At 31.9% G+C, this 130,184-nt stretch overlaps 6 protein-coding genes across 9 annotated transcripts; 4 read left to right on the forward strand and 2 right to left on the reverse strand.

Annotated features, from left to right (window-relative positions):
* The first annotated feature begins 4,429 nt into the window (after window positions 1–4,429).
* LOC111420114 (lysosomal proton-coupled steroid conjugate and bile acid symporter SLC46A3-like) lies at window positions 4,430–14,070 on the forward strand. Of its 2 annotated transcripts, none has more exons than XM_071197386.1 (6): window positions 4,430–4,561; window positions 5,295–6,381; window positions 13,242–13,343; window positions 13,397–13,618; window positions 13,683–13,839; window positions 13,897–14,070. In XM_071197386.1, exons 1-6 carry the CDS (start codon window positions 4,526–4,528, stop codon window positions 13,976–13,978), a joined length of 1,686 nt encoding a protein of 561 aa, XP_071053487.1. In that variant the 5' UTR covers window positions 4,430–4,525; the 3' UTR covers window positions 13,979–14,070. The 2 variants fall into 2 exon arrangements, with proteins under 2 accessions (XP_071053487.1, XP_022908796.2); XM_023053028.2 differs by lacking the exon at window positions 4,430–4,561 and adding an exon at window positions 4,925–5,014.
* Window positions 14,071–14,352: 282 nt separating this feature from the next.
* On the forward strand, window positions 14,353–53,783 carry LOC111419160 (zinc finger protein 474-like). Of its 3 annotated transcripts, none has more exons than XM_071197384.1 (8): window positions 14,353–14,594; window positions 19,747–20,383; window positions 20,442–21,103; window positions 27,425–27,541; window positions 44,822–44,920; window positions 44,991–45,216; window positions 45,272–45,508; window positions 53,575–53,783. In XM_071197384.1, exons 2-8 carry the CDS (start codon window positions 19,894–19,896, stop codon window positions 53,745–53,747), a joined length of 2,004 nt encoding a protein of 667 aa, XP_071053485.1. In that variant the 5' UTR covers window positions 14,353–14,594; window positions 19,747–19,893; the 3' UTR covers window positions 53,748–53,783. The 3 variants fall into 3 exon arrangements, with proteins under 3 accessions (XP_071053485.1, XP_071053484.1, XP_071053486.1); XM_071197383.1 differs by lacking the exon at window positions 53,575–53,783 and adding an exon at window positions 45,954–46,295; XM_071197385.1 differs by lacking the exon at window positions 53,575–53,783 and adding an exon at window positions 45,954–46,295 and having other exon boundaries at window positions 14,456–14,594; window positions 19,949–20,383.
* Window positions 53,784–53,881: 98 nt separating this feature from the next.
* On the forward strand, window positions 53,882–67,684 carry LOC111419164 (eukaryotic translation elongation factor 2). The gene is made up of 9 exons (XM_071197387.1): window positions 53,882–54,079; window positions 54,582–54,796; window positions 60,759–60,952; window positions 61,253–61,461; window positions 61,686–62,589; window positions 66,263–66,497; window positions 66,558–67,005; window positions 67,228–67,485; window positions 67,548–67,684. The coding sequence occupies exons 1-9, from the start codon at window positions 54,077–54,079 to the stop codon at window positions 67,614–67,616; spliced, it is 2,535 nt and encodes an 844-aa protein (XP_071053488.1). The 5' UTR covers window positions 53,882–54,076; the 3' UTR covers window positions 67,617–67,684.
* Window positions 67,685–81,518: 13,834 nt separating this feature from the next.
* LOC111419162 (protein PRRC1-like) lies at window positions 81,519–87,556 on the reverse strand. The gene is made up of 7 exons (XM_023051932.2): window positions 87,392–87,556; window positions 87,064–87,313; window positions 82,482–82,690; window positions 82,310–82,412; window positions 82,079–82,249; window positions 81,838–82,027; window positions 81,519–81,783 (listed from the first exon to the last, which is right to left on the reverse strand). Exons 1-7 carry the CDS (start codon window positions 87,471–87,473, stop codon window positions 81,673–81,675), a joined length of 1,116 nt encoding a protein of 371 aa, XP_022907700.1. The 5' UTR covers window positions 87,474–87,556; the 3' UTR covers window positions 81,519–81,672.
* Window positions 87,557–87,992: 436 nt separating this feature from the next.
* Window positions 87,993–98,645, forward strand: LOC111419161 (sorting nexin 1). The gene is made up of 8 exons (XM_023051931.2): window positions 87,993–88,299; window positions 88,449–88,604; window positions 88,655–88,913; window positions 97,384–97,545; window positions 97,609–97,730; window positions 97,785–98,228; window positions 98,280–98,432; window positions 98,490–98,645. Exons 1-8 carry the CDS (start codon window positions 88,207–88,209, stop codon window positions 98,538–98,540), a joined length of 1,440 nt encoding a protein of 479 aa, XP_022907699.1. The 5' UTR covers window positions 87,993–88,206; the 3' UTR covers window positions 98,541–98,645.
* A 4,051-nt stretch (window positions 98,646–102,696) lies between these two features.
* LOC111419159 (caspase Dronc-like) lies at window positions 102,697–103,930 on the reverse strand. The gene is made up of 4 exons (XM_023051929.2): window positions 103,833–103,930; window positions 103,189–103,761; window positions 103,041–103,126; window positions 102,697–102,984 (listed from the first exon to the last, which is right to left on the reverse strand). The coding sequence occupies exons 1-4, from the start codon at window positions 103,856–103,858 to the stop codon at window positions 102,776–102,778; spliced, it is 894 nt and encodes a 297-aa protein (XP_022907697.2). The 5' UTR covers window positions 103,859–103,930; the 3' UTR covers window positions 102,697–102,775.
* Window positions 103,931–130,184: the final 26,254 nt, after the last annotated feature.

Consider the following 130,184-nt stretch of genomic DNA (forward strand, 5'->3'; position numbering starts at 1 on the left):
GAATGTCGAAAAGTTCTTTTGATTATTAGCTAAATAAAATAAAATCTAAAACTCAACGGAAAGGTACTCATATGCGAAGTGCAATTCCAGCAAAAATTAAACTACAAACAGTGTTAAATTTTCTTGCAACGGGAAGCAGCTTATATCGGATTGGAAAGTCAACCATTTCTAATTTTATATCAGAGATTTGCGATGAAATCTACGAAGCATTGAAGGAACTTATTCAGTTATGTAAATAATAGTTAATAACAGAACAACGGATTAGTGGTAATAGTTATTTTAATCCTGTTGTTGTATGCTCTTGTTGGATCAACGTTGGATCAAAAAAGATGTAAAATAACACAGAAACAAAATAAAACGATTACGTTTATTTAAAAAACTTAAATTAAAGTAACAAATAATAATGGTTAGTTATTGGTGAAAGTTGGCAGTATTAAAAGCCTGTATAATAATATTATTATTATTATTTGTTGTTTCATATTCCACAGTATTCTGATTACTTGCACATGACGGAAATGATGTTGCGAAAATGGCGAAGAATATGAAGATGTACAAATTAGTTGCGATGTTCTGGTTTATAATTAATTACAACCGTGTTATTCAAATATGTTTGAATATATTGTTGAGCCTACAAAGCTTTTTGTAATGACATTGATTATAATTGATGTTTCTAACAAAAACCTCAAACTCGTTTTCGTCTACTGTGATATTAACAGATTCACTGATTCCTTTTAGTTGATCCACTATTGTTTTAATGTGTGCTAATCTTCGTCTTTTATTTGTAGTATGTGGAGTTGGTACAAACCATGTTATACAGGTGTCCCGTTAAGCGTACGGAGCGGCTGTATCTCAACAACGGTAAGGCCTAGAGGTTTGGGAAAAAAATCTTTATAAACAAAGTGGGCAAGAGAAATAGCTGGAAATTATTTTGAAGTTCGTAATTCGACCGCTAGGGGGCGTAACTGCCATAGAGAAACATAAAATTCCCGCTATCTCAGAAAGTTAGACGATGAGCTATAACTTTGACAACATCATTTAGTAGCTTGAATAATACCGCATCGCTTTTGTTTTGCAATATTTTTCATATCTGTCATAATAAGGGAGGGGGAGGTCAATGCGTTTTCAAATGTTTACATTTTAATATCTCCTGGACCATTCAACCGATTTGAATATTCTTGGTCTTGTTTGAAAAAGCATTTGATGCTCTTTTAAAAGATATTTTCAGTAAGACCGCTTGGTTTAAAACAAATAAGCTAGAGGGCGTTATCTGCAGCGGTTACATATTTTTGTGATTTTTGAAAAAAAGTTAAATGGAACGGTACTATTTACTTCACAGACCGTTAATCACCATAAAATTTGCTAAATATTAGTGAAAACCGCATCTCGATATCTCCATCCATTCTCGAATTATAAAAGAAAATGTTAAAAATTCGTATATCTTAATCGGATCAAGTTACCTTAGGAAACAAATAAGAGATAACAAAAATTTTATTATCTAGAACCTTCCTTCACACTTTATCCAAGCTTAGAACTGCTTCAAAACTACCTTTTGAGGCGTGTTGAAAAGCCAACCGATCAATGAAACATCAACAATGATAATAAAACAAAATAAACCGAAACACTTAGAATAACTTAAATTTTTGGCAAAAATAGCTCACTAATGTTCGAAATGTCTTACATAAACCTCGATGCATTTATTTAATCTAGTTTCGACGAAAAAAAAGCGCTGCTAAGTCTCTTCCCTGGACACGTTTTTACTGGTATTTAGTGTTTTGTCATATTTTCCCTGGTTATTGGTTTTTCTTGAAAAGTTAGGTCGTTTAGTCTACCCAATAGATAAAGGGGTGAAAGCAATGTGGGTTTTGCTCGAACCAAGAATGCATATTATGCAAGTTTACATCAGCTTGTGGACAGATGCTTCATGCATCTATAGCATTTGTGATAAAAAGTTTGGATTTGCCCAAATCATATTTAAAAGTCAATGGTAATAGTTCAGTCTGTTATCATAATCGATATCTGTTAAGGCCTGATGTAAAACAACGTGGTGGAGATATTATTCTCTTGAGAACTCTTGTGGACAATTGTTTTCGGAGTTCCCAGATTATGTGGGATCACATTGCCCACCAATATGATTTACGAATTCATAGAGACGTCTGAATGGGCTACACGTTGCTAGTTTTCCGTAATCGCTAAGTCAATCTTAAAAACACTTCTAGAGAAAAATGTCTTTCTTTGTCGTAATTGCATTGCACATTTTTGCCATGCAGTTGCATCGTATTCGAAACATTGAAAATAAATCATCATACGCTCTATCATACGCTTCTGCGTTAGTAAATGACATGTTTACAGTTACCATGGTAATGTGATTTGTTTTTCTCGATGAGGTAACTGGATCCGATTGATGGCACTCGAGTTTTTAACATTTTCTTCTATAACTCGAGAACAGGTGGCGATATCGAGATGCGGTTTTCACTAAAATTTAGCAAATTTTAAGGTGACTAAGGGTCTGTGAAGTAAATAGTATCGTTCCATTTAACTTTTCTTCAAAAATCACAAAAATATGTAATCGCTGCAGATAACGTCCTCTAGCTCATTTGTTTTAAAGCAGACGGTCTTACTGAAAATATCTTTAAAAAGAGCATAAAATGCTCTTTCAAACAACACCGAAAACATTCAAATCGGTTGAATGGTCTAGGAGATATTAAAATGTAAACATATGAAAACGCACTGGCCTCCCCCTCCCTTATTATGACAGATATGAGAAATATCGCAAAACAAAAGCGATGCGGTATTATCCAAGCTATTAAATGATGATGTCAAAGTTATAGCTCATCGTCTAAGTTTCTGAGATAGCGGCAACTTTATGTTTCTCAATGGCAGTTACGCCCCTAGCGGTCGAATTACGAACTTCAAAATAATTTCCAACTATTTCTCTTGGTCACTTTGCTTATAAGGATTTTTTTTCCCAAACCTCTTGGCCTTACCGTTCTAGAGATACAGCCGCTCCGTACGCTTAACGGGACATCCTGTACATGTTATAGTTTCATATAATATAATTTGCAATTAATAATATAACCTTTTACCATTTTATTTTATCTTTTAGGTTCCAAATGAAAATGACTGGAAAATGATTGAAAATGGATTTCGAGAAAAATTGCAATTTCCTGGACGTTGTGGAGCTGTGGATGGCAAGCACGATATCAAAGCACCTGAGAATGCCGGAAGTTTATTCTACAGGCTGTCCCGCAACGATTGTACAACACTTCATCAACGTATTCTCTGATCGAAAATAGACAAAAAAAGTCTAATAAACATAGGTCCGAAAATGGACCATTTTCGAGATATTCAAAGGTTTAGTTTCATAAGTTGACCTATTGTTAACATCATTCATTGTAACGATTTAGATGCAGTAATTATATGATTACCATGGTTAAGATAAAGTTTAATAAACAATAAGTTAATATTAAGTTAATTAATACAGTTCATTAATAATTTAACAAAACAATTAACAAAGATTGTCGAAGAAAATCTTTCTACCAGCATAAAAACAACGAATATTTAACAAATTGGAAAAGAATCATAACTGTCTTCTGGTTCGAAGTCTGGTGACTTCGAACCAGAATTTTAATTTAATGAACATTCATGTTTGACATGATCACAAACAAACTTGATAGTAGTGTTTTCGCTCCATTGCATCGCCCCGACATGATTGTTATTATACTATTGCTAATTCACTAAACAAAATTTATGCATTCGCACGTGTTTAGTGGCAGTTGTAAGTAGTGGGGATAGTGATACTCTACTGAAAAAATAGAATCAAATGAATCTACTCGACTAAATTGTAATGTCCGCACGTAGCGAGTTACTAAAGTGCTCGCTACTCGACTAAATTACTAAACGTGTCTGTACGAGCCTATAAGTAAAGGTTTCTATACAGTAGTAATGAATTGTTATAATCCGAGGCAGTAGCTTAAATATTACAAAGTAATAAGGAAGATTATCAGTTATCACACTTACATTATTAAGGTATCAACAAAAGCCGAAGCAGTAGCTCAAATATTACAAAATAATAAGTAAAGATTTTTCTACAGTAGTAATGAATTATAATAATCCGAGGCAGCTTTGCTGCCGAGGTAATAGTTCAAGTTTTATAAAGCAATAAAGGTTTCTATACAGTATTAATGTATCATCAAAAGCTGAAGAAGCCCTGCTTCCGAGGCAGTAGCTCAAATATTACAAAGCAATTAGTAAAGATTTCTTTTCAATAGTAATGAAATAATCCGAGGCAACTTCGCTATCAAGGTAGTAGTTCAAATATTACACCGTAATAAAGGTTTTTATACAATACCAATGTATTATCAAATGCCGAGGCAGCCCTGCAAACGTTAAAATAATTTTTACATTAATTATTTGCGCTAATAATAGAAACTGAATTGTGTCATAAATGTAACAAAACAATTTTAAAGAAGACGAATAAAATTATAAAGTTCGAATTACGCTTCCAATAAAAATAAACATTAAGAATATGATTTACAAATCGACTTCAAAATCATCAGAGATGGTAAGTAAAATTAGAAATTAGAAGAAAAATTAGATTTTCTTAAGAAATCGGAAAATCGAACGTATTTTTTGACTTTGATAGCTATTATTTAGTGACAGACTACATCAAAATGAAAAAATTACGATTATTTTTGTTAGAATTAATTGGAACATTAAAAAATTATTTATTGTGTTCAACACAATGCAATCGGATTATAGTTAATTCTAAAGAAAATATTTACAATCCAGATAATTATAGTCTTAAAAGTGCCTCATTTATGTGGTAATGATGTGGGGTATTGTTTCTTTATCTAGCACCAATCGGTTATTCTTAACACTTTGTTTACTTAAGATAGAGCAAAGAGGTTCTTTTAATTTTTTTTGAGAAAATTCATTAGTCTTATAAGTACACAAATGCATTTAGTTCAGTTAGTGATATCAAGGATGTTTTCTTCGTATCTTATTAATTATTTAGGTTAGTACAAAAAAAGATAATTAATATATTTTTTTTAATTTTGAGATTATTTTTGCATTTCTAAGTCTACATTACAAAGCAGTTCACCTTTTTATTTGAAAAATAAAAATTCAGTACCATAAAATATTCACAAAAACACTCCTATTTCAAGATAAGCAAATACTTTTAATCCAGAAGCAAATAATTCCGTTCATTAAATATTAAATAAGTATTAAGTCCGCAAAAAAAGATCTCCATTTAATTAATTACCATCGTTCAAGTTAAAATCTAACAATTTCAGGCTAGAAATAATCGTAGATGTGAAGAACTTCCGAAGGCTTTAATAAAATTAATCGTCATGGCTCTTGAAAGATCAAAAAGTATCGAAGCCGATATTCATCAATTATCAGTAGCCGTTGGTGAAGGTATGCAACCCAATCAAGAAAAAGATGGTGATGAAGAAAATAAATTGAGTGTATTTGAAAAAGTGAGATTAATTTTTACCAATATAACGGTAGAACCAATTATGGTATGTTATATTTTACCAAGTGTGATGGCAAGTTTAACTATACAAAATTTGAACTTAGAGAAAGCTTGTAGAGTTAATTTACATTATAACGACACAATTTGTGATGCTTTAACATCAAGAAATTCATCTGGATATGATGTAACCCACGAACAAACCGTACAAAAATTAGTTGCTTCGATGAACGCCTGGAAAAATATCATTCAAAGTTTATTACCATCGATTTTATTGATGTTTATTGGTTCATGGAGTGATCGAAACAACCGGCGAAAACCTTGCATAATCTTACCGGTAGTTGGAGAATTGATTTCTTGCATAGGATTCTTAATTTGCACTTACTTTTTTTATCAACTCTCCATGGAATATTGCGCCCTATCAGAATCGGTTCCTCCATCATTAACGGGCGGATGGTTTTGTATGTACATGGGCGTTTTTAGTTACATCAGTTCGGTTTCGACGAAAGAAATGAGAACGTTACGAATCGGCGCTGTAAGTCTTTTTTCAAACGCTTGTTTCACGATTGGAACGGCGCTAAGCGGATTTTTATATCGACAAATTGGGTTTTATGGAGTTTTCTTTTTGGCAGCGGGAATTTATACGATCGGGTTATTGTACGGTGGTTTTAGATTGAAAGAAATTAAAGTCGATGAGAATCAAGTTGATAATTTGGAAAAGAATGAATTAAATCGGGATGTGATTAAAGTTGAAAATGGGAAGAAAAAAAATTTTTTTGCAGACTTTTTCGATTTAAAACATATTTCGGAAACGTTTAAGGTCGCTTTTAAAACTGGGAGTAAGAGTCGAAAGAAGAGAATTTGTGTAATTATGGTGTTGGTTATGGTTATTATTGGACCTTTACATGGTATATATTTTTATTTCAATTTCAACAAAATTAATTAAACATATTGAATTAAAACTAAAATTAACACTAGACCTACTTCTAGAAACAATCGGGTTTTGCCGTCTTGAGAGACGTGCGACTAAACGTGAATGATTCTAGTTATTGGTCTAGTGTTAGTTGTACTTTTAGTTTAATAAAAATATACAACAATCTAGCGCTGTATAATAATTAAAATTAGAACCAACACTTAACCTAGAACTTGAATTTTTTTAACTCTAGGTCTAGTGTTAGCTCTAATTTTACACGATCACTAGCATTAACACTATACCTAGAACTAAAATCATTTGGATTTAGCCGCACAACTCTCAAAACGGCTAAACCCGAATGGTTCTAGTTCTAGGCATAGTGTTAGTTCTACTTTTACACTTGTACTGTCACTAGAACTAACACTAGAACTAAAATCATTTGGGTTTAGCCGCACGTCTATAAAGGCGGCTAAACCCGAATGATTCTAGTTCTAGTTTTACTCTAGCACTCTTTCTATGTAGAACTAACACTATACCTAGAACTAGAATCATTCGGGTTTAGCCGTACGTTTCTAAAGACGGCTAAACCAGAATGATTCTAGTTCTAGGTATAGTGTTAGTTTTACTCTAGCACTGTTTCTATGTAGAACTAACACTATACCTAGAACTAGAATCATTCGGGTTTAGCCGCACGTCTCTAAAGACGGCTAAATCAGAATGATTCTAGTTCTAGTGTTAGTTCTAGTTTTACACTAGCACTGTTAAGGTGTAAAACTAACACTATACCTAGAACTAGAATCATCTGGGTTTAGCCGCACGTCTCTAAAGACGGCTAAACCCGAATGATTCTAGTTCTAGGTATAATGTTAGTTCTAGTTTTACACTTGCACTGTCACTAGAATTAACATTCGGGTTTAGCCGCACGTCTATAAAGGCGGCTAAACCAGAATGATTCTAGTTCTAGTGTTAGTTCTTAGTTTTACTCTAGCACTGTTTCTATGTAGAACTAACACTATACCTAGAACTAGAATCATTCGGGTTTAGCCGCACGTCTCTAAAGACGGCTAAATCAGAATGATTCTAGTTCTAGTGTTAGTTCTAGTTTTACACTAGCACTGTTAAGGTGTAAAACTAACACTATACCTAGAATTAGAATCATCTGGGTTTAGCCGCACGTCTTTAAAGACGGCTAAACCCGAATGATTCTAGTTCTAGGTATAATGTTAGTTCTAGTTTTACACTTGCACTGTCACTAGAACTAACATTCGGGTTTAGCCGCACGTCTATAAAGACGGCTAAACCCGAATGATTCTAGTTCTAGTGTTAGTTCTAGTTGTACTCTAGCACTGTTTCTATGTAGAACTAACACTATACCTAGAACTAGAATCATTCGGGTTTAGCCGCACGTCTCTAAAGACGGCTAAATCAGAATGATTCTAGTTCTAGTGTTAGTTCTAGTTTTACACTAGCACTGTTAAGATGTAAAACTAACACTATACGTAGAACTAGAATCATCTGGGTTTAGCCGCACGTCTCTAAAGACGACTAAACCCGAATAATTCTAGTTCTAGGTATAGTGTTAGTTCTAGTTTTAGATTTGCACTGTTACTAGAACTAACATTAGACCTAGAACTAAAATCCTTTGGGTTTAGCCGCACGTCTCTAAAGACGGCTAAACCTTAATGATTCTAGTTCTAGTGTTAGTTCTAGTTTTACACTAGCACTTTTACTATGTAGAACTAACACTATACCTAGAACTAGAATCATTTAGGTTTTGCCGCTCGTCTCTAAAGACGGCTAAACCAGAATGATTTTAGTTCTAGGTATAGTGTTAATTTTAGTTTTAGACTTGCACTGTTACTAGAACTAACATTAGACTTAGAACTAGAATCATTTGAGTTTAGCCGCATGTCTCTACAGACAGCTAAACCCGAATGATTCTAGTTCAAGGTATAGTGTTAGTTCCACTTTTAGTTCAATAAAAATATACAACAATCTAACGCTAAATAATAATTGGATCCTGTTATACATCACTTGGCTAAGCGACATTTTAACGTTTTTAGAGATTTTCGTGCTGTCTGGTAGGTAAAGGTGTAACTTATCTTAGAAAAAATGCAGAATACCGAAAGACCTAAAATACTATTTGTTTTAAAGGATAAAGCTAAGCGCCAATCATGTTATTCGATTTCATCATACGTCTAAGAACCGACTTAGATCCGATTTTTATTGCACTAAAACTAGAACTAACACTAGACCTAGAACTAGAAAGTTTTGGGTTTAACCGTGCGTCTTCAGACATGGTATATATTAGACGCCCGGCTAAACGAGAAACTTTCTAGTTCTAGGTCTAGTATTAGTTCTAGTTTTACACTAGCATTAGAACTAACACAAGACCTAGAACTAGAATCATTCGGGTTTAGTCGTCTTGAGAGACGTGGGACTAGTTAGTTCTAGTGGCAGTGGTAGGTAGCTGTGTTGTATATTTTTATTGAACTAAAACTAGAACGAGAACTAGAAATATTCGGGATTACTCGTGAAAAAAACTTTCAGTTGCCAAGCTCAACTTTAATTTTATTATTATATTCGTAATCTTCATAAAAAATCCTTTAAAATGAGTCCAAACTCGACATATTTACCTTTAATATTAACGGAAATAAAATCACTTCCGGTTTGAAACGTCAACGTCAATGTTGACATATATGTCATCTTCCTTAAAAAGCCTTTAAAATGAGTCCAAAGATGACGCATTTATCTCAAAAAACAAAAAAGTTAGAATAAAAAACATTAAACCCGAAGTTAGCAACAATGAAAATAGCAATTTAATTTTTAAATTTTAATACCAACCTTAATTTATTTTATTATATTTCCGTTTTTGTGACAAATTTGAATACATTTTATAAAAATTAAGAATATGTCAAAATGACATTGACATTTCAAACCGGAAGTTGGTTATATCTCGAGTAATATTGGAATTAAACGTATCATGTTTGGACTCATTTTAAAGGATTTTTTACGACGATTACAAATATGTCAAAATTGACGTTGACATTCTTAACCGGAAGTTGACCATAACTTCATGAATATTGAAGATAAATATGTCGTGTTTGTACTCATTTTAAAGGATTTTTAATGAAGATTACAAATATGTCAAAATTGCGGTTGACATTTTAAACTTGAAGTTAGTTATCATATAATAAAAGTTTTATAAGTGAAGTTAATCTAGTGTTAGTCACTTTTCCAAACTTTCTTTTTCTTTTTAACATGTTTTTTGGGTCATTTCACATTGATTAATCATCGATTCTGGAAATTTTGCCAAGTTTCTTAATATTTCTTTTGTTAAAAAAGAGCGTTCTAAAATTTTAACCTGTAAACTTGTAACACTTCGTCCTTAATTTCATTTTACAACTTTTTAAACTTTATTTTGTCAATTAGTAACTAATAATTTGATTGCGACTTTGATATGTGATCTTTTTTAACAAAAGAAAAAGAAATAGTAAGAAACTTGTTTGTAAAATGGATAAGATGAGATGTTAATCTATTTGTAGAGTCTGTGAAGATGGCCAAGGGCCGAAACTGGTTAGATTTAAATTCTATATAAAATAAAAACCAGTTTAAAAGTACAAAATCAAACTCTAGATTATTTTCTTCAAAAACTTTTACACGAATCGTCATCATTTTGTCTTTAGTTTTAGTGGATAAATTTATGCCACGACTTACAGAAACATCCTGTATAATCGTAAAACATACCAAGCGGCTTCTGTGCTTGTGATAGCTGCCATCAGTGTTATGTGATAAAAATGAACAGGCACCAAACAATTTTCAATAGTTTGAGCCTGTCTAATCTGAGAAGTCTTATATTTTTAGAGAGATGAAAACGAAAATCCCGTTTTTCTCAACAAGTGATATATAACGCGAATTCAATTAAAATTAGAAGAAGACGCACGACTAAACCCGCAACTTTCTAGTTCTAGGTCCAATGTTAGTTCTAGTTTTACACTTGCACTGTCACTAGAATTAACATTAGACCTAGAACTAGAATCATTTGGGTTTAGCCGCACGTCTCTAAAGACGACTAAACCCGAATGATTCTAGTTCTAGGTATAGTGTTAGTTCTAGTTTTAGATTTGCACTGTTACTAGAACTAACATTAGACCTAGAACTAGAATCCTTTAGGTTTAGCCGCACGTCTCTAAAGACAGCTAAACCTTAATGATTCTAGTTCTAGTGTTAGTTCTAGTTTTACACCAGCACTGTTACTATGTAGAACTAACACTATACCTAGAACTAGAATCATTCGGGTTTAGCCGCAAGTCTCTAAAGACGGCTTCTAGTTTTACGCTTGCACTGTCACTAGAACTAATATTAGACCTAGAACCAGAATCATTCGGGTTTACCGCTCGTCTCTAAAGACGGCTAAACCCAAATGATTCTAGTTCTAGGTATAGTGTTAATTTTAGTTTTAGACTTGCACTGTTACTAGAACTAACATTAGATCTAGAACTAGAATCATTTGAGTTTAGACGCACATTTCTAAAGACTGCTAAACCCGAATGATTCTAGTTCAAGGTATAGTGTTAGTTCCACTTTTAGTTCAATAAAAATTTACAACAATCTAACGCTAAATAATAATTGGACCCCGTTATACATCACTTGGCTAAGCGACATTTTAACGTTTTTAGAGATCTTCGTGCTGTCTGGTAGGTAAAGGTGTAACGTATCTTAGAAAAAATGTAGAATACCGAAAGACCTAAAATACTATTTGTTTTAAAGGATAAAGCTAAGCGCCAATCACGTTATTCGATTTTAAGCCCGATTTGCATCATACGTCTAAGAACCGACTTAGATCCGATTTTTATTGCACTAAAACTAGAACTAACACTAGACCTAGAACTAGAAAGTTTTGGGTTTAGCCATGCGTCTTCAGACATTGTATATATTAGACGCGTGGCTAAACGAGAAACTTTCTAGTTCTAGGTCTAATGTTAGTTCTAGTTTTACACTAGCACTATCATTAGAACTAACACAAGACCTAGAACTAGAATCATTCGAGTTTAATCGTCTTGAGAGACGTGGGACTAAATCCGAATGTTTCTAGTTCTCGGTCTAGTGTTAGTTCTAGTGGCAGTGGTAGGTAGCGCTAGTTAACATAAGATATTACTATGTTGTATATTTTTATTGAACTAAAACTAGAACGAGAACTAGAAACATTCGGGTTTACTCGTGAAAAAAACTTTCAGTTGCCAAGCTCAACTTTAATTTTATTATTATATTCGTAATCTTTATAAAATAAGCTTTAAAATGAGTCCAAACTTGACGCATTTATCTCAAAAAACCAAAAAGTTCGAACATTCAACTTTTAATTTTGACATTTGTCAACTTCATAAAAAATCCTTTAAAATGAGTCCAACTCGATATATTTACCTTTAATATTAACGGAAATAAAATCACTTCCGGTTTGAAACGTCAACGTCAATGTTGACATATATGTCATCTTCCTTAAAAAGCCTTTAAAATGAGTCCAAAGATGACGCATTATTCTCAATAAACAAAAAAGTTAGAATAAGAAACATTAAACCCGAAGTTAGCAACAATGAAGATAGCAATTTAATTTTTAAATTTTAATACCAACCTTAATTTTTAATTTTTTTTATTATATTTCCGTTTTTGTGACAAATTTTAACACATTTTATAAAAATTAAGAATATGTCAAAATGACATTGACATTTCAAACCGGAAGTTGCTTATATCTCGAGTAATATTGGAATTAAACGTATCATGTTTGAACTCATTTTAAAGGATTTTTTACGACGATTACAAATATGTCAAAATTGACGTTGACATTCTTAACCGGAAGTTGACCATAACTTCATTAATATTGAAGATAAATATGTCGTGTTTGTACTCATTTTAAAGGATTTGTAATGAAGATTACAAATATGTCAAAATTGAGGTTAACATTTTAAACCTGAAGTTAGTTATCATATAATAAAAGTTTTATAAGTGAAGTTAATCTAGTGTTAGTCACTTTTCCAAACTTTCTTTTTATTTTTAACGTGTTTTTTTGGATCATTTCACATTGATTAATCATCGATTCTGGAAATTTTCCCAAGTTTCTTAATATTTCTTTTGTTAAAAAAGAGCGTTCTTAAATTTTAACCTGTAAACTTGTAACACTTCGTCCTTAATTTCATTTTACATCTTTAATTTTGTAAATTAGTAACTAATAATTTGATTTTGACTTTGATATGTGATCTTTTTTAACAAAAGATAAAGAAATATTAAGAAACTTGTTTGTAAAATGGATAAAATGAGATGTTAATCTATTTGTAGAGTCTGTGTAGATGGCCAAGGGCCGAAACTGGTTAGATTTAAATTATATATAAAATAAAAACCAGTTTAAAAGTACAAAATCGAACTCTAGATTATTTTCTTTACAAATTTTTACACGAATCGTCATCATTTTGTCTCTAGTTTTAGTGATTAAATTTATGCCACGATTTAAAGAAACTTCCTGTATAATCGTAAAACATACCAAGCGGCTTCTGTGCTTGTGATAGCTGCCATCAGTGTTCTGTGATAAAAATGAACAGGCACCAAACAATTTTCAATAGTTTGAGCCTGTCTATCCTGAGAAATGTTATATTTTTAGAGAGATGAAAACGAAAATCCCGTTTTTCTCAACAAGTGATGCATAACGCGATTCATTTGGGTTTAGCCGCACGTCTCTAAAGACGGCTAAACCCAAATGTTTCTAGTTGTAAGTCTAGTGTTAGTCTTAGTGATAGTGTTTTAATTTTAGTACAAATAAGACCAGTCATGAAATCCTTCATTCTTATATTAATTAAACATTTTTAGGTGAATTTAACGTGATGTATCTTTTCGTACGATACAGATTCGGATGGGATGAAGTGGATTATGCTTTATACTCAACATTCAACATCATTTTCCACATGATTGGTAAACATTTTTAATCCAAAACAAATCTCATCTTTCAATTTAATTAATTTTAGGAACACTTTTTTCATTAACTTTCTTCTCAAAATTCTTAAAATTCGACGACGCACTTTTAGGGGTTATCTCAAGCATGAGTAAAGTAATTTCAGCCGTGGTTTATGCTTTCGCCCCGTCACCGTTTTATTTTTACCTCGGTGCTATTGCTGAAATGTTGAATGGAACGTCTTTTATTGCAATGCGATCGATTACATCGAAATTAGTTCCACCCGAGGAACTAGGTAAACTAATTTTACATCAAAATTTTTTTTTAACCAGTATTAGATTGACATTATTGATTAACAGGGAAAATTAATTCGTTATTTGGAGTGTCGGAAGCTTTAATGCCATTGGTTTATGGACCGATGTATAGCTTGGTTTATCGAACCACAATTAAAATATTTCCCGGATCTTTCTTGCTTTTAGGAGGACTTTTAACATTACCTGCAGTTTTTATTTTCTTGTAACAAAAAACATCACGATTTTTTTCGAATTCTTTCAATATCCAAATTTTTTTTAGGTGGTTATACAAAGAACATAAACGGGATGAAATAGAAGAAGAATTAAATAAAAAACTATCAGAAAAATTACTTACTAAGTAATCACCAACAATATGATTTTAATTATTTATATCATGTAAATACTAAAATTTAATTAAGATACCTTTAAGATTAATAAAATTATCTTAATTTCCTTTCCCTCTTATTATTGTTATTCCTTTATTATTAGTCATCATCGAATTGAAATTGAAACGCCTTCGTTTTTCGATCTGTTTGTCCATATCAAGAAACTTTCGTCTTTCGTTACTCATACCTTTGGTTCTACAGGTGAGAGAATTAGCTGTGCGCGTGGGCAGGATTGGATATGTTACATATTTTCCATTTAGTTGACGACGGCGTCGCGACGAAGAACGTTCATTGTTGGAAAAAAGACGACGCGCTACATCGAACACATGATAAATGTTATAAAAAATAATTTTAGTACACACTTTTTGGAGTCATATTTTATTTAGAGTATTTATTTACACTCTTATTATTTTAATTTTTAACAGTAAAATTATTTTGAAGTAAAAATCGATCAAAAAACATTTTTTTTATTTTTTTGCGTATGTGTTTAAAGTGGTTTACATAGTGCAATAATGTTGTAACGTGACCGGCGAGAATCGTGTTAATAGTTCACTTATCGCTCAAAATAGCGTGCAGACTGATAAAATTTAAGGTAAAGGTAAATTATTTACTAATAACATTTAAAAATAAAATTTTTAATAAACTTATTGTATTACAACATGATCAAGGAAGTATAAGCTATGAAAATGTTCCAGAAAAAAGTCTTAATGAAACTTGATTAAAAAATCGTTCAAACTTAAGTTATGGAAGATAAGAAACTATTTATATCTCAAATTAAAGCTGAAGTATCTATTTTTAGATTACATGATCAAAGAAACATAACCCATTAAAGTATTCATGATTTTCTTTTTTAATAAACTAGTCTATTTTCAATCTAACTATTAAAAGAGGAAACTTTGAAAAGCTGTTCAAACTTTATTTATGGAAGATAAGAAATGAATTATATCTCAAATTAAAACTAAATTTATGTATTTATTGATGACATAATCAAAGTAATTCAACCTGTTAAGATGTTCCAGAAAAAAAATCTCAAAAGCTTGCTAATTTTGATGCTAATAGTTAAACACAAAGAAACATAACCCATTAAAGTATTCCAGAATTTCTTTTTTAATAAACATATAGTTGAGCTACGAAAACCACGTAAGCGATACCCATGCTTAAAGTGGATATAGGTGTTAGTTCGATCAAAATCTGTCCTAGTGTGACAGACAACAATCCACTTAAGCGTCACTTGCATCTTTCTGAGTATTTGAAACTCATAATCGACATCAATGCTATATCGACCATTGTACGCATCATTGTGTTCATACAAGCAGTTCTACACGAGGATTAATCTAGATTAATCTGTACCTTCACATCCAGCTGTAAAAAGTGTGGAACACGAAAATTGTGCAGAAGATGCTGACGATGTCGCTTCAAATTCAACCTTTAGGCCTTCTCATGGTGGGTTTGGTAGTGATGCCATCGGAGTTGATAATATAGAAGATAATAATACCGACGTGGCTAACCAATCGAATCCCTGTGGAGCGGAGGAACGCGAGCAACAAAGAAAAAAATGCAAAGGTAAAACCTGAAGGGTGGCAATGTTATAAAACTAAATTTAGAGGTATGAAGGGCGAAGCATATACTGGTGTTCAAAAGGACGAGGCAGAAAAGAAAAGCTACAGTGTGGACAAAACAGCCAGAAAAATGGGTCCCATTTTTAAAGTCTGTTTGTAAGGTTTTGGCAACACATGGATTGGAAGCAAAGGAAAGTGTATATAAGCAGTCTAGTTCACTTCAAAGTGAGAAAGCGAATCAGGAAATCTGCAAACGACCCACCACGAAAAAAAGGTACATTACACTACACTCAAAAAATCAATAATGAACCGCACCCAGTCTGCAAAACTTTGTTTCTATCAACATTTGGATTAAAAGAATGCACAGTAAGAAATAGGGTCATGAAGTGCAAGGATGGTATGCACCAAAATACAATAATTACGCATAATAATAATAATAGTGATAATCCCAGAAATGTGAAAACACTTGAAAGAAAAGTGTTTGCTACTACTTTTTTAAATTGACTGCCAAAAATGCCATCACACTATTGCCAATCTTCCACATCTAAGAAATACTAGAGCCAATAATTGATTCCAAATTTGAACTGCATCGAATTTATCTTCAGACGTGTCAAAATGAGTAGAGAGAAACATTGGCTAGAAAGCAGTTTCTTGAGATATTTAAAGACAAGAATCTGGGACTTTTCATCTGGGATATAAACACAAGTAGATGTTTAAACAACACTATGCACGGCATATGAAGTGTAAGGACGAAAAAGGGAGCAGAAGAAACAGGAAAAAGAGAAAGCAATTAGAGGAGAACAGTTAACATACACAATGGATTTGCAGATCGTGAAGGTATCCCCAAAATTATGTGTGCATAATAATACCATTGAGATTAAAATGATGTTTTTTTTCTGAAAGTTGCAAATTTTGTATTGCTTCACAATCAATATCAAAACCTCGTATCCGTCAACACTCCACACATTCTCTATAAGAGTAAACCACGTAAGCGACAATTTATTTTTTTCTATTACACGACAAAAAATCATTGTTAATTCATTCAGTATCACAAAAAAAACCATAATGTTCTTGAATTATTTAGCTAATTAACGTTATAAAACAGTTTTATGTGTCTCCTGTAAAATTATCTTTTGTCGCTTACGTGGTATTCGTAGTTCAACGACGCGACGATGTCTACTTTCAAGATAATTATTAAAAAGGAAACTAAAAAATTGTTGAAACTATTTATTGGAGATAAGAAATGAATTACATATATCTCAAATTAAAGTTAAAAGTATTTATTTATAAATAACAAACTTAATGAAAAAATAAGTTCCAAACATAATGAATAAACACTCCCGTCATTTATTAACATGGTGATTATATCTTTGATATCGCTAAATATCTCTGAATATCCTGATATATCTTAACATAATTTTTAACATATCTCAGCAATGTCGAAGCTCCCCTCAACATCTTTCCCACAATCTGTCAGCAGCACCTTTGATATCGTTAAATATCTTCCCTTATTTCTCATTAGCAATCTGATATCACTCAACATCAATCTGGTATCTATCAACATCGCCCTTGATGTCATCGAATTTTGTTTATATTTATTTATGTCAATAATTCCAGTTGTATTATCATTAAAATTTCTCACCACTACCCGCTTCCCTTGACATATTTCCCATCATCTTTTGGCATAGCCATTGACATAAATTGATATTTTTCCGGCTTCCGTTAACATCGTATATAACATTAAAATCATCAATGATAAATGTCGACATAATCCGTAGCATTTCTCAATACTGTCCACTTTTTTCTTAATCTTCTACCAAATAATCTAATATTTGATAAAGTAAAATATTGTCACTGGTCTTCTTTAATATTGACTGTGAAATCCAAATCGTTTGATGATGTATCTCAACATCGTCTCTGATATTTTTCAACATCTTCTGTGGTAGAATCTTTGGCATATTTTTGCACAGCCATAGAAAAAGCAACACATTCTGGTATATTTCAATACTATTCTAGTCCCTCTCAACATCTTCCTCATAATTTACCAATATCTTCTTTGATATCTCTAAATATTATCCCTCGATCTCATTTTTGATATCTTCCACCATTATTTCTAACATCTTTCACCATCTCCGCCGATCTTTCACAGTGTAATCTACGGAATATCTTACAACATAATCTCTGATATAACTCAATACTTCGACCTTCGATCTTTCCCATCATCACGCCATCAACAATGTCGTCCAAAAAGTTGTAGGTATCAATATCGTTTCGGTCACATCTTACATATCGTACATAATTTTTAAGATTTTTCAGTAGTCCTACTGTTCTAACCTGTCTTAAATTCTATAATCTGATGTCACTGGCTTTCTTCAACATTTCAATACAATCCCTAATTTCTCACACTGTTCTTAGCTATTTCTAAACATCGTCTCTAGTGTCTACCAATATCTTCCCTGATATCTTCAAATACCGTTCCTGATATCCTCCATCAGTGTCCATGATGATCCTTAACGTAATCTATTCTTAATAGCTTCTTTGACACTTCTCAAAACGATTTCTGATATCTTTCAAAATCATTCCTGATATTTCTTAACATCGCTCCTAATATCACTTTCGTTGAACTTCCACAATGTAATTAATAGCATCACTTACACTATCTTTGATATCTGCCAACATATTCCCTTGAATATCTCAACATTATCTTAGTCTTCTTCAATATCTTCTAACAACACCGCTACACATTGTTACTGATACCTAATTCTCAACGACAATCTCTATAACATTCCAAATATATCTTAATACAGTCTCTAAAATCCTGAAATATTTTCCTTATCAATTCTGAATATTATCTATGTCAATAAAATCGTTCCTCATATATCATAACATAATCCCAAAGATCTCTCAACAATATGTGGCTTCATGTAATAATATTTCCCATCATCTATCAACGTTATTATTATCAACATCATCTCTGATATCTCATAATATCGTAACATCCAACAACGTCGTCGTTCTTAAGCGGGGGTGTCATCCCCCATTTTTTTCAAATGGGAAGGTTGGTCAAGTGCTACATCATTTTATAGATCTTGTTTTTATTGATACAACACAAAAAATTGTTATTTAGAACGATTATTTTCGTCACCTATCAATTTTCACTAAACTTAAAAATATTTCTAATAAGAAGAATTAAAACAGAAACATGTTATTCATTGAAAAAAGAAGAAATTCTTAACCCTGTATATAATCTATCACACCCCTTTACATATCTGATAGTTTCTTTCATCATGAATCAACACTGGTATTGCTATTGCAGATCTTCTGATTGATATCGCTGATCTTCGGATATCTTTCATCATCGACACTAACTTTTCAAATTAGCTTCGCAAACACTCTGCTTCCCAACTAAACATAACGATGACTCAGGATAACTTTTGGTATCTCATCTTAACATTTCTCAACAATATAAATACTCAACAATACATATCTCAATAATATCTTGGCTTCTTTTGATAACCTCTTCATCATCTATTACCGTCGTTCGCGATATTGCAGATATCTTTTGTTACCAAGATAACTCTACAAACGTCAACTCTGTTATCTCTCAACATAGTCCTTGATATTTCTCAACATTTCTCCAAATAATCCATCAAGATTGTTTTTGCTATTTTTTAACATTATTTCTCACATCGCGCAACATCGTCCAAGAAATCGCCCTAATTTTTGTTCTCGGTAAATGTTTTTTTTTTCAAAATCCCGCTGGATATTGATATTGATTTAGTATTGTCACGAATACGCAATCAGTTTTTTTGAGTTAGGTCAAGTTCCTGGTGGCGCTTGAATAGCGTGACGAAACAAATTTATTCTTAGGTTTAAAGCACTTATGAAATTAAAAAAAAAATGTATTAATTGTTATTTTAATAAATAAATAGGAGTTTGTTTTAAAAATATGGTTACAAAAACCAGTAGATATATTTTAACGTTTACTCGATAAATCTTGCCACGATTTAACCTTTAGTAGCTGTAAACTAAACCAAAATTTAAATATTCTTATCTAAGTTGCTTTTCAAAGTAACCTTTCGTGCTTCAGCTCATTTAAAAAAAAATCTACATCATATTTTTTTTAACTTTAATCACTTCAACCTACACTTTTTTTAAATTTTTTTTAAATCTTTAACCTTTCAGATGTACTTAGTTAACTGAAACCCTAATAAGAAACTAACACAATCAACGTAAACGGAAAATAAACCATGACAAAATCTTTCTGTTACCGCCTGGTACCACCATCGATTTTAAAATTAAACCATTAACCGATCTAAAAAGACACCTAACATGAGATGGAAAACAGCAAAAAGTCCGAAAAAATCAAAAACTCGTCCGTTTTTAGTGTTACCGCTAATAGAAGTGGACAACTCGTCAACACAAGATCAAACGATGAGAAAAAAGCCCGACCATCTCCGCCTTTTTACTAGAACATTCACGCCAAAAGAAAAAACGATTAACGATGAAAATGCACGACCTTTAACGGCTACGTTAGAAAAACCCCAAGTACTCGATATTCGATATATCGACAAAATCGACATGTCCTTGGTTAGAAAAGAGTTCCTGTGTATTACCAATTTGTGTCGAGCGTTGCCGGTGGCGGTATCGAAGGCGCGGAGGAAGCCACCTCCAAACAGCCAGAGACGTCACGGAGTCACCAGACCATTGATTTTACCAAGCAAAGGTATTCAAAAAATTAGTAGACCAGGTACTAGTGATGATAGTTGGGAAGACGAGAGTAGTTGCTCACAAACACCGACAGCAAGAGCTAAAAAATACGGTAAAAAATTAAATGCTCTTTTTTAATTTTAACTAATAATTGTAATTTCTTTATTTAGATCTTAATAGAAGACACAAAATGATCAAGCAACCAGCACCCGTTACATCATCAGCACCAGTAAGAAAACCGTCAAAAAAGATCAGTCATAATGACACTAATAACAATTTTAACACGTATCGTGTGACGAAGAAGCGAATGGTTGTTCCTTTACCTTGTAACACCTGCGGACGCCCCGATCAACCCGAACGCTTCCACAGTCACCCAGAAACTCCCGGAAACCATTCGCCGAAGAAGAAAATGGATGTAAAAGCACCGATAAAAAACGTCGTTCAAAAACCGGTCGCGATTAAATATAAATCAAAATTAATTGAAAAGAATAATAAGAATAAAGTATTGGTTACTCCCGGGAAAACGAATTCGGGAAATGTACGTTTGGGAAAAATAAATTCGGGAAATATACATTTGGGAAATGTAAATTCGGGAAATGTAAATTTGAGAAATGTAAATTTGAGAAATATAAATTCGGGAAATATAAATTCGGGAAATATAAATTCGGGAAAAATAATTTCGGGAAAGCCAACTTCTGCATCAACACCTATAATCGATGAAAATAAAGATAAAAAGGAAACTGGAAAAGGCCCTAAAACGCTTATGTGTTACATTTGTGGAAGAGAATTTGGAACGATGTCCTTGCCGATACACGAACCGAAGTGTTTAGAGGTGAGATCAGCGAAATTGTCAAGTTTATTTTTGTAGTATTGTTGGTGATGATGTAAAATGTGATGATGTGTGTTTGTGAATTGGTTGGATGGTTAATATGATTTAATGATGATTGGTTTGTTTAAAGATAAAGCGATTAGAAGTAATTTAGTTTTGTAGCTCAATAGAATTATTGCGTGGTGAAATTACACCAAAACTAATTAATAATTTATAGCTAATTGGAGATGGAATTGATTGCAAATTAAATGTAATTAAATTTCTTGTGAAACTTTCTTCATAATCAAAGTTTTAAACTTTTAACTTTCAAAATAATATTTGAGAAATTATTAAAATATCAAGAAAATTGTTCTGGTTTCGATAAGAAATGTTGAGGTTCGATCTATTTCAAGGAGGCTTTTTAACAAAATCAGTTAGAAAATGTTAACTGATTTTGTCTGATGCTATAAAAAATCTTAAAGCTAACCAATTTAAATCTTCAATATTTCCCCTTAATAGCCGCCTCAATCAGCAGACGTTTGTGTTTTACCATCAAGTATACTTTATGGCGAAAGCAATGTATTATGATAACATTTTCATATTGCCTTTTTACAAAAGATGTAATGCAGGTTTATTAGTGAACGTCGTAAAACCACCTCAGATTGTATTATTAACTAATAGTACATTTGAAAAAATCAGAAAAAAACGATAGTTATTGATTTTTATGAAAATCAATGCTACAATGTTTCGGCCAAGCTGGTGGTCATACTGGTCATCATCAGGAATCTTTCAAAAGCGTTCGTCAACATCATTATCCTCTAAATTACGTCGTGCCTGAGGAAGGCCTCCAGATTGGCTGAAACTTTAATCGTTTCTTAAATTTTTCAACTCCTTAATCCCCGATAAATATTGAGTTTCAAGTATCCAAATTATTAGTACATTATACAACACATGAAGGAATAGGATACGCGCATCAACCTCTTGTCATATTACCACAACCATGATTAGCAATTAAAAAAAACAATTTTATTGCTTTGTGTAGTGCGTCCATATATGAACTTGATGTTGTATACACCCACTCTACTACGATCTAGAAGTCCTTAATTGCTTTTATGCAAAATCATAAAATTATAAAATCATACCGAGGAAGGCTGTAAGGTATCGCTTGTTGTACGTAGTACAGTTCGCAAGACTCTACTACAACAAGGAACGACACTACTGTTTCATCCCTAATAGCCAGTGCATCTAGCAGGACCATCCAAACTACATTAAAAAACATAGAAAATAAGAAATCACCTTGCTTAACCCCGCATTTGAAAACAATGTAAACATCGTCGTCTTCGTAGTACCTACATATATCATAACTATCAAATGCTTTACTGATATCAATTTACACTACGACCTAATTTTTAGCATTATTTGTCTGATGCTACAGCAATTTTGCCACATCGTTAAGAATGTACACATTATTGAACCACCTCGATTTGATGATAAAACTTTTTTGTTGGGTAGTGATCCGAATCCTTACCCCCTCATAGGGTCTGGTAATCAGAGAATACCATAGTTCTTTGAGGTCAGCATCATCCAATTTTCATCTTCCTATAATATATGGCTGTCTGGTGGATAATATAATGCGGTTAAGTAAGAAACCTTGATCTTATTAAAGCTCAAGACGCTCTGGTACAAACTCGCTCTTCATGTTGTAGAAGACGGTCTTTGAGAAAGATTTGGATTCTTCTTTTGCCACTTACAACGTTGGGCATTTTTCTTCTGAAATACTTTTAAGGGTGCATCTCATCTCGGGAAATCTGGCCGATTATCTTTTTGGCTATAGCAGCTCTTTTGACTCCAGTACGCCACTTTGTAGTCTCGTAGTCGTTTTTGGTTTCATCTAAACCAGAGGGATCGATGAATTCGGGCATCGGCCGTTTTTCAATAACTGTTTAGAGGATAGATTTCGATCCTGGTTCCATATTCGTTGTTTATTGGCATCGCCCTAACTTAGAAGAAGTTATTCTTGCGAAAATGCGTAAAGCTGGGAAATGTACCACTCCTCGTAAATGAAGTGATTGGGAGACTTTTACGCAAGACATCTCCGCTCCAGTTCATGTTACTGGCCTCATTGATATTTCAAAATATAATCAAGTCCTGGAGTAGGTGATTTGCATGACATTTATATTTTCGGCTTTATTATTTGGGATATGCCCTATTGTTTCCAAGTTTTTTGGTCGTTTTGTGTGTGAAGTTATCGGGGCAAACTAAAGCACGTTGATTTCTCCTGCTTAAAGAAATCGATTTAGTAGCTCTAACCTGATTTCCTGCCAACAGATGTGCATGCCAGCTTTGCTCTACCCTTATCCATACATAATTTTCACAGTGGTTACAAGAAATCATATCGGGAATTTCTAAAATCTTAATATCTAGGGATGTGACATCTAATACTATATAAAGATAGGAATGTTGGTAATTCCCTTTCCTGTACGTTGTGTTGACAGACGAGTAATATGAGCTCGTATAGCGTAAATCCAGTGTTCGGCAGAACAACCTTGTTCAACTACAGATGCTAACAACACGTCCAACCTCAAACTACGTCCGCTGCTGCGTCATCATAACATAATCACATCATGAGTTTATCTATATTACGAAATGCTTTTCTATTTTGGCTGATTTTTGGAGAATTCGTCGCTGAGCGTAGGGACATGTATTGTGTCATGCGGTCTTCAATATTGAATCTACTTCCATTATAGTTTGAGTATTGATCCCAACTGTATTCAAGTTTCTTGGCTATCGTGGGAGATAAATCACCTGAAGGAACAAAAAGATAGTTCCAAGTATTTCTGCACTCCGTTAACCAGGAAGAGGGTTTGTTTTCTGCCACAACCGAAAATCGAAATCCATGGCGTTTGAACACCTTACAAGAAGATATCCTTTAGCTTGGTCCTATTAAAGTTCTGGTACAGACTTGCTCTTCCATGTTGCAGAAGACGGTTTTTGAGAAAATTTGAATTTTTCTTTTGCCACTTACCACTTTGAGCAATTTTTATCTAAGACAATGTGTTTTTTTATTTCTCTCACATGAAGGCCTGCAACGTAATCTTAAATATCATCCAGGAGTAATGGAAGTACGTCGAAACTTACATAATGCATATAATGACACATATGAGAAGACACATGAAGGAACAAAAAAGATAGTTCTAAGTATCTCTGCCCTCCGTTAACCAGGAAGAGGGTTTGTTTTCTGCCACTACCGAAACATCGAAACCCGTGGCGTTTGACCACCTTACAAGAAGTCATCCTTTAGATAACGTCATTAATGAAAAAAGCGTGTATGGTTTTTAGTCTATCTGATTCCTAGACTTTAGTTTTACTAGCTCTAATCGTTGTGCCTCTATTCTTACATCTATTTTTTCGTGTCAACAAAGTCTTGCATCCAGATCTGAGTTAGGTTGTGGTATAGCAGTTTCGTCAGTCTTGTTTGTGTCCTGATTTATTTTATTATTGTATCTATACAGGGTGTCTCAGCGAGACCGGTCATTAGACGTTTCTAGGGTTCTAGCCAAAATAAAAATTTGAGAATTCAGACTCAAGTATTATCAATTACGATCTCTTCGACTAAAATATTTTCAGATTTCTTGCACTTCCGGTTATACCGGAAGTCGCCACCTACTTTATTTTTTTAAATGGAACACCCTGTATATTTTTACATATTTGGATTTGTCTGTTTTCAAGGTTTATAAATAACTTTACTTTTTGCAATTTGATTCGGCCGTTCTCGAGTCATTCAAAGTTTTCTAAAAAAATCTGCTCCAGCAGACATTTGTTCAAAAAATCAGAGAAGACTCGATTTTTGGGATATCAATTTAGGATTCAGAACATGCTTAAGCAACATGATGGAGTATGTTTTAGTGCCGAGAACGGCTGTCTAGAACGTTTGGTAACTTTACTATGGCACGTTAACTTTTCAAAATTTGGAAGTACCATAACTTCATTTTTTTAAATGGCACCCCTCATATTTTATTACTTAGTCGTCTTCGGTGTCTCATTCTACATCTTTTATATCCCATATGTCCCATACCTAACATTAATAGTTTGGGAGATAATTAGGGTTTTTTGAAAAATGCACACATATCATATGGATATTTAGCCTAGTGTGCCATGGAAAACAAGCCTTCTCAATGAGTTCTTGTCAAAGACTCATTTGTTTACGTCACTTGATGCATGTGAGCTAATAATTATCTGTTAGGTCCCTTAATATTAGTACTGAAAAGAGTTAAAATCGATAACAATAACGAAAGTAATATTTACACAAATCAAGAAATTCTTAATTTATTTTTTATGCATGAAACGCGCGACAATGTTCGTAGTATGATTCCCAGATCTTCTTTGGCAGCTCGAATTGAGGTGTTGAGACTGGGCTCGAAATAAGCAAAGGTATTCACATCTTCTGTTATATTATCTACTACATTTTTTGGTCAGTTTAACACGTGATTAATTCGTCCAAAATGCAAAAAATTAGCTTCTATTCTTCTAAATTTACCTTTTGTCATCGAAGGTAAATGTGGATAATTTTCATTAAACATTCTGCAAGTTGTACTAAGAACTTTGTCGCACTTTTCGTGCATAAAAAATAAATTATGGATTTCTTCATTTGTATAAACATTATTTACGTTATTAATATCCATTTTAAGTGGTTTTAGACTCACTAGCATCAAACAACGTAAATCAGACTTTGACGTTTGTCAATAAGTCATTAAACATTTGTTTTCCATGGCACACTAGGTTAATATCGATATGATATGTGAGCATTTTTCAAAAAACCCTAATTATTTCTCAAACTATTAATGTTAGGTATGGGACATATGGGATATAAAAGATGTAAAATGAGACGCCGAAGACGACTAAGTAATAAAATATGGGGGGTGCCATTTAAAAAAATGAAGTTTTGGTGCTTCGAAATTTTGAAAAGTTAACGTCTCATAGTAAAGTGAACAAACGATCTAGACAGCCGTTCTCGGCACCAAAACATACTCCATAATATTGTTTAAGCATGTTCTGAATCTTAAATTGATATCTCAAAAAACCAGTGTTCTATGATTTTTTGAACAAATGTCCGCTGGAGCAGATTTTTCTAGAAAAATTCGAATAACTCGCGAACGACCGAATCAAATTGCAAAAAGTAAAGTTATTTATAAACCTTGAAAACAGACAAATCCAAATATGTAAAAATATACAGGGTGTTCCATTTAAAAAAATAAAGTAGGTGGCTACTTCCGGTATAACCGGAAGTGCTAGAAATCTGAAAATATTTTAGACGAAGAGAATGTAATTGATAATACTTAAGTCTGAATTCTCAAATTTTTATTTTGGCCAGAACCTCAGAAACGTCTAATGACCGGTCTCGCTGGGACACCTGTATAACCTATAAATAATAGTGTACTTATACTGTCGCCCAGTAGGTTAGTTAGTTATCAATGATTATAATCGGTGTTTCACGTCTTCGATTGTGTATCTCATGATTCTTATAATTTATTACAGTTTTCTGTTCTTTCATCTGCTTCTTATATTATGAATACTTTTATGTTTGTCATCGAGATTCACTGCAACTATTATGATGTAATTTTCTTGACTTAAAGTATACTAAATAATTTGGTTAGATTTATTAATAGATTTAAGCAAGAAGACGTAATACGTAGAATGGAAGACGAAATAAATCGAAATTTTTGGAAAAAGATTTACAATTTAATTGTTGCAAAGGCAACTTTTCCATTTATCGCATAAAAGAAAGAACAAATAGTATACATAATCACTTAATAATTACGCACCAGCATTAAAATGGTAATTACAAAATACTTTCCGCTGGTGACACTTATGTTTTACATTTTTTGCTGTTCTGCGGGTATAATTATTTCTCGCCGAGTTTAAAATTTAAATTTGTTAGAAAATTTCACATTTACTACGTGGCCTGATCTTGAATCCTTTACCCAACTCATAATAAAACATAAAATTACCGTACCGTGGAAATTTAATACACGAATTTTCCAAGAACACTTTTCAAAACGATCAATTTTATCGCGTTTTATTCAAATTTAAGCCATCATTGAATCTTTTTATATATCTTTACGTAATTTTACCTCAGTTTGTATTTTTACCCCATTTCATGTCCTCATTATCTTAACTGACCTTTAACTTGACTTGAATAACCCAGTTTGCGTTCATGCGGTAGAATAAATCCATGAAACAAAAGGTCTTTTCATTGACGCAATTATAAATTTTATTGTGATGAAAAGGTCAAGAGTAATCACTTTACATGGCTCATTCTCTTAATTTGCAAATTTTCCATTGCAGAAATGGGAAAGGGAAAACGCTAATTTACCGCGAGATTTGAGAAGAAAAAAGCCTGTAAAACCTGACAAACCTTTAACGAGGGAAGAATATAATACTTATGCTTGGGAATCGGCTCAGGTAAGAATATGATTTTATTTATGTATTGATTAAGGGGTTAGTGTTCAATGTTAAGGGCATTGACATCGAATAGAACCGATAAATTATTAATCTATTAGGGAAGGCGAAGGGGAATCGATTTCATGTGTCGTGTTTATCTACGTCATTTCTTTGTTGGTGAATTCTTTTTCGAAATTAATCGATGTCTACTAAAATCAATGCGTGCTCAAATACTCCAAGAAATATTCGTTGAAACTTTCACGATAATATGGTAGGAAAATGCAAAAATTTGTCATAAGTTTTACAGTGTCCTACTTTCCGAGCCCTTAATGTCCTGTAATTTGTTTTTGTGTCATAAAACCCACTTAATGACAACCGTAGTAGTCTAATAAAACAAAAAAAAAGTCTCTGGATATATTTAGCAAAACAAAGTAAATAATAAAACTGAAATTGCCGTTAAATTAATTAATAACGCAAATTGGTAGGTTTTTAAGCTTTGCAATAATCACCTTTTCATCACTTATTCAAACTTTTATTTTCCTGCAATACAACGTACACAGTCCTTGAACTTATAGTACATACCAGCTTATAGTATGTACATCAGATATCATACACGCAAGCTATCGATAAACGAAACAAAATGAAAGGGCATGATGATGGTTAATTTAATTTAACGACCGCTTGTCTATTTATTCTTTTTTTTTGCTTTTTATGAATCGAAACTACTAAATTTTATAATTTTTTTTTAATAAAGGTTTATCGAGAGGTGCTTATAATAGCACGGCTCAATTAGTGTAACACGAAGAGAAATTTTGCAATTAAAATTATATGCAAAATTGTTTTCTATATTTAGACTCGTTCTGAACTTGAACTCGCGGAACATAATTTTAGACCAATCCGAACTGACGTATGATAAACTACGTTGAAATAAATGAATTTTTTTGATCGATTTTTAGATCTAATTTACGTAATGTAATTCCACTTTGTTATTGTAATTTATCATTTGGGGTGGATTTGAGCCAAGGGCGAAATTTGCAATATAACAAAAAATTACAATACAATTATGTGATTTCTTTTTAAGATCGAGACGTCAACCTTGGAAAGAAAATAAATGTTCTTTTGTAAAGTTAATCATTTCATATCGCGTACTTTTTATATTTTATATGGTTACAATTATAATTAACTGTGTTAAATTAGACTTAGGCAATGTTTCGTTGGATGTTCTTGGAATTCTATTAAAATCTTTGAAAATTGTTACTAATATCTGGATATCTGGAATCAATTGATTAGAAATTCTCTGGAAATACTTTTAAATCCTTCCCAAAGCTTTTTGGGAATCTGTAGAATCCAAGACATTCTAGTCTTCTCAAGGACTAACATATTTTAAGAATCCATGAATCTTGGATTTGCTTAGAAATCCCAAAATAATCTTGATATTTGACCGGCGAGACGATAGCAACAAACCGCCCAGCAACAAACTTTTTCCTTTATATTTTCACCTACTTCTAGGGCCCATATCTTCGTTATCTAGAAACATAGCGAAAAACTAAGCACACGGTTGGAAAGCTTGGTCAAAATTACCAAATTTCACGGCCTTGTGCAGCCGTTACCAGACGGAAATTCAATAAATGGTTTACATATTCTGAAAGAGCTGATCTTGGACTATCTTATTCCGATTTTCGTCCGTCAATATCTGTCGGCGTCTGTCAAGAAAACGCTTCTGAAAAGGAGCCTACAGTTGGCAACAAACTTTACTTTTGTATTTCCATCTATGTACTTTTCGGACGGATATCTTTGTTATTTATAACGCTAGCGAAAAACTAAGCACACGGTTGGAAAGCTTGGTCGTTTTTCTATCTTAAACCGATATGTTGATAATGAGTGCAAGAAAAAATAAGAAACGTCGCGCTGCCAGAAATTTTTGCCGCGGCTAAACCACGCTTGGGTCAATAACTCTCTTATATGACGGGGAGAAAACTCCTAAACTATGTTCATCTTATGGGTAATTTTCTGCTCTTTTCATCGGTATATAACACATCTCCATCACACGCATCTGAAAAAAGCCCCACCGATGAGAACACGCATATATTTCTTGCACTAATAACTTTCCTATTTGACGGGGAAAAACTCTACCTACAACTATATTCAGCTTATGGGAAATCTCCTGCTCTTTCCAACGATGTGTGACATACCATGATCACACGTTTGCACAATCCTTTTCTCTAACTATGAACTACCTAAACCACGAATTTTTGCCGCGGCTAAACCACGCTTAGGTCAATAACTCTCTTGTATGACCAGGAGAACATTCTAGAACTAAATTCATCTTATGGGAAATTTTCTGCTGTTTCCAACGGTGTGTGACGCACTTCGCTTACGCGTTTGCATACGCGTTTTTTAATTGATGAACTGAGTTATAAACCATCAAAACACAATTCAACAATTCGAGTCTAAAATCGCTCAAATTCTTCCAGATTCTGATAAAATAGGTGTAACATGTAATAATCTTTCTGTTTTGAACAGTTTAACATGTTTCTAAACGTAAAACTAAAACTAGAACTAAAGCTAGAACTAAAGCTAGAACTAAAACTAGAACTAAAACTAGAACTAAAACTAGAACTAAAACTAGAACTAAAACTAGAACTAGAACTAAAACTAGAACTAAAACTAGAACTAAAACTAGAACTAAAACTAGAACTAAAACTAGAACTAACACTAGCACTATCACTACAACTAACACTAGACCTAGAACTAGAAACTTTCGGGTTCCAACTAGTTTTCTGAAGAAGGTTGCGACATGGCACCCGAAACGTCAAACATTTGTTCAAAAAACGTACGGCTCAACCCGAAAGTTTCTAGTTCTAGGTCTAGTGTTAGTTGTAGTGATAGTGCTAGTGTTAGTTTTAGTTTTATTAACACCGGCCGTGAAAGCCTTCGTACTTTTAAACGGTTTTAAATAAATTAAGAGTGAATGAAAAATTATCTGTGAAAATTAACTTTGTTCCAATTTTTCGTTCATCAAATAAGAAAGTTAGGGTAAGAAGTGATTGCGATCTGCTACCTGTAGGTTGTCTTTCAGGTGCGTTTCTTTTACAGACGCCGGCAGATACTGACGGCGTCTGTAAATGAAAACTCGAAATAAGACAGGCCAAGAGTAGTTCTTTTCGAATATGTAAACCATTTGTTGAATTTCCTTCCGATAACGGCTGCACAAGGCCTTAAAGTGGGGCAATTTTGAGGTGAATTAAATGAAAAGACCAAACTTTCCAACCGCGTTATTAGTTTTTCGCTATTTTTCTAGATAACGAAAATATTGGACCAAAAAGTAGACGGAAATACAAGGGGAAAGTTTGTTGCTGGGCTGAAAAACGATTGTGCAAACGTGTAATTGAGATGTGTTATACACCGTTGAAAAGAGCAGAAAATTTCCCATAAGATGAATATAGTTCTAGAGTTTTTCCCTGTCATATAAGAGAGTTATTGACCCAAGCAGGAGATTTCCCATAAGCTGAATATAGTTGTAGGTAGAGTTTTTCCCCGTCAAATAGGAAAGTTATTAGTGCAAGAAATATATGCGTGTTCTCATCGGTGGGGCTTTTTTCAGATGCGTGTGATGGAGATGTGTTATATACCGATGAAAAGAGCAGAAAATTTCCCATAAGATGAACATAGTTTAGGAGTTTTCTCCCCGTCATATAAGAGAGTTATTGACCCAAGCGTGGTTTAGCCGCGACAAAAATTCGTGGCAGCGCGACGTTACTTATTTTTTCTTGCACTCATTATCAACATATCGGGTTTAAGATAGAAAAACGACCAACCTTTCCAACCGTGTGCTTAGTTTTTCGCTAGCGTTATAAGTAACAAAGATATCCGTCCGAAAAGTAGATGGAAATACAAAGGTAAAGTTTGTTGCCAACTGTAGGCTCTTTTTCAGGAGCGTTTTTTTTCAGACGCCGACAGATATTGACGGACGATAACTCGGAATAAGATAGTCCAAGGTCAACTCTTTCCGAATATGTAAACCATTTACTGAATTTCCGTCTGGTAACGGTTGCACAAGGCCGTGAAATTTGGTAATTTTGAGGTAAATTGAATGCAGCGCGATGTTTTTTATTTTTTCTTGCTTTTATTATCAACATATCGGCGGACGAAAACTCGGTTTAAGGTAGAGAAAAGACCAAGCTTTCCAACCGTGTGCTTAGTTTTTCGCTATCTTTCTATATAACGAAGATATGGGCCTTAGAAGTAGGTGGAAATATAAAGGAAAAAGTTTGTTTGTATCCGAATAGAAATTCTTGAAATGTTTCTTAATTATTCTTTAAAATTGTTTCTGAAATTCGTGAATGAAACGCTCAGAAATCCTTGGAAAATGTTTGGTATTTCTAGTTGTGCTGTGAAATCTTTAAAAGTTTTTTAGAAACTCTAGACATGATTGGATCTTATTATACATATAAAATTCTAGAAATCTTTATAAATTCCCTGAATATCCTTTGGAAACCTTGGATGAGTTTAGAGATTTCAAGATAACCGTGGTGTTTGGTGGAAATCCTTAAAATTAAGGTCTTAATTTCTTGAAATAGTTTAAAATTTCTGGTTGTTTTTGAAAAATATATATATATTTTGATAAATATATTCGCGAAATATATTTAGAAATTCTCTAAATCTGTTTGGAAATATTTAGAAAAACTCTTAAAATCCTGGATACCCTATTTATTATCCTAGACATTGTTAAAAACTCTAAGAAATTACCTCAATATCTTATAAAATATTTTTGTAAAACCTTCTAAATTCTCTGAAATTCATTTGGAAACCTTAGATATGCTTAGAAATTCCAAAATACCACAGGTATTCGAGCGATATCGTTTAAAATGTTTCTTAATTGCTAAAAATTGTTAGACGTTGTTGGAAATCCGTGAATATTCACGAAAATGACATTATGCTGTTCAGAAATCCTTGGAAAATGTTTGGCATTTCCAGTTGTGCTATGAAATCTTTAAAAGTTTTTTGGAAAATGTTTGGAAATGGTTAGATCTTATTATACATATAAAACTCTAGAAATCAATTGAAATTCAATTTCAAGATAATAGCAGTCTTTGGTGAAAATCCTTGAAATTAAGAAGTCTTAATTTCTTGAAATTGTTAAAAATTTCTGGTTGTTTTTGAAAATTTTGCGAATATCTTTAGAAATTCTCTAAATATATTTAGAAAAACTCTTAAAATCCTGGATATCTATAGAAACTAGAGTCACGTCGAACCAGTTTCTGAAGAAGGTTGCAACATGGCATCCGAAACGTGAAACCTTTTCTTAAAAGACGCACGGCAAAACCCGAAAATTTCTAGTATTAGTTCTAGTTTTAGTTCTAATTTTAATTCAACCTTATAAATTCTCTGAAATTCATTTGGAAACCTTAGATATGCTTAGAAATTCCAAACTAACCCATGTATTCGAGTGATATCCTTTAAAACCAAAAATTTTAAATGATCAGTTAAAACACTTTTTCTTGCAACATTCTATGCAGTTGTCATTTTGCTGTACTCACCAAGAAAGTCAGTGATGCATTGTATGCTTCTACTCCCATTATAGGAATATTGTTGGTTTTGGCAAAGGCATTTGATACTGTGGCTCATAATATACTGATTGCCAAATTGGATTTGTATGGGTGTGTATTGATCTTGTCCGTTCTTATTTATCTCATAGAACTCAGGTTGTTGCTATAAATCAACAACACAGTGATAGTCGCAATGTATCCTGTGGAGTACCGCAGGGATCAATCTTGGGTTCTCTGCTTTTTCTGATGTATATTAACGATTTACTCCTTCATAAATTTGTGAACGCATTATTCTAGTCGTATGCCGATGAAACGGTTCTTTTGGTTTCCGGAATTTTATGGGATGACGCTGCTACTACTGCAACTAGATATATGTCTTTTATTAAGTACTGGTTGCATAATAATTATCTCTGAATCCCACAAAATCCTACTTTTTGACATTCCAAACTTACAATTACCAAAAGCCACAATTATTGATGTAGTCACAAAAGATGTACAATAGTAGGAAAAACTGAAAAAATATGGGGCTTCAAACACGCTGGTGTATATGTATGTGTGTAATAATAGAATATTAAATAAAAAAACTCAATAAAAAAGTATCCGAACACCGAAAAAAGTATCAGATTTAGCATTCAGATTTAGTCACGGATACCGAATACCGGATACAAAATTTGAAAAGTATCCGGATACAAAGTATCGGATACTCAAAAAGTATCGGGACACTGTATCCGGATACAGAAGTATCCGGATAGTACCCAACTCTGGTTGATGGTAGTATTTGGTACAAATTAGACCAAATAATTTAAAAATTTAAACCATCTAACCAGACTTTGTCGAAAGCTTGTGCAACATCCAAAAATACGGCGGAGTAGACTTTATGTTCTTCCACTGCTATTTCGATAGTATCCGTCATTCTATGCACTTGGTCTATTGTTGCATGTTTATTCCGAAACCCAAATTGATGTGTTGGTATTAGGGCTTTTTCTTCTATGACAGGTTTTAGTCTTTTTAATAGTAATTTTTCAAGCAGTTTTGATAGTAAAGGTAATAATAAGATTAGCCTATATGATATAACATCTGTGGGGGGTTTACCAGGTTTTGGTATCATTATTATTTCAGCAACTTTCTATATGCTTGGGAAGTATTTCTGTTTAAAAGCAGCATTAATTATGTCTAATAGTTTTGTAATCGCCCGTTTTGGTAGATGTTTCAATGTTTCTCCATTAATTAGGTCATAGTCTACTGATTTCTTTATATTTACTTTTTGTATTTCATAATACAGTTCTTTCATTCTTACACATGGTATATTATTCTGCTGATCACTTTGAATTACGCTAGGGACACTATTTAGCATAGTTGTTGGACTGTCTGATGTAAAAGTTTCTTTCAGATGTTCAGCAAACAAATTAACTTTTTCTTGATTGCTCTTAGCCCAATTTCCATTATTATTTCGAATTGGAGGTGTATGTGTTTTTGGAACTTTAAGCTTTCTTGTTGCCTTCCACAGAGAATAATCGATACTGGCATCGTCAGTAAGGTCTTTTAAGTAATTTTGAATATTATTTTCTTTGTGACTATCTGTTAATGTTCTTAATTCGGCTGTTATTCTATTTAATTTAGTTTTATCACTAGGAATTCTATTGGATTGCTATTTCTTCCTTGCTTTCCGTTTTTCTGCAATTTTGTCTCTAATGAATTTAGGATAAATATTAGATTTAGGTGTTGGTATTAAAATTGGTGTTGAGGCCCAGGCTGCGTTTTGTATGTCTTTTAAGAACTTTTCTACTTCATTGTCAATATGTTTGTCAATGTTTCATTGTCAATGTTTGTTGAAATAGATTCCAATTAGTGAGTTTATTAGTTAGTGATAAAAAGGGTTCTTTGTTATATACTTTGTTATTTAGAGTAATAATTACTGGTGAGTGATCTGAGTCCAACCTTAACTCTTCTTCTATGTTTACGAAGTTAAGTGATATATTTTTCGTAATACAAAAATCAAGCACGTCCGGAATTTTACTTCTATCTGTTGGCTAGTAAGTTGGTTTCCCAGCGGAGAGCGCCTCTATTGCATGGTTCAGTTCTCTTCCTTCTCTATTTGTCAAGCGAGAACCTCAAGACATATGTTTTGCATTAAAGTCTCCCCCAAATATAAATTTGTTCGTCAAGATGTAGTACAATTTCCTGATAATCTTGTCTTTTGAGATTATGTCTCGGTGGTATGCACGTTGCTCCTACAGATATTAAGCCATTAGCAGTTTGAACTTTTACCACTGTAGTTTGGTGTTGTTCAGTACTAATTGTATTATTCAAATAGTGGTCAACATTCCTTTTTATAATAATTGCACTTCCACCTCGAGCCGCATTACTCGGGTGAATTGTGTGATAAATATTGTAATGGTTGATATTTATATACGATTCTCGTGTAAAGTTAGTTTCGGAGATAGACATATATCAATATTGTTTTCTTTAAGTATTATTGGTAGTGTGTTTTGATGCTGTCGAAGACCATTGATTTTTTGAATCGCTCCTTGGTTTAAATTGCTTTCAATGAAATCTAGACGTGCATATAATGTTTTTATTGTTTCTTCTTGTTGAAGTATTTTTTCTAGTATTAGATCTAATTTACTGTCAGCCTTTTTATCGATTAATGTACATACAGTTTTCCCTGCAGTTTCACCACTCGCTTTTTCGGCATACGAGACGCCTGGCTTTATTTTATTTGAATTTACAGTTTTGTTATTCCTGATGGCTTGTAATTCCTTAATCACAATGCATCCTCGGTAGTTCGCTGGATGATTTTCTCCACAGTTGAAATATTTAGCCGGAATTTCTTTGGCTTTAGTGCATTCACTGGTCCAGTGTTCACAAGCACATTTAACTCATCTCGAATTTTTATGGCAGTAAGCTTTGGTGTAGCTCCAACCTTGACACCTTTTGCACTAGGGTATTTGTTTTGGCTTTCTGTACTCTTCGATTTCGACACGCATTCCTAATATGTTTGTTATTTCATGGATTCTTTTTACATCTTCTGACGGTGCAAAATCCACGATCTCTTTTGTTTTGTATTTTAACATTTGGGTTACTTTACAAATGGCATAATTGCGCTCCAATAGATCATCTTTGATATCATTAACATCACAGTTTTTATGCATCTTTTTAGCGACCCCTTTCAGATTTCTGGTTTGCTTATTTTCATAAGTTGACCAGGACAAATTCTTTTCAGTTAAGCATCTTTGATGTTTCTCTGTACATTTCTTCCGAATTAACATTCAGTTTTACTGTGCCGTTATTTAGCGCATCGTGTGCAAGTGGTTCAGAAATCAATACTACGGATCTCATTATTCAGACCAAGCAGGTTTCCCAGTGATACTCTGTTTGCGGAATCAAAAGTTCTAACGCTTAAAAAGATAGCAGTAACATATAATGCCTATATGTTACTGCTATCTGTAGATACATTTCGTGGGATTACTGCAAGAACCTGATAAGTCCTCGATAAGCATTTTTGAGAAAAACGAGATTAAAGTTTATCATATTACTAAAAATTAAGCTGAACTTGAAAACCTTTATTTTAAACAAAAATACATTCTATTACTGTATTGAAACACAAATAAATTGCAAACAGACATAAACTTTGTTTCTGTGAGGTAAAGAAAGAAAAAATTTTTTTAATGTGTGATTTATCTGGTTTTGGCTGATATACTATTTGTTTTGCGCCTCATCTTCTTCAAATTCATCAGGATTTTCAGAGTCCTCCAAGTCATCCGAATCGTCTAATCCTGGTGTAGGTACTAGATCTTCCGCTTTTTTCGATACTGGTAATAATTCATACCATTTGTGGAATTCCTGTGGTATCGCATCTTTTTTACACAGGCTTAGTAAGTTTTGCTTTTTTAAATGACTGATGGGTAGCATTTTATTGTACATACCAGTTAACGTTAAAGATTTAATATTAAGGGGACGACCCCTTTTAATAACGTTGATGCTTTTATATGCTGACGTATGATCGTATCTGTATTCTATTGTACCGGGTTTATCTTTCGTGTACCGCATACATTTTATCTTAAGCCAGTTAACACTTTCTCCTTCCATACTGTTCTTTTTGTTTCGTAAAAGCTGTTGAGATAATTTTCCTAAGTTCTTGAAGTCTTTAAATGTTAGTGCACGCACTTTGTAAGGTCTGCAGTGTTTATTTCTTGGGTTAGATCATGCTAATCTAAAAATGTTTAACCAATCTTGTAGAGTATACACCGGAATGTGTTTCTTTTTTGACTCAATTGCACTATGCATGCTATCTGCTTCCATATAACTGTGTCCAGTTTCTAAAAATTTATGTTCGATTACATTGAGAGAAGTAGTTTGTACTAAATATAACAATAAACTAGCCACATTTTGGTTTCGATTCTGCCCTCCGCAAGTGTCAGAATAAACAGCAAGTTCAGTAACAGTGGCAGGTAATTGTTGAATATAGTTGTACAAACAAGTTCCAATTTCTGAACTTCCCCTTTTTCCATTAAGTTCTGTCCAGGCAAAGCAAAAAGCGTCATTTCGACTCGGCAATTCATAAATAGTTAAATTGTATGTGCACAGTTTCCTACTATAGTACATAGGGCTTACTTCGCTGCAAGGAATTTGCAAAACACACTGTAAGTCGAAAGTACAGCACATAAAAGACTTATTCGCAGTGCTGCGCTCTTTATCTCTACCTTTAGCTTCATAACATTCTGTCTTTCTGCGTACATGTTCCACATATTCGACTGCATCCTTATCGTTGCTGTATTTGTTACAGATTGGGCATTGGTCTTTTTCTGGCTTATAAAATGACAGATTATAATTGTTACAAAAGACTCTTCTGTACGTTATTAGTGACACAGGGCTGATTCCTTCTTCCAAACATGCTTCAGTATAAAGAGAATACATTTTAGAAATACTAAGGGTAGCGTCTAGGTACTGGCGAGCGCTGCTTTTCCTTGTGTAATGGGATTCCATCACAGGGAAACTCTCGATGTGATTCTTTATTTTTTCTAAGGCTTCAGGCTTTCTTTTATTTATAGGTTCCTTTTTACCTTTACCATCGGCTCCTACAAAAATCACACCATTACCTCTATGCTTAAATGCTTGTTCCACCATATCACTTGAAATGGATAGTCTTTTCAAAAAAACTCTTGCAAGAGCTACTAACAGCACACCTCTTGACATTATTGAAAACTTAACTTTCAGAAAAATCACTACTAATGGCTAAAACTAAAGGTGAACTTACGAAACTGACGTCTTGTTTTTGAGGTTAGGACAAACAAAAATTTTAAGTCCATGGTAAGTTCGATTAAATCTATATAATATAATCATAATTTGCTAGAAATTTTCTACAAAATTATGCCACACTGCTATTTATTATCGGTATTTTGCTATTTCAGTCCAATCTATTGCGACAGCAAAAATCCTACAAGTGCACTTAGTTGATTTTAGCAGTAAATATTGTATACCTATGGACTTAACCGTAATGAGCCAAGTTTATACACAGCTCTGGTATAGAAAGTGACTTGTCTGGTTTTTTTCAGACAAAAACGTAGCTCATTCTGGACTTATATCTACAAATAGCCAGATTTTGTCCAAAACTGGACTTAACGGGGTTTTGCAGTAACCCCACGATTTATAAAACGAAGTACTGTTTTCCTATTGTGCTGCCAAACCATCTTTACTTCACCAGTTCAAACATGTTGCAAAAATCAAATGTTCCTGTGCGTAGGAAGGCTGTAGGACAGGCTAACTTTTCGTTCATAGTTCATAAAGTTTATAACTATCTTCTTTTGAACTACAATCCGTTGACTATACTGCTATTTCTTCCTCCAAAGGTATTTTTGAAAAAAGTAAAGAGTTTCATTTTGCGTCTACTTTAAGTGAATTGTATCAAATTGTACGATTAAAGTAATTTAAAGATTTCGTCACATCACCAGCCAAGTTATGTCCTTATTTTACGTTGTTATTCATTAACAAAATAAGTATTAATTATTTTGTTGATTGTTGTTTCTTTTGTAGGATGCAGTATATGCTATCTTTTCTTTTATCATAACTTTCATATCTTTAAGTTCAAAAGAAATCATAATTAATCTAAAGAGATTAGATAGTCTAAGGTAAATCGTAAGATAACATCGCGTGTAAATAGTCTGTTTCTAAAATTTTTCGGATCTTTCTTATTATGTAGGATAGTTACTATTTTGGGAAATTTTGACATTCCAAAGATTGTTGTAAGGAAAAGTAACTGTTCGTTCAAAGGCACCTTTGACGTTAAGGTTTCTCTATATTATGTTGGGTCTTCCTAAGTATAATGAATACCTGAATATCAACAAAAAATTGCTCCACCTTGATATAACTTTTTTGGCTCTTTAATGGTGGGGCGTTAATTTTTATCCACATACCTATCTGGATAATAAGCTTCCTCCATTGAATGTTGTGATGGAGTACTTGGACGGTAATCAAATAAACATCTCGGAAGGCTAAAGATAAGCACTTTAATGATGTTAATGCAACAATTTTTGTTAATTTGCAATTTTGTAGGAATAATTACAATGAATTTTGTAGGATTTTGGTTTTATTCTTTTTTTTTTCTTGTAGTTCACAAGTTATTTTCCAGGCATATGGTTTTCTGAATCATGATTTGCTGAGCATCATTCTCCTTGGTGCCTCTCACGGTTAGGTTGACCTCCCTTAAGTCTTACTTTTTAAGTTATCAATTTGCTACTTACGTTCTCACTTCCGATAAATTTCAGAGATCTAATATGAGTTCGGGCTAAGACGTGAGTGAGTGCGGACGTGTTTATCGAGCAGCTGTAGCCAACGCGCCCACTTTTTTTCGTTCTTAAACCACGTGTATCTTTAAAAACATTTTTACTTGAACGATAACAAAAATATTCATCAAAAGAAAAACCCAATTACAAATTTAATCTAGATTAAAATTAAACTAAATATAATGACACCAGCTCCTAAAAGAAAATCAGATGTATTATCTCCCCCGGTAGAAGGGTCCCAAAAGAAATATAACTGGAACCCAAATCAACCATCTACTTCCAATAGATATCTCCCACTCCAGGATCTCGAAGATAATTCTGAAGAAACGTCATCGCAAACTACGCCAAAAGAATCAACAACAAAAATTCCACCAACACATCTCCCAGGCACAAAAAATTATAGCGAAATAGTACAAGACCTAAAAAGTTTGAATATTGAGAAGTTTTATACAAACACAACCTACAACTCACTAAAAATCAATCTAACGAGTATTGATGACTATAGAAAACTAACTAAATTTTATAATGAAAATGAAGTAGAATACTGCACATACAAAGATCCCAATGAAAAAATAATTTCTGTAGTTATTAAAAATTTACCGGTATCTATCACTACTGAGGAAGTCGACGACGAATTAAATCGACTAAAACTACCTTTTAAAAAAGTCATAAGATTGCAAAATAAAAACAAACAACCCATACCCATCTGTGCAGTTGATCTTGCTGCAAATGACAATGGCCGCCAAATTTTTAATATGAAGGAAATACAACATGCAATAGTAATCATAGAATACAGAAAAAAGCAACCAGGCTTACCGCAATGCCACAGATGTCAAAGATACGAACACATAAAAAATTATTGTACATTAACTCCTAGATGCGTAAAATGCAATCAAAATCATTTGCCGAAAGATTGCACCAAATCCAAAAAGGCACCTCCGCCATGTGTCAACTGCCAAGAACAACATCCAGCCAATTATAAAGGTTGTACATACTACAAAAATTTAGACACTAAAAACAAACCTAAACCTCTATGTTCCTCCAATTCAGAAAACACAAACCCTATCAGAACTTCCTCCCCAACCCCTACTTACAATTATCCTTCTTATACCTACTCGCAAGCAGCAAATCCTAACACCCCTATAAGTGAAAACAATTCTCAATCAATCGTAAGCATCATACTTAAATCAATTCTAAACCTATTATCTCCTTATCTTGATCAAATCAAACAATTCTTCACAACCCATCTAATCCCAAGATTTTTCAATGCCTAGCCATCAGACAATATCCAACCTAACACTCCTAAATTGGAATGCCAATGGTGTCAAAAAGCAGCGTGCGGTTCTAATTGCCTTCCTAGCCAGACATAACATCGATATAGCTTGCATAACAGAAACCCACCTAAGTAACTCAGAAAGGTTCAATATATCTGGATTTAAAATATATCGCTACGACAGAGAACACCGAATTGCCTCAGGAGGGGTGGCAATACTAATCAAAAAACACCTGAAACACTACGAAACACAACAATACAATTGTAATAGCTTGGAAACAATATCAATTATGGTAGAAACAACTGATAAATCAACATTCAGACTCACGGTGGCATATAAACAAAAAAACAAACCGATATTAGAGAGCGATATTAAAGAACTGTTCAAATATAAAGAACCAACATTAATTATAGGCGACATGAACAGTAAACACCAAGCTTCGGGATGCAGAGCTTCAAATCCTTCCAAATAGCAGCTCCCATCGACTATACATACTATCCATACAGAACTGATTATCAACCGGACATTCTTGATATTCAACTCAGCAAACACTTCAACAAACGCATCCAACAAAGTGTTCTAGTCGAACTAGACTCATATCACCTTCCGGTGATAATTAAATACGATACATCACCTTTAATAACCCCAAGAAATAATTCCCTTGCATACGGAAAAATAAACTGGAAACAATTCCAAGAAAATTGCTCAATCAACATAGAAAACCACCACCCCCTAACTACTGAGGCACATATTGACCAACGAGTTGAAGAAATCACCCAAGCAATTACCAAAAGCGCAATGGAAGCAACAAGTAAAAAACCCACGTGTCAAAGAAAAATACATTCTACTCCAAACGAAATCATGATACTGATGAAGCAAAAGCACAACGCTCGTAGAGAATGGCAACGCCTAAGGAAGCCCGAAACCAAGACCCTACTCAACAAATTAAGACACAGGGTGAAAAGTGAATTAGAAACATATAGACTAGAATCCTACCAGCAATATCTACGGAATATGAAACCAGGCGAACAAGAAATGTGGAGAGCCACCAGAAGAGTTCTTCAAAAGCCATATGAAATTGGAACTATCACCGAAAATGGACAAGCTTATAGCACCGATGAAGAAAAAGTAACAATATTCGAAAATCATCTAACTCACATATTTACTCCTTTTAATAAGTGTCCACCACGTCATAGCCTATACGTAAAGGAATATTTAGGACAAAATTTGCCAACTAATACAAATCTTACGAAACCAACGTCACCTAAGGAAATCCACCAAATATTGAAATCACTACCAAAGAAAAAAGCACCAGGTTATGACCTTATAACAAATACTATTTTAACAAATCTCCCTCGTAAATAGTTCGCTTATTTAGGGCCGGTTTTACAATGTACGGTTGACAGTAAGTTCACTGTCAACCTCCGGTTAACCGTTGGTTTGCGTTGTACGACCTACGGTTCAGTAATAAAGTTCCGGTTAAAGGGAAGTTATCCCAACCGCAGGTAAAAGTCGAGGTTGACCGAGGGTTGATATACGCACATGCGCAGAACTTCACAAAGTTGTCATGATCTGTCATGAAAGTTGTCATCAACCGGGCGTTTAAGAATAAAATTGTTAAAAAAAGAACTTAATAAAAAATAAAATTTGTACAAAATCCAATTTGTTTTTAATTATATAAAGAGAATTATTTTATATCGCAAAAAAAAAAATAAATTAATAAAATAAAAAATAAAATAAAAAAAATAATAAAATAATCGCTCGCAAAATGATCTACGTCGAAAGCTAGGTTAGGTTAACGTAAACACGTGTATCTTTACGTTTTCGAATGCACGCATTTCATTGGTTGAGAGTTGGCGCGCAGTGCAGCCAACATTGACCGCGGCCGGTTGACGGCAAGCTAATAAACCGGAGGTTAAAATCCTGTCATAAAACGTATCGATGTTCAACCTTCGGTTAACTGCTCAACCGAAGGTTTGATAACCGGCGGTCAACGTCTACTTTTATAAAACCGGCCCTTAGCAAGCTTGTTTAATGCATCCCTAAAAATTGGATACTTTCCTGAAGCATGGAAACAATCCTACTATTCCACAAACCGAGGAAAAATAAATCAAAATTGGAAAGCTACAGGCCGATCAGTCTTCTCTGTACCCTTTCAAAACTACTTGAAAAGGTAATACAAATAAGATTACATGCCGAATTAAACGAACAGCAAGTTTTGCCACCTTTTCAATTCGGCTTTAAACAAGGGCACTCTAGCCATCAACTTCAAAGACTAGTCGACCTAATAGAAGATGGTTTCGAAAATAAAATGTACACAGCGACTCTATTCCTAGATATCACGCAAGCCTTCAATAGAATATGGCTAGATGGTTTAAAATACAAAATTCTCAAATTAAACATTTCACAGTATGTTAAAGCAATCGTGCTATCGTTCCTTACAAATAGAACCTTCTCTACCAAAATTCATGAACACATTTCCTGCAAATCACAAATTAGAGCAGGAGTTCCCCAAGGAAGTGTCCTAGCCCCAATACTTTATAATATTTACATGCATGATATCACCCAAGCTATAAAAGATGTGTATAGCTATGTTTGCTGATGACACGGTATTATATGCAAAAGACTACGATCTGTCGGTAGCCATTAATAAATTACAAAGGAATGCCCAAAAGATAAACAAGTGGCTAAATCTATGGAATCTGGAAGTAAACGCAAAAAAATGTGCTGCAAAAATCTTTACCCTAAGACAAATAAGAAACCCTCAACAACTCGAAATTAACAACCAATCAATAGAATGGAAAAACAAAGATGAAGCGGTGAAATATCTTGGAGTCCATTTAGATACAAGACTGACATAGAAATTCCATGTCAATGAAAAACTTAATCAAGGCTATAGTAGACTAGCAGAATTATATAGCCTCATAAACAGGAAATCCGCGCTTAAACCCGAAAGTACCATTCTAATCTACACCTCATTAATTCGTCCATCAATAACGTACGCATGTGAAATCTGGGGTAATACGGCTAAATGAAATCTTAAAAAATTATGCGCTTTTCAAAATAAGATTTTAAGAACAGCAATGGACGCCGAATGGTTCATAACAAACAAACAGCTCCATAAAGAACTAGGCATCAAAACAATACAGGAATTCATTGCATGTAAAACAAAGAAATTTCACGAAAACCTACACATGTGCGAATCAACAAATATCTACAATTTGGGCAGAAGAAATATCCATCAACGATTACAACGTAGACTTCCCCAAGACCTATTCATGAATTAAAAAAGCATAATTATAATTGTATATTCCCAGAAGAGTGAATGTTGACTTCTCTTGCCATACATTGTAAATAGTGTAAATTTATTTGAAAGAAGCCATGTATAACTATTTGTAGTTGGTCTGGTATGGAAATTTAAAAAAAAAAGAGATCTAATATGTTGATCTGCTCGGTCATGCTAACAATTCTTAACTTTTTACAATTTAAATGGTTGTCATCATATTGGGAATGAGCTGATTAGGTTAAGGATAGTGATCTTCATATAAAATTTTATCAAAACTTCTTCCGTTTTAACATTCTCTTCATTTTAGTATCATCATTCGAGTCTTAGTCAATTCCCTCATGTGTGACTTGATATCTCCACATTATTAAGTTTGTATTAATCACAAGATATATGTCATGTTTTAATTTCAGGCTAATTTGGTGCCGTGTAAAAATTGTAACAGAACGTTCTATCCCGATCGTCTCATGGTTCATCTCAAAACCTGCAAACCATCACAATCTTCACTCACGGTGAGTTGATTTATATGACATATATTTGACAGATTTTTTTAATTAATCACTTTGTTGCAATAATGATTAGAGGAAATTGGCAAAATTTGAAGAACTACGAGTACAACAAAAAAGTGCGACCACTCGAATGGCCAGCCCGCCAGGTTCAAATCCCAAAGGAATTCCGTGTAGCGTTTGCGGCCGACTTTTTGGGACACAATCCATAAAATTCCACGAACCCCAATGTTTAAGGAAATGGCACTTACAAAATGATCATCTACCACCGAATAAACGGGAACCAATGTATAGCGAAACAGGTTTGTTAATATTTCAGAACAGATATTTTTCTTTAATCTTAAGATAATTTTTTAGTTCAAATTGAAACTGAAAAGGTAGCTTCAACACCACAAACACCAAATAAAAATAATGATGAGCCGAATAATAAAAAACCACCGATGTTTCCATGTTATTTATGCGGAAGATTATTCAGCGTTAATTCGATTTACATTCACGAACCGCAATGTTTGAAAAAATGGAAAATCGAAAACGACAAGTTACCACCGTTTAAAAGAAAACCCGTTCCTGTGAAACCAGATATAAAATTTACACGTAAGTAAATAATATTTTATATTAATTGCGTGTTTAAATCCACTATTCAACATTTAACCCTATCGCGATTACAAAATCGCCTTCTAGTTTCCCTTATTTTAATTGACTTTAGTGGTCTTGCACGGCCAAAGTTAAATTGAAGGTAAAAGGGTTATTACGTAGCGAAAGTTCATCAACCTGAAACCCTCTCTACGAGTATATCGATTTGACTCGAAAAAACACCATAAACTGCACCGAGTCGTAGACGAAATGACCACTTTCAAAACGTTGCACCACCAGATGAAACAACCCGATTAAAGACAAAATACTAAAATTACCATACGAGAAAAAACGACCGCATAATAACCATGTCTAAATCAATTTTTGCTTGTTAAAGACCCATAAAGTTTATTAGAAATTGAGATTTATGTTTTATTGATTGAAAGATCTTCCGTTTTACTTGCAGGTGATGGTAAAATTGACCATAATGCGATGGCCGATGCCAATTGGCGTAGTCATCTCGAACAGCTCGTTCCCTGCAAGAATTGTGGAAGGACTTTCAATCCGGATAGGGTGTGCGTTCACGAGAAGTTTTGCAAAGCTGAAAGAAGAAGGAATTTTAGGGATATAGAAATTATTGATATGTATAATTGAATATCTTATAATTGATATTCACATATAAGACTTGGGTAATAAGTCTGTGGAGATTTAGAGTATGTAAGAAAAAAACTTTTTTTCAATTTTTGTAGGAAGAATGTACTTTATTTTTGTAACTAATGGATTGCATATTTATTTACGTAAACAATTATTGCTTTCTTAATGTTTCAAGTATGTATTATAATATATTAATTATTTTTTAGTGTTAACATAATGTGATATGAAAATATAAATGATATATAAGTCTATAAAGGTGTTATGGCACATTTTAAATGTTTCAAGTGAATTGGTTTTAAAGTTTTTCATCTGGATTGGTTGAACTTAGCCTAATATTTTTTTCATTAATATTTTTCCAAGTTATTTACTTCATGGTTATAAATTGCGATTTTCAAAGAATTACTAGTAATAGGATAAATTTATTAATACATAAGTTTAGCACAATTTTAAATTTATACCTGAAATACTTAAAAAGTGCGTTATCTCCTTTTTATGTAATGTGACCTTCATCGACTTATGTCTTCAAATATTAGTATGAATTGTATTATAAATGTATTAACTTGTTACAAGAATTTAAAACGAATAAACATACTGAAATGGTCTACATTCCACTTTGTTAAATTCCATTCAAGATGTTGGGTTGGGTTGGGTTGGTTTACTTGCTTGATATTGAACAATAGGTAAAGAACTTTTTGCGAAACTTGTTTACTTTTTAAGGCTTCATTGAAAAGGCTTTTTAAGGTTTCATTGCTATTATTAATATTCCTCAAAGTTTCTTGGAGAAATTGACACCGTAATTTTGTGGCTATTCTAGTTAACACTACAAGAATTTATGAAGTTTTCACTTCCCTAAATACTTATAAGTTCAGTCGTGTGTTAAGATATCTTTCAATAAATAGCCCAAAAACTACTTTAAGTTTTAAAGCATAATTAGATATCCACCTAAAAAAAACAATTTCTTGTAGAAATGCTGTAAAGATCCTTTGCTTCATCATTTTTTGAAAGATGACGCCATAATCTTAACTCCCAAAGCTTTTGACGTATTAAGTCAAGGTTTGTTGCAATAAATCTTTAGTTACATTAAAATTAGTGTATGAAAGTTGTGGCTGTCTTACTGTAACATTTCAATTTTATAAGCTATAATTTTATATACAGTAATTACTGATGTGACGGCTACTGGACGTTAGAAATACAAGATTACTCTGAGCGACGAAAAATAATGAATGAATTACACCTTATTGATCGTCATTAAAGATTGATGATTACATTCTAACTTTTCAAGAGATGAGTTCTTGAACTTTAGAATTTTAACCAATACTAAAGAACTGTCTAAACGTCTATCATCGAAAATCATCACAAATGACTTACTTAGAGGAATTGATGCCCAAGCACAATTTTGTGGTTATTCTAGTCAACACTTCAAGAAATTATGAAATTTATGCAATCTTAATGACCAAATGTATAGGAATGAACTGAGAATACAGTCAATACAGTCTGAGGGACGACAAATGTTTTCAGTGTTTTCTACAGTTTCTTTAAAATATGAACTTTATCAATTGTTTGCAGAAATGATTTTTAATAACATAATCAAAATCATCTTTAAATGTTTACTTCAAACAACGCTGCAATACATCCAACCTAAATATAAATTAAGAGATAGCTGATTTTTTGCAGAACTTGTGTTTTATAAACTGTTAGGTAACGTGGTGTTAAAGTGAATCAATCACTTAACGAATTTGAAAACTATCTTCAAAACTATAAATCTTCACTGCAGATATTTGGTCTGATACCAATATAGGTGTTTAACTTCTAAGCCTAACAACTCATGGAATAACAGAAGCTTTTAAAAAGCTGACATGGTTTTAAAATGTGAACGGCGGTCATACAAGTGATGTCATATTTAAAAAACAAAGCTTAATGAATATAACTTATGGAGAAATGTTCACTGTTTTATTCATAAAAGAGGATCAAACATGATTGAACCTATGCATCTCTTTTACTTCGATCATAATATCAGGCTTTAAAAAACTTTATATCAAACGGTTTGGCTAATCTTTCCTATCAATTATTCAAGACTACCCAATAGTAGTATTAGTATACATAAAATTAATTTTTTAATCATTTCTTACCTAACATTCCTTACCCGGAAGCCATTATCCTTGGTAAACAAAACTGCCCTTGCCCAACATTCTTTCACGGGATGATTGACGTCTTAAACGAAAACTATCTTACCCAATAGTCTTTCTCAGGATGATTGACGTTTTAAAAGAACTTCAACGTTTCAAAGTGACCATATCTAACATTGTTTACCCAGAAGTCATTGTCCTTGGTAAATAAAAATGACTTTGCCCAACATTCTTTCCTGGCATGATTGCATTTCGAAACAGAATCAACCTTACCCAATATTCTTTCCTGAGGTGATTGACATTTCAATAGAAAACTGACCTTACCCAACATTCTTTATATGATAACCAGTTTCAGTTAGATATAATGTTAATCACTGAGCCTCGGCCGAAAGCGATCTCGGTTTAATTAGTCAAAACATTCCCTAATATGTATTTCTGACAGTAATAAATGTAGACATAAGACTAACGGACGGAAAACCAAAATTACGATCGTCGATCGTTCTGATGTTTTGCAACTAACGGATGTTCTACACAGATTTGAAATCGTAGACCAGATCATATACCTAGAAGACATCGAAGAAGAATAGGACGGGCTAAAACTGCAATGAGTACTATTTCAGATCTGGATTCTATTACAAAAATACTAAATTGGTGCTAGTTCAATCGCTGATCTTCTCCATATTCGGATATGAGGCGGAAACGTGGACAATTAAAGCAACGGGCAGAAGGAGAATTGATGCAGAAGAGAATTTGAAATGTGGTGCAGATCCTTAGACAATTGAACATCCAGAATAGACTATCTTCTATTTCTCTTGCGAATATCCTGAGGTTTTTTGGACACATTATACAAAGAGATAATAATATGGAGGCGAGAGAGCGCTCAGCAACCCGTTGGACGGACCAGATTCAGAAGATTACCGTCACTTCGTTTTACGGCTCTGTAAATAAGGAATCGAAGTCAATGGAGAGTGCTGACGGCATAAATTGCTAACGATCACGATTCTCAGTAATGAGAGAACGCCTAGAAAGTAAAGTGACAATTTTATTGTATGGTATTGTGAGGAAGGGAAATATAAAGAGGATGAGGAAGGAAAGAGATGAAGTCAACAGAGATATACAAATGACGGAATGAAGAATCTACTTCCTGAGATTGTTGGGAGGGGTGGAAGAGAGAAGAATATCAGAGGGAAAGATGAGATAGCAGTGTTGAGGGGACTGAACAGGGGAAGGGCGAGGATGAGATCCAGAATGAGGCATGGTTGGAGGCGACGGAGATAGTGAAGAAGAAACTATTTAAGGTAATAATAAATGACATATGGAGAGGGGAGGGATTTCCGGACAGGTGGAGGATGGGGATAATATGCCCATTCTATAAAAAAGGGCCTAAAATGGTGGTGGGCAATTATAGAGGGATCACCCTGTTGGACACTACATTTAAAATATATGCAAAGGTACTACTGGGGAGATTGGAAAAGGAAATGGAGAGGGGCAGGCGGGATTCAGGAAGGGAGAACGTCAATTGATGGGACAAGTTTGGGGATGAGGCGAGAGAACTTTTAGGAGGAATGTGGGAAAAGTTATGTTTGATTGCTTGATAGGGAACGCAATGATGTACAGCGCAGAAGTATGGGAATGGAGAGCACAATGAATGCTGGAGGATGTGCAAACAATGTATTGAAGATGGAGACTAGGGTTGGCGAAAGAGACTGTATAGTGAGGGAAGACGTTAAGGTGGATTTATTGTAAATTATAGACAATAAAATACGTTTATTAGTAGTATTGTATGGTATTGGGTCACCACGTAAGTAGGATGACTTAAGGATGACAAAACAACTGTTACAACTTTGATTTATATTAACCCTTTGTGTCCCAATAAGTTAAAAATTTGGAAACTTTGTGACAGAATTAAAACGCTATCAAAATACACTCAGTAAAGGCCTTTGGAATCAATTTTAGCAAAATATGTAATCCCTCCATTCCAGGGGGATAATGGTACTTGAGAGTACCATCAAGCATTAAAATATACTTTAGTGATGTTGCAGTAAACAAAAACTTTTATTGCCAATAAAAATTAACACATTTATGTATTACGCTAGAAAATAAGTAACACTTGCTTTAGCTAAATCACATTATGATATTCAAAAAAAAAACAGATCTTTCTTTCATTATAACATAAATAAACATTGCACTGAAAATGTACTGCGATTTTCAGTGGGGTTTAGCTATGGCAGAACAATTTTCACAACTTCCTCTTTCTTTTGAACTTACGCTACGACATTTTCGTGGACGCAGTAGAAAAAACAGATTGAGCAAAAATTAACATTTTCGTATAACCTAAAAATGTCAAAAAATATACTAATTTAATTCCTGGAAGCCGTATTTATTGAAATTAAGGAATGAGACTTATTCTAAGCTCAATCCTTTCTCTTTAAAATGATGTATAATAATGGTTGTATTGGATCACAAAAATGTGGAGAAAAAAAATGTTGAAATTAAACTTACATTTCCGTAGAACCTAAAAATGTCAAAAAAGAAGTTAATTTAAAAATTCCTGGAAGCTGTATTTATTGAAATTAAGGAATGAAACTTATTCTAAATTAAAGCTCAAAACTTTCTCTTTAAAATGATGAATAATAATAATTGTTGGGTTGGATTGGAAAAATATTGACAAAAAAGATGTTGAAATAAAACTTACATTTTCGTATAACCTAAAAGTGTGAAAAAAGATGGTAATTTAAAAATTCCTAAAAGCCGTGTTTATTGAAATTAAGGAATGAGACTTATTGAAAATTAAAGCTCAAAGCTTTCTTCTTAAAATGATGTATAATAATTGATGGGTTGGATTAGAAAAATATTATGAAAGAAAATGTTGAAACAAAACTTACATTTTTGTATAACCTAAGTGTCAAAAAAAGTTGCTAATTTAAAAATTCCTGGAAGCCGTGTTTACTGAAATTAAGGAATGGGACTTAGTTTAAATTAAAGCTCAAAGCTTTCTTTTTAAAATGATGTATAATAATTGATGGGTTGGATTGGAAAATATTAAGAAAAAGAATGTTGAAACAAAACTTACATTTTCGAATAACCTGAAAATGTCAAAAAAGATGCTAATTTAAAAATTCCTGGAAGCCGTGCTTATTGAAATTAAGGAATGAGACTTATTTTAAATTAAAGCTTAAAGCTTTCTTTTTGAAATGATGTATAATAATTGATGGATTGGATTGGAAAATATTAAGACAAAGAATGTTGAAACAAAAGTTACATTTTCGAATAACCTGAAAGTGTCAAAAAAGATACTAATTTAAAAATTTCTGGAAGCCGTGTTTATTGAAATTAAGGAATGAGACTCATTTTAAATTAAAGCTCAAAGCTTTCTTTTTAAAATGATGTATAATAATTGATGGGTTGGATTGGAAAATATTAAGAAAAAGAATGTTGAAACAAAACTTACATTTTCGAATAACCTGAAAATGTCAAAAAAGATGCTAATTTAAAAATTCCTGGAAGCCGTGCTTATTGAAATTAAGGAATGAGACTTATTTTAAATTAAAGCTCAAAGCTTTCTTTTTGAAATGGTGTATAATAATTGTTGGGTTGGATTGGAAAAGTATTAAGAAAAAAAATGTTGAAACAAAACTTACATTTTCGTATAACCTAAAAGTGTTAAAAAAGTTGCTAAGTTAAAAATTCCTGGAAGCCGTGCTTATTGAAATTAACGAATGAGACTTATTTTAAATTAAAGCTCAAAGCTTTCTTTTTAAAATGATGTATAATAATTGTTTTGTTAGATTGGAAAATATTAAGAAAAAGAATGTTGAAACAAAACTTACATTTTCGTATAACCTAAAAGTGTCAAAAAAGTTGCTAATTTAAAAAATCCTGGAAGCCGTGTTTATTGAAATTAAGGAATGAGACTCATTTTAAATTAAAGCTCAAAGCTTTCTTTTTAAAATGATGTATAATAATTGATGGGTTGGATTGGAAAATATTAAGAAAAAGAATGTTGAAACAAAACTTACATTTTCGAATAACCTGAAAATGTCAAAAAAGATGCTAATTTAAAAATTCCTGGAAGCCGTGCTTATTGAAATTAAGGAATGAGACTTATTTTAAATTAAAGCTCAAAGCTTTCTTTTTGAAATGGTGTATAATAATTGTTGGGTTGGATTGGAAAAGTATTAAGAAAAAAAATGTTGAAACAAAACTTACATTTTCGTATAACCTAAAAGTGTTAAAAAAGTTGCTAAGTTAAAAATTCCTGGAAGCCGTGCTTATTGAAATTAACGAATGAGACTTATTTTAAATTAAAGCTCAAAGCTTTCTTTTTAAAATGATGTATAATAATTGTTTTGTTAGATTGGAAAATATTAAGAAAAAGAATGTTGAAACAAAACTTACATTTTCGTATAACCTAAAAGTGTCAAAAAAGTTGCTAATTTAAAAAATCCTGGAAGCCGTGTTTATTGAAATTAAGGAATGAGACTCATTGTAAATTAAAGCTCAAAGCTTTCTTTTTGACATGATGTATAATAATTGTTGGGTTGGTTTGGAAAAATATTAAGAAAAAAAATGTTGAAACAAAACTTACATTTTCGTATAACCTAAAAGTGTCAAAAAAGTTACTAACTTATAAATTCCTGGAAGCCGTGCTTATTGAAATGAAGGAATGAGACTTATTTTAAATTAAAGCTCAAAACTTTCTTTTTGAAATGAGTGTTTAAAACTACCGGTACTTTAAAGTACCGTTCGGGACACAAAGGGTTAAAGTTATATTCAGATCTTAAAAAGTAATATCTTTAACTTACTTAAAATAAAAATGTATTTCTTTGGCTCTAGATAATAATCATAAATCATTTTTATTTTTCATCAGGAACTTTTATTTCCAATTCAGAATAATAAACAATAAGAATTTCACAATATTTTCTCACGTGATGTCAATAGTAATACTAAATATTATGGTTGAGCACCTAAAATACGCAAAATGAGAATTTCACAATGTTATTAAACATACCCGTACAAAATTCCTACAAGAATACAAGATAAGAGAGTAAATATAGATTTTTTTATAACGAATTATGAAAATAAGATGGATTACTTGAATTATCACCACAACGTTTTATTTTTTAACTCATTTTTTTTGTATCGAATTATTTAAACCTCAACCCACACATTTTCCCACCTTACACGTGCAATATTGATTTTTACAAGTATTGCACAACATTAGATTCAGAAATTTTAAAAGATTATGAATGAAAATTTTCATTTTTAAGCAACATTTTAATAATAAATTATTAATTTTTATTTTAGCATCTGGTGGAGTTGATTTTGTGGGAACATTCCACCGGATTTGGGATAATCATTTAGCGGAATTGGTCGAGTGCAGAAAATGCGGACGAAAATTCTTTCCCGATCGCATCGAGAAACACGAAGCCGTTTGCGCCGGTATAAAAATCGCGGTAAAACGAAAACCCGCTAAATAAATCAATTAAAAATAAATAAAATTTATAAAAAATTAACATAACCTTATTTTTTTTTTTGTTATGCGTTCCCCCTCCTCTCGCTAAAATATTCATCTTCCGATGCACTTTTAACCCCCACCACTACCTAGCAACGCGGTGTATAAAATTGTTTCGGAAGCACTGGTCGATCCATAGAAAAACCGTGATTGGTCGGCTGTCAAATATTTGTCAAGCAGCGCCCTCTGGTACTGCGTGGCAACCAGTTCGCTTTCTATCTTCCTTTTGCAGGGAGTACGCCATTGTTGGCGTTTGTGTTTTAACCCAAGAAAGAAAATCTAAAATCATCCAATATGGTAAGTCTTTTAGAAACGTTTTTAATAAACCAAACGGAAAAAGTAATCCCGCTTCGATTATCCGCGGCCGTATTTTCCGATTTCCACAAATCCAACTTTAATAAAATCCAATATAAACGCGATTGCACAATGGTACGAAATCATACCATAAGCTGTTTAAACCAACATTTACTTTATTTAATCCCATTCGCAACGTTTTCTTAACAATTTTGATTTATCCATTATCCATTTGGCAAACCGATTAATCGAAATTTCCTTGTTAAACCGATTTACGTCAAAAAACATCGAAAATGGTAAGTGCCATTTTAACGACCACGTTTTTTCCATCACCTTCAATATGTTAATTTCCTATTGATATTAATAATTCTAACCTAAATTTAATGATTTCTTGATAAAAATAACTTCCATATGGATACTTCATTCTTATTATTTGTGTTATTTTATTTATTTTTATTTTTTTTTTAGGTTATGTCTTTAATAGAAATGATTTTTTTTATTTTAGGTGAACTTCACGGTAGACGAAATCCGTACCATGATGGACAAAAAGAAGAATATCCGTAACATGTCCGTCATCGCGCACGTGGACCACGGAAAATCGACTCTTACAGACTCCCTCGTATCCAAAGCTGGTATCATTGCCGGTGCCAAAGCTGGAGAGACTCGATTTACCGATACTAGGAAAGATGAACAGGAACGGTGTATTACCATCAAGTCAACGTAAGTAAAAAGGACCATTGAAAATTAATTAAATGTAATAATGAAAGAATTTTTTTTTGTTTTATTAAAAAATATTTATTTTGATTTTTAAAAATTTACTTTTAAGGATGTGTAAAGAATGGGGACTAACAAAGAATTAAAGGATTATTGATTATTAGAAAAGGAGAAATGTAATTTATGGTATACAAGATTAAAATTTTTATATAAATTGGATTTTACTCCTTTATATTTTAAATGATAATATGAATAAGTCAATTTCATAGCTTTAGATAGTCTAAAACCTATTTTTTTTATCATTTACTTTAGTCAATTGCAGAATTTTATACTTTAGAATGGTTAGGAATATTTTAAGATTTCTTTATTTGATGTTTTTGAATGTTGTTTATTATTTTGTTAAATTTGTTTCTTCTTTTTCATGGTATTTACAAAAGTTTAAATTGAGTTTATATTGATTGACAAATTTTGATTTAAAAATCTCTTGATTGCACAGATGGTATTAAAGAAGATTAGTTGTGCGCCATACTATTCAACTGTATGCCCAAATGTACACAAAATGTGTAATTCCTCACCATGACTCAGACTCATGGTTTTTGCTTATGGCACAAATTCATTACCACAAAAGTCTTATTCATGGTTGTAGACCAAATACAAGAAATACTAAAAGCCTTGGTTGTTAATGTACTTATAAACACCTAGATTATAAAACAAAATTTTTTGGCAATAAAATGCTGGTTCAAAGGTTAATTTTGGGATAAGCTATTGCAGGTCAAATGAAACAACACACTTTCTAACTATATCACATTCTACTTGGTTTTTTAACCCCTTGCTGCCAGTTTTTTTATATTTAATTAAAAATAAGTATTACACTACTAATCTACTAAGAAGCTCACAAACCATTGAAAATATGTACACAATTATTTTTTGTTTGAAAGTATTTCGAAAAAAACTTTGTGCCATACATGGCACAATTTCAGATATATAATTTGGTTTTAATTGTATTACAAGAAATATAACATTATAGATTTAAATTTATTCTACATGAAAATTAAAGAAACAGTTTTGATCTTTATTCAAACATAGGTGAACATTACATTTTGTGCACATTACAAAGGATTTTCCTAGACATTCTGGTTATTTACACCGTTGGCGTTCATCAGATTGTCCATTGCAAACATCTTAGGCAGGAATATCTGAGATCGGGTAGTTTTTCTTTTTTGGAATTGTTTTTGATTTTGTTAGCACTTCAGCTATGCTTAGTTTAAATTCAGAAAATGGCAAATACATTTCTGAATCAGCTTCTTTGCCATAAAAGTCAAGCATTTACACATATTAGATCTAAGAAGTGAAAGAAAATTTTCAAATACCATTTTTTTGGATCTAATGTGTATTTGGTAGTAGCCTAACATGAAGTCCAAGAGGTCAAGTCATCCCATGTATGAATTTTAAATGCTTATACTTCTCGGGTGTGATATATTTATATAATTTCTTTGTTTCTGACAAAATATTTGAACTTCAGGCACATTTTGACAGAGGTTGATATGGTTTGTGATTAGCTTATTGTCATATCAAGCAACAAGTGATATGTCTATGTCATCTACCCCTTCCCTCCTTCTTTAGAACGTTATCTGGAGACAAATTACTGTTTGGTACTCAATTTCTTCTAACAGTACCAAGAGGTAAAATACCTTGTAATTTTGATTTCTAGGTATCATTTCTACGAGTTTTACTACAACATTGCTGCTCATACCGAGATTTGATTGACTGAATTACCACAGTCAACCATAATCATAACTAATTCCTGATAAACCGCTGAGAACAAATACTTTGTAACCCCACTTGCGAGGTTTCTTAGGGTTATATTGTTTTAGATGGGATCTAGCTTTAGTAGGTATGATTTGCTCATCTACAGCCATATATTCTTCCTTGGGAATAGTAAGGAATCTTTCTCTAAGTTTAGAAAGAAAAGGTCGAATTTTGAATAATATATCATGTTGTGGTTCTTCTTGTTTTATTTGGTTCCTGTTGTTGAAATGAAGACATTTTTTGATTTCTTCAAATCTGTTGTAAGTCATAGTGCCACAAATTGTAGGGATAACCATGGAAGATTTCCAATAGTTTCTTGTAGAAGGGAACTGTATAATACACATATAAATAGAAATACCTAAAAATCCACGAATTTCTTCTGCAGTTATATTTGCTGGTTACTCTGGTCCACGCTGAACTGAGTATAAATTTGTTTCTTCTGTAATATAATTTACTATCTCCGTTGTGAGAGAGATTCTCATTCAGTTTTTGTAAAATCTCGCTTTCAATTTGTTTGATGTTACAAAACTGCAACACCTAGATAAATGACTGACGCGTAAAACTTGGATGCAAGTGTCCCAATTATGTCACGAATTGTATTAAAAGTAAAAAACACATCTCTAAATAAAAATCACACACAAACATAAAACATATATGGGAGAGAGATATGGCACACTATGCGGTAAGGGGTTAATAAACTTTGATGGAAAATTCTTGATCTTGGGAATTTTCTGAAAACAAGCTTTTCCATACAAATACAGCTCAGCAAATTTAGTTTAACGGCTGTAACATGGCATGGTTCATTTTGGAGGACTTATATATTATATATTGTTTAGAATATATTTGGCGTAAAAAAATTTATTCTTCGAAACAAAAAAAAAAAAATAATAGCGAATATTATTCTAAGAAAAATTAAACAATTCTTAGTTCGAATCTAATCCTTCAATGCTAGAAAAGTCTTCATTGCCCTCGTTAACCGCCACATTGGTGGCAGAATCTAATAATTTTAAATTACGAGCAATGAAAGCAGTAGATGCTGAAACGTCTTTCTGTTGTTGCACTCGACGCAAGCATACTTTAATATTGACCCAGGTCCTCTTCTGCCATACAACAGGATGTCGTTTTTTCACAGATTTTTAAAACATGGTTTTCTAAATAACCCTTCTTTAGAGCCAATTCTACCATTACCTCTGCAGATTCATCTGGGCTTGTTACAGTAGCCATATTGTCTATAAACTCTATTCCTTGTATTTGTTCTTATCTATTAAGATGAATTCCATTAAAATTTGGATCTAGAAATATTTGTAGCAAGATGAAATAGATTTATTGCAATTTGCTTTCTTTTAACTAAAAAGTTTTTTACTTCCTTTTCCTCTTGGTTAAGCAAAGGGTTTGAGGAAAGAGCTGTTCCAAAATGACTATTCAACTCATAAAAGCATTCAGCTACTTGGCTTAACCTTGGTTTGTCTCCTTCCAGTTGGGTTATGTATTTAAGAATATGGTTTCATAGGTGATAAAAGTTTGAAACTTTTACCCAAAAAATATCCTCACCCAATATCAACTTTACAACTCGTTTACTGAGTATATCTTTAACTGTTTCACAAACTGCTAATGTTTTTAATGCATATTTTGTATAAAGAAGGCCTTTTAAACTGTGAATAATTGATCGTCATCGTGTTTTCTCAGGTAATTTTAAGGAAATGGCTGCTTTGGTGTAATTTCTTTCAGTTTGCTTTTTTTTTTAAAGTAGCCAATAAAATGTGAGAATGGTTAATTTCTTTGATGACAGCCTTAACATCTTCCCTAATAGTAGACATGGTTTTCATTTTTGAAATGTCTCCAATTAACAAATTTATGCATCCATAAACAAAAATATGTTTGTACTTTTCATGAAGTATATTTCTTGCTTTAACCACTGCACTGGCATTGTCGGTTACTGTATCAAAGAATTTTTCAGTCCCAACTTCTCTCAATACTTCATCGATTTTTTTAGTAATACATTCTGCTGCATGACGACATATATTTGTTGGTAAAGTTTTACAAAACACATGGTTTGGTGTAGTAATAATGAGGTTAAGTATGGATTCGTTCCTTTGGTTGCTCCAACAACCACTCTGTAAACTAGAACATTCGCTTCTTCAATTTTCATTTTAATGTCTGCGTCAACTTTTTTATGTTGGAGTCCAGTAATTTATTTGATAATAACTAATGTGTAGGTATTTTGAGTCTCAAATGTTTGAAAAATGATGGCCAGTGATTATTTTCAACAATGGCAAATGGAGTACCTGTAGCATAAATAGCCCTAGCTAATAGTTGATCTGCTTCTCTTGTTTTTCAACGCTTTTGAAAGTCTCGTCTAATCATATAATTTATTTTGTTCTAGACAAGAATTAATCTGCAAAAATTAGCCAATGGCCATCTTTATATAGATCGTTCTGTATTATAAGTAGCACACAATTTATCAATTTACCCCTGATTTTATCCTATTGTAAAATTGTGTTATCTCCAAAGTGGTCGTCCTTGATTTGGTGTTGTTTTATCAAAGGTGATCTTCACTGATAGTTCGTCGACGTCCATGCGACGGAGGCTTCCGTTGATTGCACCTTTGTCTAGATTTATTCTATTTATTCGTCTAGTTTTGCCAAAGTTGGATATACATAGCTCTTTATCACTTTAAGCCTCTCTAACTTAGTGTCGATACTGATTTTCGCACTTACCAGTCTGATATCTGTACAAGTTTCTTTGCTGCTGGTCAGGATGTAGTCTATTTCAATTTTTTATCCTGTTTTTTTATTTATTTATAGTCTAGTAGAATTAGATCCCGTTCGTTCCTGTTTCCTAGGTCCTGTTTTCCTAGGTGAGTTTGTCATATCCAAAAATGTATTGCGATATATCTTTGCGTTAAAGTCACCCATCACGACAACAAACCTGGCCTTCTCTGCATTCCTCGCGGGGTTACGTCTTCGTAGAACTGCTCGACCTCTACGTAGATAATAGCTTATTTGTAATTAATTTTGTTCATCTGTAATTACACTAATTATAAATGAGATAACTTTGGGAACTGCGTTTTCTTACAATTTTGTTTACAATAAGCTTTATAAATAGCTCTTAAAGAAGATTATTTGGTTTAACATACCGATTTTTCTAAGCTCATATTCTTGGAGCAAATCTGAATGATTACAAAGAAATAATACCCAACCCACAATTCAACACGTAAAATTTCTTTGAACCATCTTTATGGTGCCATTGTTGATTGTTCTCATAATCCATTAAAATGTATAGAAAGAAAGATTTATCTGACAAGTTCTAAATAAAATGTTAAGAATATTTTTTACCTGGACTAGCAAAAGAAACCTACCTAGTCTTGAAACCATTGTTGAATATAATTAAAGCTTGAAAGCTTTACTAGCAATGGAGTTAAAAAAAGGACTGCCTCATTCAGAGACTACCTGTTTTAATGACATTTTATTATTGAATATTTTGCTATTATAGTCTCCGATATTTCCAGTGGTTTTTATGACCCTCAGAAACAGTAGTGGCAGTAATTATCACCCGGAAAAAGTACCTGGACATGATTTATGATAGGTCCTCCTAGGGAACTAGGTCCAGGGACGCACTTCTTTTTTATTTTATTTTAAATTCAACAAAATAAAACAGAAATGTAGTAAAGAATATAAATTTACTTATACTTAAATGATTTTACAAAAAAAAAGCAAGTATTAATTTATAACATAAAAATTAAAACATAGTTTTTATAATTATCTTAGAATTAGTGTGAAAAGATAATAAATTTTATAATAATAATCATAAATTATTTAAGCAAATGTGTATTTTCACACAAAGTAATGATATTTAAGTTTTTAAATATTATGTTATTGAAATTTTCGTTAATGTGGACCTGAACAACTCACGCCAGAGTTTGGGGTTCGTAAACTACCTGTATACAACCCCATCTTTGTTCGTTATATGACTGCAATTAAGTCATAAAAACCACCAGAAATATCGGAAACTATATAATATGATGATTGTTCTCACAGAGCTGTTCTGACTAAAATTATTGAAGAAACATAGAACGGCCATCTGATAAATACCAAAAATTATTTATTATAAATTAAATTTAAAAAAGAATGATGTTCTAACATTCATATTATCATTCCAGTGCCATATCCATGTTCTTTGAGCTTGAAGACAAGGATTTAGTCTTCATCACAAACCCCGACCAACGCGAAAAAGAAGAAAAAGGTTTCTTAATCAATTTAATTGATTCTCCTGGGCACGTAGATTTCTCCTCTGAAGTCACCGCCGCTCTTCGGGTAACTGATGGAGCTCTTGTGGTTGTGGATTGCGTTTCAGGTAATTTATTAAATAATTATTAATTAATTTTTTTTTAAATACCTTCCAACACAAAACGAGTCACTTTGCAGGTCGGATTGTTCCAAATTTTTTTGGTTCAATAGATCCTTGACAATGTTGACAGTGTAAATGGAAGGAGATTAATTAAAATTGTCTTGAAACGCTGTTACCATGGACCTCTATTCTTATGTTCAGTGGTAATTAGTTAAGGGACAAGTTTAACATTTAATTTAAAAAAAAAAATAGTTTTAAAATTATTTTGTTAATTTTTAATTGATTTTTTTTTGTATTTTATTAAAGGTGTGTGTGTACAAACTGAAACTGTACTTCGTCAAGCTATCGCTGAACGTATCAAGCCTATTTTGTTCATGAACAAGATGGACCGTGCTCTTCTTGAACTCCAATTGGATTCTGAAGAATTGTTCCAAACTTTCCAACGTATCGTTGAAAACGTCAACGTTATTATTGCTACTTATTCAGATGATAGTGGTCCTATGGGTGAAGTTCGTGTGAGTAATTATTTTTTGTAAATAATAATAACCCCACCCAAATAAGCCGACTTATTTCAAAATTATTTAATATGAATTAGGTGCGCTCGTGGTGGGAACATTAAACATTTTCTTTACATGTGTATGGTTGTTGCGTTTTTAATGACACTAACCAAAGGATGTTTTGAAACATTTTTTTTTAATACATTAACTTATTATTAATTAAAATTTTTTGTTGTTATTAGGTTGATCCAAGTAAAGGTTCCGTTGGTTTTGGATCAGGTTTACATGGTTGGGCTTTCACTTTAAAACAATTCGCTGAAATGTACGCAGAAAAATTCAAGATTGATGTAGTTAAACTAATGAACAGGCTTTGGGGAGAAAACTTTTTCAACGCGAAAACGAAGAAATGGGCTAAACAAAAGGAGGATGGAAACAAACGTTCCTTCTGCATGTACATTCTCGATCCCATCTACAAGATTTTTGATTCAATCATGAATTACAAGAAGGAAGAGTATGAGGCGTTACTCCCCAAATTGGGCATTACAATCAAACATGAAGATAAAGATAAGGATGGTAAACAACTGTTGAAGGTTGTGATGAGAACTTGGTTGCCAGCTGGCGAAGCTTTACTTCAAATGATTGCCATTCATTTACCCTCGCCTGTTGTCGCCCAAAAATACAGGATGGAAATGTTGTATGAAGGCCCCCTCGACGATGAAGCCGCGATTGGTGTTAAAACGTGCGATTCCAACGGACCACTTATGATGTACGTATCAAAGATGGTACCCACTTCCGATAAAGGACGTTTCTACGCGTTTGGACGTGTTTTCTCTGGAAAAGTAGCGACCGGAATGAAGGCGCGTATCATGGGGCCGAATTACACCCCAGGAAAGAAAGAAGATTTATACGAAAAAGCCATTCAAAGAACTATTTTGATGATGGGTCGTTATGTTGAAGCTATCGAAGATGTTCCCTGCGGTAATATTTGCGGTTTGGTTGGAGTTGATCAATTTTTGGTCAAAACTGGTACTATTACCACGTTTAAGGATGCCCATAACATGAAAGTTATGAAGTTTAGCGTTTCGCCTGTTGTACGTGTTGCTGTGGAACCGAAAAATCCAGCTGATTTACCAAAATTGGTAGAAGGTAAAATTTATATTATCAAATCATAGTATTTAATAATAATTTTAGATGATTTTATTTGATTTTTTTTAAATTGAGAATAATTTAAATGATTTTTACCCCACCCAAATAAGCCGACTTATTTCAAATATTTCAATATGATTTAGGTGCGCTCGTGGTGGGAACATTAAATATTTTCTTTACATGTGTATGGTTGTTGTTGTTTCAATGACACCAACCAAAGGACGTTTTGAAACATTTTTTTTAATCAATTGTGGTAATTAAGTTTGATTTTATTTGGTGTATCAGTATATATCAGAAGATCTCAAACGAATTTTTTCTACCGCCCAATTTGAGAAACATTTATTTTCTAACGCCCTCTAAAATTATATCTTTAGTTAAGTTAGTCTGCTATTTATGAGTCTTATCTTGTTCAAAAGCAACTGGGTATAATTCAAAAATCATCATGTTGCTGAAAAATCGATATTTTTTTTTAATAATAATAATAATTTTAAAAATTAAGAAACAAAATTAAAAAGAAGTGCGGAAAAGTGTAAAACTTACCAAAAAAAGCACTATATACCATGTATTTTTGCAGCTCATTTGGTTAAAACGCATATTTTCGAGTGAAATACGGTTGTCTCTTAGGTTTTCGACGCACAACGACTAAAATGTCGTTGTTTAAAAGACTAATTATTGCTATCAGAAGATTAAATACTGCTAGTAAAGGACTAAAAACTACTTGAAAAGAGGAAATACTATTTCAAAAAGTTACTTCCTGCTTCTAAAATGCTAGATACTGCAGAAAAAGCCCACAACTTACTTGGAAAAGACTAGATACTGTTTTCAAAATAATATCTATTGCTTCCAAAACGCTAAACACTGCTTTTAAAAGTTTTGACCTACTTGGACAGGCGGAATACTGCTTCCAAGACTACTTATTGCTTTCAAAGACTTTAATAATTGTTTGAAAAAGAGATATGCTTTCCAAAAAGCTATCTACTGCTTCCAGAATGTTAGATACTGCTGGAAAAGACTAATAACTGCTTGGAAAGAAGATATATTCTTCCCAAAAAGCTACCTAACGCTGCCAGAATGCTAAATACTACTGGAAAAGACTAATAACTACTTGGAAAAAAGAGATATGCTCTCCAAAATGCGTACCTACTGCTTCCAAAATGCTAGATACTGGTGGAAAAGATTACAATCTGCTTGAAGAAGTCTAGATAGTGCTAACAAACAACTACAAACTGATTGGAAAGACGAGATACTGCTTCCATAAGACTACTTACTGCTTTCAAAGCGCTATATATTACTAGAAAAGATTACAATCTGTTTGGAGAAGATTAAATACTTCTGGGTGAAACTATTATATGCTTGGAAAGACAAGATACTGTTTCTAAAAGACTATTAACTACTTTATGAATACTAAATATTGTAGGAAATGACGCAGCCAAATAGTTATTTCAGGTAGATAGCTTTTTCCTGGTCAAATACTGTCTGCCTAGGCAAACAGTAGTTCGTTACAGCTTTATCATTAAATGTCTTGGCAAATACTATTGGACAAGACAAATAGTATCTGTCTAAGCTTGTTTTAGGCAAATACCATTTTTTCGATACAAGAATGCAATATAATCAAATTATTTGCGTATCATTTTCAAAAAATGCATAACCGCTTCATTTACTTTTATTAAGCTTAATACAAATAGACGATTTATTTCTTGAATACTAAATACAAAAATTTACCAGTTTTGACAATTGTTGCTGGAATGGCATCTATTGTTGCACATCATCTTATTTTTGAAACAAGTACACCTTTTTGTACTGCACTGAAATTTCGAAGGCTGGCACTGGCATTTTGACACACTTTGCCCAGAAAACAGCGGCTGTGAAATGCAGGCCTCTCTTAAAGAAATAAAACATTCGTGGGGTTGGGTTGGTTTAAAGAGCTATTAGCCTGAAAATATTTTAGCCATATGCTATTTGCCTAGGAATGTAGAATTTAGACTGAAATAAATGGAATAAAACTATTTGCCTAAGCAGATAGTATCTGACTAGGAAAAAGCTATTTACCTGAAACAACCATTTGCCTGCAACAGAAAGACCACTAATTGCTTGGAGACTGTTAGATACTGTTGGCAAAGTCTATTTAATGCTTTCAGAAGACTATATACTGCTGGCAAAACACTACTAAGTGCTTGGAGATTACAATACTACAGGCTGAAGACTATTCACTCAAACTATTCTTTTGTTGAGTGATATCTTTCTGTGCCCCTTCAAAGACCCATCAAAGCATTGGCTGTATCCATCTTTATTGTATTCCTTTACTATGGCAGGACAGGTTATATCTATCTTCACTTTTGCATTTTTATGGAACCTCTTTACAGCACTTGATGAAGGCTCAATTCCATGCAGAGTACTACCTAACAGGACAGCTTTATTGTCAAACCATTTTACAATGATTATGTCCTTTTTCTTTATGAACTTTGTAATCTTTCAAAAGTTATTTCTTACGTTTTTCGATAAATGGACCGATTTTGTAGTATCTATCTGAAGTATTTTCATTGATATACTCGTTATTAGTGAAGTGTATGTACGTTTTTACAGGCATCACAGAAGCTATTTGTTCTATTCTTGTACCAGAAGCCTAATAATCTTCATGATGGATATAAAATCAGTCATTTCCTTAGCGTTTGTAGCAATGCATTTACCTGTCACTTGTGTGCTGTACATGATTAATTTGATCAGTAACATCTTTCAATATATCGAAGGAAATAAATTTTGTAAAATACCGAAATGAACATTGAATCTCGTCGTTTGTATCTGGAATAAAATGTATATCCCTATCAATTTTCAGAATATCTTTGTCACAAAAATCTTCTAAACAACGTGTCCATATGCATAAATAGAAATCACAATTTACTTACCAAATGTATTTCAACTGCAATACAAACATAACACTTATAGAATACAAGATTTTCACAGCAAATACAAAAATCTCATACAGGTCTAAACAAGTTGTAGTATATATAACGTCATTTGCTCTCAAACCAATGGTGTGCTGTTTACCCCTACCTAAACAAGGTTGAAACCACATGGTACTGTTGCTCGATATCGTCAGATTATTATAGGACTTTAAAATTCATGCATTTGAATTTAGTATAACCATATGGTTACATTGTCCATTATATTGTATTTTATTTATTTAAAGGCCGACCGATAAAATGTTAATAAGCGTCACTTATGACAACAACAATTCTTCATTACTTGGTAAAATGGACTAATCCAACTAAATTGAGAATTGACAAGTCTTCAGATGATTTCCAGTTGGTTTTTCCATGTTTTTAGCCATATCTTCAATTCGTCTTTGTATAGAACTATAATAAAATAGTTTAGTTATGGGTGATTCATTGCTTTATTCGAAAATGTTTTGACTAATAAGGCACTTAGGCGAAGATGGATTTATAGAATTTTCAATAAATTCGTATTTAATATCTTCTATATTATGCAGCCATCTCTTCCTTTTTGCTTCTGACATGGCGGTTTAAAAAAAAACGATTTCAAGTTATATTAATGATATTTTTGTCGCGGATTAAAATGTAAAATCAATTAAAATCGTCTAAGATTCTCTTAGAATAAAAGAAATCGAATATCTAGAAGGTAATTTAATTTACTCATTTTATTACTTTCTTTCTAGGATTGAAACGTTTAGCTAAATCAGATCCTATGGTACAATGTATCATTGAAGAATCAGGTGAACACATCATTGCTGGTGCTGGTGAATTGCACTTGGAAATTTGCCTTAAAGATTTAGAAGAAGATCACGCTTGTATTCCAATTAAAAAATCCGATCCTGTCGTATCATATCGTGAAACTGTCAGTGAAGAGTCAAATCAAATGTGTTTGTCTAAATCACCCAATAAACATAATAGGTAAAATATCTTAATTTATATATACTTAAACTTAGAAATTTATCTTATTTTTTAATTTAGGTTGTTTATGAAAGCTTGTCCAATGCCTGATGGTTTAGCTGAAGATATCGATAACGGCGATGTTAACCCCCGCGATGATTTCAAAGTTCGTGCTCGTTATTTGAGCGAGAAATACGATTACGATGTCACTGAAGCCCGTAAAATTTGGTGTTTCGGTCCCGATGGAACCGGACCGAATATACTCGTCGATTGTACCAAGGGAGTACAATATTTGAATGAAATCAAGGATTCAGTGGTTGCCGGTTTTCAATGGGCTGCTAAAGAAGGTGTTTTATCCGAAGAGAATTTGCGCGGAGTCCGTTTCAATATTTATGATGTCACTTTACACGCTGATGCAATCCATCGTGGTGGCGGACAAATCATCCCAACTACGCGTCGTTGTTTATACGCTTGTTTGTTAACTGCGGCTCCAAGACTTATGGAACCCGTGTATCAATGTGAAATTCAGGTAAAAATAATTTGTTAAATCGATTTTAAATGCGAACTTGTAATTAATTTATAAAAAAATTAATTTTATAAAGTTTACTAAGGTTCGAAGAATAATTTGTTATTCCACTGATTGCCCTGTAACGAATTTTTTCAATGTTTGTTACAGTTTCCCAATGTGGAACATTGTTATTATGAATTTATTTAATTAAAATTCATGTTAAAAATAAACATATTTTTATAGTGTCCAGAAGTAGCTGTTGGTGGTATTTATGGTGTGTTAAATAGAAGAAGAGGTCACGTTTTTGAAGAACAACAAGTAGCTGGAACACCAATGTTCGTCGTAAAAGCATATCTACCAGTAAACGAATCGTTCGGTTTCACCGCCGATCTTCGTTCAAATACGGGAGGTCAAGCTTTCCCTCAATGCGTATTTGATCACTGGCAAATTCTTCCTGGTGATCCGTTGGAGACCAGCACCAGACCCTTCACTGTCGTTCAGGTAAGATAACACCACAAAAACTAAATGATTTTAAATTAACGAAATTTCGTTGTTAATTTTAGGAAACGCGTAAACGTAAAGGATTAAAGGAAGGTCTACCAGACCTTACTCAATATTTGGACAAATTATAAACAAGGGAGTGTTTAGGATCTGTACAAATTATTCAAAAAGAAACAAAAATAAAAAAAAGCCAACACTATTATTTACTTTGACTGATCTATTTACATTTCCTTTTTTTCTATAGTTGAATCCAATCGCTAAAAAATAAATAATTGATAATTTTTGTCTGGATAATAAATGGATGAGATCACATTATTATTAAATTCATTCTTTATTTCGCTACTTACAATTTCTGTCTTAGCGGTCGGCCACTGATGGTGTATAACCTGGAAAATGCCAATAAACGAAATAAATTGGAAATATTATTTTCTTACTACCCATAATGTTTCTTTAATTATTTTCAATAAAAAAGAGACATTTTATTTTTTTTATATTGGTTAATAATAGTAATTTGTACAGTAAAGAATTTTTCAAAATGACACCCGGGTCAAAATAATGGTGTAATTTATTATTTATATAATTATTAAATTTGTATCGCGAGGTTTTAAAATAACCCGCGGAAGGCGATAATTATTGTTGTATATTAAAGTGCATAAACTCCGGTTAATTAGTTACTTTCAATTATCAGGTTTTTGCATAATGTTATTTTGTTTTTTTTTATGCATTTTAAATAAAATTTCCCATTTATAATTTTTTTATGTTCTTTGTTTATAACTTACCTATAAAAAGTTGCACAATTTAATTTGAGAAAGTGATCTTCATGGCGTTTTAGGTAAGTAAATTTTTTCTTTTCTACTTTTAATATCGACTCACTAGCAGACCATAAAACTTGATCATTTGTGTTTTGGTGGTTTACTGTGGCTCGAAGAGAATAACCACAAAATTTCGTTCTTGATAATTTTTAAATGTTTATTATGGTGAATTTTTTGTGGAACATTTTATTAACTTCATTTCCTGTTATTGCGGTGCTCTACAAACAATGTAAGTTACATTTGTAGTATTACTAGTTATTTGTATTTTTTAATCCCTTAATACATTTATTTAAATGATGATTGTTTTATACCGCCCCAGGCTGAATATTAACGTGTTTGATTGGTTTTTTTTCCTGAAACTTCACTTTAATTCTTTCGTTTTTTATTTGAAATAAATTACATTACAATTTATTTTTTTTTATTACAGGCGAAACATTTAGAAATCTTCTAGTGTATGAAAAATCTTTAAAACTCAATGTAAGTAAATTTATGCAATGTATATTTAATAGTGATATTACTTAATTAGTACTTCCACCATTTTATTGAATAATTTTTTACATCAAAATTGTTGGATTTTCTTCATTGCCCAATAGAACATAGGGATAATAATCACATCCCTTTTGTATTACATGTAATATATTGGCAGGATAACAGCTTTTAGCTCAAATGCGCTTTCCCTATTTATTCTACTGATGTTTATATACTTTACCATTGATACATAAAGAGTATCATTTTTGGACATGGATTTTGGTTTAATTTTGTTTTTTTTATTCATCTCTTTATTTAGTGGCTCTTATTGAGAATGTTGGTGTAATATCTTTAACTACCTTGGAAGTTAATGTTTAACCTAGTGATATTTTAATGGCTAATGAAACGTTATCTTTTCTACAATGCTTCCTGTTCATTTTTCAACTTTTAAACTGGGGCAAATATATTCATTGTTTGGCATGAAGGAAATACGAGACTCAACATCTCGAATTGATGAAGTCTGCATACCATCCCACCCTACAATGCTGTAGATTTTTATGCAGAGTAACGTCTTCTCTTGTGACGTTGATTATGTGGTCTCTGGATTTATTCATGTGGTTATACAAACATCGATAGAATTTTTGAAGTGGAAAGATCTCTCAATTCAATTGACTTATTGTGCTAATAAGTCAGAAACCTAAGTTTAGGTGGTCCTCCTTTGTTATTAAATGTGTTATCACTACAATGCTTTGCATATTATACATGTGCCTATTATGTATGGAATATAGTATATATCTTGGTGGGTATCAACTTTATAAAAAAAACATTTTATACAAAAGTTGTTTAATATTTTATTTGCTATAATAAGACAGCATTCAATTGTTTTTATTTCAGAAAACAAATGAGGAACGAATAACACTTGAAGTTTTTTTAAATGGCAATGTACCCTTTCGTTAGGCTCATTTGATAGATATTTCTTTTCTCTTTACGATGACGTAAAATTTTTGAAAAAATGTAAAAATTAATTATTAAGAAAATTTAACTTAAATAACAGTAATCTAGATATCCGAGATCGTCAAATACCTCGAATTATTGGAGATGTACACTAATTTTTCATTTATTTGTTTTATTTTGTATGTAAATTTAATTTACGGTAATAATTTGAGATCTCGGGTATCTAGATTAATGTTATTAATTTATTTTTATTAATAAACAATTTTAGCATTTTAAAAAATTTTACGCTATCGTAAAGAGAAAAGTAATCTCTATCAAATGAGCCTAACGAAAAAATACATTGCCATTTAAAAAAAAAGCAAGTATTATTCGTTACTCATTTGTTTTCTGAATTAAAAACAATTGAATGCAGTCTTATTATGTTATTATTTATATAGCCAATTGATTTTTTTTTTTACATACGTTGCTGGTTGGGTCTTTTGGAAGACATCGCCTTTGGCGATAAACTGACTTTTTGTCAACATGCATTACTTATTCATTTATGTATACATATATATTATTTTTCTCTTGTATTAACTATATGGCAATAAACTTATTATTATTATTATGGCAAATAAAATATTAAACAACTTTTGTATAAAATGTTTTTATAAAGTTGATACTAACCAAGATATATGCTATATTCCATACATAATGGGCATCCTGTATATAACCATGATCTTTTTATATGTTGTTTTTTATGATGTCATTGCTAATCTGTTCACTGATGCTGTACAGCGTCTCTTATCAACATTCTGTTGACATTTCCATCTAATTATTGTGGTTTATTCACAGATCCAACACCATTCATATAAAATCACAAAAAAGTCTGGTCGATGTTAATTTTCAATCTGATGGTGTGCCATTTTAATCAAAAATTACAGTTCTATCTCTATGGCACCTCTTCACATACGTTCAATCTATCATGCTAACTTTAAACTTTATCACATTTTATGTACAGGGTGTCCCAACTTCGATGTCCGTATAGGCTATCTCCGAAATTAAAAGAGATAGAAAAAAAGTAGCTTACGTGTCATGATATCGTTTTTCGAGAAAATGTTAATGCCGAAAACTGCGAACGGCTATCGTCTTTTGTTTTCGCCCTATCGGCAAAAACTGAAAATTTTGCGAAAACGACATTCGCGAATATCTCACTTATTATCAAAGATTGAGTATTATAAATAAAACATTATATGGGCAACTTTTTACGAAGAATTCAGTGGCGTAAGTAAAATTTTCTTCCCATCTTTTATTTTCGAGATTTTAGACGTAACTTTATTTTTTTAAATGGAAACCATAGTTGGCTATGACCTAAAATAATTTGTTATTTTCTTCTGATAACAAATATATATAGTTTGTGGGGTATATTTCTTATAGTTATTGAATAATTAACAAAAATTCAATTTATTCAATCTAAAACTATTGTATGTATTTAAAAGTTAATGTTGCTATGGTGATAACTATACATACTATGATGGAACATACATACTATGATGGAACATACATACTATGATGGAACATACATACTATGATGGAACATGTTGTTATGGTGATAACGATACCATGATAGAAAACATTGTTTCCAATTATTGCCAAAGTTTGTAGTAGTATTTAAAAATTCACTAACAACTCTGGCATTATGTGCTGGTGCTCCGTCATATTGAAAATATATCATTTGAGACATATTTGATGGCAAATTGTCAACCAAAGGCTCAATGTGCTGCTCAGTTAATATAATGAGGTATTTACCTGAGTTTAAGTTTTTATGGTAGATACTATATGCCAAATATCTATTACCTAAAAGCCCACACCATACATTGAACCCCAATCTTCTTTGAATATTCAGAGACTTCATCGGTCCAGATGACATTTTAAACAAACAGCAGATTATTTAATTTTTCTGAATATCATCTACAAAATTCTAATCTTATTGTTAGATTGACATCTTCGGCACGTAAATAATGAGTAAGCCCCGCTTTGTATGGTTTATACTTATTTTTCTTTCATATTCGATAGCAACGGCTGTTGAGTCAGACGTCTTGTTCAATTTCTCTGCAAGATGTTGGATTTATCGCAAGTGAAGCCAACACATTGACTTCATCCTCTTGCAGGTCATTTTGGTATGTTTTTGCACGTGATTTGGGGAAGGACCAAAAATTTATTAAATTTTCTACTAACCGGCTGAGTTCTTACATGCCGTTGTCTTCTTTCCGAATACCTTGTGAAATATAATTCCGCGGCTAACATCGCATTCTTATGTGATAACATATAGCATTCCATCATGTTACATTTTTCATAATTTTCGAAATTCATTGTAAAGTTTTATTCAGTTTTGTTATACTTTGACACTTAACATGCTGGTGCTTCGTACCAGCACATAATGCCAGAGTTGTTATCGAATTTTTAAATACAAACTTTGGCAATTATTTGATACATTATGTTCCATCATAGTATGTATAGTTATCACCATAGCAACATTAACTTTTAAATACATACATTAGTTTTAGATGGAACAAAATGAATTTTTATTAATTATTTAATAACTATAAGAAATATACCCCACAAACTATATATATTTGTTATCAGAAGAAAATAACAAATTATTTTAGGTCATAGCCAACTATGGTTTCCATTTAAAAAAATAAAGTTACGTCTAAAATCTCGAAAATAAAAGATGGGAAAAAATTCTACCTACGCCACTGAATTCTTCGTAAAAAGTTGCCCATATAATGTTTTATTTATAATACTCCATCTTTGATAATAAGTGAGATATTCGCGAATGTCGTTTTCGCAAAATTTTCAGTTTTTGCCGATAGGGCGAAAACAAAAGACGATAGCTGTTCGGGGTTTTCGCCATTAGCAGTTTCTCGAAAAACGAGATCATGACATGTAAGCTACTTTTTTTCTATCTCTTTTAGTTTCGGAGATAGCCTATGCGGACATCGAAATTGGGACACCCTGTACACATTTTATGTCCAAATTTCGATGGGTTTGCAGGGTATCTCAGTTATTATGAAAGATAGAAAGTTGTGGCTTTCGCGAACCTGAGTTACTTTTTTGTGAAACTTACAATGGCGCAAACCAAATTTTCAAAGCCCTCTTCGTTTTTGATATACAGGGAGTGTTTCAAAATTTATGCTTTTCAGACACCTCCCGTATCTCAGCTATCTGGAAACGTAAAAACTGGTTCTAATAGATTTTTCCACGTAGAATCCAATGGTGCACGTAGAATTTTTCTAGTCATCACGGTTTTTGAGTTATAAAGAGTTAAGTATTTTAGAAGTTGAGTCTTCAGTATTTGAGTTGTGTTTATAACCCAAAAACCGTGATGACTGAAAAAATTCTACGTGCACCATTGGATTCCACGTGAAAAAATCTATTAGAACCCGTTTTTACTTTTTTACTAAGTTTCCGGATAGCCGAGATACAGGAGGTGTCTGAAAATCGTAAATTTCAAACACTCCCTGTATATCAAAAACGAAGAGGGCTATGAAAATTTGGTTTGCGCCATTGTAAGTTTCACAAAAAAGTAGCTCAGGTTCGCGAAAGCCGCAACTTTCTAATCTTTCATAATAACTGAGATACCCTGCAATCCCATCGAAATTTGGACACCCTGTACTTACGCTTACTGCCAAACATAACTGACCTACAATTACATGTTAGGTAACTAATAATTAACACGTGTTAAAATAAGAAGATTAAGAATTTGTGACAGTTTGTTGCAGTCATGTGGTTTGAAGTCACTAGAAAAGAGAAATCTTAATACATCTGTATCTTTTGTGTATGCTCATTTGCCTGGTTGGATATTTCTTCCAGAGATATTGTATCATACTGTACTCAACTTTATCCATTTCTCCACAAAGCTAAAACACACCTATCTTAACATCCGTTTTCTGCCAGTAGCTCCTGATGACATCATCGACCGCTTGCTCTTAGATTGAATATAAAATCGACTTTGCTAATATCTTGATCACTCATGTTGCGATGTCCGAAATCATCTTTTTATATAACCTTTTAAAGTTGTTGTTAGAACTCGACCACCTGGTTGGTCGAGTTCGAATAGAATAAAACTGAGCTAAATCCGTGATAACCTTTACTTTTATCGCTAACACAGCACTATTCATTACTTTGAGCGTCTATTTGAACTCCACATAATTAAACTTTCATCACTGGATAAATTCCTCTCTTAATCTCCTCTTTATCATTAAATATCTTCTTATATGTAGCGAACAGTTTTTTTGAAATTACCGCTGTTGATTGCTAATAGCTCAAAAAGATTCTAAACCAGAAAGAATGCTGGCTAAAGGTACCAATACAATAAGATTTATACAACAAGTTTTTTTTTATATACGATTTAATTTAATATGATGATTATTTATACCGCCCCAGGCTGAACAATACCGTGTTTGATTGGTTTTTATACTGAATATCCATTTTAACTTACTTTTTATTTTATATTTGTTTATCTTATTATTTCATCATTATTTCTTTTTATTACAGGCTACACGTCAGAATTCCTCTATCGAGATATGTCGAAACATATACTATAAACCATCGTGAGTATTTTTTTTATAAATTAATTTAAATTAATTTATCGTGATGATTATTTATACCGCCCCAGGCTGAATAATATCGTGTTTGATTGGTTTTGATACTGAATATCCACTTTAAATATTTTTTTATTTTATATTTACTTACCGCTTTATTTCATCATTTATTTTACTTTGTTACAGAGGTTATACATCAGGGTTAATCGATCCAATAATTAGGGACCCATATAAATTAATGTAAGTATTTATTTTAATTAATTCTTTTATGAACGTCTTTATAATTTATCGTGATGATTATTTATACCGCCCCAGGCTGAATAACATCGTGTTTGATTGGTTTTGGTACTGAATATCCACTTTAAATCATTTTTTATTTTGTTTTTGCTTACCGCTTTATTTCATCATTTATTTTGCTTTGTTACAGAGGTTATACATCAGCGTTAATCAATCCAATAATTTTATTAGTCACCCATATAAATTAATGTAAGTATTTATTTTAATTAATTTTTTTATAAACATCTTTATAATTTATCGTGATGATTATTTATACCGCCCCAGGCTGAACAATACCGTGTTTGATTGGTTTTTACACTGAATTCCGCTTCAAAATATTTTTTATTTAAAATTTATTCAATATGTGTTTCATTATTTATTTTTATTTATTACAGGTGTTATATTTAGGGAATCTGTAAACCAGATTTATTCCAGAAAATAATAATGTGAGTATATTTACATTTTTTTTTAATTTTATGATTATCATTACATCCACAATAAGACAGTGGTAGGTTGTTTTATTAATACAGCTATCATTCGCATTTTGTGGGAGATAATAAGATTTTTAAGTTTCTGTTTTGGAGTTTTTACATAATCCTTAACATGAATAGGGAATCTTACAGTTAAAACAAAAAATATAAATAATATATTATAAATATAAAGAGTGAAATTGTTAATTAATATAAATCTTCATTTCTTTTTAGAATTTTTCTTCTTGGATTTGATTTCTAATCGCCTAACCAACTTCACGGTAAGAATTAATTTATTAAAATTATAATATGATAAATTTTATTAAAGATTATGATGATTGTTCTTCACAGACCTGTACTGAAATACTTACATGTCGATTTAAAGAACGGCCAGCTGATACTTTAAATTATTAAAAATTATCTTATTATTAAAAACAATTTGGAATCTTTTTTAATTAATTCAAATTTGTTTTTCAGAATTTATCGTTTGCGTCATAAGTTAATCACAAGATCAGCAATTTCATGACCACTTTTCATTTTTATATAAGGTAAGAAGAAAATCTCTTAATTTTTAACATCATTTTTGTAATAGTTAAAGTCAATGATGATTGTTCTTCACAGACCTGTACTGAAATATATTACATGTCGATTTAAAGAACGGCCAACTGATACTTTAAATTATTAGAAACTATCTTATTATTAAATGTAATCTGGAATCTTTTTTAATTAATTCAACTTTGTTTTCAGAATTTGTCGTTTGCATCATTCAATCACAAGATCAGCGATTTTATGAGTACTTTTCATTTTCATATAAGGTAAGAATTAAATCTTAAATCATTTTTGTAATAATTAAAGTCAATGATGATTGTTCTTCACAGACCTGTACTGAAATATATTACATGTCGACATAAAGAACGGCCAGCTGATATTTGAATTTAATCATTTCAATATTTCAAATATGAATTATAGTCTATATATTAATTGCTATTATTTTTTGTAGGTAGTTTTTCAACATTTAAATTCCAAACGCTGCATAAACCCATTTTCTGGTATGTATTAATTAATTTCTTGGTTTAATTAAGTCTACATTCTTTTGACGTAAATGATGACCAAATTATACTTGAAAATCTCTGAGAGTATTATATAAGCTCAACAGGACTGAAAATTTAATATTAAAAAAATGTTACGTTTTCAAAATTAAAAAGAAAATATCTAAAGATATTTTTCTTTGGTTTCAGGTAAAGGAGGCGATTATTTTCGATGAGAAGTACTGCAGGTGGTAAGACATTTTTGATCTATTATTATATTTTTTTTGAAACAATAAATCTATTTTAAGAAATGATTTTTTTCTTTACTCCTGAACTAAATTATTAGTGCAAAAACAAATTCAATGTGCGCTATTTTGGTCTTTTCTAACTTATCCTATATGAAACTCCTTCAACTGTAACTGTAAGTTTGTAACACTTACGATTTTAATGGACGTTTAGGCTAAAATATCTAAAAGGAGCCGAGTCTAAGAAGGCCCTCAAAACATAATTGTTTTGTTGGTTTATAGTGACTCGAAGAGAACAAATATTCATAAAAATCAACCGTATTATATAACGATTAGTTATTTTTTACGATATTATTTATGGAACATGTGGTGATACTTAAAAAATAGGATAATTTGGTGAAAGTTATATGTACTTCTTAAAGATGCACTTTTAGTTCACAAATTGTGAATTTAATATAGTTAAATTTCAATGAATACAATTTTTATTAAAATCTTTCTTATTTAATTTAACATCAAATAAATAATAAGGTATTTTTAAATCGTTATGATAAAGAATCGATATTATTTTTTCTTTTTTTAAAAAAGTTAATGAGTTTTACGTGATACACTTAAATATGAGATCATTGCTGGAACATTGGACGTATTGATAAATTACTTATCATAATCATTGCTATTGATAGTTTACTATATGAAATATAATGGTGGCTTAAATGATGATTTAGGATTTCCTATCCACCTTTTAATTTGCTATAAGCTGCTGTCCTTACTACTCGGGATGAAAAATTTATCTTGAATAATCTGGAATATTAAACAGATGTTAAACTCTAAAAATACTTGTAGGAAATTGAAACCAACTTGTAAACATGCGCGTTTGTTGGAAGAGTTGATTGATCCTGAAGAAGTCAACAAATGTTTAATCAAATCCATTAAATTCTAAAGTTCTTCCTAATCAAAATTTATTAAATTATCGTAGTAATAAAATGCATAAAGATGAGTTTAGGCATGCATGGATTTAGTGGCGCAAATAATGACTGGCGCGCCAGTAGAATTAAATTGCATGTGTAAACATCAACTGGCATGCAAGTTGAAATCATGCATGCATGGATCAGAAAAGTCTGCACCCTTCTGAAATCACTGGCGCCAGTGATTGGTCTAAAAACATGTAACCATGACAACATAGATGAGTATCCACCTTTGATTATATCTAATATGGATTGAGCTAACTGAATATATCTACTAACAAAAATGTTACTCAAGGTGAATAGACGCAGATGGAAAGCGATAATGTGAAAGTGTAACAAAGATAGATATATTATATGTCAGTACGCTTCTATATCTATCTCACTTCTATCAGTACACCCATTATATGGCAGTACGCTTCTATGTCTATCTCGGTTCGATCACCTTGCGCAAGCTATCTCTCTCGTTGGCTCAATCCATATTATATATAATCAAAGGTATCCACAAAAACAACAAATTTTTTAATGTCAAATTTAGGTTATGTTATGACACCAATTTATTGGCGTCACTGGTTGTTTGCTATTTCCACATGTAAATGAACTGGCGCCAGTAATCTCTGCATGTGGAAACTTAGCTTAACGTATGTAAGTAAGAATTTAACGTTTGATGCTATCATAGCTGAAAAAAATCACATTTGTTATTATCTTTAAAATCAAATGATCTGAATTTTTTTGGATATGATAAGTGTCATATATTTAACGTTAGCCTGTAGAAATTTACATTTCCGTCTGTCTCGTAGTATGGCGTGGTAACTTTAGTCCCAAAATCTAGAGTCGTTTGTGTTCATTTGAGTCATAATATTTTAACTATCAGACGATAAGGCATTATTATTATAGTGTTTCAGGAAACACTATAGCTATGTTTATGAGGAAAAGCCAACAATCTTAATCGTCTTATACAATGTGCCGCAACGGGTATTGACGATTTTTGGAACGCCACTGTTTGAATAGGAATAGAGGGGAGAATCAATAGCTTAAAACATCTATGAAATGCAGTGGCCACAGATCGGAATCTGCATTTACATTTCTCTATTGAAATGCAACGAAATTTCGGCACGAGTACAATATTCCTAGGCATGGTGGATTCCTTCACGCAACATAATGTCGTTGTGGATTGCAAGGTTCCGTGATCACAAAAGTGTACAAAATGAATATTGTCGGTTTTGTAAAAATTGAACATTACACAAAACAGTTTGGGTCTAATTTTACAATTACATCTCCACAAAATTTAAATTGTTCAGAAAATTTTACCGCAAATTTAGCAATACAAACACAAATTTGCAGAATGTTTCTTGACGTTCTCAACCTAAATGTTTTAAATAATTAATAATGTAATCAAGTACACTTAATTTATCCAGTCCTGATATATTTTTTTAAGGGTTTTCGTAAATAGACCTCAAACGCTACGAGCTTTCGAACAACATTAATTATATTAGACGTTATTTAAAAAAAATTATAGCCTTAGTCGTTTCATTGCTAATAATACTGTAAAAACCGTCCGATACTTTTAATTATTGTTGTGTTATGCTTGTTACATATTTTTCGTATGAAAGTGATCTTAGGGTTTAGGTTGGTCAAAACTCCTGTTTACGTTTCACTTATGGCTTTTGACGCAAAGATCCCATAAGCATAAAAACCCATTGTCTAAACATGGAACAGAACTTCCTTCCACATTAACTCTGTATTTTCTAGTTATTATTTATTGTCCATTATCTTGTGTGGAAGTGAACAAAACAAGATTGATGCAAATTGACTTTACATTTTTGACAAGACTATCTCGAGTTTTTTTTTACAGAAAGCACAGTGATTTTGTTTTTCTGCGTGGACAATATGGTGGTTGCTTTCTTCAAATCGCACTTGCGTTGGCACTTTTGAAGCCAATTTAAGGAAAGATGAGCGTCCTTCTCCTGCCGGGGGAATACCATATTCTTGTTTGCACGACTATTCTTCAAAAATGCAAATAATCGATTTTTCATTTTTTAACCCAACCCAAGTCCTTTTTTATATAGTTGCCATCCGTTGTGACTGAAATATCGACACAAAACGCAAAACTTGCCAACCACCACATCTTCGATCTTCATCCATCCTGTTTACACTGTCCAAAAATTTATTGTTTTGTGTTACTACATGAGGTTACGCAACTGGCAACCTTTTTTTCTGTTTTGATATCCACTCTACATTCCGGAAGTGTAGAATCATAAGTACTAACCATCAGAAATATTCTATTATCATGCTAAAAGCTTGTAACGGTTAGTTTATTGGCAACATCTGTATAATAGTCATAAACACCTATGTCCTTCTTTTCTACCACTTTTGAAGGCATTATGGGACACTTTTCAATTCTATTTTATTTGATAGTTCCCGTATATCGATATCCTTTTCCTGTAAATGAGTTACTAGTTTGTTTTGGTAGGAATTTTATCAGTTCAAGTACAGCAGACTCTCCTACACCAAATGCTGGTTTTTTTTCTTCTTTATCCGCTGAAGTACCAGGTGCATTTTCTCTCGTCGGTTTTCTTCAGTGATATGGTTCAAATTGCATCAAATACCCAAAAGGTTTGCAGAGGCACCACATCTTGTAACTGTATCGTATCGGCTTACCTTTTCAAAATTGTTTTATACCGTGCTTACCAAAGTATGGACCATACTTTCATCAATACTCAGCCTTTTTTGGAGTTCTGAGTATTTTAAAATATTTTGAATTAAGCATTTGCATCAATTTTCGTAGTTTTGCAAATTTGTCGCCCGGAGGAACGTTATTATTATCATCTGCACAGTGAAGATATCTTTTTATCATTTCGAATCTATTCTCATAGAATTCACTAGTGCCATATTACAAGATTCGGTTCCTAGCTCCCACCACATTCGTAGTATGGCCAAAAAGCAGTTTATTTCTGCATTGGAAACTCGGAAATTAAGTTCACCCTTTTGCTATGCATATCAAGAAAAAGCTCAAAGCATCTGATTACTTCTGTTGATTTCATCAGTTTTTCAAAGTTCGGAAACCCAGGAATAAGATCGGATTTTTGCCAGTTTCTTTGTTTCGGTAACTTATTTTGTATTTTTGCCAAAGGTTCGTTGTCACTATTTGACTTTTCGCGGCGTCGCTATCACCAATTGTGAAAGTCCGTCCTTGATTTGTAATTTTCGACATAGCTTCCGCTTGAAGCTGTCGACCATCCAGTTACAGATGTCGTTGCAGAAGTCTTCATTGTCGCTACCTTCAGCACTTTCAGCACCATCATCTGGAGGAGTGATAAAAACATCAACGGCCCAAAAATCCTCGTCTTGTATTATTTGAATGAGATCTGTAGTTGTGAGGGGTCTGAAATTATTGAAAATCTTTATTGACTCGTTTAGCCCATAGTTTAACTTTTGGGAAAAAGTTTTCTTTTGTACTTATCGTATTATATTATAGATAATATTATATGGAAATGTGTTGAGACTTGTTAAAGCAATAAACACAACGCAAAATAATAGACAATATTAGTTTAAAAATAGAAAATGTCCCCTTTTACTAGCCATTTTTTTCAAAAGAAGTTTCCAACTTTTTCTACACGTTACAAACACAATAATTCGTCAAACAATCACTCTCACTAATCAACATGTTTACTGGAAACGTGTTGCTGCCTGCAAAATCACTTTGTGACTAACGGGGGTGTTCTATTATTGGAATTGTGCGCATAAAAGGATTAATATTACATAATATTTACCAAACAGTAAATAAAAATCTTTATTGATGTTTCGTCTTCTACAACAACTCCTCCATGCAAATAACTTCCTCAATTTGTTAAATTTCCAAAACGTTTATCATTTTGACAAAATTGTATGTTTATTTTTGATCAAAATCTAGTTATTTCAATTTATGACAGAGAAATAGCTTCCTTAATATCAATTTCAGAAGTTTATTTGATATTTTAATTTGTTTAAGTACATAAATGATAATAAATAGCCAATCAACACTTAAATTTGGATTTTTATTTATATCATTTCAATCCTATTTATATTTTTCCTTAACATACTCTTATTATTTATCCTTAACATAAAGCACATTCGAATATTACACTTAATATATTCATAATCGTAACCTTTAAAGCAATGATTAATCAGAAAATTTAAGTAAAGTACTTAAATGATTAATTAAAAAAAAATTGTTAAGTAACAAAACGATCACATACACTCTTCAAAAAACTTGTGGACAACTCGTTTATTCTATTACAATAAAAACGTTTTCATGTAAGTTGTGTTCAACTAAAAATAATATCAAAAAAAAATCAATCTGTACAAGATATAAATAGATATTCCTTGTTTCCAACAAATTAATTTTAATTAATTTCCGATTATGTTTTTATATAAAGTTGCCAACATTTTGGCAGCCGTTAAAATGATTTCTCTACGTGAGACTCCTGTTAATGCATAATGCCATTCCGAATTATGCACCTAAAAAGTAATTGCATCAATAAAATATTAATTACAATATTAAAAAATAATTACATGTAAATTATTCGCCATGAGACTTCCGATAGTTACGTTTAAACCAGACCATTTCAATTGATAATCACCGGGGGTGTCTTCTTGCGCCAAATTTACTATTGGAGTTGGAATCGGGGTCATTTGAGTGAACGTTTGAAGATTAATTTGTTTAATTGGATCAGTTAAAATTAATACACCCAAATCGTACCACCTAAAATTAGAAAATAAGGTTTAAATGAATGATATATTTGTTTAATTTTACTTGTCTTCTCCAACTTCAACAATAAAATTTTCAATAGCAACAACCGGGGCGGGGTGCTCTAAAACTTTGGGTTGGTGCAGAACGATTTGTATTCGTTCCTCCGCTGCTTTAACAGCGGCTGCAAATCCAACAGGTTGTGGAGCTATATTAGTCGATTGCGCAGCTATTCCCCTTTTGGTGCAAAAAAAGTTAATTTAATAAATTTCGCGATCGTTTTCAGAAATTATTTACGTTACTGTTGCTTTTCCAAAGACATGTTGAAACGCCTCGCGTATCGCGCTGATTTTAATTTCTTTATCAGATGCCACCAAAATGTCTAAATCACCACCAGAATCTAAAAACAACAAAAATTACAGTATTTAGATTACAAATACTTTTTGTGACAATTTAATAGATAAATTACATATATATTCTCTCATTTGTGGATCTAACGTAGTTATCATTGAATCTACTGAATGCTTAGCTTTTTCAGCAACTTTCGATAATATGCCACCACTAGAAACGGCACCTTTCATCCATCCAATAATCCCACCAGAATCTTGGGTAGCTCCACTAGGAATACTTTGTGGAATATTACCTTGAGGAACACCTTTACTTGGTGGAATTGCAGCACTAAGATATAATCAATAAAAAAGTGTTTTAATAAGTTGGTTATATTATTGGAAAAATTCGAGAATCATCATGTGGCTTAAAAATCGACGATTTTTTTTTAAATCAACGTGAAATGACCAAAAAAGCACGTTAAAAATAAAAAGAAAGTGCGGAAAAGTGTTCAAAAGTCTAAAGACGCACGGCTAAACCCGAATGATTCTAGTTTTAGGTCTTGTGTTAGTTCTTGTGATAGTGCCAATGTAAAACTAGAACTAACACTAGACCTAGAACTAGAAAGTATCGGGTTTGGCCGTGCGTCTGAAGAACCCAACTCGGAATTTACAACCCACCCTCTGCTGTATGCCCAACCCGACATTTGTACAAAAAAAACCGACAGAATTCTGAAATAAATGAGCAAATTATGTGGATCCGAATGTAACGTTTAAAGAGAGCATGCCGCATGATATATAACTTTTAATTCTATGATGGAAAGGACACAGAAAGATATCACTCAACAGAAGAATAGTTTCACTAAATAGTCTTCAGCCAGTAGTACTGTAATCTCCAAGTACTTAGTAGTGTTTTGGCAACAGTATATAGTCTTCTGAAAGCAGTAAATAGTCTTTGCCAAAAAAGTCTAACATTCTCCAAGCAATTAGTAGTTTTTTCAACAATATTTAGCATTCTGAAAGTAGTTAATAGTCTTTTGGAAACAGTATCTTGTTTTTCCAAGCAGATAATAGTTTCTCCTAGCAGTATTTAGTCTTCAGCAAACAGGTCGTAATCTTTTCTAATAATATATAGCGCTCTGAAAGCAGTAAGTAGTCTTAGGGAAGCAGTATCTCGTCTTTCCAATCAGTTTGTAGTTGTTTGTTAGCACTATCTAGTCTTCTCCAAGCAGATTGTAATCTTTTCCACCAGTATCTAGCATTTTGGAAGCAGTAGGTACCTTTTTTGGAGAGCATATCTCTTCTTTCCAAGTAGTTATTAGTCTTTTCCAGTAGTATTTAGCATTCTGGCAGCATTAGGTAGCTTTTTGGGCAGCATATCTCTTCTTTCCAAGCAGTTATTAGTCTTAGTCTTCGTTATTAATTTCGATGTGACGTCACAAGCAATATTAAACAAGTTAACACCTAACCAACAAATTGCTTATTTTATAGCCACGCACAAAATCAATCTGATAAACTTAAAAGTTAAGTTACTTCCACTAATCTAGGTGAGATTACAAGGTATATTTACGGATGAAACACCCGTTTTTCTTAGGTTTTCGATGCACAACGACTGACTATCTGTACTTAGATAGACTGTGTGTCGATAGACTCTGTGTTAATACTATAACTAACACTAGACCAAATACTAGAAACATTCGGACTTAGTTGCACGTCTCTTAAGACGGCTAAGCCCGAATGTTTCTAGTTCTAGATCTAGTGTTAGTTCTAGTTTTAGTACAATAAAAATATGCAACATAGTAATATCTTTAATATCTTACATTAATCTTCATCTTTGCTCTATACTGCGCAGTATACACCTATATGATTAAAAGTCACCAAGTCCAACCAATAAGAAACCCACCTGCCTACATCTCACAAATTCCACAGTATATCCTTTGACTTATCTCTTTCTCTTTTCAGCCATCAATTATCCATTCCTGGACGAAGGCCTCTTTCATATATTTTCATGTTTTTCTGTCCTGGGCTACTTCAAGTCATCTGCTCCTCGCAATCCTCTTTATGTCACCTATCCATCTTCTTGACATCTACCCCTACTACGGTTTGCTATTCTTGGCTACCAGTATGTCACCCTCGCTGTCTATTTAACGTGATCTTGTCTTAGCCACTTTAACTCCGCGACTATTTTCTTATAATATCCTCATTTCTGATTCTATCTCTTAAGATGATATCAGACATAACTCGCTCTTGTGCTTTCTGCATGACCTTCAACTGATTTGCCCATCATCGCCATGTTTCCAGTCCATAGGTTTCCACAGGTTTATTGGTATGTCTCCGTTTCTCAATATGTGTTTTAATTTACCAACGGTTGCCTATGTCAGTTGTATGCCACACTTTATCTCACCTGTCTGATTTTGTTTGCTCATCTTGATGGCATGTATGTAAATATATTCCTTTACACTTTCCACCAATTCGTTATCTTTGGTGATATTTTCGCCAGTGTTCCTGATTGTTCTGGTTATGCTAAAGTTCATCTTTAGCCCCACTCCTCTATATAGTTGCTGATCATTATAACTTATGCTTTGGTTTCCCATGATAATGACGTGAAGATATTTTCAAATACCAAGTTGAAGGGTTTTGAGGAAATAGTTTTTTTCTTAACTTGAAATTTATTGATTACTAGATCTTCGTTTATTTTAACTTGAAGTGTCAATGTTTAGCTATCGCGCCTCTTGAAGAGTAAGATGGCTTCTACATTATGCCATGTACCTGGAATCTTACCATTGTTAAGGTACTTGTTAAAATGTATGTGCAGTACCTCTTCTACCATTGTTTCTCCCTTTTTCTTAGTTCCTATTCAGTTATATGCGGTATATCATTTGACCGAAAGTTGCAGATGTGCATTGCTTTGGTATTATAATATCTGAGTAACTGTCAGAATCCAGGGGTGGTTTTTCACCCTCGCCAAATCTAAGAAGTTACCGCCACGTCTCTCAAGACTGTTAAACTCGAATGATTCTAGTTCTAGGTCTTGTATTAGTTCTAGTGATAGTGCAAAACTAGAACTAAAACTAGACATAAAACTAAAAAGTATCAGCTAACCCAACACGGAATTTACAACCCCCTCTGCTCCATGCTTAACCCGACATTTGACAAATTCGCACTGGTTTAAATGTTAATTAACCTAACACAAAGTGGAATTTCTACACAAAATTCCGAATGTAAGGTTTAAAGAGGGGCGCTCTACCTCCCTCTAAAAACTTATCCTGCATCTGGATGACAATGAATCGAGTGTTGTAGCAGCAACTTTTAAATCTGTAATGGAAGGGACACAGAAAGATATTACTCAACAGAAGAATAGTTTCAGTTTTAAGCATTAAATAATCTTTGCCAATAATACCTAACTTTCTCCAAGCAATTAGTAGTCTTTCCAACAATATTTAGCATTCTGAAAGTAGTTAATAGTCTTTTGGAAACAATATCTTATCTTTCCAAGCAGATAATAGTTTCTCCCAGCAATATTTAGTCTTCACCAAACAGGTCATAATCTTTTCTAGTAATATATAGCGCTCTGAAAGCAGTAAGTAGTCTTATGAAAGCAGTATCTCGTCTTTCCAATCAGTTTGTAGTTGTTTGTTAGCACTGTCTAGTTGTCTTCAAGCAAATTGTAATCTTTTCCACCAGCATCTAGCATTTTGGAAGCAGTAGGTACCTTTTTTGGAGAGCATATCTTCTTTCCAAGTAGTTGTTAGCCTTTTTCAGTAGTATTTAGCATTCTGGCAGCATTAGGTAGCTTTTTGGGGAGCATATCTCTTCTTTCCACGCAGTTATTAGTCTTTTCCAGTAGTATCTAACATTCTGGAAGCAGTAGGTGGCTTTTTGGAAAGCATATCTTTTCCAAACAATTATTAAAGTCTTTGAAAGCAATAGTAGTCTGGAAACAGTACTCCGCCTGTCGAAGTAGGTCAAAACCTTTAAAAGCAGTGTTTAGTGTTCTGTATTATTTTGAAAATAGTAGACATGAAAATTGTAGACTAATACTGTTTTCAAAATAATACCTATTGCTTCCAGAACAGGCGGAATACTGCTTCCAAGACTACTTATTGCTTTCAAAAACTTTAATAATTGTTAGGAAAAGAGATATGCTTTCCAAAAAGCTACCTACTGCTTCCAGAATGTTAGATACTGCTGGAAAAGACTAATAACTGATGTCTTTTCCAAGTAAGTTGTGGTCTTTTTCTGCAGTATCTAGCAGTTTAGAAGCAAGAAGTAACTTTTTGAAATAGTATTTCCTCTTTCCAAGTAGTTTTTAGTATTTAATCTTCTGATAGCAATAATTAGTCTTTTGCCAACAGTATCTAGCATTCAGGAACCAATAAGTTAAAGAGGGGGTTAGTGCATCAGGTATAGATTTTAGATTATCTTCAGGTTATAGATGGTAAAGAACGACATTGTGCGTTGTGCGTCAAAAACCTAAGAAACAACCGTATTTCACCCAAAAATATGCGTTTTAACCAAATGTGCTGCGAAAATATATTGGCATGGTCGATGACGTCACAAAAAATGACGTCACGTCGAAACTTTAAAGTGATTTTTTGGTAAGTTTAACACTTTCCCGCACTTTTTTTTATTTTTAACAGCTTACTTGAGTGATTTCCCATCGATTAAAAAAAAATTGTCGATTTTTAAGCGACATGTGATTCTTCAATTATACATTATTCCCACCTAAATTGTGTAGGATAAAAAGGTTCTGTTGTTGGTACATTTTGCAATAATGAAACAGATTCTTCTTGACTCATTAAGTTTTCCTTTGTCGGTTGTGTAATTGGTGGTACAACGATGGGGTGAGTAACAAAACTGGGTAAAGCAGCTGGTGGTGGTACATTAGATAATAAATTTCCAGTAGGGATTGTTGTAACAGATACTCCGGGGGAAGGTAATAAGGAAATTGACGAAGACATACTGCTAGTACTTTCTAAAACATCAAATAACACAAAAATAAATGTTGTTAGTATTATTTTTTGACGTTTGATAAACAACTTTATAAAAGTACCTGTCTTGTCGACCATTGAGTCGTCTCCAATTTTCTTATCGATAATCTCAAAAGTGTTCTCCCCGTTTGAGTCGTCTTGCATTTTATCCTATATTTATAATTCAGTTAGAAAAAAATGTAAACAGTAAACACTTGGAATTTTGTAATCGTGGCCGAAGTTATTTTAGGGATTTTAACTTTTATTATTGACGTATCAAATATGCAGGTTAAATTAATTCTATTATCATTTAAAATTATTTTCATCATCAAATAATTTATTAATATATTTTATTGATACTTTTAAATCAAATTTATTAATTTAGAAATCAAATTTGTAGCAATTAAGAATTTTCTTTTTGTCACTCAATATAAGTTGGCAACGTGAGTGTCAAATTGATTAAGCTCAAATTTATCAAATTAATTTTATTAATCTTTCGATAACTTTTAAATAATTCTAATTAATTTAAATATTATTTATTTCAAAAAATCTTTTTGTTACAAAAAAATTATTTTTTTTTGGTTCGAAAATTATCTAACCTAAAAAAAAAATTATATAGGTTAAGTGAACTGTCAAAATTTAATTAGTAACAAAATTTGTTCTTAACTTTTATCAAGAGTATTAATTTCCGCCCCTTTATTAAAAATTCGAATAGAATTCGCGATTAAAATCAGGAAACGTTAAAACATCAGCGATAATAATAATTCATTCTAATGCGAATCTATTATTGATTAAATCCCACCAACGCGTCCGGCACAGTTTTCAAAATACAGTATCGGACAGTTACGTCAAACGTTGTCGGTTTATTGTGCATTTGGGTTTATTTAAACGGCGAAAAATGGCCGATCCGGTGGAGCCTCCCCCTTTGTTCGAGAATGTGAATATTAACAATGAAGAGGAAGAGGATGACGTCTTTGCGTCCGCTATGCAGGTATAACTCTTTCACACAAACACGCCACATTACCGGTTTTTGCCATTTCACCTAACCTCCGAGCGAAACCACGAACGATAACCTTCCTAAATTTAAATCGTTAACTTATCGTTATTTGTTTAAATATTTATTCATCGTTTCATTGGCAGGATCATCCTCCTGTATTATCCTTAGAGGAAGAGGACGTTCAAGATGTTATTAATGGAGAAGAAATCCGTAAAATGAAAATGTCCGAAACGAGATCTGAAATGGAAACTGTGCCAATTAGTGATGATGTTATTATAGATACACCAACAATGGAAGAAGTGGGTATTAATTTTTTTTAAATTATAATCAAATAATTGTTTGAGTTTAGGTTGAAGCTGTAAATATGATGATTGATGGTGAACAATTTATTAATATTACAATTACGGAGCCTCAAAAGATCGGGGAAGGAATGGGGTCTTATCTTGCTTATCGCGTGTGCACCACGACGAATATGAGGGTGTTTAAGAAGAAAAACTTTGAGGTTTTAAGGCGTTTTAGTGACTTTTTAGGGTTGCATGATAAATTAACCGAGAAATATCTTAAAGTTGGACGAATTATTCCTCCGGCTCCAGAAAAAAGTGTTATTGGTGAGTAGTTTTAATCTATTAGTCATAAATAGTACATATATTCTGAGTCATTTATGAATGTTTTATTTAAACTTTGATAAACACATTTTAGGAATTCATTAAAATTCCTACTGTTATAAATAGATGTGTCTATAATTCTTTTTATACATTTCTAAAAAAATTTCTATTTATCAAGGGGATTTTTTAATAACAATAATAATGTTTATTTGATGATTAATTTCATAAACAATCTATTTAGATAATAATTGAATGTCTGAACATAACCTCAAAAAATCATTTTATTTTGGCACAGAGTCAATGAAATTTCCATGGCAACAGAAGGTTAGCCAATATTAAAATAATTAATTCACAAAATTGAATATCTTCAGGATTCAGATCTAATATATTCAAATAATTATAATTGTTTAAAATAAAAAAAGAAATAAATTCAATAGCAATAATAAACAGCAACAAAATAAACTACAAAAAAAAAATTAAAATTAACATTTCTTCTCATCAAAAATAACTGCTTGTAAGTTGCAACGCTTGTTGCATATCCTTCTGAAGCTCTTTGTAAGGAACAAGAAGAGAATTGAGGTTATTTTTAAATTTTGTGCTTTGTACAGGGTGCGCCAAATTGGGCACTTTTAAAGGGAAACTCCTATTTCTATAAGAGATACAGGAAAAATGATATCAGTGTCTGAGCCTCGATTTTTATAAGAAACTTAATGGCGAAAACCGCATATCGATATCTCTTACGGTTTCAGAAAAGTGCATTTTCGAAAAGTCGTCATAACTTTTTTATTATTGATAAATTCTCCTGTCTGAAAACATTTCTAAAGCAACTTTTTAGGTAGAATTCGATGGAATAAGTTAGCTTTATCTCGAAGCAATATTTGAGTAGTTATTGACATAAAAATGATTTTTTTAAATGGAACATCCTATATATTTTTGCTAATTTGACGAGAGCATAAAATTTTCATTTATAGCACACTTGATATTTCATTCAAGTCTTCTTTGAAATATACAACTTATATGTGCAGATTTTGAAAAAGTAGACTTTGGAAATAAAAGAAAACGATATAAGTAGTATCAAGATAGTTGATTACAATGAATTAAAACATAAACTCATAAACTAAAAGCAGATTAAATTAATAAAACTTATCTTATTATAAAACAAGAATAAATATATGACAACAAATAACAACACAAGTAAACCCCTGTTCTATAGGAAATGTTCAAAATGTCCCCAAAATGGTTGTGTTATAGACAGTTGACATCTTTTTTTAGCCCTTTTTGCCGAGTTGATAAGCTCAATGGGCCTAAGTGTTGCAAAAGCGTGCACAACTGCGACTTCTAATTGCTGTCGGGAATTTATTTACTATTTATAGATAACATCTTTCAATCTTCTCCAAAGGAAAAAATCCACAGGTGTTAGGTCCGGTGATCAAGCCGCCCAGCGAATAGAACCTTGATTACCTAACCAACAATCACCAAAAGCTGCGGTCAAAAAATTGGTGACAATAGCAGCATTGTGAGGCGGTGCACTATCATGTTGAAAAAATTCATTTCGCAGGTGCCCTAGAGGTAAATCGTCAACAACAGGTTCGATTTGTTGCCTAAATATGTTCAAATATTTTATTTGTGCTGTGTATCAGCAGTACTCACATACGCTTCATCTGTCCAAATACAATTTAAAGAAAAATTTCGTGCTTCGTCACATTTTCCCAAGAGCCATTGGCAAAAATTCTCTGTTAAGATCTCCTGGTCTGAGGTAATGTCTTTGCTAGTTTTGTATGGCTTCAATCTGAATTTTTTCAAAATCCGCCTAGCTTTGGTTCTTGACATTCCTGTGGTTACACTCAATTGCCGCGTTGATATCTGTGGATTATTTTCCATTACCCCTAAAACTGCTACTTCTAATTCCCCGTATATAAGCTTTTGATCTTTTCTTTTCGAATTAGGCTAGTTTGTAGATTAATCACAGTCTTCTAAAAATATTATTAAAAGGTTGCCACCTCTCTGGATATCGTTCATGATATAAACTTCCTGTAGTCTCTGCATTCTCCCCAGATTGTATAAAACATATTATCATGTCCCATTTTTCATAATTTTTATATGACATTATTTTGAAAGTTGATAACAACTAAGTAATACTCTAACGATAAGCACTAACACATACAACTCGAATCAAAATTTGACAGATAAACAATGCATTTGTTTAATCGAAACACCATCAAAGCCCACTAGCCTACTAGTACGCAATTGAAAATCTTAAAAGTTTCCAAGTTGTATATTTCAAAAAATACTTGAACAAGATATCAAGTGAGATATATTTTTGGAAAGGAACTTTTATGCTCTTATCATTTTTGTGTCAATAACCACTAAAATATTGCTTTGAGGGAAAGCTAACTTATTCCATCGAATTCTACTTAAAAAGTTGCTTAGGAATTGTTTCTTCTTAGAAAGGAAGATTTTTCGATAAGAAAAAACTTATAACGACTTTTCGAAAATGGACTTTTGTGAAATACACACTGTATCTCTGAAACCGTAAGAGATATCGATATGCGGTTTTTGCCATTAAGTTTCTTATAAAAATCAAGCCTCAGACTGATATCATTTTCCCTCTATCTCTTATAGAAAGAGGAGTTTCCCTTTAAAAGTATCCAATTTGGCCCACCCTGTACAGTTAATGGATCATGTTCTACTATCTTTTCAGCAAAATTATTTGCGTCTTGTATAAATAAATTAAGTTCCTTCAACGTTAATTTGTTACATGGGGAATTAATATATTCTTCATCCGTTCCTGAGTCATTTTCTATTAGTAGCGCTTCTAAGTTTGCACTAAACTCTTCCTGTTGGTCATTGACGAGAGACTCGATATCAGCAGGAAGGAGGTGAATTGGCGAATGATATATACTGTCATATATTATCTTATATATCTTATATCATTTTACTGTATTGTAAGAAGGTTATCAGTTTATAATGTTTTGAATCGATTCAATGAGTAATCTAGTAGCATTCAACTTGCCTGAGCTTCCGGATGGTAGTAAAGTTGACCAGCAAAATGATGATGTTAGATCTATAAAAGAGATACTTAACTATTTGAAAGTCCAGACACCTAATTTTACTGTAAAGCGATTGGGTAAATTTGATCCGTCGATATTGAATCGTAAGCGCCCATTGAAAATCTCTTTTTCCTCCTCTGATGTAGTTCACAATGTTCTTAGGAACATTAAGTCATTATTAAAATCTGATAAGTTCAAAGCTGTTGTTTTAACAACAGACAAAACACCGTTGCAAAATTCTTTCTACAAATCTCTCAAAACACAGCTTGATACCCGCATTGCCGCCGGCGAGGTGAACATAAGAATTAAATATGTGAATGGGTCACCTAGAATTGTATCATCTGACAGTGACCGAAGTATCCAACGGGGAAACTAATAGAATCCAACAAGAAGACCCACACACTTCGTTTATTTTATCAGAATGTGCAAGGACTACGAACAAAAACTCACCAATTATACACAGCCACAAATTCTACCGATTTCGATATTATTTTGCTTACCGAAACATGGCTGTCTCCGGACATCACCAACTCTGAGTTGCTGCCTACTACATTTAATGTGATTAGAAATGATCGTAATCACCGTCTTGTGGATAGAAGAGTGGGCGGTGGCGTTCTTATTGCCTGCAGTCAGCAAACCAAATTTTTCAACTGTGATATGTCCGAGATTTTAAATCTTGCCCCGCTAATTGATGTGGTTGTTGGTAAATGTGTCTATTTCTCGATCAGCATATTTATTATTACACTATACATACCTCCTGATGTTCCGCTGGATGATTTGGAACTGTTTCTTGATTCGCTTAGTATCAGCTTGATTGGAAAGAATATTATAATTTGTGGCGACTTTAATTGCTTCCGTTTTGTGATGTCCGAGAATAGCCTCGACCGCAAATCTTTCCTTTTGAAGAACTTTGTTGATACTTTAAACCTAGTTCAACATAACCATATCTACAACTCTAGAGGTAGGATACTCGACTTAGTATTTACTTTAACTGCGAAGTAACTGCAGAGCGTGACGTTGCACCCTTACTTACTGAAAACTTTAATCATCCTGCACTGAACATCTCCATTAAATCTCAGAATATTGAAGATGCTCTAGTGTTTCCATCAAATAACAACCTTCGTTTTAACTTCCGTAAAGCGGACTTTCGTGGATTGTATGACGATATTGGTCGTGTTGTCTGGTCTGATATATTGATGTGCTCGGATATTAATATTGCTGTGGAAAAATTTTACTATAATATCTATAACGTTATTGAAAAACATGTACCCAAATACTGCTTATCGCCGTCGAAATTTCCTCTATGGTTTACTGGAAGCACTAAACGTATATTGAATATGAAGGAGCACTACTTTAAGAAGTGGAAGAGTTCTAAACAGCTATCATATTATGATGAATATGTTAGGTTGCGTCGTTTATCCAAGGATGCAATAGTTTCTGATTATCAGGCTTATCTCGTGAATACCGAAAATTGTATATTGACCAACCCCAAAAATTTCTGGCGTTACATGAATCAGAAACATGGTAATTCGCGTATTCCAGGCTGCATGACCTTTGCTGGCTCTGAAATCTCTGATCCCCTGGAAATAGTGCAGGCCTTCTCTGTCTTGTTTTCTGAAGCCTTCAATCCTGGACTTACAACTATCGGTAACTGTAACCAGCAAGTCAACTGGCCTGGACCCTTCTACATTACTCCATTTTCTATCCAGGAGGTAGAAATCTGTATGAAACGACTAAAGAATGACTCTACCGCTGGCGACGACGGTCTCCCAAGTTTTATTATTAAAGATTGTGCACCCTTCCTCAGCAAATCTTTAACCTTTATGTTTAATTTGTGCTTAAAAACTAAAACTTTTCCTGCAGTATGGAAAAAAAACTCGGATAACGCCGGTTTTTAAGAAGGGAGACAGATTTAGTATTGAAAATTACCGACCTATTAGCATTTTGAACAATTGCTCGAAAGTCTTCGAAATGTTGCTGTACTCCAGAATGAGTTACTGTGTTGCCCATACATATCTGATCATCAGCACGGATTTATGACTGGTCGTTCAACTATGACTAATTTAGCAGAGGTAACGCAGTTCATCAGCGAGCACATGGATAAACGGGAACAAGTTGACATAATTTACACAGATTTTACAAAGGCATTTGATAGATTAGATCATGGAATACTTCTTTCTAAACTCTGCAGTCTTGGATTTACCAATGATTTCGTGGATTTAATTTCATCTTACCTCTCCAATAGACTTTGCTATGTGAGCTACAACGGTTTTAAATCTAATACGTTCACTGCTGGCTCTGGTGTTCCACAGGGTTCCAACCTGGGTCCCCTTCTATTCAATGTTTATCTGAACGATCTATTACGACGACTTGATTGTAATGTGCTTGCTTACGCCGATGACCTAAAGATATTCGCTCGTGTAACATCCCCTGAAGACTGTGTTATCTTACAGTGCAATCTGAACATTATCAGTTCCTGGTCAATACAGAATGGAATTGACCTTAACATAGCAAAATGCGTTGTCGTATCTGACACAAGGTGTAATAACCCATTAAGGTTTAATTATAGTGTGGGAGTTGAAGCAATACGCAGAGAACGCGCTATTCGAGATTTGGGTGTCTTATTCGATGACCAGTTGCAATTCAAAGACCATGTTAACGCTATAGTAAAGTCAGCCTCTGGTGCATTGAGTTTCATCATCAGGCAATGTAAAAAATGTAACAACGTAGCTGCATTAACAGTACTTTTCTATGCGTTTGTTCGTACAAAATTGGAATATGGTTCTATGGTTTGGTATCCTTATTATACTTCTCACCAGCTCATGCTCGAGAGAGTGCAAAAGAGGTTCTTAAAATACTTACATTTTAAAACAGTTGGTCAGTATCCGGAGCGAGATGTTGACTACGTTGCGTTATTGGAAGAATTTAATTTTTCATCTTTGAACAATCGTAGAGAAGATGCTAGTAGAAAATTTTTATCGAACATCGTCAATTGTACTGTCGACTCACCTTCACTTCTTGCTCGAGTTGGATTCATTATACCCAGACCTGGTATCAGGAATAGCAACACATACCAGGTGCCGATCGCTATGGCACGGAACGCAAATAATGAAGTTACCACTTAAACTATATATCCCTTATTAATTTTGTAATTTGTAAAATATCCCTATTGTGACATATTATTATTATTTTTTTTTTTTTCTCTTGTTTTTGTTTTGAATTTATCTGAATTGCTATTAATTTTTGTTTTGTGCGCTTCACATCTCACTTTACCTTTTCTTCTCTTTGTTGTACATTATCCTGTAATTGGGTCTTCCTGTTGGATAATAAAGAGATATATTATTATTATTATTATTATGACATACTCACTCCCATTTACATATTTTTAAAAGAACAAGGAAGGCAATGTCTCGAATTGGAAGACGAAAACTAGCTTCAACATTTAATGTTTCTGACTGACACCATGCAGCACTTACAAACTTTCAATTTAGGTTTACAAGGAAAAGAAAAAACTATAAGTGATTTGTCTCAAACTGTATTTAAACTTCAATCAAAAGTTTAGCTTTTTCAAAATGATCTGAAGTCAACAACATTTAAACATTTTCCTCGTTTAAAAGCAAGGTTTTTTAATATTATGGAAGATAAAATGAGTGAATATCAAGAAAAAATTAAAAAGTTGAAAACGGATTTTAAAACCAGATTTCAAGATCTGAGAAACTTCAAATTAACAATTTCATTTTTTGTCAATCCATTTGCAATTGATATAATGTAAGATGGTTTTTTAATTTCTGACATTATACTATCCGACATAGCATCAAGAGAAATAGAAGTACTAGAAATGAAGGAAGATTACAAATTCAGCACAAATCTCTTCCCTGACCTTGTCGACTATTTTTGGTACAACATATTCTTGTGGGACTTTATACTCACACATGAAGTTAGTTAAGAAAAAATATCACTCACAATTAACTAATCAACATCTCAAAAAATTCCTGCGAACCCCCTTTACAAATTATACGCTAAATGTTAAAAAATTATCAAGGGAAAATCGCCTGACTTTATAATTATTAAATATTTTGTTTTTATTAGCTGTTTTTCTACTATCTTTTACTTTTCAATAAATAAATATTCCCATAACTATCGAATCCAATTACATTAGAAATATGACATGGCTCGCAAAAGAAATATTAAACCTGTATATGGCTCCTGTTGATCTCACCTCTGCCCACCGGTGATCTATTTGATAGAATGAGCATTTAGAGCTTTTTTGAATAAACGTTGGCTGAGATAGGAGGTTTTAAAAAGTATGGTGAAATTTGCCAAAAAATGAACGCAATCAAAAACTTTTATCAAAGTCAACATATCTTTTTACGTACAATTAAAAGGTGCAATAAAAACTATAACATTCCATTTAAAATAACGAAGTTATGGTCTACTTCTGGTAGAGCGGAAGTGGCAGCCATCTTGAATATATTTTAAACCTCTACGAATAGTGAAACCTGAAAAAGTTTTAACGAACCAGTTACGCGAGGCACCTGTATATTCTACGCCACTCTTCATTTTCAAACACTCGTCCGTATATCGGAAGCAGAATTTTTCTCTTAAATATTTAGAATAAAATGATCGTATACAAAGTGATATCTTTTTTATTTTATTTTTGTCTTGACCGGTTTCGGTAATTAAATTACCATCTTCAGAAGACACGTCAAATTACTTAAAAGTTAAAACAAATACTACACATCTTTATACGAACACAATGATTTGCAAATCATGCTAAATTATTTCTTTGGTTCAGAAGAACCAAAGAAACTCCCCAGAAACTGCTTCCTTCGTAATTTGTGAGTGATTAGGCATTTGTAGTCGTTAGGTGAGGATGTCTAAAGTAGGGAAACCACATCAGTCGGCTTGTCGCATACTTAATTTAGTAGCCCTAATGATGAATGACAGTAGTATGCCCGTCTCTGTTGAATAACGTGCAACTATAAAGTTTTTCGTTTGTGAAAACGTAAAATCAGCCGAAATTTATCGCAGATTACATATTTGGTTCAGGAAAGCTACCCTTTTATGGTCAGAGTGAAAGTTGGGTGCAACGAATACAAGCAAATATTGATTTATTCAATGGTTCATTCGATACATTCTAAATAGAATAACTTAGAGAAAAACATTGCTATTCTTCATATAGACTATATTCTCAGAATTGAGGCTCTTTTCTAATTTTGGTATTAAGATCACCTAATATTGACGTCGTTCCCAGGACATTTTCGGTAGGTTAATGAGCAGTCAGTGACAATAATTATGTCTTGGGATAAATTTAAAGTTTACGATTTGTACAGAAGAATTGTATCTGTTCTTCTTGATTACATTTGTACATTCTCCATGGCTACTTATCTCTTTTATAATTTAAATACTATTTGTTAAATTAGGAAACGCAAAAATTAAAATGTCAAGTCAACCCGAAGGTGGTACAGTAAATGGAAACGATTTCGTCGAAAGACGCCGTGCTTCTCTCGAAAGATATCTTCGCCGAACTGCTCAACATCCAGTTCTCGTTCTTGATCCAGATTTTAGGGAATTTTTAGAATCCGGTTAGTACCATAACCTATACTAATCGTTTATTAAATCTTAAATTAATTTAATAATTTTTATAGATGTTGAGCTTCCAAAAGCAACAAGTACCTCAGCTTTAAGCGGAGCTGGAGTTATGCGCCTTTTTAATAAAGTTGGTGAAACAGTGAATAAAATCACTTATAAAATGGATGAAACAGATCCAGTAAGAATTTTTATTTTATTTATTAATTTCAATTAATTAATAAAAAAATTATAGTGGTTTGAAGAAAAATTAGCTCACGTCGAAGCTTTTGAAACTCAACTCCGCAAACTACATACAAGCATCGAATCGATGGTAACATATCGCAAAGAACTCGCAAACTTAACAAACGGCGTAGCTCGATCCGCCGCGATGTTATCAGCTTGCGAAGATCACAATTCCTTATCAAGGGCTTTATCTCAACTTGCTGATACTGAAGAGAAAGTTGAAGCTCTTCACGTCGAACAAGCCAATACGGATTTCTTTATTTTATGCGAACTTTTAAAGGATTATTTGGGACTATTGGGTGCTGTTAGGGATGCGTTTCACGAACGAACAAAATTGTTTCAACATTGGGAACATTCGAAACAAATGTTAACTAAGAAACGCGAGGCTAAGGCTAAATATCAAATTAATAATAGAACGGATAAAATCGATCAAGCTGGACAGGAAGTTTTAGAGGTATATTTATTTTAATAAATGTAATTGTATTTTGAGATTTTAATTTTTAAGTGGGAGGCGAAAGTTGAGCGTGGTAAAGAAAATTTCGAACGAATATCAAAGATGATTAAAATTGAAATGGATCGATTTGAGAGGTGTCGTATTAATGAATTTAAAACTACGTTTATTAAGTATCTTGAGAATCATATGGATCATCAAGCTAAGGTATTTATTAATTTTTTTTTAAATTTTTGTTTGGGTAAATGATGTGTTTATAAATAGATGGTTAAATATTGGGAAACATTTTTACCTGAGGCTAAAGCGATTGCTTGACTAGACGAGATCTACCGGGAATAGCAACAACGACATTCCAATTGGAAGTTTCCTTTGCTGTGAGATTATTTTTACAGCTTGCCTCTTAATGTTTTATTTTAAACGAAAAAAAAAAATTGGTTAAAAATAAGAACAAAACATTTTCTATTCTTAAATAAGTGTATTAAGAAATTAATTAATTAATTTTTTTATTCATCCTTTATGAATATTAAAATATATCTAGGTTTAAGATGAAAAACTATTAAATGAACATCAACATTTTTATTTATAACCATTTATTTAGGATGTATATAAGCTAATTAAATTACCTCCTTCCATTTAAAACGAAAACCGATAAAGTACTAAAAATTAAAAAAAAAGTACAACAATCACGTAGAATTAAAATTAAAAAAATAATTTTAATCTAATTAATTTTTTTTTAATTTATGAAAATCGTAATTGAAAAATCACAAGTTAAAACATCTAACACCACATAAAAAACACCGAAATGGAATTTTTGTAATACGCCCTTACATACTTTTATACAAAAAAAAAGTTTGTTAGTAAAATAGACAAATAAGGACGTAATAACGATATAAACAGTTTTAAAGCATAGGTAATATCGTACTAAATATAAAATAAAAGTTATATTTGTGTATAGAACAAAGTGATAAAGGCCAAATGTAAAAAAAATTAAAACGCGATTTATTTAAAAAAAAACTCACCCTTATATTTTGGAGAAAATAACAAACACGTTTAGTATAAATCCTATTAATTCTTTAGTGTAACAAAATACTTTTTATGCTTAAGAATGTAAGGTGTTCAAGTGATTGTCTCTTATTCAGTATAAAATCGGTGCAATTGTGTGTGTTTTTAGAGGTACGCTTCAAAGAGTAAATGTTGCTCAATTATTTTTGTTATACTACTGTTATGCTTATTATTATATTTTTGCGTGTACACTTTATAAATAAATAATTGTATTCCATTACAAACGATTTTTATTTTTACCCAAAATTGATATATTTTGTCACCATGATAATTTCAACACCGAAATGAATTAGAAATACATAAGAATACTAAGGGAATTCGATAACAATAACAAAACAAGAATAATACATAAGAAAATTAAAAGCGTATAGGGAGCCACTGTTATGCAAACGATTCCATATTAACAGTGGAGAACCAGTATGATCAATAACTCATTCTGTACAGATTTATAAAAACAGCCGAAAAATTTTATATGGAAATACCGGAAATAGTGTGCGAGAAGACCAAATCGATGGTAACTGCTAAAGACCCCATCAGATGCAAGTTAGTTGTGAATGAACGTATAACAGACCAAATAGTAATGTTTAACTATCTGGCGAGGCCGCCTCTGAACGAGTTCGACCTTTGGTAATACTGCTTCCACTAGAAACAGTATTTCGCGCTTCCTAATTCTTAGTCTGAAAGGTTCCCTGATTGATCTTAGCAAATCAAACAAAAGTAAATAACAAGCACGCGGTCACTATTTCAAAACCGTGGGTTCTTGCACTCAGGCTCTGCCAGGAAAAGGGAAATCAAAATACAAGTGTTTTAACCATATTTAAACTATATTTATAAAATAAGAAAATGAATTAACACAGAACAAAATTAAGCTTAAAAACTATATACGTTATTTATGTTCTGAAGTTACTTAAAAGAGATCTTTCCGAATCTAACCCCGACAGCTAATACTCATTGACTGAAAGGTGATAAGTTGTGATAACAGATACTGGCAAACAGACTTACTCAGGACTTGTATTCCGATTTGGTGACACGTCGATGTATCGCAAACTACTAAATACGGGGCGAATGTTTTACGTTGTTTATGTACATTATACATAATTTTTCCCAAAATTACCTCGAAGTCTGGTCTTCATCCCGGAGACGTGATTTTTGGCTTCTAAAAGAAAAAAGGTTGCATGTCAGGAATTTCTAATTCGTATGGTTTATTCCCAGAAACCATTAAATAATTATCGAATTATTACATATCTGAGGAAGGAAACATAGAGTAATAGGATGAATGTGAGGAATTCATGTGTTCAGAAAGCAAAGTCCGAATATGCGAGAGCTGTGTCCACCTATCCGGAAATCACATTAATACAACGTTAGGCACACATTTGCCTTGGCCGCAATCGACCTCGACTAAGTAAATGACAAAAAATAAATTATGAAAATTTGTTAAACTGAAGTGTCATAACAGAAGTCACACCATTATAAAGTTAGGCTAAAAATTTGTCTCTACTAAGTTAATGACAAAGTGACAAAGGCGTCACTGCAGGAATCACCAATCGATCTCAGCTAAGTTAATAACAAAAGATGAATTACAATTCGAGATAGTGTACGAAATCTGGCGTGTGAGATGGACGAGAGCGTGACGTCAGCAGTGGATGGATTACGTTAATAGGATGAGTCCAACACGAATCGCTAAATGGACAAACAAAGACCAGGAATCAAGCGTCCAGTTGAAATAACACCTATACTCTGGCAAGAAAGCTGAATATTTGTATCATAAGGAAGGAGTCTGATCAGACAGGACTAGGTCCTATAGCAAGAAGAAGAAGGCATAAACGTTTCGATTTCATGGGAAAATCTGGCTTTCAGTTTGATGTACGCAGAATTATTTCTGCTGTTGATTTAAAATCTGAAAAGGTTTAAAATCTCAGGCGGGGAAAAAGAACGACCGTGAGTCAGTTTTGGAGCAGAGACAGAGAAGTCAGTTATTTGAAGTGACTTGGAAATTGAAAAGTCACTTAGTAGTTAGTTATCGTCACTTCCACTTGAAGACGTTGGAAGCAGTCAGTCCTAGATCAGTGCTGGTCAATTGGTAGAGTCAGTTCCAGTTGATGGTAGAAGCAAAGAAGAGTTAAGGAAGGGGAGTGAGTTCGATCATAAATTGGAGTTCCTAGGGTGGAGTTCAGAAGAAAAGTTCAGTGAAGAAGAGTAAAAAACCAGAAAAGAAAAGAAGTACCGAGTTGAGAAGTAAGACCGTTCGTCGAGAAAACGTTGCAACGATGAGATTTGAAACCCTTTGTGAGTAACTTTATTAACAATTCTACTAATTGCTTACGTTCTATTTATTTGGTATGTTTTATTTTGTATTTTATTTTTGATAGTTCCGGCACAAACATTTTACCGAAGAGCCCACCTCAAGTCTCTGTTCTTCTGGAACCTTCTTGCCGCATTGTTGCTTCCAACTCATCCTATATTTTACAGTGACATTGGTTCAGCTCGCCACTGACCATTCATAATTTCCCCTGACTCTGATTGAATAATATCACCATATTCTGGAGGACAGTACCTTTCGCTTTGCTTTAAAGATAGTGTTGTCATGATTTCTTCCACTAGCTCCAATATCTGCTATAATGAAATCATAATTCGCATCTACACATGCCATTAAAATTGCTGATTAATAGCGATTAATACAGTTGTATTCAAGCAGCGACAACAATTTTCTTTTTGTTCATTATAAACAAAACAGTTTCACTTCCGATTTCTTTTTTTTTAATTTGGCATGAGTTGTGGCACTACTGTTTATATGTCAAAATCCTCCTTTAATGTACTGTGCTTAAATATTGCATGAACCAATCCCTTTCTTTATAGCTACAGCTAAAGCAAACGCTTATGACTATGACTAAAACTAAAACACTTTGCATGAACCCACCTTTTACACCACCAGGAGATGATGTAAAGACCCCCAGCCCTCCCCGCACAGCCTGCACCCCTTTCTTCATTCTCCATCCAATATTCATTGGCCCTTTCTTCATAGCCACATCTAAACACCTAAAAACAAACATCTAAAAAAAAATCTCGGAGTCTCATTTCCATATCTCCACAACATACATCATAACGCTTTTTATCAAGCTCTCAAACCTGCTCAAACCAAGCTTCCCATCCCAAAACCTGCCCCATAACTTTATTCGCTTTCTTATTTATAACTTTACTAAGTTTATATGAACTCTTAATTTTATTTCCATGGACTAGAGATTGTATCTCGATAAGTACCAATCTACAAAGATAACCAATCTATTGTTTTTGACAGAACTTGATTGAGAACATAAATTTGTCAAAAATATTTTTATTGATTACAAAGCTTATAAAATGAACTATTTTTTAATTTATATAACTATGTATAATGTACCTGTATATAATATACTGTTTTTGAATATTTTCAAATAAATTCATTCACTATATTTTAATATATGATGATAAGATAAGATAAAATAAGTAAAAAATCAACAAGGATTTAAATAGCAATCTTTAAAACCTAAGTTTTCATACTCGCTGGTTTGCCATCTATCTTTGTCATTACGATTACGTAGTTTCTCATCGACCATTTTTAAAAGATGCTCTATATCAGTGTCATGGGCATGCTCCATAAATACTTGACACAGGTCATTGATGTACCAAGAACCTTCGATTGTATGTCGATAAGCATTATAATCTACAAAGAAAATTCAAGTTTCACTTTAGAAATTTGTTGCTTTTTAAATTAATTACCTGGTACAGTACAATAACATATTAGGATGTCCTCTATTTTTCGTGGAACCAAAGATGTGTCAATTTGTACGTCGCTTTTAGCACTCCTTAAAATCAGAATAGTTTTATTATTTAAAAATCAATTTAATAAATTTCTTCATAAACTTACCTACAGCACTGAAAAATGAAAATTTTCGGTTTACCAACCATCCCTTTACACTTATCTTCATAAAATTGTTCTACAATCCATTTGGTACTTATATCTTCACCATCAGTTGTTACAATCATCGTTTCTCCAGCTTTTGTACTACCATGACTCATAACAATAGTGGCACATATGTCGTATTTTTTTAAATCTGGATCAGTAGCGAACGATTTTACGATTTCTTCCATTTCTGATTTGGTTCTATTTATGGCTTCCACAATGTAGAAACCGAGTTGTTTAAAAAGTTCTTTAACATTCTCATGATCTACGTTAGCGCCGTTTCTTGTCTTTTCTCCGCTTTCAAAGTCAATGTTAGTAATTAGTAGTAACATTCCACGATTATGTGGCGATAGTGTGTTATAAGTTGGATATTTTGTGTTCAACCCATGAAAATAAATTCCAGTCTTTTTAATGTTTATTTTTAATTTGTTCTCCGGCTCTGATTGGCATGGTAAACAATTTTCTAATTTTCTATTGTAATCACTATCGATTTGTGTTGCAACTTGCAGCTCCTCTATTTCGATTGGTAGACATGCACTTAAATAACATAAGTTTATGAACTCATAAGAAATTACAAATATTTTAAAATTAATTATTTTGTAACTTACTTATCTTCTTCCAATTCGCTTAACATTGTTCGTTTATGAAATTAGAAAATTGAATCGAAATGTTTAAAATACTGAAATAAACTGCAGCCAAATATACGATTTTATTGCAATAAATACGTTGTTATTATCAAAATAACTTTAATAAATTAATTAAATACAGGAAATGATTGATAAATGTTTATTATCCGGAGATTAACATAGACAATAGTGCTCATCTTTTTTATCAAGAAGTAGATTAGATGTACGATACGAACCCTAGAAATGAGTGACATGAATGAGATTGGAAAAGAGTTTAAATATTTGGGCACCATAGGAAAACACAGCTTACATCATGAAACTAACGAAAACTGTTCAAATTTGTGATTAGATTTACTGCAGGAAGGAACATGGTTATTAGCTCAACATTCTTCCCATACCGGAATATACATAAATCGACATGGATCTCACCAAGAACCAAATAGATCATGTGTTAATAGATAACGATTTGCCTCAATTATCGTAGACTTGAAAATAAAAAGAAGATCCTACTGCGGAGAGGGATGCAAACGATACATCGATTTTTCGAAAACATCGATGTATCGTCCATAAACATCGATGTTTTAATAGCGATGTTGAAGTCCATAAAACATCGATACATTATGAACGATGTTTTATCTTCGATGTTTGATAAAATAATCGACCATTATTTACCATGTTTGTATAAAAGAGCAATGAAATATTTGCCACTGTTAGCAACTTCAGTGTCTAACGAACAGAAGTTGGCGCAACTTGGCGCAACAATTAATCAGGAAAGGAATCGATTATTATTCACCAGGTTGTCAAAGTTAAGGTTTTTGAATTCTATACTTAAAAATAAATTTAAATAACATTATCTATGTGTTTTATCATATTATAATAAATGGATCGCGTTATACATCACTTGACTAAGCGACATTTTATCGTTTTTAGAGATTTTCATGCTGTCTGGTAAGTAACGGTGTAACATCATAGAAAAAATGCAGAATACCGAAAGATCTAAAATACTATTTGTTTTAATAAGAGTTGTTCTAAATTAAAGCTCAAAGCTTTCTCTTTAAAATGGTGTATAATAATTGTTGGGTTGGGTTGGAAAAATATTGAGAAAAAAAATGTTGAAACAAAACTTACATTTTCGTATAACCTAAAAGTGTCAAAAAAGATGCTAATTTAAAAATTTCTGGGAGCCGTATTTATTGAAATTAAGGAATGAGACTTATTCTAAATTAAAGCTCAAAGCTTTCTCTTTAAAATGATGTATAATAATTGTTGGGTTGGATTGGAAAAATATTGAGAAAAAAAATGTTGAAACAAAACTTACATTTTCGTATAACCTAAAAGTGTCAAAAAGGATGCTAATTTAAAAATTCCTGGAAGCCGTATTTATTGAAATTAAAGAATGAAACTTATTCTAAATTAAAGCTCAAAGCTTTCTCTTTAAAATGATGTATAATAATTGTTGGGTGGGATTGGAAAAATGTTGAGAAAAAAAATGTTGAAACAACTTACATTTTCGTATAATCTAAAAGTGTCAAAAAAGATGCTAATTTAAAAATTCCTGGAAGCCGTATTTATTAAAATTAAGAAATGAAACTTATTCTAAATTAAAGCTCAAAGTTTTCTCTTTAAAATGATGTGTAATAATTGTTGGGTTGGGTTGGAAAAATATTGAGAAAAAAAATGTTGAAACAAAACTTACATTTTCGTATAACCTAAAAGTGTCAAAAAAGATGCTAATTTAAAAATTCCTGGAAGCCGTATTTATTGAAATTAAAGAATGAAATTTATTCTAAATTAAAGCTCAAAGCTTTCTCTTTAAAATGATGTATAATAATTGTTGGGTGGGATTGGAAAAATGTTGAGAAAAAAAATGTTGAAACAAGTTATAGCAAATTTTATTGTTAACAATATTGCTCTCTTGCACTTTTGCTCTTACAAGGGAAGTGTCACAACTGTGTCTCACCGATTTCGATGCAATTTGGTACAGTCATAGAATGGGCCAAAATAAGGTTCGTACATTTTTTTATACGTGCGGTAAAAGCCCCTGGGGCGAGTTATAGGGGTTGAAAGTTTGGAGAAAAAGTACGTTTTCACTTATATTTTAAAAATGAAAAGTGCTATCAAAATTTGGTAAATTGTAACTGATATTCATTTTAAAAGAGCTTTCTTTTGATGTATCACACATATACCAGAGGGTTAAGAAGGGCGAACTACCCCTATTTTTTTGGAATTATTTAAAAACCACCCTATCGATTTTGGCGGCATTAAGTATACTTCCAGCACGTTCAAAAATATTAGTTAAGGGTTTTTTCCCATTCGCTCTAGATCATCCCCAGCGAAGTTACGGGGGTTAACATGTAACCACTTTTCGTAAGAATGATGTGATAAAATTGTCAGGTATTTTGAAAATACTTTAACAAAACCGTAAATTAGTCGCACAATAAAATGTTTAATGTAAAATAAGGCATAATACACCATTTAGGGGTGGTTGGGGTTAACCACCCCCTTAAAAATTAATTCTATCCCGGGCATTACTTGTTGATTACGGCGAAATTTGGTACTGTGTTTGTTTTATATAGTTTATTAGTTTATTTTTATTCTACATAATGTTGCCAAAAATACACCTACCAAAAAAATTTTGGCACAATATTTGTTTTTTTAGTGCCGCTTGCTAAAGGTCATTTCTCAAAATAGTTTTTTCTAGTATAAAAGAACGTGTGCCCAGTGGGTAGATTTTAGTTTCAGAGCAACTGACAGAAGCAATGGTTACAATAAACCCAATAAACGTTTTAAATTTGCTAATGACAGTTTTTACTGTTATGAATATTCCCCAGACTCCTGTAAATGAAGCAGAAGTTAGTTTAAAAGAAAATATACAGCGTATTTTAATGGAAAGTATGGAAGACTACAATATGCAAATTGAAGACGAAACTGTATTAATTTTCGATTCATCCAATGGCATCAATGACGGTCAGCAAATTATTGAAGACCAGGATACAACTGACAGGTTTGTAGAAGATACTGATGCTCATTGTCCATTGAAGGATGACATCGACTACGAGTACAAATTAGAGGCGGTAAATTACTGGACAAGTGGGAAGAAAGGTTATTTGAAACTAGAAACCGTAAAAAACAAATACCGAAAAGTAACGTCAAAGACCCAATTGCACAGATGGTCTAAATATATTGAAGAAAGAGGGACATACAAAGAAAAATTAGCAGAAATTACCGAATTTGTAATTAATCAAGCGAGAGCCGCCGTAGATAATAAATTGCCACTACATGATATTGATATACGCAGATGGGCTATACAAGCTAGAAATGAAAAGAATTTATCTCCTCAACTGTTCAAAGCATCTCATAGCTGGGTGCAACGTTTTAAGAAAGCAAATCGGTTAGTAAGCCGAAAAATAACAAAATTTCTATCCCAAAAACAAATTGGAAATGTTGATCGAGTAAAAACTTTAGCAAAAGATTTCGTTAAAGAGGCAAAGCTACAAATCCAAATATATGGACCTGAAAACACCTACAATTCGGATCAGAGCGGTTTTAACTTGGAATTCCATTCGGGAAGAACATTAAGCGATTTAGGAGTTAAAACCGTAGAAAGTGTGGTCCAGTCGGTGTCATCTACAACGCACAGTTACACAATTCAACCCGTAATATCTGCTGATGGGAAACTTCTTTCTCCACTTTTTATTGTTTTAAAAGAACCCTCTGGCAGCTTTGGACCGAGGGTAGCAAATACAATGTTTAAAGCAGACAATATATACGTTTTGGCATCAAAATCTGGAAAGTTAACTTCAGAACACATGAAAAATTGGCTCCAAAATGTATATTTTCCAAATACTGGTTCTAAATCATTATTATTATTAGATTCTTGGAGTGGCCATTGTCCTGAAGTTATTAGTGAAATAACTCCATCAGGTACTAATTTTAAACATTTATCTATACCTGCAGGGACAACAGGTCAAATACAGCCCCTAGATGTATTTGGTTTCAGAATATGGAAAAATTTTATTAGAAGATTCTCTGATCAGATTATTCTTTACCAGTATGATGTCAATTTACATCAGAGGGATAACATATTAAAATTGCAATCGTTGACGCATAACCAGTTGGCTTCCCCTCGGTTTATAAATGTTTTTAAATACGCATGGTTTGCAAGTGGCTATATAGAGGAGAGACCAGACCATTTTGAAAATCCCGTGGAAGTTTGCTTTTCGAGTGAGAAGCCAACGTGTGATATCTGTGGGGATATAGCGGTCATAACATGTGCATGGTGTAAAAAATCCTTATGTTTAAAACATTTTTTCCACGACTTTCATTTTTGCCAACACTACGTAGAATAAAAATAAATTTAATATTGAAAATTAATATAATACATAAAAAACGTCAATTAGTAATGTAGAATAAACTTCTTTGGTATATTGAACTATTTTTTTTGTCAGTTGCTTTTTAACTCATAAATAAATAAAATATCTTATTTATCTAGTAGTTTTATATTTATTATTTAAAGAAAATGAGGGTAGTTTACCTCGTGGAACATCGATAGATAGATTTTTAAAAAACAATACCACAGTTACGATGGCAGTTTTCATCTTCGAGGTATAAACAAAAAACTACCCCTAATTTGTAACCCTTATAACCATTTTCAAAAATTTTTACTTCAAATATAAAACAAACACAGTACCAAATTTCGCCGTAATCGACAAATAACGCCCGGGATAGAATTAATTTTTAAGGGGGTGGATAACCCCAACAACCCCTATATGGTGTATTATGCCTTATTTTACACTAAACATTTTATTGTGCGACTAATTTACGGTTTTGTTTAAAGTATTTTCAAAATACCTGACAATTTTATCACATCATTCTTACGAAAAGTGCTTACATGTTAACCCCCGTAACTTCGCTGGGGTTGATCTAGGGCGAATGGGAAAAAACCCTTAACTAATATTTTTGAACGCACTAGAAGTATACTTAATGCCGCCAAAATCGATAGGGTGGTTTTTAAATAATTCCAAAAAAATAGGGGTAGTTCGCCCTTTTTAACCCTCTGCTATATGTGTGACACATCAAAAGAAAGCTCTTTTAAAATGAATATCAGTTACAATTTACCAAATTTTGATAGCACTTTTCGTTTTCAAAATATAAGTGAAAACGTACTTTTTCTCCAAACTTTCAACCCCTATAACTCGCCCCAGGGGCTTTTACCGCACGTATAAAAAAATGTGCGAACCTTATTTTGGCCCATTCTATGACTGTACCAAATTGCATCGAAATCGGTGAGACACAGTTGTGACACTTCCCTTGTTAGATACGTCAATATCGAGGTAGATACGAAAATATGAAAATTTGATGAATTTGTTGCGTTTTCAAGCGATTAAAGATAACCCTTAGGAATCGCAGCATGTTACAAAAAAACTTTTAGCACAAAAGTTGTAGCAAATTTTATTGTTAACAATATTGCTCTCTTGCATTTTTGCTCTTAAATGTATCAATATCGAGGTACATACGAAAATATGAAAATTTGATGAATTTGTTGCTTTTTCAAGTGATTAAAGGTAACCCTTAGGAATCGCTGCGTCTTACAAAAAAACTTTTACAATAAAAGTTGTAACAAATTTTATTGTTAACAATATTGCTCTCTTGCATTTTTGCTCTTAAATGTATTAATATCGAGGTACATACGAAAATATGAAAATTTGATGAATTTGTTGCTTTTTCAAGTGATTAAAGGTAACCCTTAGGAATCGCAGTATGTTACAAAAAAACTTTTACAATATAAGTTGTAGCAAATTTTATTGTTAACAATATTGCTCTCTTGCATTTTTGCTCTTAAATACATCAATATCGAGGTAGATACGAAAATATGAAAATTTGATGAATTTGTTGCTTTTTCAAGTGATTAAAGATAACCCTTAGGAATCGCAGCATGTTACAAAAATACTTTTAGCACAAAAGTTATAGCAAATTTTATTGTTAACAATATTGCTCTCTTGCACTTTTGCTCTTAGATACGTCAATATCGAGGTAGATACGAAAATATGAAAATTTGATGAATTTGTTGCGTTTTCAAGCGATTAAAGATAACCCTTAGGAATCGCAGCATGTTACAAAAAAACTTTTAGCACAAAAGTTGTAGCAAATTTTATTGTTAACAATATTGCTCTCTTGCATTTTTGCTCTTAAATGTATCAATATCGAGGTACATACGAAAATATGAAAATTTGATGAATTTGTTGCTTTTTCAAGTGATTAAAGGTAACCCTTAGGAATCGCTGCGTCTTACAAAAAAACTTTTACAATAAAAGTTGTAACAAATTTTATTGTTAACAATATTGCTCTCTTGCATTTTTGCTCTTAAATACATCAATATCGAGGTAGATACGAAAATATGAAAATTTGATGAATTTGTTGCTTTTTCAAGTGATTAAAGATAACCCTTAGGAATCGCAGCATGTCACAAAAATACTTTTAGCACAAAAGTTATAGCAAATTTTATTGTTAACAATATTGCTCTCTTGCACTTTTGCTCTTAGATACGTCAATATCGAGGTAGATACGAAAATATGAAAATTTGATGAATTTGTTGCGTTTTCAAGCGATTAAAGATAACCCTTAGGAATCGCAGCATGTTACAAAAAAACTTTTAGCACAAAAGTTGTAGCAAATTTTATTGTTAACAATATTGCTCTCTTGCATTTTTGCTCTTAAATGTATCAATATCGAGGTACATACGAAAATATGAAAATTTGATGAATTTGTTGCTTTTTCAAGTGATTAAAGGTAACCCTTAGGAATCGCTGCGTCTTACAAAAAAACTTTTACAATAAAAGTTGTAACAAATTTTATTGTTAACAATATTGCTCTCTTGCATTTTTGCTCTTAAATACATCAATATCGAGGTAGATACGAAAATATGAAAATTTGATGAATTTGTTGCTTTTTCAAGTGATTAAAGATAACCCTTAGGAATCGCAGCATGTCACAAAAATACTTTTAGCACAAAAGTTATAGCAAATTTTATTGTTAACAATATTGCTCTCTTGCACTTTTGCTCTTAGATACGTCAATATCGAGGTAGATACGAAAATATGAAAATTTGATGAATTTGTTGCGTTTTCAAGCGATTAAAGATAACCCTTAGGAATCGCAGCATGTTACAAAAAAACTTTTAGCACAAAAGTTGTAGCAAATTTTATTGTTAACAATATTGCTCTCTTGCATTTTTGCTCTTAAATGTATCAATATCGAGGTACATACGAAAATATGAAAATTTGATGAATTTGTTGCTTTTTCAAGTGATTAAAGGTAACCCTTAGGAATCGCTGCGTCTTACAAAAAAACTTTTACAATAAAAGTTGTAACAAATTTTATTGTTAACAATATTGCTCTCTTGCATTTTTGCTCTTAAATACATCAATATCGAGGTAGATACGAAAATATGAAAATTTGATGAATTTGTTGCTTTTTCAAGTGATTAAAGATAACCCTTAGGAATCGCAGCATGTTACAAAAATACTTTTAGCACAAAAGTTATAGCAAATTTTATTGTTAACAATATTGCTCTCTTGCACTTTTGCTCTTAGATACGTCAATATCGAGGTAGATACGAAAATATGAAAATTTGATGAATTTGTTGCGTTTTCAAGCGATTAAAGATAACCCTTAGGAATCGCAGCATGTTACAAAAAAACTTTTAGCACAAAAGTTGTAGCAAATTTTATTGTTAACAATATTGCTCTCTTGCATTTTTGCTCTTAAATGTATCAATATCGAGGTACATACGAAAATATGAAAATTTGATGAATTTGTTGCTTTTTCAAGTGATTAAAGGTAACCCTTAGGAATCGCTGCGTCTTACAAAAAAACTTTTACAATAAAAGTTGTAACAAATTTTATTGTTAACAATATTGCTCTCTTGCATTTTTGCTCTTAAATACATCAATATCGAGGTAGATACGAAAATATGAAAATTTGATGAATTTGTTGCTTTTTCAAGTGATTAAAGATAACCCTTAGGAATCGCAGCATGTTACAAAAATACTTTTAGCACAAAAGTTATAGCAAATTTTATTGTTAACAATATTGCTCTCTTGCACTTTTGCTCTTAGATACGTCAATATCGAGGTAGATACGAAAATATGAAAATTTGATGAATTTGTTGCGTTTTCAAGCGATTAAAGATAACCCTTAGGAATCGCAGCATATTACAAAAAAACTTTTAGCACAAAAGTTGTAGCAAATTTTATTGTTAACAATATTGCTCTCTTGCATGTTTGCTCTTAAATGTATCAATATCGAGGTACATACGAAAATATGAAAATTTGATGAATTTGTTGCTTTTTCAAGTGATTAAAGGTAACCCTTAGGAATCGCTGCGTCTTACAAAAAAACTTTTACAATAAAAGTTGTAACAAATTTTATTGTTAACAATATTGCTCTCTTGCATTTTTGCTCTTAAATACATCAATATCGAGGTAGATACGAAAATATGAAAATTTGATGAATTTGTTGCTTTTTCAAGTGATTAAAGATAACCCTTAGGAATCGCAGCATGTTACAAAAATACTTTTAGCACAAAAGTTATAGCAAATTTTATTGTTAACAATATTGCTCTCTTGCACTTTTGCTCTTAGATACGTCAATATCGAGGTAGATACGAAAATATGAAAATTTGATGAATTTGTTGCGTTTTCAAGCGATTAAAGATAACCCTTAGGAATCGCAGCATGTTACAAAAAAACTTTTAGCACAAAAGTTGTAGCAAATTTTATTGTTAACAATATTGCTCTCTTGTATTTTTGCTCTTAAATGTATCAATATCGAGGTACATACGAAAATATGAAAATTTGATGAATTTGTTGCTTTTTCAAGTGATTAAAGGTAACCCTTAGGAATCGCAGTATGTTACAAAAAAACTTTTAGTACAAAAGTTGTAGCAAGTTTTATTGTTAACAATATTGCTCTCTTGCGTTTTTGCTCTTAAATGCGTCAATATCGAGGTAGATACGAAAATATGAAAATTTTATGAATTTGTTGCTTTTTCAAGTTATTAAAGGTAATACTCTGGAATCGCTGCGTCTTAGAAAAAAACTTTTACAATAAAAGTTGTAACAAATTTTATTGTTAACAATATTGCTCTCCTGCATTTTTGCTCTTAAATGTATCAATATCGAGGTACATACGAAAATATGAAAATTTGATGAATTTGTTGCTTTTTCAAGTGATTAAAGGTAACCCTTAGGAATCGCAGTATGTTACAAAAAAACTTGTAGTACAAAAGTTGTAGCAAGTTTTATTGTTAACAATATTGCTCTCTTGCGTTTTTGCTCTTAAATGCGTCAATATCGAGGTAGATACGAAAATATGAAAATTTTATGAATTCATTGCTTTTTCAAGTTATTAAAGGTAATACTCTGGAATCGCTGCGTCTTAGAAAAAAACTTTTACAATAAAAGTTGTAACAAATTTTATTGTTAACAATATTGCTCTCTTGCATTTTTGCTCTTAAATACATCAATATCGAGGTAGATACGAAAATATGAAAATTTGATGAATTTATTGCTTTTTCAAGTGATTAAAGATAACCCTTAGGAATCGCAGCATGTTACAAAAATACTTTTAGCACAAAAGTTATAGCAAATTTTATTGTTAACAATATTGCTCTCTTGCACTTTTGCTCTTAAATGTATCAATATCGAGGTACATACGAAAATATGAAAATTTGATGTATTTGTTGCTTCTTCAAGTGATTAAAGGTAACCCTTAGGAATCGTAGTATGTTACAAAAAAACTTTTACAATATAAGTTGTAGCAAATTTTATTGTTAACAATATTGCTCTCTTGCATTTTTGCTCTTAAATGCGTCAATATCGAGATAGATAGGAAAATATGAACATTTTATGAATTTGTTGCTCTTTCAAATTGTTACAGGTAACACTTGGGAATTGGAGCTTGCTATAAGAAAACTTTTATAACAAGAATTGTTGCAAATGTTATTGTTAACAATGTTGCTCTCTTGCACTTTTGCTCTTAGATATATCAATATCGCGGTAGATACGAAAATATGAAAATTTGATGAATTTGTTGCTTTTTCAAGTGATTAAAGGTAACCCTTAGGAATCGCAGTATGTTACAATAAACTTTTAGTACAAAAGTTGTAGCAAATTTTATTGTTAACAATATTGCTCTCTTGCATTTTTGCTCTTAAATGCGTCAATATCGAGATAGATAGGAAAATATGAACTATTTATGAATTTGTTGCTCTTTCAAATTGTTACAGGTAACACTTGGGAATTGGAGCTTGCTATAAGAAAACTTTTATAACAAGAATTGTTGCAAATGTTATTGTTAACAATATTGCTCTCTTGCACTTTTGCTCTTAGATATATCAATATCGCGGTAGATACGAAAATATGAAAATTTGATGAATTTGTTGCTTTTTCAAGTGATTAAAGGTAACCCTTAGGAATCGCAGTATGTTACAATAAACTTTTAGTACAAAAGTTGTAGCAAATTTTATTGTTAACAATATTGCTCTCTTGCATTTTTGCTCTTAAATGCGTCAATATCGAGATAGATAGGAAAATATGAACATTTTATAAATTTGTTGCTCTTTCAAATTGTTACAGGTAACACTTGGGAATTGGAGCTTGCTATAAGAAAACTTTTATAACAAGAATTGTTGCAAATGTTATTGTTAACAATATTGCTCTCTTGCACTTTTGCTCTTAGATATATCAATATCGCGGTAGATACGAAAATATGAAAATTTGATGAATTTGTTGCTTTTTCAAGTGATTAAAGGTAACCCTTAGGAATCGCAGTATGTTACAATAAACTTTTAGTACAAAAGTTGTAGCAAATTTTATTGTTAACAATATTGCTCTCTTGCATTTTTGCTCTTAAATGCGTCAATATTGAGATAGATAGGAAAATATGAACATTTTATGAATTTGTTGCTCTTTCAAATTGTTACAGATAACACTTGGGAATTGGAGCTTGCTATAAGAAAACTTTTATAACAAGAATTGTTGCAAATGTTATTGTTAACAATATTGCTCTCTTGCACTTTTGCTCTTAGATATATCAATATCGCGGTAGATACGAAAATATGAAAATTTGATGAATTTGTTGCTTTTTCAAGTGATTAAAGATAACCCTTAGGAATCGCAGCATGTTACAAAAATACTTTTAGCACAAAAGTTATAGCAAATTTTATTGTTAACAATATTGCTCTCTTGCACTTTTGCTCTTAAATGTATCAATATCGAGGTACATACGAAAATATGAAAATTTGATGTATTTGTTGCTTCTTCAAGTGATTAAAGGTAACCCTTAGGAATCGTAGTATGTTACAAAAAAACTTTTACAATATAAGTTGTAGCAAATTTTATTGTTAACAATATTGCTCTCTTGCATTTTTGCTCTTAAATGCGTCAATATCGAGATAGATAGGAAAATATGAACATTTTATGAATTTGTTGCTCTTTCAAATTGTTACAGGTAACACTTGGGAATTGGAGCTTGCTATAAGAAAACTTTTATAACAAGAATTGTTGCAAATGTTATTGTTAACAATGTTGCTCTCTTGCACTTTTGCTCTTAGATATATCAATATCGCGGTAGATACGAAAATATGAAAATTTGATGAATTTGTTGCTTTTTCAAGTGATTAAAGGTAACCCTTAGGAATCGCAGTATGTTACAATAAACTTTTAGTACAAAAGTTGTAGCAAATTTTATTGTTAACAATATTGCTCTCTTGCATTTTTGCTCTTAAATGCGTCAATATCGAGATAGATAGGAAAATATGAACTATTTATGAATTTGTTGCTCTTTCAAATTGTTACAGGTAACACTTGGGAATTGGAGCTTGCTATAAGAAAACTTTTATAACAAGAATTGTTGCAAATGTTATTGTTAACAATATTGCTCTCTTGCACTTTTGCTCTTAGATATATCAATATCGCGGTAGATACGAAAATATGAAAATTTGATGAATTTGTTGCTTTTTCAAGTGATTAAAGGTAACCCTTAGGAATCGCAGTATGTTACAATAAACTTTTAGTACAAAAGTTGTAGCAAATTTTATTGTTAACAATATTGCTCTCTTGCATTTTTGCTCTTAAATGCGTCAATATCGAGATAGATAGGAAAATATGAACATTTTATGAATTTGTTGCTCTTTCAAATTGTTACAGGTAACACTTGGGAATTGGAGCTTGCTATAAGAAAACTTTTATAACAAGAATTGTTGCAAATGTTATTGTTAACAATATTGCTCTCTTGCACTTTTGCTCTTAGATATATCAATATCGCGGTAGATACGAAAATATGAAAATTTGATGAATTTGTTGCTTTTTCAAGTGATTAAAGGTAACCCTTAGGAATCGCAGTATGTTACAATAAACTTTTAGTACAAAAGTTGTAGCAAATTTTATTGTTAACAATATTGCTCTCTTGAATTTTTGCTCTTAAATGCGTCAATATTGAGATAGATAGGAAAATATGAACATTTTATGAATTTGTTGCTCTTTCAAATTGTTACAGGTAACACTTGGGAATTGGAGCTTGCTATAAGAAAACTTTTATAACAAGAATTGTTGCAAATGTTATTGTTAACAATGTTGCTCTCTTGCACTTTTGCTCTTAGATATATCAATATCGTGGTAGATACGAAAATATGCAAATTTGATGAATTTGTTGCTTTTTCAAGTTATTAAAGGTAATACCCGAGAATCGCTGCGTCTTACAAAAAAACTTTTACAATAAAAGTTGTAGCAAATTTTATTGTTAACAATATTGCTCTCTTGCATTTTTGCTCTTAGATGCGTCAATATCTATTTTGACAATATTATATTTTGAACCGTCTTCAAATTGAGCAGGGGGTTTACTTATGACGTGTACTGTATATACCAACGATCTGGCAACGTTGCTCAAGCGACATTGCCGTATCGTTGGTACATACTTTTATGCAATAGAAGTAGGGTATTCCCATAAAGTACAATTTTTGTCGCAATTGTATTGATTTTAAGTACGATGTGTTTCATAATACTTTGTTAAAATTTTGAAAATCGGTAGATTAAGTCGTATGTCTGTAGACAATCTTCTATATCGGTAAGGTTGGCAACGCTAGAAAAATTCGAATAACTCGAGAACGGCCGAATCAAATTGCAAAAAGTAAAGTTATTTATAAACCTTGAAAGTAGACAAATCTAAATATGTAAAAATATACAGGTGTTCCATTTAAAAAAATAAATTAGGTGGCGACTACCGGTATCCCACAAGAAACAGAAATAAAATTTTACAGAGGTATTCGAGATTATCTAAAGGTCGCCAAAGTATTAATATAGTAGATGTAAAGCTTTTTAATAAGTTGCCAGCGGCGATTTCCGGATTACCATTAAATATATTTAAAAGTAAATTGCATGCTTTTTTGACGCGCAGAGCTTACTACTCGTGCACCGAGTATTTGACCGAATTTCTCACTGAGAAAGATTTTATTTAATAGTAGTGTGTGATTTTGATATTGTTTGTCATGTTCTGTACGAGTCTAATACTATATGTTTATACACAATAAAGATATTATTATTATTATAATCGGAAGTGTTCTGAAAATATTTTAGTCGAAGAGAACGCAATTGATAATACATACTTAAATCTGAAGTCTCCAATTTTTATTTTGCCCAGAACTCCAGAAACGTCTAATGACCGGTCTCGCTAAGACACCCTGTATAGTTACTATTCTGCGAAGTCTGCTTTATCAGAACTTAGAAAGGTGTCTTTTGAAAGCGCCCATGCAATTATGACTGGCCACCATATATTTGGCAAGCTGCACCATTATTTAATGTAAAGATGACCAATTTGCAAAATGACCAAATATTTTGTGCAAAACTCGAGCTCATATCAGCCTATTTCATCAGAATTATTATTAACATAATAATAGTATTATTTATTGTAAAAATATAATAATTTATTTATTAACATAAAAAAGAAAAATAAATTAATATAAATAAATAAAAATCAACAAGGATTTAAATAGCAAAGTTTAAAACCTAAGCTTTCATAGTTGCTGGTTTGCCAAATATCTTTGTGATTTCGATCACGTAATTTCTGATCGACCATTTTTAAAAGACGCTCTATGTCGGTGTCATGGGCATGCTCCATAAATACTTGGCATAGATCTGTGATGTACCATGAGCCTAATCTTGGATCTCGATAAGCACTAAAATCTATAAAGACAATAAATTTTAATTTGTGAAGAAAAATGTTTTTCCATTTGCTTACCCTCTATAGTACTATAACATATTAATATGTCTTCTATTTCTCGTCGTCGTTGAACTGAATATGAGTCGTTGTATGAATCCTTGTCGACGTTGATAGGATTCCTAAAAACAATATATTTTAATATATGATATATTTTGAATTACTTTGATTTATAAATTTGACAATTTCTCTTTTAATAATTTATTTTTGGAAATTCCAATAATATTATTTATAGATTTTATATTATATCATAAAGTTGAATCTTTAAGCTTCAATTTAACATGCATACCAATCATAATCCTTAAAGGTTGATATGATATATGATAAATTTCGAATTACTTTGATTTATAAATTTGACATTTTCTTTTAATAATTTATTATTGGAAATTTCAATAATATTATCTTGTAGACTTTATATCATATCATAAACTTGAATATTTAAGCTTCAATTTAACATGCATACCATATCATAATCCTTAAAAACAAGGTTGATATGATATATAATAAATTTCGAATTACTTTGATTTATAAATTTGACAATTTCTCTTTTAATAATTTATTTTTGGAAATTTCAATAATATTATCTTGTAGATTTTATATCACATCAATTTTTAAGCTTGAATTTAACATGTATACCATATCATAATCCTTAAAAATAAGATAGATATGATATATGATAAATTTCGAATTACTTTGATTTATAATTTTGACAATTTCTCTTTTAATAATTTAGTTTTAGAAATTTCAATAATATTATCTTGTAGACTTTATGTCATATCATAAACTTGAATCTTTAAGCTTCAATTTAACATGCATACCATATCATAATCTTTAGAAATAAGGTTGATATGGTATATGAAAAATTTCGAATTGTTTTGATTTATAAATTTGACAGATTCTCCTTTAATAATTTATTTTTCGATATTTCAATAATATTATCTTGTAGACTTTATATCATATCATAAACTTGAATCTTTAAGCTTCAATTTTACATGCATACCATATCATAATCCTTAAAAATAAGGTTGATATGATATATGATAAATTTAGAATTACTTTGATTTATAAATTTGACAAATTTTCTTTTAATAATTTATTATTCGAAATTTCAATAATATTATCTTATAGACTTTATGTCATATCATAAACTTGAATCTTTAAGCTTTAATTTAACATGCATACCATATCATAATCCTTAAAAATAAGGTTGATATGATATATGATAAATTTCGAATTACTTTGATTTGTAAATTAGACAATTTCTCTTTTAATAATTTATTTTTGGAAATTTCAATAATATTATCTTGTACATTTTATATCATATCAATTTTTAAGCTTGAATTTAACATGTATACCATATCATAATCTTTAAAAATAAGGTTGATATGATATATGATAAATTTCGAATTACTTTTATTTATAAATTTGACAATTTCTCCTTTAATAATTTATATTTGTAAATTTCAATAATATTATCTTGTAGACTTTATATCATATCATAAACTTGAATCTTTAAGCTTCAATTTTACATGCATACCATATAATAATCCTTAAAAATAAGGTTGATATGATATATGATAAATTTCGAATTACTTTGATTTATAAATTTGACAAATTTTCTTTTAATAATTTATTATTGGAAATTTCAATAATTATATCTTGTAGACTTTATATCATATCATAAACTTGAATCTTTAAGCTTCAATTTTACATGCATACCATATCATAATCCTTAAAAATAAGGTTGATATGATGTATGATAAATTTCGAATTACTTTGATTTATAAATTTGACAAATTTTCTTTTAATAATTTATTATTGGAAATTTCAATAATTATATCTTGTAGACTTTATATCATATCATAAACTTGAATCTTTAAGCTTCAATTTTACATGCATACCATATCATAATCCTTAAAAATAAGGTTGATATGATGTATGATAAATTTCGAATTACTTTGATTTATAAATTTGACAAATTTTCTTTTAATAATTTATTATTGGAAATTTCAATAATTATATCTTGTAGACTTTATATCATATCATAAACTTGAATCTTTAAGCTTCAATTTTACATGCATACCATATCATAATCCTTAAAAATAAGGTTGATATGATGTATGATAAATTTCGAATTACTTTGATTTATAAATTTGACAAATTTTCTTTTAATAATTTATTATTGGAAATTTCAATAATTATATCTTGTAGACTTTATATCATATCATAAACTTGAATCTTTAAGCTTCAATTTTACATGCATACCATATCATAATCCTTAAAAATAAGGTTGATATGATATATGATAAATTTCGAATTACTTTGATTTATAAATTTGACAAATTTCTTTTTAATAATTTCTTATTGGAAATATCAATAATATTATCTTGTAGACTTTATATCATATCATAAACTTGAATCTTTAAGCTTTAATTTAACATGCATACCATATCATAATCCTTAAAAATAAGGTTGATATGATATATGATAAATTTCGAATTACTTTGATTTATAAATTTGACAAATTTCTTTTTAATAATTTCTTATTGGAAATATCAATAATATTATCTTGTAGACTTTATATCATATCATAAACTTGAATCTTTAAGCTTTAATTTAACATGCATACCATATCATAATCCTTAAAAATAAGGTTGATATGATATATGATAAATTTCGAATTACTTTGATTTATAAATTTGACAAATTTCTTTTTAATAATTTCTTATTGGAAATATCAATAATATTATCTTGTAGACTTTATATCATATCATAAACTTGAATCTTTAAGCTTTAATTTAACATGCATACCATATCATAATCCTTAAAAATAAGGTTGATATGATATATGATAAATTTCGAATTACTTTGATTTATAAATTTGACAAATTTCTTTTTAATAATTTCTTATTGGAAATATCAATAATATTATCTTGTAGACTTTATATCATATCATAAACTTGAATCTTTAAGCTTTAATTTAACATGCATACCATATCATAATCCTTAAAAATAAGGTTGATATAATATATGATAAATTTTGAATTACTTTGATTTATAAATTTGACAAATTTTCTTTTTAATAATTTATTATTGGAAATTTCAATAATCATATCTTGTAGACTATATCATATCATAAATTTGAATCTTTAAGCTTCAATTTTACATGCATACCATATCATAATCCTTAAAAATAAGATTGATATGATATATGATAAATTTCGAATTACTTTGATTTATAAATTTGACAAATTTTCTTTTAATAATTTCTTATTGGAAATATCAATAATATTATCTTGTAGACTTTATATCATATCATAAACTTGAATCTTTAAGCTTCAATTTAACATGCATACCATATCATAATCCTTAAAAATAAGGTTGATAGGATATATGATAAATTTCGAATTACTTTGATTTGTAAATTTGACAAATTCTCTTTTAATAATTTATTTTTGGAAATGTCAATAATATTATCTTGTAGAGTGTATATCATATTATAAACTTGAATCTTTAAGCTTCAATTTAACATGCATATCATATCAAAATCTTTAAAAATAAGGTTGATATGATATATGATAAATTTCGAATTACTTTGATTTATAAATTTGGCAAATTTTCTTTTAATAATTTATTATTGGAAATTTCAATAATATTATCTTGTAGACTTTATATCATATCATAATCTTGAATCTTTAAGCTTTAATTTAACATGCATACCATATCATAATCCTTAAAAATAAGGTTGATATGATATATAATAAATTTCGGATTACTTTTATTTATAAATTTGACACATTTTCTTTTAATAATTTATTTTTGGAAATTTCAATAATATTATCTTGTAGATTTTATATCATATCAATTTTTAAGCTTGAATTTAACATGTATACCATATCATAATCCTTAAAAATAAGATAGATATGATATATGATAAATTTCGAATTACTTTGATTTATAATTTTGACAATTTCTCTTTTAATAATTTATTTTTAAAAATTTCATTAATATTATCTTGTAGACTTTGTGTCATTTCATATACTTGAATCTTTAAGCTTCAATTTAACATATATACTATATCATAATCCTTAAAAATAAGGTTGATATGATATATGATAAATTTCTAATTACTTTGATTTATAAATTGGACAGTTTCTCCTTTAATAATTTATATTTGGAAATTTCAATAATATTATCTTGTAGATTTTATATTATATCATAAACTTGATGAAAATATTTAAGCTTCAATTCAACATACATATCATATCATAATTCTTAAAAATAAGGTTGATATGATTTTTTGAAATTTTCCTATATTTGATTTATAAATTTGACATTTTCTCCATTAGCAATTTTTCCTGGAAATTTCACCGATATTATCGTATAGTTTTTATAATCACATCATAAACTAGAATCTTTAAGCATCAATTTATCATATGTATCATGTCATGATGATTATTGATTTAACAATTTACTACTGAAATTAATGTGAATCAATTTAATTCGATCAAGCACTAAACGCATTAAAATACAGGATTCAATCAACTTAGCATTATAACTATTTTTAATTTTTATATAATAAATATGATTTAAATATAATATCCAAAGAGATGCTAGTAACAATAGAATTGAGAGTAGATTTTAATTGAGGTTTATTTTTGTGATTTAAAATACTTACCTACAGCATTGAAAGATAAAAATTTTCGGTTTATCAATCATCCCTTTGCAATTATATCCATAAAATTGTTCTACAATCCATTTGGTACTTAAATTTTTTTCATCAATACTTTCGATCACAGTTTGTCCATTTATTTTTCCACCATGACTCATAACAATAGTGATACACATATCGTATTTATATAAATCTGGATTAGAAGCGAACGATTGTACGATTTCTTGCATTTCTGATTTCGTTTTATTTTTTTCTTCAACAATAACGAAACCGAGTTGTGTAAAAAGTTCTACAATATTTGCTTGATCAACGATAGCGCCATTTCTTATCCTTCTTTTCTCTCTAAAGTCAATGTTATTAACCAAAAGCAAGATTCCGCGATTTTTTGGCGATTGTGTATAGTATGTAAGTACTTTTGAGTTATTTCGATAACATCCGGTCTTTTTAACTTTTATTTCTAACACGTTTTTCGCCAAAGATTGATGTTGAGGGTTGATTGATTGATTTTTAATTGGTTGTGTGAACTTAGCTGGAGTTTCTAAATCGTCCCATCTCATTATTCTACCCGTTATTGACGTAACATTTTGCGTCTCTAATGGATCATTTTTACGTCTTTTTAGCAATGTTTTAAAGAATGTAGAATTTATTAAGATGTCCTTATAAAAATCACCATCTGCTTCTGATAGATCTTGACAGTCTTCCTCGTTTCTATTATTTTCTATTACTTTGAAGATGTTCTTCCTCATTGATTTATATTGATGAGATAATAATCCTTTACTGGGTGAAATATTCAGGTGTATGTTACAATATTTTAAACAATTTAGTGAGGAAGTAGTAAAGTTTGGTAGCTCATTAACGTTAGATAGATTTATTATATCTTGAAAATAATATGTTTTCTTTACCGTTGTAACTCGGATATCATCTGTTGCGATTATTAAATCTCTATTAAATAACATTATGGGGACAAAACAAACAATATAAGCGTATTTCAAAGATTTTAAATTTAATTCTGACTTACTCGTCTTGATCTTGCTTCATTTTCTTCGTCATAATTTAATAAATGGAAAAATTGTACCGAATCGTTTTAAACGCAGAAATAAACTGGTCGAAATGACAAATAACATTACAATGCGAGATTATCAAAATTGTTTCAAAACTATAAGTATACATAACATATCAATTAAATAGAGGAATTTATTTATCAATGAGCGGTATCTGGGAATCGATAAAAGATTCTATATTCGCGAAAAATATTTCGGCGAATACGACGTTATCAAAATTCCAAGAAAATTTATTTTGTATCCTATATTTCAATTGTTTGTTAGTAATAAAAATATTTCAAAATTATTTAGTTTCATCTCGAGAAGTATTTAATGTTAATTTGGAGCACTCTTTTCATCGTTTAATTTAATCGTTGAAACCGACAACGATAGTTAAACCAATATCTTACAGTTATCTAGCGGTTTCTTATCTTTCTTCTCATGTCTCTTAATTACATGAATCATCAAATTCCACTAGATAATATAAACGTTCTGGAATTTCCACTGGAATCAACGTAGTAAATAACTTTAACACAAAGAAGGGAATCTTCACGGCAACACCTGAAGATTTTACAAACTTTAGATCAGTAATCGAGGCGATGAAATTACAATTTCATTACTATCAACTCCAAGAAGAAAAGGAGTTGAAAACCATATGAATCGAAATTAAGAAAATAGAAGAATATCTGAGGAAGAAACGATTTTATTTTAATAGAGTGAAAAGGATGATAAGACAAGAAGTTACCGCTACTTCTGGTGAACACTACGAAAAATGACGAAGAGAAAAGAAAGTTGTTCGACGTCTTGAGATGTGGAAATACGAGGGAACTCGTCAAGCATAGAGAAGTGTCTTATGCTATTGAAGTAGCGTCTAATGAAAAGATCGCTACATCGAAGGACGTTGTCCCACTCAAAGACGAAGATGTTGGAGATCAAAAGTTGATCATTTGCGTTGCTTGATATTCTTTAGGGGTTGATCTTGTTATTTTTATTTACTTCTCTAACACTTTTTATTTAATAAATCACAGTTCTAATTAACACAATCTTTATTATTAGAAAATATATGGACTCTTACAACCGACATTTTCTTAACAACTTGTTGGGTTCTTACCGCCAATACGCATTACTACCAACTGATACATAACAAAACTACTAAATTCTTATTCTATTTCCAACATTCCTCCTCAATTTGAAATGTTTTTTTTTTACTAAACATGAGAATTGTGTCTTATAATCTTATTTCTAAAATTTATAAATACGTCTTTAGCTAATGGCTTCGTTAATATGTCCGCCAGATTCTGATCCGTTGACACATAATTGATTTGTATTTCTCTTTTTGAAACTAAATCTCTCAAAAAATGATTTCTAATATCGATGTGCTTAGCGCGCTTTGAATTTTCATGACTTTTTGACATCAATATAGAGCTTCTATTATCACAATATAATACTGTATTATTAATTATTTTTAGGTCATTTAATAGTCCTTTCAAATTTATTAGATCTTGAGCACAAGCAGCCGCTGCCACATACTCAGCCTCGGCCGTTGATAATGCTACACAGTTCTGTTTCTTGCTAAACCAAGCTACTGGATTTCCTCCACACAATATTACACATCCGCTAACACTTTTTCTATCATTCAAGTCAGTTCCCCAGTTAGCATCAGAATATCCTTCTAGTTGCAAACTGCTGTGTTTGTTTTTATAATAAGTTAATTCTAATTCTTTTGTATTTTGTAAATAACGTAAAATTGTTTTACCGGCGATCCATGTATCATCCGTTGGTTTGTCAAGAAATCTACTTAAATATGAGACCGAAAAAGTTATGTCAGGTCTAGTTGATTGTGATAGGTAGATTAGACTTCCTATCAATTCTCTAAAAGGTACATTAACTATATTACTTCGCGGATTATATTGAAAACCTTTTTCCATTGGTGTTTCTTTTCCTTTGCATTCTGTCATCTCAAATGTATTTAAAAGTTTTTCTATAAATTTTGTTTGGTTAATTGCTATTGCTTCATTTGATCTATTTATGTTCATTCCCAAAAAAATATTAATCTCCCCCAAATCTTTTGCTTGAAAAAATTGTTTCAGTAATTTGACTACATCTTCAACATCTTTGCTATTTCCAATTACCAACATATCATCCACATAAATCAAAATCCAAACCTTTTCACTAACATACAGACAACAATCATGTTTTGATCTCTCAAACTTATTTTCTATTGCAAAGTTATTGAACGTATCATTCCAAATCTTGGGTGACTCTTTTAAACCAAACAAAGCTCTGTTCAATTTTAATATGTGTGAATTCGTATTTAATCCCTCTGGTGCATAAATATAAATTTCACTTTCCAACTTTCCATTTAAAAAAGCTGTAGGAACGTCCAGCTGTCTTACTTCATAATCGTTTTTCAATGCCATTGACAATATTAACCTTATTGTTGACATCCGAGCAACAGGCGAATAATTTGGTTCAAACGGATTCTCATCCTGCAACTGAAATCCTCTTGCTACCAGTCGCGCTTTTTTCGTTCCATCCTCTTTTGTTCTGAACACCCACCTTGTTTGGATAGCTTTCTTTCCTTTTGGCAATTGTGCTTCTGACCAAGTTTTCAAATTTTCAAGAGAATTTAATTCTTTTTGAATGGCTTGTTTCCATTGCTTACATTTTACTGCCTCTTTTTATTCTACAGGATCATTCTTATCTGAAGATATTAAGCAATATGCAGTATAGACTTCATATTCACTAAGATATTTTGGAACGTTTATCTTTCTACCCCGTTTTGTCTCCTGAGTATATTCCTCATACTTTTCTTTTTCTTCTTCTCTTATTTCAGTTGCTGTATCATTTTCCTCTTCTCCTTCATCATTCAATTCTTCTTCACTTTGTATGCTTATTTGCTTGGTCATTTTATTTACAATTTCATTGTAATTTGTGAACATATCTAATCTGGTTTTCATTAAACTCTACATCTCGTGAACATATAATCTCATTCTTCTCATAATTCCACAATCGATATCCCGCTCCTGTGTATCCTATCATTATACCTGGTTGAGCACGTCTTTCTAATTTATTTTCCTTTGGTAATATTATTGACCATGCTTGGCTTCCAAAAACTCTTAATTTTGACAAATCATTTTTCTTGTACCATCTTGTGGCTGGAGTTTCTCCTTTATTTGCCTCTGTAGGTGATCTGTTTAACTCATACGCTGAACATTGGATTGCTTCACCCCATAATTCTCTTGGTAAATTTGTTTCTGCAAATTTGGTTCTAACCTTGTTCAAAAGAGTTCTGTTCATCCTCTCTGATGTACCATTTTCTTGAGGAGTATGTGACATTGTATACTCTAATCTAATACCCTTATTTCTACAAAACGTTTTAAAATAATTAGAAACGAATTCCCCTCCATTATCCAACCTTATTCTCTGTGTTTTTTGATTATGTTGAGTTTTAATTAATTTTATAAAGTCAATTAAATTTTGCTGTGCTTCATTTTTGTTTCTTAATAGTTTAACAATTAAAAAATGAGAATAATCATCGATTAAAACTTGAAAGTATTTATAGCCTTCATAAGTTGGTGTGGCTATTGGTCCCGCAACATCCGTATGTATCAATTCACCTATTCTAACTGATTTCTTTTCACAATTATAAAATGGTTTACGGGTACTTTTACCTTCTATACAACTTTTACAAATTTCGTTACTACTTGGTAATCCTAACAATTTTAAACCATACCTGTTTACATGACCTAATCTTCTGTGCCAAATATTTTTATCTACATTATCTTTAGCTGTATAATTATGTTCATCTTTTTTAACAAAACCATCTATAACATTATCCGGCTTAAAGTCTATGTTTAAGTAAAACAAATCATTATAAGAATTACAATTAAATGTTAAATTATTTTTAGATATAACAGCATACTTTTTACCAGCTTTATTATCAAACATTATCTTAAAGTCCTTTTTTAATAATTTAGATACAGATAATAAATTAAAGGCCATGCCCTGAACTATCAGCGCCTCCAACATAATTTCTTTATCCTGACAAATACCCTTAATAATACCTTGTTTCTTAGCATACAATATTTCGTTGTTTTTCGCTGTTCCAATTTTGATTTCCGATTTCAACTTCGTAACATTTGACATATACTTCTCCATTTCTCCCATGACCATGTGTTGCGTACAGCCTGAATCCAAGATAAAATCTCCCACATCATTGATAGAATTAGCATTCAAGGCAATAAATGAAATTTCATCAGCTACATTTACTTTTGAGCTCCCTTGTGAATTCAAATAATTTTGGTTTCGATTTTGTCCCTTATTATATTGATTGAAGCCTCTGCCGCTTCCTCTTCGACCTCTTGAATTTCCCCTATACATTGAATTGAAAGCTTGACGACATTCCGCGAACTTATGGCCTGCTTTACCACATTTATAACAAGTTAACTAACTTGTTTTAAAAGATGCTTCAGATTGATTATTGATTTGCCCTTGTTTCGTTGTTAACTTTAATTCCTCGTCTAGTAATCTTGACTTTACGAAGTCCATGGTTACTTTACTATTCATTGTTTCTATTGCTGTGATTACTGAATCAAAGTCTTCATTAAGTGTCAATAGAAGATGACATACTTTGTCCTCTTCTTCAACCTTTGATCCAACACCTTCCAACTCCCTTATTAACTTATCAAACTTCTGGAAATGATCTTAATGAAACATAACGATACTTTATTTCAGAAAAACACGCTGGTTACATGGAGCTTCAACGGAATTAACAAAAAGTCTGCCACCAATCCGGTAAAATACCAGGATTTAAATATTTCAGAAAGGGATGGAAAGGGGGTATCCTTGCAGTCTATATAATAATAATAATAATAATAAACTGCCTTTATTTCCAGAGTAAAGAGAACAAACAATAATAATAGTAACTATAGTTACTATAATGCAAAATAAAGATAATCAAAAAAGAAAAAAAAAAACAATATTTAAAAAGAAAAATAACTTAAATACAAAACAGGTGGAAATCCTAAGGCGAAGTTCAGAATGCGACCATAATATGGCCTGCTTCTGCTCTTCCACTTAACCTTAAAAATAATTGCACTTTTATTCAATCGTAGTACATGCCTACTCCTAAAAACTAAAACTATTAATTGATTCTGCATTATAATCTTCATTTCACTTATAATCTATCTTATATATGAGCTAATAAAATAAAAAATAATATAATGAAATAAAACAAGAACAAATTATTCCACTCGCATTAAAATTAGATTGATCCACTACAAAGCAAACAAGAAGCTCAAATAAATGCCTAAACAATAACGTTCTGAAAGCACCCTCCCTTTTGGCCCTAATGGTGACGGGGATAGAATTATACAGCTTATAGGCACAGTAGCTAAACGCACGACAAAACAGAGCTGTACTATGAGCAGGAGGATTAACAACATTTTTATTTCTAATATTTATACTGTGTAGATCCCCTCTAAACTGAATCTTTTTACTCAAATAATTAGGCGAGCCAGTTGTGACAACCTTGTGATACAGCACTGAAGCCTGTAGAGTATAACGATTGTGAATATTCAGAGAGATTCTTTCAAATTTTTTAATTCTGAATATATATCTCATACAAGCGTTCTGCACTCTTTGCACTCTCAATCTATCCATGGAATCCAAACATGGATAGTAGACAGGAATACAATAATTAAGCAAAGACAGTACAAAACATTCACAAAGCACCTTTTTCATTTTTAAATTAAAAATATCTTTGAAAGAATAGAGTAATTTTAATTTCAAAAAACAAACACTTAATGTTTTAGTAATGTGCTGTTTGTACCTAAAGGCATTATCAACAACTAGCCCAAGATTCCTTGCCTGATCAACAATAGGTATATTGCAACCGTTCAACCTAAGAATCAGATTAGCTTTCAATTTCTCGACTTCCATATTTTTGCCAAACAGAATAACTACACTTTTATCAGGGTTTAATATCAAGGCGTGATTCTTTGCAAATTCACTGACATTCGCTAAGTCCTTATTAATTTTCCATGCTGCCCCCTCATATTCACGAAACGGAAAGTTGTAGTATAGCTGAGTGTCGTCAGCATACATATGAATTTTACAATAATTGACAGCTTTTGGAAGCATAGATGTGTATAAACACCGACCCCTGCGGTACTCCACGCTTCAGCTTCAATGGTTCAGAAATTAAGCCATTGACCTGTACACATTGGCATCTGTCTATTAAATACGTCTTAATCAACCTTATAAATTCCACCCCGCCTCCAATATAGTGAAGCATCGACAGCACAATATCATGGTCAACAACATCGAACGCTTTGCTAAAATCCA

This window comes from Onthophagus taurus, chromosome 7 (genome assembly GCF_036711975.1).
Source record: "Onthophagus taurus isolate NC chromosome 7, IU_Otau_3.0, whole genome shotgun sequence".
Lineage (NCBI taxonomy): Eukaryota > Metazoa > Arthropoda > Insecta > Coleoptera > Scarabaeidae > Onthophagus > Onthophagus taurus.

Bases quoted from the DNA above. Each gene is read 5' to 3' on its own strand.
- LOC111420114 (XM_071197386.1), top strand. From the start codon at position 4,526: ATGATTTACAAATCGACTTCAAAATCATCAGAGATG. The intron at 6,382-13,241 runs GTATATATTTTT...AAACATTTTTAG, and splicing joins TATTATTGGACCTTTACATG to GTGAATTTAACGTGATGTAT. The intron at 13,619-13,682 runs GTAAACTAATTT...ATTGATTAACAG, and splicing joins AGTTCCACCCGAGGAACTAG to GGAAAATTAATTCGTTATTT.
- LOC111419160 (XM_071197383.1), top strand. From the start codon at position 19,894: ATGAGATGGAAAACAGCAAAAAGTCCGAAAAAATCAAAAACTCGTCCG. The intron at 27,542-44,821 runs GTAAGAATATGA...TTTTAATTTCAG, and splicing joins ATGCTTGGGAATCGGCTCAG to GCTAATTTGGTGCCGTGTAA. The intron at 45,509-45,953 runs GTAAGTAAATAA...TTTTACTTGCAG, and splicing joins ACCAGATATAAAATTTACAC to GTGATGGTAAAATTGACCAT.
- LOC111419164 (XM_071197387.1), top strand. The intron at 60,953-61,252 runs GTAATTTATTAA...ATTTTATTAAAG, and splicing joins GGTTGTGGATTGCGTTTCAG to GTGTGTGTGTACAAACTGAA. The intron at 66,498-66,557 runs GTAAAATATCTT...TTTTTAATTTAG, and splicing joins TCACCCAATAAACATAATAG to GTTGTTTATGAAAGCTTGTC.
- LOC111419162 (XM_023051932.2), bottom strand. From the start codon at position 87,473: ATGCAAGACGACTCAAACGGGGAGAACACTTTTGAGATTATCGATAAG. The intron at 87,314-87,391 runs GTACTTTTATAA...TTGATGTTTTAG, and splicing joins CTCAATGGTCGACAAGACAG to AAAGTACTAGCAGTATGTCT. The intron at 82,691-87,063 runs GTGGGAATAATG...ATTATATCTTAG, and splicing joins TTTTATCCTACACAATTTAG to TGCTGCAATTCCACCAAGTA.
- LOC111419161 (XM_023051931.2), top strand. From the start codon at position 88,207: ATGGCCGATCCGGTGGAGCCTCCCCCTTTGTTCGAGAATGTGAATATT. The intron at 88,914-97,383 runs GTGAGTAGTTTT...TTGTTAAATTAG, and splicing joins TCCAGAAAAAAGTGTTATTG to GAAACGCAAAAATTAAAATG. The intron at 97,546-97,608 runs GTTAGTACCATA...TAATTTTTATAG, and splicing joins TAGGGAATTTTTAGAATCCG to ATGTTGAGCTTCCAAAAGCA.
- LOC111419159 (XM_023051929.2), bottom strand. From the start codon at position 103,858: ATGTTAAGCGAATTGGAAGAAGATAA. The intron at 103,762-103,832 runs GTAAGTTACAAA...ATGTTATTTAAG, and splicing joins AGCGAATTGGAAGAAGATAA to TGCATGTCTACCAATCGAAA. The intron at 102,985-103,040 runs GTAATTAATTTA...TTTTCTTTGTAG, and splicing joins ATGTTATTGTACTGTACCAG to ATTATAATGCTTATCGACAT.